Genomic DNA, 120,442 nt, shown 5'->3' on the forward strand with positions numbered 1-120,442 from the left:
GAGATGAACAGTAATGGATTCAGAATTATTTTGGATAGAATGAGGGAGGTAAGAAAAAGGTATTATCATCTCCATTTCAAGGATGAGGAAATTGAGCATGCCCACTCACACCCTAGTACCTAGAATAGTTAGGATTCCTTCTGACATCAGGCTCCAAAGCCCACATTTTTCTTTTATACTGGACATCCTGGGAGCCCTGACATTGGCCAGGCAGAAAACTATTTCACATTAGAGAATGTCGCCTCTAGGATTTTGATAGGTACCTCCTACCCCTCCCTCAGTGGAGAGAACCACTTGATGACAGCTTACTGGTTTTATAAAAGTATTTCCAAAACTAATTAAAAAAAAAAAAGTTAAATTGCCCAGCCGGTGTGGCTCAGTTGTTGAGTGTCGACCCATGCACCAAGAGGTCACTGGTTCGATTCCTGGTCAGGGCACATGCCCAGGTTGTGGGCCCAATCCCCAGTGGGAGGCATGCAGAAGGTGGCCAATCGATGTTCTCTCTCATCGATGTTTCTGTCTCTCTCCCTCTCCCTTCCTCTCTCTATCCAATCAATAAAGAAAAAAAATTTTTTTTGAAGTTAAATTCACAGCCAAAGATGGAGATTGTTATTTTGAGATTTCTTAAACTCTATTCTATAGTTAACTGAATTTTGATGCTTTAAACACTGAATAAACACTAAGTAATTTACTCAGTAAAATAGTTATTAGTACCAACCACATATCAGGAATTTTGTTAGGCAAGGGACACTGTGTTGGAGCCTTTTTGTTTTTTTAATTTTTTTTTCTTTATTAATTTTAGAGAGAGAGGAAGGGAAAGGGAGAGAGAGATAGAAACATCAATTGGAGAGAACATTGAAGGGCTGCCTCCTGCATGCCCCCCATTGGGGATTGGACCCACAACCTGGGCATGTGCCCTGACTGGGAATCGAACCAGCAACCTCTTGGTCCATGGGCCAATACTCAACCACTGAGCTACACCAGCCGGGCTCCTTTTTGATTTCTGAGTTTATAGGAAGTGCAAAATGATTTAGCACAAATAATACCCAATCATGAAGTTTCAAGTTCCTGCCCTGATTCATTGCCTTCTACTTTGTGGGTCTCTGTGTGCCTTCCCAGAGCATTTATTTTGGCTTTGGGTTTTGCTTAGAATTGAAGAGAGGAAAGACATATGAAATTCAGGTGCCAAAAGTTTGTATAACAGTTGGTCAAAGAAAGGTGAGAAGTTCCAGAATGGCAGAGGCATGATGAGAAATGGCCCATATAAGGCCCATGAAATCAATACCCCCTAACATCCCACACCTCACCAAATTAGCCTGACCAAATATAGCAGGCTAATTTTTATTTTTAAAAATTTTTCTTTATTGATTTTAGAGAGAAAAGGAGAGGGAAAGAGATAGAGACATTGATGAGAGAGAACATTGACCAGCTGCCTCATGCATGCCCCCCACCAGGCCCACAACCTGGTCATGTGACCCGGAATCAGACAAGTGACCTCTTGGTGCACGGGGACAATGCTCAATCTACTGAGCTACTTGGGCCGGGTTAGCAGGCTTATTTTTAAGTTGACAATTTTGAATGGTCTGAGAATGATGTTATAAATAGCCAAATGACCCTTGGCAGAAAAAAGGTTCCCCATCCCTGATAGGGAAAGGAAGAGAAAAGTACTATCCCTTAGTCTTGTTGAATAAAGGTTTGATATATGAAGAAGGTGAGGTAGGGGAAGACGGTTATGGATAGATAAGAGAGCAAATAGATATGATTGTGGGGGAGGGTCAGAGGAGGAGTAAACATGGGTTGTATGAGTATCCAAGGCATTTGCTCTTCCCTCAGAATAGTCTCTGGGTTGGCCCTTGAAAATTAGGAAAATGAGGGGGTAGTCTCTTGCCCATTATCTCTAATTCCTACAAACCTCCTATCTTTTTTTCTTTTTTTAATTTGGGGTGAAATTCACATAACATCAATTAACCATTTCGAAGTACAAGTTAGTGGCATTTAGTGCCTTCACAGTGTTGGCGACCACCACCTCTCTCTCGTTTCACCTTCCCTTTCTTTCAGTTACTAGTATTTGATTCTTGTTCTTTCATCCAAAATCCTAGTCCGCCAAAGCCATCATTTCTGCTGAGACCCAGTCCCCAAAATGTTATATTCTGATGCAAAAAGTTAGCAAGACTTAGACTTGAGAGCAGGCAAGTCAGATTCCTACCTGCAATCATACCATTCAGCCCAGCAACCCACCCAGCCTTAGTGGGTTGATGCTGGGGAAGGAGGAAAGCATGGAGGTGGTAAGGAGACAAAGCCTTCTCCCAATATAGAGGAGGGACCTTTGTGAGGAAGTGGAGAGTTCTCACTCACCTAATTATCTCCGGCGGGTTCCTAACACAGGTGGGTGCTTCCCTTCCAGCTTGGTATGCACCACACTCCTCTCTGCCCTGGTTTTAGTTTCTAACTCCTCGGCTCCTCGGAAGCCTAGAGCAGTAGACTGATAACTGCTTCTCCAGAGAGTAATGGTAACACCTAAGACCGCATATCCCTTGTATATGGTACTATAACGGCATATTTATTCTTCTGTTCACAATTTGTATTAAAATGTATTTAAGATGCTAAAAACAAAGAATGTCTTGCTGATGGCCCAGCAGAAGTAGTGCCATCTTCTTTAAGTCCCTGCTCAGTCAATAGCAATACTTCTAGAAGCTTCTGTAGTGACCTCCAGATATAGTTAACTGTTATATTCCTCAGCATTTTTAATACCACTTTGAGGACCAATATCACAGACTTGTGATAACTGTTCCTAATTGGTCACCTTAACTATATTGTGAGATCCTTGAGGGCAAGGAATATGCTTCATTCATCTTTTTATTCTAACTCAATGTCTGATACTTATACAGTCAATTAAATCCTGGGGGGAGGGTGTCTCTTCTAACCTCCATCAGGCACGCTGGATTTACTCTCCATGAAACAGTTAAGAGGCCAGAACAACTTTTCCTGGCTTATTTTTGAGAAGTGAAACAGAGCAGTCAGAATGATTCAGTTCTGATCTCCAGGATGTAGTCAAAATGGAAAGCACAGACCCAAGCAGCTTCCTTGGATACTGAGAGTTGAATACAGAAATTGACCAGAATAGAGTCTACCACCCAGTTGGACCAAACCATCCTTTCCGGTTTGTGAGTCACCACTCATACTATGAAAAATCCCACAAGAGAGCCACATCACTTCTGTCCTCACTGTTTCTAAAATTGCTCTTACTAAGATCAACAGTGACCTTCTAATTGCTAAATCGACTGGCTACTCTTCAGTCCTTATTTTCCTTTACTTCTCAGAACATTTGGACACCACAGACTATCTCCTTCTAGAAAATCTCTGCTATATCAGTTAAGACTGGTTTGAGTTGTAAATAATAGAAAACTTGTCTAACAGTGTTCTTAAAATACAACAATATTTAGTTAAAAAGAAGTCCAGAAGTGGGCAATTCCAGGTTCACTCAGAAGCTCCACTGTGTCACCAAGGACACATTCTTTCCGTCCATCTCCTTTGCTGTCCTCAGCATGTTGTTTATGTGACAACACAACAAAGATGTAACATCTTTGTTTGCTGTCACATTTATGGTAACAAGATGGCTATGGTAGCTCCAGACCTCATGTCTGCATTCCTCTGTTGGCTTAAAGGATTTTCCCATGTTCTGCCTCCTACCCTTTCTTTTCTTTTTTAAAGATATACCTTTATGGTTACTATTTTCTCATAGAAACATTGATGAGAGAGAAACATGGATCAGCCACCTTCTGCATGCCCCCCACTGGAGACTGACTGAGCCCACAACCTAGGCATGTGTCCTGGTCAGGAATCGAACTGGTGACTTCCCAATGCATGGGATGATGATCAACCAACTGAGCCCCACCGCCGGGCTGCCTTCTCCTATCCTTTACTTCAGACCATCACTCTTGTCTGGTTTTCCCAGTTGTACAGCTATTGGCTTCTACTTGAATTCTTTTTCTTCCTGGCCCCAGGATTCATGATTTGTTTGGATAGTATTCCTAGCTTTCTGAATCGGTTTCTCTCAAGACACAGCCTTTGGCCAGCTTCTCCTACTTGGCCTTAAGCACTGCAGCTCCTGAGCAAGTGACTTCTTGCCTGCAACACTGAATATAGACCCTAGACCCCAGAGGGATGTCATACCCTAGAAGAGACTTCAGTGCTTCAGCTGGCAATAGCTCCATCTCCCTCTCCAGCTGCCATGACTTTGTCTGGGAGGAAACAGTTCACATATCTGCTCCCTTCTCTCCATGTTCCCTGTTTGACCAAATCCTCATCATAGTTTTCTTTTTAAATTTATCTTTATTGTCTCTTCTTTTTTTCCCCCTTGACCCCCACCTCCCCACTCCTACCCAACTCCTGCCTTTCCCACACTATTGTCTGTGTCTATTGGTTACGTATAAGTTCTTCAGTTTCTCTCTTCCCACCCCACCTGCCCCCTTCTCTTTGAGTTTTGTCAGTCTAACAACCATGTTGTACTTCTTAATCCCTTCACCCTTTTCACCCACCCCCCCAACCCCCCATCCATCTGGCAACCAACAAAAAGTTCTCTGTATCTATGAGTCTGTTTCTGTTCTGCTTGCTCATTTTGTTTGTAGATTCAATTGCTGATAGATATGTATTTATTGTCATTTTACTATTCATATTTATCTTCTTCCTCAAGAAGACTCATCAACATTTCATATAATACTGATTTGGTGGTGATGAACTCCTTTAGCCCTTTCTTGTCTGGGAAACTCTTTATATGGCTATTGATTCTAAATGGCCATATAAGTTTGCAGGATAGAGTAATCTTGGTTGTACGTTCTTTCTTTTCATCACTTTAAATATTTCTTGCCACTTTCTTCTGCCCTGCAAAGTTTCTTTTTGGGAAATCGGTTGACAATCTTATTGGAACTCCCTTGTAAGTAATGAACTGCTTTTCTCTTGCTGCTTTTAAGATTCTCTCTTTAACTTTTTGCATTTTGATGATGATGTGTCTTGGTGTGGTCCTCTTTGGGTTCATCTCGTTTGGGACTCTCTGTGCTACCTGGATTTGTCTGTTTCTTTCACCAATTTAGGGAAGTTTTCTGTCATTATTTTTTCAAATAGGTTTTCAATTTGTTGCTCTCTCTCTTCTCCTTCTGGCACTCCCATGATGTGAATATTGGTATGCTTGATGTTGTCTCAGAGGCTCCTTATGCTGTCCTCATTTTTTTGGATTCTTTTTTCTTTTTGCTGTTCTGATTGGGTGTTTTTTGCTTCTTATATTCCAAACCAATGGTTTGCTTTTTGGCTTCACCTACTCTACTATTGATTCTCTATAAATTATTCTTAATTTCATTAGTGCATCCTTTATTTCTGACTGATCCTTTATTATGCTCTTGAGGTCCTCATGAAGTTCCTTGAAATTCTCACTAAGTTCATTGGGCATCCTTATAAGCACTGTTTTTAACTCTGCATCTTTTAGATTGTTTATCCCCATTTGGTTTAGTTCTTTTCCTGGAGTTTTGCTCTATTCTTTAATGTGGAACATGTTTCTTGGTCTCCTTATTTTGGCTGCCTCCCTATAGTTGTTTCTATGCATTAGGTAGTTGCTATGTCTCCTAGGATTCCTAGAGTGGCCTGTTGTAGTAGGTGTCCTGTAGGGTCCAGTGGCACAGCCTTCCTGATCACCCAGCTGGGCCCTTGAGGTGCACCCCTCATGTGGACTTTATATCCTTTTGTTGTAATTGAATCTTGATTGCTATTGGCACTTCAATGGGGAAAGGGGTTTCCTCTGGCTGATAAGCTGTTAGGACTGGCTGTGCCCACTGACCACTGACCTCTGACTACCTTGAATGATCAGCTGTGCAGGGGCCCACCACAAAGAGAAAGACTTCAGCAGAGCTCTGTTACCCACTGAGTCCACTTCTTGAGTGTGTCACTTATAGAGGTGGTTGGATGGTGGTGCTTCAGCATGGTCTGAAGCTGTCCACAGGGTGTGTTGGCTCTGGGGCAAGGTGAGCCACCATCTTTGTTCTACCCAGGGTCACCAGGCATAACCTACAAAGCAATCAGCTGTTGGCTGCTACTTGTGCTGGGCTTGGAGGTGCCCAGGCAAAGCCAAACTGTGAACCAAGACTGGCTGCTTCTAGTGCCAGGCCTGGGGCCACTTAGTGAGAGGTATGGAGCTCATTGTAGCCAGATGCTGCTAGTTTAAGAGAATTTAGGAAAACCTGAAGCAGGAGCTGAAACAGGTCAATCCTATGGTAAAGCCACTGGAAATAGCTTGGATGGGCCCAAGAGTTGGGTGGGGCAGGGCTTCAGGGAATCACCAGAGTGGGGCAAAGTGTGAGCCAGGTTGCTGGAGTCCTGCCCCATGGGGGAAGGGCACACCAAAGGAACAACAGCCTCCGCCAACACATCTATCCCGGAGAGAGTTGCCTCTCCATCTCTCACCCTGATACCAATCAACTCAGTTCTTCCCTGTTTCTGGTGCCTTTCAAGCTGCCTCCCCTCTGCACTGGAGTGCAGAGGAAGTGAGTTCGAGTAAGTTCATGCTTGGGCCCTTTAAGAGGAACTGCCTGGGGCTCCAGTAGCCTCAGCCTCCCTCAGCCTCAGTTCCTGCTGATTTTATGGCCAGAAGTTATGGGGACTTCTTTTCCTGGCACTGGAACCCTGAACTGGGAGCCTGGTGTGGGACAGGGACCCCTCACTCCTCAGGAGTGACCTTCAGGAGGTCCTTCCCAGCTGAGTTATCCCTCCTGATTTTTATCCACCACACGTGCACATGAGACCAGCCCATGTGCCTCTGCCCCTCCTACTAGTCTCAATGTGGTTTCTTCTTTAATTTTGTAGTTGTAGGAATTCCATTCAGCTCAATTTCAGGTGGTTCTGAATGATGGTTGTTCTGTAGTTCAGTTGTAATTTTGATGTGGTTGTGGGAGGAGGCGATACCGCATTTACCTACCTGCCATCTTGGCTGGAAGTCCCCCCTCATCATAGTTTTCTAACCGGGCTCTCTTTCTTTAGTCTTCACCCACTCCAGCCAGCCATCCTCCCTCCTCACTGCCATCAGTTTTCTCTTTAAAGCACCAGTTCTTTCATATTACCTGTTTGATTAAACCTCTAATAGCTCTTCATTATCTTTCAAAATCGGACTCAACTTACCTTATTAATTTCATTTAAAAAAAATTTTATTAATCCTTACCTGAGGATATTTTTCCATTGATTTTTAGATCAAGTGGGAGTGAGGGAGAGAGAGAGAAACATCAATGGGAGATAGACACATCCATTGGTTGCCTCCTGCATGACCAGCATCGGGGATCAAACTTGCAACCCAGATACATGCCCTTGACTGGGAACCAAACCCATGATGCTTTGATCTGCGGACTGATGCTCTAACCACTGAGCCCAACTGGCCAGGGCAACCTTACTCATTTCATATTCTGCCACTTCTCTGCTGAACTGTAAGATCCTTCTGGATGTGGACCATGCCTTTACTTCTTTGTATCTTTAATATGTAATATAATGCACACAGAAGATACTCAACAGATATTCGCTGAATGGACAAATGAGCTCCAGCTACATTAACCTTTGAAACTTCTTTGACTATACCATGCTCAAATATCACCTTCTCTGAAGGTGTTCCCTGACTCTGTCATTCAACTTATATGTCTCCATGCATTTTCCCCTCATTAGACTGTAAGCTCTTTAAGGAAAAGAGCATGTCTTATCTTGCATCTGATCCAGTGTAAAGAAGAGTGCCTGGTGTAGAGCAGGCATACAAGCAGTTTGTTGGATAGATGAATGAATGATATCAGAGAGGGGAAAATACTATTAAGAAAGTCTCCATCTACTAAGACTGAGGAAGGGAACTACGAACTGTGAAAATAGAGATCAACAAGGATAAATAAATAATTAAGTAGTCAAATGGTAATGCAGAACTGAACAAATTCACTCCCTAGGGGTGAATTTTGAGATGTGTTTGAAAAGAGGAAAGGAACATAACTTGGGCTAGTAGGAGCTTAGACTTACATCATGGAGTTGGGTTGAACCAAGGCATGGGAAGCAACAAGTGTGTTTGCAGCCTGCTTTGGGAGCAGGATCTGCTGTACCCCAGAACTCAAGTTCTGCCTTTTTCCTAGCTTGCCATGTGAGCATGCTCACTCACTCTCTTTCTTGATGTTTCCCAGGTCAGCCCAATGTAGGACTTTATGTTCTCTATTTCTGTGAAAATAAGCAAACAGAACTGTCCTGTTTTGCTAACCCTGGTTCTCTTGGGAAATAACTTCCCTGTTCCCAATAAAATAGAACTGCTCCCAGTGGTGTTAAACCAGGAGAGAAACCCAAAGGTGGTATTAACCACTTAAGCATATCATCACAAAATTATCTTTTTTGTGTGGGCAGATGGGGATCCCAAGAGGTCAAGGACGTCTGAGTGAGACCTGAGGAAGATAGTTTTATAGTAGATCCTGCCTAAGCCACTTCTGCCCCCTTTCTCAAAGAGCATATGCAGGTACCCAGGGTGCTGGACAGTCATTTCTAGGGCTCAGTTCATTGCAGCCCCTAGCATTTGGGGAATGGGGAAAAATTATACTACTGTCTCCCTAAAAATGTCCTCCACTTTAGGAATCAGAACATTTTATACAGCTGGAGGTGTATGTGAAACCCTACAGAAGCTCTTGACCCTGGGAGTTGGCGTCTGTCTCTTTCTACTAGGGTAACCTAGTTTTCACGCAGTGCCAACCTTTTCAGCACGCTGGGTGCCCAACGCATTGTTTCTGAGTACCCAGACTTACTATCTCCTGGTAGAGGCAAAAAAGTATGGTGGCTTCCACTCACTGCATGTTTTAAGGGGTTGGTTCAGAGCACAGCTATTTTTTCTCACCTCCTAATGCAAATACAGGTTCCCCAGGTAGCCATGGGAGAGCCCCTCTTGGTGTACCCACACGCGGATGCCACTCCGTTAGATCGTCTGTAGATGGCAACGAAACATTTCAGCCTACACTGAGGTACTCCCTCCCCAGCAGGGGGGCTTCCCGCGTAGGCACTGCCTCCCCACGCGCTGCCCAATTTCTGGGGGTGTCACACTAAACCGTGGTGATGTCACACTGGCTGGGCTGACATTTTACAGGTGGACCCCTTCCCGCCACCAAGCACCTTTAGATCACCGCGGGTCGGTGGGGAAGGGTCGGGGAACCGGCCCCCGCCCTGGGCCCATGCTGGCTCCCCGCGGAGGCCCCCGCGGAGGCCCCCGGCCCCCCGTCGCGCTAGTACGATAGGCCGCCCTGGTCCGCCGGCGCCCGGGCACTTCCGCCTCAGTAGGTGTCATGGCGCGGGGCGGGTGAACAGTTCCCGCGGGGCGGGGCCGGCCGGATGGGGCGGCCGCTCGGCGCTCAGCTCGTCGGGTCTGGCGACAACGGCGGCTGCGGAGTGAGGGGCCCGGCGGTGGCCCCGGACGGCAGCGGGAGGCCGAGGCGGGAGCGCGCGGGGCTGAGGCTGCGGCGACGGCGGCCAGGGCCCGGGCGGCGGGGCGAGCGGGGGGCTGAGGGGGCTCCCCCCGCGGGACGGGCGCGGGGACGGCTCCGGGGGGCGGGGGCCGGGGCCCGGGCCGGCTCGCGCGGGGGGTATGATGACCCGGCGGCGGGGCCCCGGATCTCGTCTCCTCCGCCACCTCCTCCTCACGGCAGCCCCAGCTCGCGGCTGAGAACCAGACACACCGGCGGTGAGTCGGCGCGGGCGGGAAGGGTCCTGGGCCGGGAGCGACTCCGCTCCGCTCCCTGAGGGGGACCGGCCCGGCCGCGGGCTCTCCGGGGCGCCTGGCCTGCGGGGGACGCCTCTCTGGGGGCCCCCACCCGGGACCGGGCGCCGGCTCCTGCGGCCCGGCCGCTCTCGGCCGCGGAGGGGATTGCGTCCCCTGGAAAGAGGGGAGGCTCCGGGCTTGTTTTCGGGGCAACTCCCCCTGCCTCCTGCCACTTCTTTCCTGGGCGTGTTGTTGTCCTCAAATGACAGGGGGCCGCCTTGCGTCTCCTCACCCGGCCGGTTTTTTCCCGGCTGTCGTGGCAGGTTCCCGGTTGTGTGGCTGGTGCGTGTGCATTTCGCGGCGCGGCCGATCGCCGCCGTGGTGGTCATCTGTGCCGGCTGGGACCTGGAAGCGGTGTCTGGAAAGGTCGGCGGCGGCGGGGTGGGTGTGGAGCTTGCCTGTCCTCCCCGCGGATGGTGTTGAGTCGTTGCGTTTGTCGTTTGTAATGACGGGGGGACGCCGTGGGACCAGCCCACCGAATGTATGTATCTGTGCGAGGCAGATCTAGAGGTCTGGCTCAGAGGGAAACTTTTGCTGTCTGTTGTCACTGTCCCAAAGCTTTCGTTTAAGAAAAAAATAAAAAGGGTGAGGAAACAACCAAAACTCTTGGGTAAGGCCCACACTGTTCTCCGGTCTCTGGGAAAGAGGCCCTTTTTGTTCCTAGCAACCAAGACCTGGAGTTCGGTCTCCAGGAGCGCTGATCTGACCTCCAGTTTGTTGTGACAATCCGGGAGCACAGGCTGTGTTTATGCTGGGCGCGCTTTCTTTCCTGTTTAGGTGGGGGAAGGGAGGAGGGACTGGAGAAGGGGAAAAACAACCCCAAGCTCTAGTATGTCTTTCCCCCACTTAAACTACTGGCCCAGTTGTAGATGGACCCATTTTGAGGCAGCCCTAGATGCTTGCTTTGGGAATTTTCAGTAATTGCATCAAAATATTCATTTCAACTATATCCCTTTCTGCCCAATATGTCTTTTATCTTGTTAGTTTCCTAGTAACTCTGATGAAAACAGCAGTGTGGCTTCCTGCTCCTGATGAAGTGAGGTTAAATTAAGTGGCTGATGCCCTCAGCAAAACCTACAATTTTGCTCTTGTTTGTGTAAAGCTATTTTTGATTCTTGGTTTGCAGTTTTTTGTTTTGTTTTGTTTTTTTTGGTGTATTTTTTTTTTTCTAAGATTACAGAGGATGCAAATTATTACCAGCTTTTTTCACATATAGGTCTAGAAACCCGAGTGCGGGAAGGACAAGCTTGAGTCTGGCGCCTTAGACCACTCGGCCATCTTGACAAACCACATATAGGTCTAAAGCTTTCTGTAAAACATTTAAAAAAAATCTAGCAAGTCATTTTACCTAATGGTTGTTATTCAGCTGGTGATTTGGGATCTTTACATGTAATTACCTCAGGGTTCTGTGTTATAATACTGGTATGATGGTATGATGAAGGATATCATTGACCGTAAGATACTGTTCCTGGCTTGAAGGATATTTTGGTAAAGTACTTGTGGTTGGAACTAGAGGCAGCCAAGCCACTAAAGCATCAGATGATTAAAATGGTGAATGAGATCTCATAAATATACTGGCTCTGGTTAGTAAGTAGGACTTTTGCTGATGACGTTTTCATGAACAGTTTACCCTAATTTTGGACCTTGTAGTTTTATGCATTGTAGAGCAAGTTGATTGTTAACTTGAAATTTAAAACGAAACCAGAATTCCTTTCTGAAAGAAAAAAAGATAATCTCAAAATTCACAATTCTCAGGAAAATAGAATTCTTTCATTCTGTGGTTTTGTTTTCTCAGTGGTTGTGTTGGTAGAAATCAGCAAGCCAAACCTGCCTTGTAAACTTCTGACAATTGGAACTTGTGCAAATTTGTTGTTAGTTATAATTGTAACTGGTCCTTTTGTAATTTGAAGTAATTTGTAAACATGAACTTCCTGTTCTGCCCTTTTATTTTCATCTATCCATTATTATTTTTAGTTTTAAAAAAGTTATGGTTATTAATTCCTCTCCAGTTTCTTCCCTTACATTTCATACCATTCTGAACACAAGTCATCAAAATCATTTTCTCTTCAAGTATCACTCAACAATCACTGATTTGCTTTTGATTCTTTTTCTGTTTTTTCCGAATCTCCCAGCTCCCTAACTGCCTTATGTATTTTTATAGAGCATTATTTGGCACTTAAAGAAATTTACATCCTGTTTTATATTTTTCTCTTTCTTTTTTGCGTGTCATATCACCGAAGCAACATTCTAAGCTCTTGGAAGATAGGGAAACTTATGTGTGTTTCTTTCGGATTCAAGGACACCTGGTACAGTGGCTTTCCCAGAGAGCCTAACGAAAAAGAATCAGAAGGCCTGAGTTCTTTGCCAGCATCGCTACTCATTAACTCTGTAAAACTTGTTTGGCTTTCTTGGGTCTCCTTTTTCTCATCTTGGTATTAAGGAGTTTTAGAAAGAGTATTGTGAGGTCTGTTTTGGCTGTAAGAATCCCTGTACTTTTTTGCCGTTGTCTTCTCCAATCAAATACATTTTTTATTCTGATTTTCTCCTAACTCTAAACAGTTTTTCATTTTTCCACATCCCCTGGCATACTGGCAAAAATTATCTCATTCATCTGAAAGAGCCCTTTCCACCTTCCATCTGCCAAATGGTAGTTACCTTGCTTAGGTTCTGTTTTTCTCAGGTCTTTGCTGGCTGATCTAAACAGGGTCCTCTTTTAGTGTCTCTTTCAGATTGAATTGTTTTAATTTGACATTCTCATTATGCTGGGAAGATATAGTTTTCTTTATTTTAAACTTAAGATATAGTTTTCTTTATTTTAAACTTTATAGACTGTCCTGTGCATGTGCTGAGAGTACTTTTTTTTTTTTTTTTAATCAAACACCAAAAGCATCTACTTTGTTTTTTTTTTCTGTTACTCTAGATTTGTCATTCTGAATCTAAGAGAGCTATTGAATTTAGGAAACAATGTCCTACCTAGAAGGAGAGCACCACTCAGCCAGTTTTACCAAAATATTACAAAATTGGTTTAAATGGCTAGAAATTACATAGAATCGTAGAGTTATTTCTTTGTCAGATAACACCACCTGTTTCACACCCTATTTTTGTAAACTAGTTGGGGAACTGGCTTGTTTCACAAGGTTCCATATGAAGGAAGTGCTACAGGAAAGGGGGTGGGGAGCTTTGATTCAAATGATGTCCTTAGGGTTTCAAGCTTATTTTTTCCTCCTGTATCACTATACTTAGAAATAACGTATGTATTGCCTGGCTGGTGTGGCTCACTGGTTGAGCGTCGACCTATGCACCAAGAGGTTGCTGGTTCGATTCTTAGACAGGGCACATGCCCAGGTTGTGGGCCAAATCCCCAGTGAGGGGCATGCAGGAGGTGGCTAATCAATGTTCTCTCTCATCCATGTTTCTCTCTCTCTCCCTCTCCCTCCCTTTCTCTCTCAAATCAATAAAAAAAATAAAAAAAAACTTAAAAAAAAGAAATAATATATGTATTTTTTCTCTCATGTAACAGCCTGAATGTTCCAGGTTGAAGTGAGCATTCCTGACGAGCAGGCGGCTCCACTCTACATGACCATTCAGGGACCCATGTTCTTTCCATTTTGTTGCTCTGCAGTCCCTTGGGTGTGGTTTCATGGTGGAAGCTGGGTGTCCATGAGTTCCTGCTGGTGGAAAGGGAAAGGAACATGAAAGCACCCCCCCCCCCACACACACACATATCACTTCCTATTGGAGAGGGACTGGGTACCATAGTCTAGCCTGGGATAAAGGAGAGAGGAGATTTTTATCCCAACCAACAACCTGTGCCACACTGAAAAAGTGAGCTGTAAGAGGAGACAAAAAGGATAAATATAAGTTAGAAAAAAGGAGGCCAAGGGAAAAACGAAGTTTAGAGAGTGAATATGATGTGTGAAGGAACTAGGTCAGGAGAAGGCAAGGCCTACTGTAAGAACACAGAGAAATTTAGTACTTCTGTAAGAGAGAGTACCGAGGGAAAGGGTAAATGAAATGAGGCTACAAAACTAATCAGGGTCCAGATCTTACAAGGCCTGGAGATCCCAGCTACAGGTTTTGGGTTTTTATCTGAAGGTTTTAAGTGGGAGACAGATAACGCATTTTTGTGAGGTGAAGAATGAATTGGGAGAAAGAAGCATAAAAAGGAGTCTTGAGAGTTCAGTTTGGGACAGACAGGTTAGTCTATTGAAGTAAGTCCAGAATTGTGCAGTAGGGGTAGAGAAAAATGGGTGGAGTAGAGAGATGGTGTCTGGTGAAATAATTTTCTTGCCAAACTTGTCTTGCTTTATTTTTACAAAACATACATTCTTGTTTACCTACTTTAATGATATGAATGCTTTTTATCTGTCATGTGCTAGAGAATATGTACATCTGGGTACACGTCAGCTGAGGACAAGTGCTAGAAGAAGAAATCAATACACAGTACTGATTTTAGGTTATTTAGGTGACCAATTGTTAAATTATATCAAAGAGGCAACGATGACACTAAGCAAAAGCAGTAGGAATATATTATTGGTGTGTCAGGGAAAAGATGGAAGTTACTGAAGACTAAGGTCAGAACACTGAAAAATAATTACCTTGGTTTTATACCAAGTTGTTCCATTCCTAGTTATAATATTTGAATGATTTATAATAAGATTATCCATCTGCAGTGAGTGTGGGGCATCCAATAAATGCTGTTGACCATTGCAGGGAGTGGGGATGGGGGGGCTATTAATTTTCCTGTTTTTGAAAGCCTTGGATTCTAGCAAGACTCAGTTCTCTTTTTAGTAGTACAAGTATGAGTAGCCTTTTGCCTTTTAGTTCTAGGTCAGGATTAATGCAGTGGGCGAATTTGTCATATTTAGATAATTAAATCCTTGGAAAGTCAGGTTTGAAATGAAAAGAATAGTTGCCTGGCCATTGTGGTTCAGTGGTTGAGCATTGATCCATGCACCAACAGATTGCCAGTTCGATTCCCGGTCAGGGCACATGCCGAGGTTGTGGGCCTGGTCCCCGATGGGGGGCATGCAGGAGGCGGCCAGTCGATGTTCTCTCTCATTGATGTTTCTATCTCTTTCCCTCTGCCTTCCTTTCTCTCTAAAAATCAATAAAAGAAAAAAAAAGTAGTTTATTCCTGGAGTTGAGGTGCAACATTTTCAGGAAGTCAGAAATAACTTCTAGTTTATTGGGAGCTATTCTCATGTAAGTTGAAAATATCTGTACTGTAGTTAAAGTTTTGGGGAATTTTTGACTGCACAGGGGATCTGGTACCCCTAACCTCCACATTGTTCAAGGATCACTTGTCATTTCCTTAACAGCGTCGTCTGATACCTCTGGTGTTAATTCTGTTCCATATTTTTTCTTTGGGAGATTCTCAACCTGGGAAGAAAATTGCCTCCCCATTTGCAAAGGCAAATTTAGTGGAACATAGTATCTTTATACTGTGTCTAGAAATGGCTCTTTTTAGTTGGATTTCGGAGTGTTACATAAGTAAGAGTGTTGATTTTTGTAGGCAACTTTGTTTCTGTATTCTCTCCTTGCACTGGTTGAGGTCAGCATGAGTCTCAGCCACACTGTGAGAGTCCTGGTGGCATGATATTGACTTAAGTGTACTGTACACCCTGGCTGTGGGGGAGGGCCAGTGAAATTCTGGGTTGTTCTTTTCCTGTGGGTGGACTGAAGTTTGTTTTACTGAATAAGAATTATATTCATTTATATATTTAAACTTTCAGAAAAGTTTTCTAGAACTTGTGGCTTTTGCAGTGCTGAATGTGAAGATTTGAGACCATCACTATCTGTTATTTTGTTTATTGGTGAAAAGTTGTCAGTAACATTATTCTGGTAAATGCAGTATTTTTAAAAAGTGTCTAGTTATGAACATCCTGTAAAAAAATTGCTATTACATTTTATGAATTCTTTTCAGTATTATTTTAAGCCCCCAAATTTAGACATAGCTACAAATTGCAAATTTTATATCCCAATTCTTTTACTAAATACTTTTAGGCACACAAGGGTTGTACTCATGTTTTTTTGATAGATTGTTAAAATTAGTAGCTCAACAGATATACAATGGAAAACAAATTTACTTCCTTTCTTCTTCAAAATGGGCTCAATTTTATGATGACAAATATTTTTGCATGTATTTTAATAGGTAAATTTTGTAAAGGCACTACTACATGGTTTCAGATTTTTCTTTTATTATAATTTGGTATTATGTCAATGATATTGGTAGAACAAATCGACTTGTAAATTCATAACCTTGGAGTTAAACTGCACTGACCAGCCTTTAATTTACACTTTTTTCCTTTCAAGATTCATATAAATTATGGAAACTCTTGTTTGAAGTAAATCCAGACCAAATTTTTAGAAACTGAAGGCTGAGGATTTGTTTGTTCCAGCTGTCTAGTCCAGTGCAGATGGGTTTTATTCGTGTTCAGGCACGAAGAAATGTACACATTGCTTTTTTATTTTCTGTAACATCCTTTGTCATGCTTCCTTCCTTTCTAGTTATGTGTTTATTCTCTTATGACTAGTAAAATTATACTATGTGTATTGGAGTGGAGACTTCCCCCATTTTTCTAGGACTGCACAAATAAAAGGGAGGGACACTGAAAACCAAAACAAGCAATTTGAAAATCCTGCAGTTTAATGTGAATGGTAGGGAGTAGTTATGCCTTTGGTAGGCAGGAGTCACATCACCCAACATATACTGACTGTCTGTAAATTGCCAGAGTTGGTAGGTTCTGCTAATATGAGTAAAGAACAAGGAATAAGACAGATGTGGTACCTGCTCTTATGGAACTTAAACTGCCCTTAGGGAATGTAGTCAATAATTTCAAGTTATAAGGAGGAACAGGGTACTGTGTGTGTGTGTGTGTGTGTGTGTGTGTGTGTGTGTGTGAACAGTTTTCCCAGCAGAAAATCTATGTTGAATTAGAAGGGCAGTATAGCTAGAATGGAAGAATCAAGAATCAAGGTGGGGAGACAGTGGAAGACAGCAGCCATATTTTTGGAGAGCTTTTTAAAGCTGGTTGAGGATTTTGGACTTTATCCCCAAAGCACTATAGCAACCTGGGAGGAAGGAGGAAGGAGAAGATTTTGCAGTCATTTGATTTGCATAAGACTCCCCCACCCTACCCACATTCAAAATTCAAGATTAGTTTGGAGACTACTGGACATTTGAATGAACTAGAGTGGTTTCAATAGGGGTAGAGAAAAATGGCTGATTTGAGATACACTTGGGAGGTAGAATTGAAGATTTGGTTATAGATTAGATATGGGGGATAAGGGAGATGAATGAGTCAGGACAATAATAGTAAATGAGTTCCAGGCACTATTACAAGTTTTAGATCTTTAAATTCATACAATAACCCCACGAAGTAGGTATTGCTATCAGTATTTTATAGGTGAGGAAACAGACTCATTGACTCCCTGATTTTTGCCTTGAGGTGTTGGGTGTATGGTGGTATCTCATAATTGAGATAGAAAACCGGTGGAGGCATGTAAGTTTAATTTTGGACATACTGAATTTGAAGTGTCTGTAGATATCCAGGTTGCTGTGTTTGAGTGGTTATTTAGAAGTAAGAATTTGGGGACCCTGGCCCAGTAAGTAGCTTAGTTGGTTAGAGTGTCCTCCCAATATGCCAAAGTTGGGTGTGATCCCTGGTCAGGGCACATATAGGAGTCAACCAATGAATGCATAAGATGGATGGAACAACAGAACTCTCCTTCTCTCTCTCTAAAATCAATAAAATAAAATAAAAAAATAAGAATTTGGGGCTCAAGATAGAGAAGTCTGGGTTAGAGAGAGAGATTTGAGAATCTTTTGCAAATGACTAATCTTGGGAAGTAGTTATTGAAAGGAGGAAAAGTTTGGAGCAACAGAAGAGGAATTAGTATAGAGCCCCAAGGCATCTGAAGGCTATATTGTTGCGAAGGGAGAAGAGAAATATGAAATGGCTTGTATGCCATGTCAAATATTTGGACTTTATTCTGAAAGTACTAACTTTGGGATTAGTTTTTGGGTTTACTGAAAACCTGAGGTATCAATGGGACATTCAGGGACAGAAAGGTGGGCTATCCTTATGCCCTTTCCCCTTATTTTTTTTTTTAGAATAACATCCTGCCCTGGCCAGTTTGGCTCAGCAGTTAGAGCGTCAGCCCATGGACCGAAGGGTTGTGTGTTCGATTTCTGGGCAAGGGCATGTACCTGGGTTGCAGGTTCCATCCCTGGCCCTGGTTGGGTTCAGGCAACCAATTGATGTGTCTCTCTCACATCCATGTTTCTCTCTCCCTCTCTCCCTCTCCTCTACTCTATCTGAGAAGCAATGGAAAAATATCCTCAGGTGAGGGGAAAAAGAATACAGTCGTCCCTTGCCACTTCGCACTTGGACTTTCGCGGCTTCACTCTATCGTGGTTTTTTCAAATATAGCATAGTATGTATATAAATAAAGAATCCTACTTCACAGAAATTCATTTATCACAGTAGAGTATGGAACTGATTAACCATTGATAAACAGGGCCGACTGTAACTCCCATTGTTCTTCAGAAGATCCTCTCCAGGCTTTGTATCATTCTAATTACTTTCTTCTGGTCAGTTTATCAATGGTCCACTTACTATGTAGTGGATAGATCTAGACACTATTTTATGCATGATCTGAGCAGAATGGATAGCCTTTACATTATCTGCCACGTTCTGGCCACTATTTCGGTGAATATAGTTCAAGATTGAATTAGCCTTTTACATGAGGGGAACATTATAACATAATCTTTCTCTTACCAATTGAAGGTGTTTTTCATATATTTTAATGCTAAACTTTGTATCTCTTTTTCTTGTGCTTTGTACTAGTCATATATTGGACCTAAGTAGTCTATATTTGTGTTAAATTTAATCTGCTGGGTTTGCCTTATGCTTTCTACCCTACGGTCATCTTTCTGGACCTGTTATTTACTAATATTACGTATCCTGCCCAAATTTGGCTCATCTGTGAATTTTATAGGTATGCCATCTATGTCTAAATTTAAATAATTGATTAAAAAGTTAAACAGGGCAGGAATGAAGTCAGAGTTGTGAAATGAGCTCTGTAGCCACAGGGCCTGGGTTTGAATGATAACGCTGTCTTTCACTTAATAGCTATGTTATTTTGGACAAATTACTTGAACCACTCTATGCCTTAGTTTCTTCATCTGTAAAATGGAAATGATAGTATCTGTTTCAAAGGTTGTGATAAGAATTAAATGAGGAATGCATGTGAAGTGCTTAGACTACTACTTGGAACATAGTAAGTGATAATCGTCTAAACTATTACTATGTTATTATTTTATAAACCATTGTAGATGTTTATACTCCTTTAACATTATGTCCTATTATTGCTGAGTTTTGAAGAGTGTTTAAGGATGTGTAAGTAGATCGAAAAGTTTATTCTTCTATAACAGGAAACATATTTTGGAAAATGAATAAAATAAAACCCAACCAGATATGTTTACTGGTGGTTTTCTAAACAAAAAGTTTTCTGATATACTAATTGAGGGGTTGTATAAAATTGAGGGTCTGATTCTTCCTCTCTCTTGATAATAGGTATGGCATCACAGCTGCAGGTGTTTTCCCCCCCATCAGTGTCGTCGAGTGCCTTCTGCAGTGCGAAGAAACTGAAAATAGAGCCCTCTGGCTGGGATGTTTCTGGACAGAGCAGCAACGACAAATATTATACCCACAGCAAAACCCTCCCAGCCACACAAGGGCAAGCCAACTCCTCTCACCAGGTAGCAAATTTCAACATCCCTGCTTATGACCAGGGCCTTCTCCTCCCAGCCCCTGCCGTGGAGCATATTGTTGTAACAGCCGCCGACAGCTCAGCCAGTGCTGCTACATCAACCTTCCAAAGCAGCCAGACCCTGACTCACAGGAGCAACGTTTCCTTGCTTGAGCCATATCAAAAATGCGGATTGAAAAGAAAAAGTGAGGAAGTTGACAGCAACGGTAGTGTGCAAATCATAGAAGAACATCCCCCTCTCATGCTGCAAAACAGGACTGTGGTGGGTGCTGCTGCCACGACCACCACTGTGACCACAAAGAGTAGCAGTTCCAGCGGAGAAGGGGATTACCAGCTGGTACAGCATGAGATTCTTTGCTCTATGACCAATAGCTATGAAGTCTTGGAGTTCCTAGGCCGGGGAACATTTGGACAGGTGGCTAAGTGCTGGAAGCGGAGCACCAAGGAAATTGTGGCTATTAAAATCTTGAAGAACCACCCCTCTTATGCCAGACAAGGACAGATTGAAGTGAGCATCCTTTCCCGCCTAAGCAGTGAAAATGCTGATGAGTATAATTTTGTCCGTTCTTATGAGTGCTTTCAGCATAAGAATCATACCTGCCTTGTGTTTGAGATGCTGGAGCAGAATTTATATGATTTTCTAAAGCAGAACAAGTTTAGTCCACTGCCACTCAAATACATCAGACCAATATTGCAGCAGGTGGCCACAGCCCTGATGAAGCTCAAGAGCCTTGGTCTGATTCACGCCGACCTTAAGCCAGAAAATATAATGCTGGTCGATCCAGTGCGCCAACCCTACCGAGTGAAGGTCATTGACTTTGGTTCTGCTAGTCACGTTTCCAAGGCTGTGTGCTCAACCTACTTACAGTCACGTTACTACAGGCAAGTGGTCAATGCTAAAAAGTTTATCTTAGACTCGAGATCTGTCTTTATATTTAATATATGTTATATAAGGTTACGTATAACAATGCATTTATTTATAGATTCCAAGATAGAAACAGGATAATGTTTTAGTTAGAGTGTGTGGCATTCCTATAAGTAACATTATTTTATATCTGAAATCTTATTTAACACTAGAAAAGTTAGTTTTCTGATTCTGAAGGTTGTTCCTAGTTGAATTATGTAGTTGATCTTTGAACAACATGGTGGTTAGGGGGAACCTGCGTGTAACTTTTTATTCCCCCAAAACTTAAATTGTTCTTCAGTATCTGTGGGAGATTAATTCTAGGACCCTGCAGATACCAAAATTCACAGGTGCTCAAGTTCCCTATATAAAATTGTATAGATCAGTGCATACAGTTGACCCTCTACACCTGCAGCTCCCAGTCTCAGAAAATAGTACAGATATTTACTGAAAAAAAGTCTTGCATAAAAGTAGACCCTTGCAGTTTAAACCCTTGTTTAAGGGTCAACTGTATTAGCATCTGGTTTTTCTTTAGTATCATTACACTTAATTTTTCCATTTTAAAGTTTCTCTACATATATAAAAATACTCATTTATTTGTAATGAATTTGGACATATGCTGCTATTTTTTCTAAGTTTATATCCTAGCAGATGAGATGCCTTGGGAATAATTCCAGGTTTAACTCTAACAACATTTTATTCTTTTACATTTTCTGTCTTACATAACAGAGGGGATTGGATTAGATGATTGCTAAAGTCTCTTCCTGTTTTAACATCCTCTGTAATACTTTGCTAACTTACTTGGTTATCCTACAATGTTCTTCACTCAAATGAAGTGCTGGTATATACAGGGGTGGGCACAAGTAGGATTATCGTTGTGAGTATGAAAAACACAGAATTTATGCTTGTGCATTATTTATTGTATTATTTTCCAAATGGGCAACTGTAAACCTACTTTTGCCCACCCCTGTACAATTCTGTCTGTACTATAATCAAGGAGCATTACTGAAAGAAGAGAGGAAAGTCTTTTAAACTGAGTTTTTATTTTTCAATACCTCATTTATTCATGTAGTTACTGTGATAAAATTTACCTAACAAGTAGTTTACCATTTTAATAATTTTAAGTGTACATTTCAGTGTTATTAAATAAATTTGTAGTGTTGTGTAACCATCACTACTATCTATTCCCAAAATTTTTTCAGTACCCAAAACAGTAACTGTTAAGCAGTAAGTCCACCTTTCCCTCCCACCCTTGTTAACTTCTGTTTGACTCTCTGTCTGTGGATTTGCCTATTCTAAATAATGCATATAAGTGGAATCATACAGTGTTTGTCTTTGTATCTAGCTTATTTCACTTAGCATAATGTTTTTAAGGTTAATCCATACTATAACATGTATCAGAATTTCATTCCTTTTCATGACTGAATAATATTCCATTGCATGTATGTACTACATTTTGTTTATCCATTCGTTGATGGACACTTGGTTGTTTTCACATTTTTGGCTGTTATGAATAATGCTGTGATAAATGTTGATATTCAGTTGCTTAAGTCTCTGTTTTCAATTCTTTTCTTTAAGATTTTTTTTTATCCTCACCCGAGGACATTTTTGCATTCATGTTTAGATAGAGTGGGAGGGTGAGAGGGAGGAAGAAAGAGAGAGAAACATCTATGTGAGAGACACATTGACTGGTTGCCACCCACATGACCCCAACCGGGGTGGGGACAAACTGCAACCGAGGTACGTGCCCTTAGCAGAAACTGAACCTGGGTCTCTCTGGACCACAGGCTGATGCTCTAACCGCTGAGCCAAACTGGCCAGGGCTCTTTTTTAAGATTTTTAAGATTGAATTTTAGAGAGACAGAAAAGGAGAGGGAGGGAGAGAGAAACATTGATATGAGAGCAACACATCAATTGGCTGCCTCCTGCACGCCCCTACAGGGCATCAAGCTCAAAACCCAGGCATGTGCCCTGACCAGGAATCAAACCAGCAACCTTCTTGGACAACACCCAGCCAATTGAGCCACACTGGCCAGGACTGTTTTTAGTTCTTTTGGGTATATAGCTGGAAGTAGAATGGGTGGATCATATGGTAATTCTGTGTTCAACTTTTTGAGGAACCGCCAAACTGTTTTCCACAGCTGCTACATATTTTACATTCCCACCAGAAGTGTATAATAAGGATTTTAATTTCTCCACATCCTCACTAACACTTGTTATTTTCTGTTTAATTTTTTTTATAATAGTCATCCTTATGTGTATGAAACAATACTTCATTATGGTTTTGATTTGCATTTCCCAAATGATTAATAATGTTGAACATTTTTTTTCATGTACTTGTTGGCCATCTGTATATCTTTTTTGGAGAAATGTCTTTTAAGTCTTTTATCCATTATTGAATTGCTTTTTTGTTGTTGTTGAATTGTAAGAGTTCTTTGTATATCCTTTATCAGATATATGATTTGCAATTTTTTTTCTTCTATCCATGGGGTTGACTTTTCACTGTTTTTTGTTACTCCTTACCCAAGGATATTTTTTCCATTGATTTTTTATTTATTTATTTGAGATAGATGGAAGGAGGGGGGAAGAGAGAGAGAGAGAGAAAGAAACATTGATGTGAGAGAGACACATCAGTTGGTTGCCTCCTGCACTACCCTGACCAGGGCCAGGGATCAAACCTGCAACCCAGGCACATGCCCTTGACCAGAAATTGAACTCATGACCCTTTGGTCTGAGGGACGATGCTCTAACCACTGAACCACTCTGGCCAGGGTAACTTTCCACTCTCTTTTTGCACAAAAATTTTAAAGTGTAGTGGAGTCTAATTTGTCTGTTTTTTCTCTTGTCCTTGTGTTTTTGGTATAACATCCAAGAAATCACTGCCAAACCAATGTTTTGAAGCTTTTCCCCTGTGTTTTTTTTCCTAACAATTTTATAATTTTAGCTCTTATATTTAGGTCTTTGATCCATTTTGGGTTAATTTTTTGTATGGTATAAGGTAAGGGTCCAGTTTTGTTCTTTTGCATATGGATATTCAGTTTTCCCAGCACCATTTGATGAAAAGGCTATCCTTTCTCCATTGAGTTGTCTTGACACTCTTGTCAAAATCCTTTGAGGATTTATTTCTGGGCTCTCTATTCCATTCCATTGGTCTATATGTCTATCTTTATATCAGTACCACACTGTTTGGATTACTTGTAGCTTTGTAGTAGGTTTTGAAATCAGAAAGTAGGTGACCTCCAGCTTAATTCTCTTTCAAGATTGTTCCAACTATCTCAAGGAGTCCCTCAAGATCCATATTAATTTTTGGATGGGTTTTTCTATTTTCTGCAAAAACCTATTGATTTATTTAAAAAATTTTTCCATTCACTGATTTTTTTCAATAAGGATTGCACTGAATCTGTAAATCACTTTGGTTAGTATTGACATCTTAACAATATTGTCTTCCAGTCATCTATTTTTCATTTTTCTTTTATAGTTTTATAAAACTATGAGATTTCTTACCTGAGTGAGATTGAGTAAAGAAATTCCTAGAGCCTTTGGTTTCTGGTTTCATGCTGTAGGCAACTTGGCTCATTTTGAGAATCTCACCTTCATTTATTTATTCATGACTTGGGAGAGTTAGGTTCCAATTACTTTTGCTTCTAATAGTCTCCTTTGAGCAATCCCACCACACACACACACACACACACACACACACACACTTACAGGTGCACTGAAGAGTTCAGTTCTGCATCACATTTTGAGCACTTGGGGAAGTAAGGAGAGAACAGCTGAGGGATGAGGGCTGATCAGCTCTTTCTCTCTTGCTCTTTAATCTAGTCAGTGTCTGCAGGTGTTTAACTGTTTGCCTTCCCTGTCAAAGACAAAGTGCATTCTCTTGTGGTGACTGCAGCCATTTTGAGATTGCAAAAGATAGGGCAGTCAAGATAAGAGTTAATTATGAAATAATTTTTTTTTTTTTTCCTCACCCGAGGACATTTTTCCATTTTTTGTTCAGGTAGAGTGGGAGGGAGAGAGAGGAACAGAGAGAGAGAGAGAGAAACATCGATGTGAAAGGAACACATTGAGTGGCTGCCACCCGCACAACCGACCAGGGCCGGGGACAAACTGCAACTGAGGTACGTGCCCTTAGCGGGAACCGAACCCGGGTCTCTCAGGACCGCAGGCCGACGCTCTAACCGCTGAGCCAAACCGGCCAGGGCTGAAATAATTTTTGATGGGGTTAAACAGTTCTGGCTACTTAACTTTCTCTAGCATGAAATTTGAATAATTTTTAGTGTTAGGTTGCTGGTTTTTGCCCCTTTCCTAATCCTTTTAATTTAATTTAAGCTGTCATTTGAGTAATTTGGTTATGTTTTATTTTTATAGAGTATATGATTTTCAAAATTTTAAATCCACTGGTAATTGCTCTTCAACAACATCCTGTAAATCTATTGCATTTAGTTGTTGACTGTATGAGTAATTTTAAATGGAGCTAAGTTTACCCCTAAAAAACAGGAGTTCATTCTGTGTATTACTGAGTAATGATTGTGAATTCTGAGGTTCCATATCCAGGGCTGGACTGTGTTTAGGATGTAACATGAATGTTCTACTGTGTCACAGGAATACTTGATATTGAGCCTAAGGCAAATGGAATAGCAGCTCAGGCATTCCTTCTTCATCATGAGTTTGATCCCATAGTGTCTTCATGTTGCTTTGTTGCCTTACTAGAATCCTTTAAGTCATCACTCTCTTTTCAGAAAACCTCTGTGAAATTCTTTTGGCCAGAGAAGCATTCTGGCTCCAAGGCTGCCTTCCTCTTACCCTCGTTTTTAGTTTACATTGCTTCATCTTGCTGATAACATGCCAAACTATTATCAGTTGACATAAATTTTTGCCACCATGTTGTCTCTGTTGGCCAGGGGCATGGCTAAGTAACTCAGGCAATGGAAATAATACACTTTATTTCCTGGCCCACTGTAAATGTTGACTAATTTCAAGAGAAGTTGCTGTCTTTGGGGTTTGAGTTTTAGGCACAAAGGTTTCCATGCTTATAAGCTCAGTGCTTTAACATTCTGAACAAACTAGCTGGCCTTCGTTTAAAGCTGAGCTCACTTTATTTATGGAAGGACAAGGTCTAGAGAAGGAAAGCACATTTTCACTTTATCCTAGACAAACAAACTATCCGGTTTTATCTGACAGTGAAACTACAGTTTCATCTAAGCCACAATGCAGGAAGTTTGACTTTATGTAATATCTCTGATCTAGTAAGTTTGATGCCTCTGCAACAGGCAAGAAGAAACAAGTGTGTTCATAAAAATGAGCGGAGAATAATTGCTGTTAAATGACCCACCTCAGCTTGCTCTGGGTTCCAGTAAAATAAAGCTTTACAACCTTGGAGGAATTCTTCAATTTGAAGGTGGGAAATCAAAAGGCAGGGATTCCTATTTCTACCACCTGGTTATAGTAATTAGAGCCTGTTTAGTATTTGTTCTTTAAGGATGGTATGTATCTTCAAAGAGGAGACCTCCATGTCCAACTTAACGCCATTTTTCTGCTAAAGTGAATATTGCCAGTTTTGTTTTTTTGCCCCCTTCTTTCCTGTGCTTTAGTAGGTAATCTTTTTTACTGCCCAGCTGTTAGAATGTCAGAGCTGGAAAGGGACCTAGGAGAGTAATTATCTAATTCAGCCTCCTTATTTTACAGATGAAGTAGAACCATAATTTCAGTGTCTAGAGTTTATATTAAGAAATTGAGAAATGATGGGGGCCAAGTGGACAGATGATAACAGTAATGAAAATCAAAATATTACCAAGAATTATAATCTGAATTCAGAGTTTAAGACATTTAGCCTTTAGAGATGAACATGCTCCAAATGATTCCTTTCTGTTTGCTTCTTAGAGTTTAGGTAAGTCTAACATATCTAGGAGTAATGATAGTGAAAATCCCTCAATATACTGAACAGCCTTATTTTTATTTTATTTTTACTGCTTTCATTTTCTTTTTCTTTTGATACCTTTTTGTATGGTAGATGGTAGAGTTACTATTTTGAGTGAGCTTTTGCTGGAAATCCTTAGCTACTTTTATTACTCCAGAAGCATGGTGAAACCAAATGGAAAAACTGACTCCAGCCAATCTTCAGGGTTTTTTTGTTTGTTTGTTTAATAGGGCTTGGGGGCTGGAATTGTGTTTTTCTTAATTTTTCTGAAAGTTTAAGTTTTACCACATATTATTGTTACCTTTTTAAAGAAGTAAGTTATTGAGTGCCTGGCCTTCTCCATGACCTCTTTGGGCTTTCAGATGTCTTCCTGGTATAGTGGGAATAGCAGAATCAATCTGCTCTCTTCAATTGATGCTCAGGAATGTTTTAAGCCCAGTTTTTGCTTTGGCACAATGCCATTTGCATTCTCCCTGCCAGCTATTTTTGGCACTGTCATGAATTTAGGAATTAATGATTCTACTCACTGAAAGTAAAATTTTGTTCCTTTTCAATTTTAGAAAAGCTTTTATGTTTCTGGGTCCTTTTATCCTCTAGTTTATTAATGCTATCAAACTTGTGCTGTCTTAAAAACACGCCATATTGGTTGGGATTTAATTGAACTCTGAAATTCCATTAGTAATGTGGCTCTAGCCACCTGCAACAGGAATATCACTTCTGTTGTTTCTTTGGCTAACAAAACCACAGTTCACATCAAATGGTACAAAAACAGTCTGTTAGTGGTTCCACCCATAGCTGTCACAGTGTGAGTCTCAACAGGTCTGGATCTTTTGCTGTTTCTCTACAAGATCAGGAAAGCTTCTAGACCCTCAAGGAGTCCTCTAATTTACCCTGTTTTCAAGAAAATTACTTGGGGAGGATATTCTTATTTAGGGAAATACCTTTATATCCTCCCTCACTCAAACGTTGCCCCTTGCCTCCCTTCACATACACATAAAAAGCACGCATTACTTGAAAGTAAAGTTTGGGAAACCTAGGCACTCTGTGAGGAGACATGGTCTGTTAGATGGTTCCTAAACGAGAGCTCTTCTTTTCCATTTATCTCCCATTAAATGAGGGGTCTGAATCTGGTGTTTACAGATTCAAATGATGGCTTGTAAGAAGGAAAGGAAGTTATTTGGAGAAGGTACTAAAGTGTTTAAGAGCTCAGAACTTGGTTCAAGACTGCCTGGACTTCATCATATAGTAATTTTGTGGCCTTAGGCAACTTAAACTCTCAGTGCCTAGTTTCTTCATATGTAAAATGCAAATGATACCTTATTACATAGAATCTAAGATACTATTGATTATAAGGTGAAACATTATTTATGTACCAATGAGAAAGTAAAAACACTGCCATTAAATTAAAATATACTATCAAGCCCTGGCTGGTATGGCTCAGTGGGTTGGGCGTTGTTCCATGCACCAAAAGGTTGCCAGTTTGATTTCTGGTCAGGGCACATGCCCAGGTTTTGGGCTCAATCCCCAGTAGGGGGTGTGCTGGAGGCAGCTGATCTATGTGTTGCTCTCACATCTACGTTTCTCTCTCCCCCTCTCCCTCCCTCTCTCTCTAAAAAATTCAATAACAAATCTTTTAAAAAACTAAAATAAAATATGCCATTGTTTGCAAGAATCACTCAAGTTTCAGAGATGTTAAAATGTAAAAATATTTGCATCTTAGAATTGATGACTTAACAGTAATAGTACCCACTCTCATAGGATTGTTATTTTTTTTGTTTTGTGTTTTGTTTTTTATCCTCACTTGAGGACATTTTTGCATTTTCAGACAGAGCGGGAGGGAGAGAGGGAGGAAGAAACAGAGAGAAACATCGATGTGAGAGAGACACATTGACTGGTTGCCACCCACACGACCCCAACCGGGGCTGGGGACAAACTGCAACTGAGGTACATGCCCTTAGCAGGAACCAAACTCGGAACTCTCTGGTCCGCGGGCCGATGCTCTAACCACCGAACCAAACCGGCCAGGGCCTTCATAGGATTGTTATAAGGATTAAATGACTCCACATTGATAAAGAACTTGGAATAGTGCATGGCACATAGTAAGTACTATGTTAAGTGTCATCTATTCGTAGTGTTACCTATTATTATCATTCCCTTTCTGAACCCATTTATTTATCTCTTAAGTTTAGTCACACTTTGAAGAATGCCACATGCCTTGGCTGGTTTGGCTCAGCGTTAGAGTGTCAGCCCGCGGACCAAAGAGTCGTGGGTTTGATTCCAGTCAAGGGCACGTACCTCGGTTGTGGTTCATCTCTGGCCCTGGTCGGGGTTGTACAGGAGGCAGCTAGTCGATGTGTCCCTTTCATGTCAATGTGTCTCTCTCTCTCCCTTTCTCTCCCCCTTCCTCCCTCCCATTCTATCTGAGGATGAGTGGAAAAATACCCTAAGGTGAGGATTAAAAAAAGAAAAATGCCATGGTGCCCAGCCAATGTGGCTCAGTGGTTGAGCATTGACTCATGCACCAAGAGGTCACCGGATTGATTCCCAGACAGGGCACTTGCCTGGTTTGATCCAATTAATGTTTATCTCTCATTGATGTTTCTCTCCATCTTTCATTCTCTCTCTCTCAGATAAATAAAAATATATTTTTTAAATGCCATGGCATACCACCATGCCAAATAGTTTTTTATAGATGGGTATGTACTTACCTTTTACTTAATTAGTGACAATATAATATACTCGACTCCAGAGCTAGACTGCCAGGATTCAAATTCTAGCTCCTGCCACTTATTATGTGATTATGTGATTCTGGGCAAATTACTTAATATATTTGCTTCAGTTTCCTCCTCTATAAATGAGGATAACAGTTTTCCTTGGATATGTTCATATATGTAAAGCTCTAAGTTTATGGGACTGCCTTAGTCTTCTCTTTAAGGTTCCCTGGAGTTAGGTTTCTCACTTGGAGCATTAAGGGAAATGCGTATTTCTAAAAGTATACAAAGAACTCAAAGTTTTAAAATAATGATAATGAAATAATAACAGTTATTGTTATATCTAATACTTGTATAGTACTTTACATGTGCCAGGTACAAGAGTCTTACTGTACAAGACCTTTGATATTTATTATTATTAATTGCTTATTTAATTAAACCTTATAGCAGGTACTCTTGTCTTCATTTTATGAATGAGGAACCTGAATTGCTGCTAAATAATGGAACTGAGGATGTGAACCCAGATAGGCTGGCCCTAGAGTCCATGCTGTCAACCACTGTGTCTCTTCAGAAGGCGTTTCTGTCACAAAGAGGGCTTTATTGACCAAGCCATTGAATTGGTTTTTCCATAATTAAAAAGGTGCTAAGGATAAAAAGAATAACTCTACAATTCCTTATTCGTGATTTTAAAATTCAGAAAGCTCTACAAACAAAATGTTTTTCTGAGTTTGGTGTAAAGTCATTGATTGGCAAGACCTGACTTGAAGCAGTGTAAGGCTATTGAAAGTCTTTATTTAACTGACTTAGTATGACTGCTCATATGTTTTGTTGCAGAAATAGCTATGTGTTTGATTCTGAGTGCTTTCATAAACTCCTTTGGGGTTGTTATGCAATATGTAGTATGTTCACGATTGTCCCTTTCTGAAATTCAAAAAATTCTGAATTCCAAAACACATCTGGCCCCAAGAGTTTCGAATGACAGATTTTATACCAAAGATTGTTTTTAATTTCATTAAATCAATGTATCTGTAGTTGATACTAAAACAGAACTTAGTCAACACTGTTCATTTTCCCAAATAGCATGTATCTTTTTAATCTATATTTTTGTTTTTGCTAGAGCCCCCGAAATTATTCTTGGATTACCATTTTGTGAAGCTATTGATATGTGGTCATTGGGCTGTGTGATAGCTGAATTGTTCCTGGGATGGCCTCTTTATCCTGGTGCTTCAGAATATGATCAGGTAAGAGTGTTTCTTAAATGGAAACAGAAAGCAAGTAGCTGCTAGTGAAATAGAGTCTAGAGGAAGAGAAGTACTAGTGAAGTATTTGGATAGTAGGGTAAGAGTAGTCCATTTAGAAAGAATTTTTTTGAAGAAGAGAATTTTCTCTACCTGCTTTTTAGTCTGAAGTTATGTTAGCAATTCTACAATTAAAAAGGGGTTTTATTTTATATTAAGTTAGATTGATGCTTTTCCAGATCTGTAATGATTTATTAGAGTATTAAATCTAGTTTAACTAAGACATCTTGTGAGTTAAGATATGAAAATAAAGTAAGGATGAGGAATTGGGATTTTAAGAGTGAACTTTGGCTCACTCACACCTGTTACTTCCTTCTATCCAAGACACACATCGAAGTAGTGCTCTCTATGTACTGAAACACTTTGGGCCCCAGAGGCTGGGATGTATAGTGGGTTTCTTTAAAATTGGATTTAGGAGGGAAATCATAGGACTTGAAAGGTGTTGCAATAAATGGCCTATGTCTCAAACATACAAGCTTTAGAAGATACACTACATTTCCTAAGAAGCTCGTCCTCAGGGGAACAGTTTTGCCATGGAATTAAATTGCGAATTTTTATTTTTATTTTTTTAAAAGAAGTGGTCTTACCATTTATGCTTTAAGCTATTTGAGGCAGTGACTGTTTCCTTCTACCAGTGTAGGCAAATGAGGTTTAGGGGGAGGGCGTTGTTTTGTTTTCTTTCTTTCTTTTTTTTTTTTTGAAATAAATGGTTATTTGGAATTACTGAAAGGAAAAAAAGCAAAACAATTATTTTCTCTGTTTAACCTAGAATTTTGACACCTCTATTTTCTTTTAACCCTCACTGAGGATATTTTTCCATTTATCTTCAGACAGAGTAGGAAGGGGAGAGAGAGAGAAAAACATGTACACAAGAGAGGCATATTGATTGGTTGCCTCCCATATGACCCTGACCAGGACCGGGGACAAACTGCAACCAAGGCACGTGCCCTTGACCGAGATTGAACCCGTGACTCTTTGGTCCTTGGGCCGACGCTCCAGCCACTGAGCCAAACCGACCAGAGCACCTTGATGTATTTTAGAGTAGATGTAGTATTTGCCAACTTCTAAAAATTTGACTCTTTGGACATGTCTTGAGTGAAACTTAAAAAATGGGTTGCTCATGTCAGACGTAACCAGTTACATTGTGCTATGTAGTTTTTCATCTTCTGCCTTGTGAGAAGAAAGTCAACTTCCTTATTTTGTAACAACAAAGAAGTATGAGGGAGATGAAATGATGCAAAGCCACAGTTGGTTGAACCAAGCTATTGATTCTCCTTTTTGGGTCTTAGACTCTTTTGAGATTCTGATGAAACTGTGGATCTTCTCAGAAAAATATACTCATAATGTTTTGTGTACACATTTAGGGGTTTCATAGACCCCCTGGTTAAGAAACCTTGCTCTGAGCAATTACCGCTGCTAAAGTGCCATTCCTAGCCCGACTGTTTAGTGGCATCTCTTCAGCATTAGTAATCAGATTGGTATTGTAAAATGTCCTAGGAAGTGGAACCAAATAAAATTACTTTTAGAAGCTAAGGTACAGCTGGGGCTTTACTTGTAAATAAATGATGTGGTAGTTTAGAGAATTTTTGTGTGGTACATAAATGTGAAATGGGATGGTAGGAGGAAGTCATTTTCCCGTGCTGAATAAGTAGGATGCTGCTGTTATAGAGCAGGACTGGGGATAGTTTTTATCTTGCATATCTGGTTATAAGAAAGATTCCTATGGGGATAGTTTATCTTGCATATCTGGTTGTTTGAAAGATTCCTATGGCAGCATCCTTATTCTTACAGCTGAGTTTTTTTAAAAAACAACTTTATTGATATATATATAATTCATATACCATATAGTTCAGCCATTTAAAGTATACAATTCAATGGTTTTAGTATGTTCACAGGGTTGTGAACCATCATAACAGTCTTAGAACATTTTCATCACTATTAGCAGTCAATCCTCATTCTCCTCCAATCCCTGCCCCAGGCAACTGTTGGGGAAAAATCCCCAGAAATTAAGCTTGTCAGTTTTAGATTTGGCAGTTAATCCAAAGAAATGACACGTAGCCTTGTCCAGATTCATGAGAACTTTATTAGCAGGGAGAAACTTACATACTCAGGCAAAGCAGCTGCTCCCAGTGGTGGCAGGCCAGGAAGAATCCATAACACCTCCAGGACAGGGCCCCTTGTCAAAGGGGGTTAACAGCAAAACCATATGGTGGGTAGTCACATAGATCTCCAGAGAGAATAGTGCATTCCTAAGTTAAAAGATAACATCAGGCAGTTATTACACTCTATACATTCATTAACCTCCCTCCTGGGCATGACATTTGTCTCTGGGTAGCATGCCCGCTTTCTGGGTAGTCAGCCAAGCATGAGTTGCAGAGAGTTCAGTAGTCACAGAGTATTCAACATTTCCCAGGTGCCTTTGCTGCTGGAGCAGTATTGCATTTCTAAAGCGAATTCCCTTACAGCAACCACTAATCTACTTTCTGTTTCTAGATTTGATTATTCTAGTATATCATATTCATCACAAAATGTGATCTTTTGTGATGGGCTTCTTTTACTTAGCATAATATTTTTCATCCATGCTGTAGCATGTATCAGAACTCATTTCTTTATATGGCTGAAATGATATTCCATTATGTGTGTGTGTGTGTGTGTATTTTGACTATTGTGAATAATGGTGCTGTGAGCATTGGTATACAAATGTTTAAATCTGTTTTTAATTTTTTGAGTACATATATAGCTAGACGTAGAATTGCTGGGTCATATGATAATTCTATGTTCAACTTTCTAAGGAACCACCAAACTATTTTCCACATTTTACATTCCTATCAGCAATGCACAAGGGTTCTAATCTCCCCCTCTTATTAAATTAGAAGAGCAACAATTTATTCTTCTTAGTTTTTTTTTTCTTTATTGATTTTTAGAGAGAGAAGAAAGGAGAGGGAGGGAGAGAGAGAGATAGAAACATCGATGAGAGAGAACATCGACTGGCCGCCTCCTGCATGCCCCCCACTGGGAATTGGGCTTACAACTTGGGCATATGCCCTGACTGGGAATTGAACTGGTGACCTCTTGGAGCATGGGTCGATGCTCAACCACTGAGCCACACCAACTGGGCAATTCTTTTTAGTTTTTAACTTAATACATGAAAATATGGAATGCTTCACGAATTTGCATATCATCCTTATGCAGGAGCCATGCTAATTTTCTCTGTATTGTTCCAATTTTAGTATATGTGCTGCTGAAGTAAGCACAAGAGTTGTAATTTCTGCACCTGCTTGCCAACATTGGTTAGTTTGTGTGTGTGTTTTAAATTATTTTTTACTACCCACCATATGTTTTTGTTTTAATAATAGTCATCCTTATGGATGTGAAGTGATACCTCATTGTGGTTTTGATTTGCATTTCCTTAATGATTAGTGATGTTGAACATCTTTTCATGTGCTGTATATCTTCTTTGAAGAAGTCTCTTCGAATCCATTGTCCACTTTTGAATTGTTTTTTTTTTTGTCGTTGTTGAGTTGTAGAAATTATTTATGTATTCTAGGTATTAACCCCTTATCAATATATATGACTTGCAAATATTTTATCCCATTTTATGGGGTTGCCTTTTCACTCTGTTGAGCATATCCTTTGATGCACAAAAGTTTTTTGTTTTTTGTTTTTTTTTTGTTCAGGTAGAGTGGGAGGGAGAGAGAGGAACAGAGAGAGAGAGAGAGAAACATCGACGTGAAAGGGACACATCGAGTGGCTGCCACCCGCACAACCGACCAGGGCCGGGGACAAACTGCAACCGAGGTACGGGCCCCCAGTGGGAACCGAACCCGGGTCTCTCAGGACCGCAGACCGATGCTCTAACCGCTGAGCCAAACCGGCCAGGGCTGCACAAAAGTTTTTAATTTTGATGATGTCCAGTTGGTGTGTTTTTTCTTTTGTTGCTTGTACTTTTGGTGTCATATCCAAGAAATTGTCACCAAATCCAATGTCATGAAGCTTTTCTCCTGTGTTTTCTTCTAAGAGGTTTAGAGTTTTACAGGTTTAGCTCTTACATTTAGGTCTCTGAGCCATTTTGAGTGAATTTTTAACTATGGTGTAAAGTAAAGGTCCAGTTTCATTCTTTTGCATGTGGATATTGCTTTCTCAGCACCATTTGCTAAAAGGCTATTATTTTCCAATTGAATTTTCTTGGCGTCCTTGTCAAAAATCCATAAATGATCATGCATGTAATGGTTTATTTCTGGACTGTCAATGTTTTTCTCTTGGTCCATGTCCTATATCTCTATATACTGGTACCACACTGTTTTGATTACTGTAGCCTTGTAGTCGGTTTTAAAATTAGGAAGTGTGAGTCCTCTCATTTTGTTTTTTTTTAAAGATTGTTTTGGCTATTCAGTGTTCCTTGAGATTTCATAAGAATTTTAGAGTGGATTTTCTCTTTTTGCCAAAAAAGTAATTGGTTTTTAAAATAGTGATTGAATTGAATCTGTAGATTGCTTTGGGAAGTATTTCCATCTTAAAAATGTTGTTTTCTGATCAGTAAACATTTATTTAGGTTTTCTTTTGCAGTTCTTTGTAATTTTCATGGTATCAGTTTTACACTTTTGTTAAATTTATTTCTGAGTATTCTTTTCTTTTTGATGATATAATGAATGTAATTATTTACTTAATTTCTTTTCAGGTTGTTCATTGCTAGTGTATAGAAATACAGTGAGTTTTATAATTGATCTTGTATTCTGTGACCTTGTCGAACTCTTTTTTTTCTAATAGTTTTCTAATAGAACTCTAGTTCTAACAGTTGTGTGTGTGTGTGTGTGTGTGTGTGTGCGCGCGTGTGTGTGTGCGTGTATTCCTTATGATTTTCTAACTACAAGATCATGTCATCTACAAATAGAGATAGTTTTACATCTTCCTTTCTTTTTTTCCCCCTTGCTTAATTGCTTTTTATTGAACCACTACTATAGTGTTGAATATCAATAGCAAGAGTGGACATCCTTGTTTTGTTCTTGATTTTAGGGAAAAGGCTTTCATTCAGTCTTTCACTATTAAGTATGCTGTCAACTGCGGATTTATAGCAGATGTTTGAGAGTCTTGAAGTCAAATGTATATACCCTCTCTGGATATTAGTGGCTTCAGATATGCTAGAAACATTAGAATTATTTAAAATAACAAATGACAAATAATATTTTCTGTTTGTGTAGATGTAGAGCTTTTGTTGTTACTTTATTTTAAGCTATATGAAAAGTACTATCTGGATAATAGCTTCCCATTCTGCCTTCAAAATTAAGCTTTTTCATTCTATAATATTAAAAGTTTTAAATGCTTTTAATTTCATAAGTGCATCATTGTAGAAAAATGAAAAAGATGCAGTAAACCAAGAGACAAAAATTTGAACCTCAAATAGTTCTACCCCTCAGAGGTAACCTGTTATGTTTTGGTTATATTTTGCATTTACTTATATGTGTATATAATTTGTTAATTTTCATCATGTGTTTATTAAGTACCAACTTTGTCAGTTACTCTGGGCACTGGGTTTGCAGTGCTGAACGAAACATTGTCCTTGCCACCTTTACTATAAAGTCTAATAATTGTGAGAAAGATATTATATTATCTTGTTGGTCTGTATTTCTTTGCTAGTTAATGAAGGTATCCATGAGTGATGTTTTTATGTGGATTAAAAGGAGCTGAAATTATCTATACATTCTCCTTTTTAAAATATTTAAAAAAATTTAATTATCTGGAAAACAATTTATGTGACTTTTGTAATTAGTTCATTAAATAAACAGACTGCCCCTTAAAACAAACAAACGAACAAACAAAATGTCCTTGCCTGGAGGCTATAGTTGGTATGGGAAACAGATATTAAGTAAATAATCATACAAAGAATTATATACTACAATTAAGATAAATTCTATAAGGAAAAAATGTAGTTTGCTCTGTGTGTGTGTGTGTGTGTGTGTGTGCATGTGCATGCACATACACGTGTGTATCTTCTGACCATTTATGCCCCAGTTCCTCTTGAATATACTTATTTTTTTTCCATTGCCACTCTTCAGTCCAGGCTGTCTTCCTCCTTTACCTGGGCTACTAGACACTTTCCCTTTATCTACTCCAGCCTCCCTCCAGTCTTTCCCAGAGAGATTTCTTTCAAAACACAAATTTGATCATTTCATTCCCCTGCTTTTCAGTGGTCTCCCACCACTTTTAGAATAAAGGGTTAAATCCTTAATAAGACCTCTGAGCCCCTACCTGGGTTGTCCCATTTCTTTCTGTCTTTTTCTCTAGATTGAATTTATACTGTTTCATCTGGTTTTTCATACTTTATTCCTCTTGGCATCTTTTCAGCACTCCTTTCTTCCAGCACAAGCCCTTGCACATACTGTTCTCATAGTCTGGAGCTTCTCCACCAGCCACTCATTTTTTCTGGTCAGTGTCAACTCGTTTATCAGCTCGAGTGTCACTTTTCCTCACCAATCCCCAGTCTAGGTCAGGTTCCTTTTTTATGTATTTTTATGGAAGCCTATTTATTCTTATTTGAATTATGCATTCAGTGTCTGTCTTCCTCACTAGACAGCAAGGTCTATGAGAGCAGGAACCATGTCTATTTTTAAAATGTCCACTGCCTGGCACAATAAATACTTACGGAGAATGAATGAATGTATGCTATATATAGTTATGTTCCAAATATAAATGTGTGGATATAGAAAAATATATATACTGTATTTCATCAAATCTGCAACACCACTGATTGAAATATGCACCATTTTTCTGTACCTCTAAGAAAAAATACTGCCAATTAAACCATGACAGCTATCAGTTGTAAGACATACCCTGATATCAGAGATGTGAATATGAAAAATATGTGTCTCTTAGAACCAGCGTAATGTAATTAAAAAAAGAGATTATATTTAACTTGTAATATGCTTTTTCTATTTAGTATATTGCAAAATATATCTTTACATGTTACTAAATATATTTCTACCCTATCATTAAAATTTTTTTTATTGATTGACTTTAGAGAGAGAGGGAGAGAGAGATAGAAACATCAATGAGAGAGAACATCGATTAGCCGCCTCCTGGATGCCCACTGGGGATTGGGCCCACAACCTGGGCATATGCCTTGACTGGGAATCAAACCAGCGACCTCTTGGTGCATGGGTTGATGCTCAACCACTGGACCACCCTAACATTTTAAAAGTCTGCATTGTATTTGATTTTACAGATTTTATTCTGGATTTAAAAAAAATACTTTACCTCTTTTTTATATGCAAAACAAGTTCATATTTAACTTTTTAAATCCACATTAAAAAGAAAAGTTTTCTCTTTTGCTGATGCTGTGTTTTGGTTTTCAGTTATGTCGTTCTCACAGCTTTGGAGTAATTTCCTGCTGTTGTCTAAATTGTCTCATGATAGATAGCATACCAGATTTGGCCTGTAGGCTATAGTTGGCTGACCTGTGGTTTATACTCTTAAAAAATTGTTGAGGACCCTAAAGAGCTCTATTTTATAGTATAGTATATATGTATACACACACACACACACACACACTGAATTAGTATTTAAAACTGAAGATCTTTTGGGGGTAACAGGGAAGAAGTAAGATTTATTTCCGTGGTTACAAGTTTTTCTCTTATATTACCTTAAGTATAACCATTCATATATGGAGATGGGGTGTTAAAAAAAATTGCCCCTTGTATTACTCCCAGTAGTAGGGAGAGAAGCAAATTGCTTCTTCTATTAATTTCCTGGGTTGAGAGAAGCAACCAGAAGTATGAACAGTTAAATTGGGAAATTCATAAAACAAACATATACAAGTACACATTTCTTTAGCCATCAGAGCAACGATATCAACACACATCACCTCTGGACATGTCCACTATACACCCATGAGAAGAGAATGAAAAGGCAAATAACTTCTTAGTATCATTATGAAAATAATTTTTACTTCACAACCCCCCTGAAAGATTCTTGGGGTCAAACTCCACAGGGTCCCCAGACCACATTTGAGAACTGCTGGCCTAATTCGTAATAAATGTTGAATGGATGAACACAGTACTTGTCCTCTATAGACAGAGAAGCTAAGTTAAGTGCTTGATTTTGCAGTATGAGAGATAAGCTCTGTGACAATTTAGAGTAGGGTCAATTGACCAAGACCTAGAGTAGTCAAGGAAGAAAGAGGGTTTAGAAATTTTTTCTAATCATTTTAATTTGATAGTGTATCAAAAAACCAAAACCAAAAAATCATTGGTAATCCACGAAATAGTTTCTTAAAAACCATTCTGTTCTGTCGTAGAAATGTCCTACAGTTTTCTGAACTTTGTATCAGAAGTTTACAAAAAAGCAAAAGAGATTACACATAGAATTTTCAAAACTGAGGTTTCCTTGTAAATCACAGATATAGTAACAAGGAAGTTTCTGAATAAATATTTGGGAATTATCTGTGAGTGGATTAGCTTATATACATGTCTTTATAGATAAATTTCATTTGTATTTATCAATGAGTTAATTTCTTTGCGATGGCTTTCTTTTGCCTAAAGCTAATAATGTTTTAGTGTAAAAGTTTTTAATAATTTTTCTTTTCATTCCAAATCAATGTTTTGATGGTTTTAATGTTTCAGATTCGTTACATTTCACAAACACAAGGTCTGCCAGCTGAATATCTTCTCAGTGCTGGGACAAAAACAACCAGGTTTTTCAACAGAGATCCTAACTTGGGATACCCACTGTGGAGGCTTAAGGTCAGTCTCCCCTGCTATGTTACCCATACCTGTACTCCTCACTCCCAAATTTAAATTTGAAGTTTATTTATATTTTTATTTTTAAGAGTGTATTACTTTTTTTTCCCTGGTTGGTTATCAAAGTTTATTCTTGAGGTCAAGGAGGGAAAAGTGCTGGTGGGGGGAAATATATGTTTGAAGAAGGGAATACTTTGAAAAATTATTTCATTGTACTCATTTGGCCTTATCCTTAATTAAAGAACAGAATTTTAAGTGCCAGTTTCATTGGCTGAGGTTATTTTGAGTATATGAATCAACAGCTGAGAAAGGGGTATGGAGAGTAGTGCTCACCATTAAGTCATGTAAAAAACTAGAGTAATTTAGTACTGACTGTTTTTTTTAGAGAATTCTCAATAAATATGACAAAACAACATAATTTTCTAACTGCCTACATTAAGGCCTTATATAGCTTATTTAAACAAATATCTGCTTTTTACTTCTGAGTCTACTCCTTTAATCTGAGAGATCCCTGAGTAATTTGATTAATCCTGTGATTCTCTCCCTGAATCTTTGAATATTTAGCATTTGAAATACCATCTCATTTGAAAGTAGCTTTAAGAGAAAAATGGTAATGTCCCATCTTATCTGACATTCTTCAGGAACTGGGCTACATCATTGCTTGCACATTTCTTATATCATTCTTGGAAAAGGGTGGCTACATATCAGGGTCACAATCTCTGCACTGGAAGATGTTTTAGTTGAAAATTACTTCCATGTTTGTCATCTCTGGTTGGCAAGGTGAAAACACTTGTTTCTTGTATTCTGGCTTTTAATAGAATAAAATGTGAAAATAATATACAGATGGAATTTTTAAAAATCTATATTTTACAGACACCCGAAGAACATGAATTAGAGACTGGAATCAAATCAAAAGAAGCTCGAAAGTACATTTTTAATTGTTTAGATGACATGGCTCAGGTGAGTATAGCAACTTTCAGAAAGCCAGACATTTATATATCTCTTTTTTTCAGAGATACACTTCTGTTGGTTATAGTAACAGCAGAGTCGATCTGTTATCTTCTAGTATCTGTTTTCATTTTTTAAAAAAAATGTTTTTATTGAATATTTTAGAGAGAGAGGAAGTGAGAGAGAGACAGAAACATCGATGTGAGGGAGAAACATTGATAGGCTGCCTCCTGCATGCCCCCTACTGGGGATCGAGCCCACAACCTGGGCATGTGCCCTGACCGGGAATCGAACTGGGACCTCTCAGTCCATGGGACGATGCTCAGACCACTGAGCCACACTGGGCGAGCTATGTTTTCATTTTTTTACAGATAAAAATGCATTGATATTCTACCATGTAATAAAAGAACATTTGAATCCTAACAATGGATACATTTATATATTTCTTCCTTGCTTTTGTTAAACTGGTCTTGTTACATGTCAGTATTCTTTTTTTAAGATTTTTAGAGTGAGGAAGGGAGAGGGAGAGAGAAATATCAATGTGAGAGTAAAACATCAGTGTACTGCCTCCTGCACACCCCTAGTCTGCAACTCAGGCATGTGCCCTGACCAGGAATGGAACCAGCAATCTTTTTGTGCGTGGGACAACGCCCAACCCAACTGACCATACCAGCCAGGGTGTTGGTCAGTATTTTGATATATTGTTTGTGAAGGCTTCTTTCTTATCTAATTTCTCTACTAAATAAATACTTATATAAGAGCTAACATTTATTGAGTGCTTATTATGTTCTAAACTCTGTTTAATGTTTTATATTTATGTCATTTAAATTTTTAACAATAGAAACTTATATTTAAGGAAAAATAGTCATTTTTGCTTAACTTGTTTGATTCAGATTTTGAATGAACAGAAATTTGGTTAGCTTTATCCTACCAACATACTCTACCAAATTGAAGATTTTATTTAGAATAAGAAGAACTTCTACCTGTGAAAATGACTAGACTGTAATAAAAATAATTTCCTTAGGTTTTTCTTTTGAGTACTATATATAGTTTGGAGAGAAAGCAGATATTTAGTAGCAGCATTAAAGGTTAAGTAACAAAATACAATATATCTAAATTTTCCTTGGAAGGTGAATATGTCCACTGACTTAGAAGGAACAGACATGTTGGCAGAGAAGGCGGATCGAAGAGAATACATTGATCTTTTAAAAAAAATGCTAACAATTGATGCAGATAAGAGAATTACTCCTCTGAAAACTCTTAACCATCAGTTTGTAACAATGACTCACCTTCTGGATTTTCCACATAGCAATCAGTGAGTATGGTATGGTCTGGGGCGTTTTGCCATGATATGGTCATCTGTTGCATTACCATCTTATAGGTAAAAGGAAATAATCACGTGAGCAGCAGCTTTGGGGCTTACATATTTGGCTCGCTGATGCTTTTCTTTCTCATTAAAAAATAATGAAATTAAAAATCAGATATGTATTTTTCTCTATGGTTATAAAAACTCTTACTCATTTGATCTGAAAATACTTGGTGGGGGGAATGTTGTTCTGTATTCATCTTGAGTTATTTTCATCTGTTTAAATCTTAGCATTTATTTCAATGAATCTTTCATCTCTTTTTCCAGTGTTAAGTCTTGTTTTCAGAACATGGAGATCTGCAAGCGGAGGGTTCACATGTATGATACAGTGAGTCAGATCAAGAGTCCTTTCACGACTCATGTTGCCCCAAATACAAGCACAAATCTAACCATGAGCTTCAGCAACCAGCTTAATACAGTACACAATCAGGTATTCCCTAAATGATTTGGGAAACTCAAACTTAAGTGGGATAGATACTAATAAGAATACAGGGTGAAGTAAAGAAACCAGTCTTGGCTTTGGTGGTCTTACTACTTCTTAAGAATTTTCTGCTTGGCAAAAGTGATGCTAGACAGGGTAGACTGATAATACCTATCAGTCATGTGCTGACAAGAATTAAATATAAAGGCATTATCCATACCCTCAGCCTTAGCATTGTCAAATAAATGGAGCCTGGCTATTGTACTGTTTACTGCTATTAGTTGTACTGACTTTAGCCAGATGACTCTTTCTCTGTTTGAAGGATTTTATATGGCTCATTACATGTATTAAAATTATTTCCAATACTTTTTTTATGCTGTACTAGATTCTCAGAATTTATTAATCTAATAAGTGGAAGTTTGTACCTTTAACCACCTTCACTTTACCCTTCCTGTCCTGCTCTACCCCTAGCAACCACCAATCTACTCTCTGTTTTTATGAGTTTGGTTGAGTGTTTCCAATAATTTACTTTAAGAGTGGTTTTGCATTTGTTTACATTTAAATTTGTTTCTGAAAATGTAAGTTTCCTGAATTCTTAGCTAGGTTTACTTTTTATCCTCACCCGAGGATATTTTTCCATTTTTTGTACAGATAGAGGGGGAGGGAGAGAGAGAGAGAGTGAGAAACATCGACGTGAAGGGACACATCGAGTGGCTGCCACCCGCATGACCAACCAGGGCCGGGGACAAACTGCAACCGAAGTACGTGCCCTTAGCGGGAACCAAACCCGGGTCTCTCCGGACCGCAGGCCGACGCTCTAACCGCTGAGCCAAACTGGCCAGGGCTAGGTTTACTTTTTAAATGGGATTTTGTGGGATCCCATATCTAGAAACTTTTTGCATAGGAAGAAGAGGTAGGGGTTTATATATCCTCAACCGGAACAGGACCATTTTTATTCTTCTTTTTTTTTTAAATCCTCACCTGAGGATATGTTTATTGATTTGAGAGAGAGACAGAGGGAGAGGGAAACATTAATGTGAGAGAGAAATAACAATTGGTTGCCTTCCATACATGCCCCAACCAGGGATCAAACCCATAACCTAGGTATGTGTCCTGATGGGGAATCTAACTCTCAATCTTCTGATGGCACGGGACGATGCTCCAGTCAGTTGAGCCACCTGGACAGGGCCCTTTTTTTATTCTTTGTTTTCGTATTCAACCTTATAATATGCCTTAAATTTAGAGACTGGGAAAATTTCTTAAGCAGAGATTTATTTTAAAGACAGCTAGCATTACATTTTAAAACTTTGTTTTAAGTTTTTCTAAATAGATTCTGTGTGTATAAAACTATTGTTATTTCTGTACCAGTATACAGCTATAATCCTTTTGTTTTTAGGCCAGTGTTTTAGCTTCCAGTTCTACTGCAGCAGCTGCTACTCTTTCTCTGGCTAATTCAGATGTCTCACTGCTGAACTACCAGTCGGCTTTGTACCCATCATCTGCAGCACCAGTTCCTGGAGTTGCCCAGCAGGGTGTTTCCTTGCAGCCTGGAACAACCCAGATTTGCACTCAGACAGATCCATTCCAACAAACCTTTATAGTATGTCCACCTGCTTTTCAAAGTAAGTGGGGAAAATCCTGTATCATATGGTATTATGTCAGACCTACCTGCTTTAGGCAGATCCTTATTAGTTTTGATCTATGACAAATTTAAACTGGCTCAGATTATGAAGATAACTGAAATTAACCAAGTAGATTTACCCCTTTTTATTTTTTATCTAATTATAATATCATCTGGCACATTATAGGAGTTCAATTAATGTTTCCATATTTGAACTGCCTGATTTTATTTTCTTGCCCATTGAAACCTTGTTTTTAATGTCATGTATCTTGTATAAGTCTGTATCTCAATATACAGAATATATAATCTTGAAAAACTTTGTTATATACACAGTTGATATATATTGACCCTTATTTCCTATATCATTCCACTATAAAATAAAATAATAGTGTTCTAAATAAAAGGCAATTTTATTATAAAGTATAAAAATCATGTTTAAGAATGTGGGAACCTCTTAAGTTACATTTAGAAGTAAAGATTGTTATATTGCACTGAAAAATTCTACAAGCTGAGGTACTTGTGTGGGGAAGGCATTAAGATTACCTGCTTCAGTTTATGATCCTATTGTTCCTATAAACTCCTTCAACAAAGGAACAGAGTATCTGAAGAAGACGCCTCTAACCCCATGTGTTGCAGTAAGATTGTAATTTTCACATTCCCATCTTTTCTCATTTTCCCATTGTCCTGTAATTTAGTCTGTTCAGTACCTTTTTTTCCTGAACTATGGGAAGTGTGTGCTTATTGATCTGGTGAGCCATTTAAAAGGTTAAATTTTTTAAAGGATGTTTTCTGACGACACACACTTGTGACTTTCCCATTAGAAAGCCAATGTCAGTGCCCTGTAGGAATAAACCAGGATTCAGGCTTCTCATAGCACTTTCTATAGAAGCAGGTAGCATTTTTATCTTTTAACTTCAGTTACTTATTGACTATGACTCTTTTGTTTGTTTGGTTTCTGACAGAGTCGGAGCAAGCAGAAGGAAAAGAGGGGCTAGGGGAGACTGAGAGATTACCGGGAGGAGAGGAGAGCGATAGTGATGTAAACTGGGGAGAAACCCCAGGGAGAACGGAGGAGCAGATTCAAAACCCGTAAATGCAAATTTAGCCTAACTTTACCAAATTGTTTTCTGCATATGCTTTATGATAGTAAATTCTGTCCCTTGGGTTGTTCCGTGTTGAGTGATTCTTCTACTGAATGTAGCAAATAGCCACCCACCTGCCCCCTCATCTTTTTCAAAGTGAGTTTCATTGAAACAATAGGACTCCCAAGTTTTTTGCTTCTAGTCAGATGATATTTAAGAGATGAGGTACAAGATCTTTTTGGTTCCTTTAACAAAACAAAATGTCAACAGGGCTAAAGCAGTATAACCCTTTTTAATATAATTAAGTAAGTATAAGCTTTGGAAACTTTTTTTTCTTATTTAGGAAGTCTAAATCACCTGAGGAGCTAGGTAGAGCAAATTTTAAAATTTCCGAATGAAAGGGAGTTTTTTAAATTAAGGAAATGGTGATGATGAAAGCTGATATGTATTACTACGTGCCAGTTAATGTTCTGAATACTTTCACATGTACTAATTCATTCTCACAAACAACCCTAGGAAGTAGGTAATGTCATTATGCCCAATTTATAGATGAGAAAGTTGATCATGATTCCCTCATCTGCCTGTTTGTTTATAACTAGTTAGTGGCAGAACCACAATTTGATCTCAGGCAGTTGGGTTCCTAGCTTCTGTATTTTGAAGTATTATTCCATACGACCTCTCAGTATTTACACTCAGATAGCTGTAAAGAATTGTCAGTTGATTTGCCAGCCACAGCCACATGCTGATTTCTGCCCAACAGTTCTAGTTATTCCAGGTTGTCTACTTTTCTTTTACCATCTGCTCATTTACAAAATGCCTATACTTAGAGGAGAAATAGACCCTTAGAAATTAGACAGTTTCACTCTTTTTTCCAAATGTCCATAGTTTTTTATGTAATAGGCTGTGTTCAGTAAATACAAAATAAAATTGTAATCCTTCTTAGTTCAGGGAAGAACCTTCTAAAAGTGTTGGAAGGCTTTTGTTGATGTCTTTGTTTCTACTTAGGGTTCCCTGAAACTAGCTTGACTGCGGTGGCTTAGCCTAAATTACTATAGCAATACTTAGAGTCACATTTGTAGGTCAGTACTATAAATACTACTTTCTATTCTATTCTAGTTAACCAAAATAGATACTCATGTTGCTCAGTGGAAACTATTATTCTGTAATTTTGTCCCCTTTTACTTCATCATCCTGGGACACATAGATGAGTTTCTATAGTGAACATTTCTTCCTCAATTTTGCTTCCTTGCTTTCTACTAAATTGTAGGAGGCTATTACAATAATATTGTTTTGCAGTTAGCCATATGTCCTGGGAATATAGACAAGAATTTTAATATTGCTTGGCTTTCTTATTAGATAGCATTGTCTTAGGAAGAAGGACTGGTAAATATTTTTATCTGGATATCTGGATTTGTTACTTTTTATTTTTATATAAGTAGCACTTTTAAAAAAGTTATTAGAGTGTTTTAATTATTTTACTAGTCTCTCTTACTTTGTACATTGTGTTTATGGTTTCCTCTATGACAGTTTGTTATTAAATTACTTGTAAATTACTGAAATGAAAAATTGACCAACAGCTTGCTGTAAGCAACAGTGTTAGAGTTTATGAGTTATGCTCATTTGCTACCTCTCCATACTGAGAAAAATTAGTTGGTGATAGCTTAAAAAGTATCACTGATGGAGTATCTAATTAAACTGTTTGTATTCTTATTTAACAAAACTGAAGGCATTAATGAATTGGAGGCCTAACAGAAACTTAACTTCTCTACACGGAAAATTTTGTTAGGGTAGATGTAAAAGAAAGCTGTGAAGGCTCTCTTCTTGATTCTTGGCAAAGAGAGAGCTATCTTGAGCCCTCCTTCCCCAGAATGAGATATTTCTATTTGTAGGAAACATTTAGCATTTGTGCCCAGAGTGTAATGAATAAATGAGACATGGTCACTGTTTTAAAGGCAGCACAAAGTTCTTGATTTTCCTAGCTGTCCAAGCTGTAGAAGAGCCTTATTAAAAATCTGTCAGTGACAACAGCAGATTTCTAAAATAAGTAGAAAAAAGTGTTTCTGTGCAAACCAACATGATTACCTTTTAAATATTTTTATCCTAGGCATAATTTAGTTCACCTATTGGCTAAAGAAAAAATACTTGACTAATTGGCAAACTAGGTGGTAGTTTTTTGAGGAGTGGGGTAAAAAAATCCCCATAAAACATTCTGAACAAAGGGTAATTGGTTTGATAAAGTATTGAGCTTTTCATAAAATGTTCTTACTTAATTTAACAAGAAATTGTATTTCAGTCTATGCTTTTTTTTTAAATCCTCACCCGAGGACATTTTTCCATTTTTTGTTCAGGTAGAGTGGGAGGGAGAGAGAGGAACAGAGAGAGAGAGAGAAACATCGATGTGAAAGGAACACATCGAGTGGCTGCCACCCGCACAACCGACCAGGGCCGGGGACAAACTGCAACCGAGGTACGCGCCCTTAGCGGGAACCGAACCGGGGTCTCTCAGGACCGCAGGCCGACGCTCTAACCGCTGAGCCAAACCGGCCAGGGCCAGTCTATGCTTTTTAATTGATTACGTTTAAGAAACAATTTTTCCCCCCTAGTGGATTAAAAGTTGGATATAATTTACCAAGTAAAGTTTTTTTTTGTTTTTATCTACACTGTTTGTTAATGGGAACGGGATGGGTGTTGTGTTTTGTTTTGTAGGATAAAAAAAAATTTCAGAATTTCCTTAAATCAGCCCTCCATGTATCAGATGTCTTTTCATTAATCCCACCTGCAAGGACCATGTATATATATATATATTTTAAATATGTTTTTATTGCCTAGCTGGTATGGCTCAGTGGTTGAGTGTCAACCCAGGCACCAAGAGGTCGCCAGTTCGATTCCCAGTCAGGGAACATGCCCAGGTTGTGGGCCTGATCCCCAGTGGGTAGCATGCAGGAGGTGGCCATTCGATGTTCTCTCTCTCATCGATGTTTCTGTCTCTCCCTCTCTCTCTCAAATCAATAAAGAAATCAACATTTTTTTAAATGTTTTTGTTGGTTTATTTTTAGAGAGAGAGGAAGGGAAAGAGAGATAGAAACATCTATGTGAGAGAGAGATCAAACAGCTGCCTCCTGCATGCCCCACCCCCACTGGGGTTTGAGCATGCAACCTGGGCATGTGCCCAGACCAAGAATCGAACTGGGACCTCTTAGTCTGTGGGACGATGCTCAGTCCACTAAGCCACATTGGCCAGGTTGTCTTCCTAAACTCCCCAACCTTCCATGAATCGATTCTGTCTTAAGTATCTAGAACTAAAACTTACTAAGCAGCAGATTATTTAAACAGAGAAGCTAACAACAGATACCCGCTCCTCCCAACAAACAAACAAACAATATCCCCAGACCTCACAAAGCAATTGAACTGTGGTGGTGTTTCCACAGCTGGACTGCAGGCAACAACAAAGCACTCTGGATTCCCTGTGAGGATGGATAATGCTGTGCCCATTGTACCCCAGGCGCCAGCTGCTCAGCCACTACAGATACAGTCGGGAGTTCTTACGCAGGTAAGAGCCAGAGTGACTTGGATACTCAGTGCTGCTAAAGCACTGTTGAGAATCAGATATTGTGTCCTAGGAAATGATATTTGCTTTGAGTGTAAGATCTTTCTTGGTCATGATTCAGTGGACTTAACTGAAACATCTATAGTGAACAATTTACTCATCCTACCTCTGCCAGTGCCTTCTTTAGACTTGTAGGAATAAAGAGCCAGCCTTTGAGAAATTGTCTTTTGAGTAAATTTACTCTAATTTTATGAGATGAAGTTAATTTTTTACGTTGGCACTTTTAGAGGTATTGTATACATGTAGCAACATTTTTATTCTAAAAATAAAAGGTTCCCCTTTTGCTCCCTTGATGTTTTTCTGTGGTCCCTCTTCCAGAATTTCATTACAGTTCAGAGGCTGGATCATATTAGGGTGCCTCTTCAAGCATTACATTCCTTTATTCCTTGTGTCTCACTGGCCTGTAGAAAGCTTTGAATCTTTATACCTGCCATGGAACATATGACTAAGAAGGTCAAGAAAATCATAAAGTATTCATACAAGCAACATATATTTTCCATTCGATATGTAAATGTTTATGGCCCATGACACACGGGAAATTCTGAAATCCCAAACACCTACTTTGTGAGTAGGACTCCTTAGTACCTGCCTTTGCGAAATGAGTTTTGTAGAACTGACTCTCTGAATCTGGCCCAAGAAGGATTCCTATACTTGCTTGCTTTAGGCCTTGACATTTGACCTAGTGGGCCCATGCTGTGCAGAGGTGAAGGAGAAAGTTGTGTTTGGTACGTGCATCTGAAGTGATAGGAAATTACTGCTTATTGGTGATGGTAACTTGGGGGGGATGAGAACCCTTCTAAATCCAGATAACCTGCCTCCGTGTTTGTTTTACTCACCTGCCTAATCTACGTTTCAGGGAAGCTGTACACCACTAATGGTAGCAACTCTCCACCCTCAAGTAGCCACCATCACACCGCAGTATGCGGTGCCCTTTACCCTGAGCTGCGCAGCCGGCCGGCCGGCGCTGGTTGAACAGACTGCTGCTGTACTGGTAATTCCCCTCACTTGATTGTTACTAACAGAATTTCTTTGGTTTCTTTCTTTTTTTATATTTTTCCTGTTCGTTTTTGTTCTGTTTTCTCATTTTTCAAAACAAAATTTTTAACTTAGTTTTACAGAGGGCATGGAAGCATGTGCCATCTTGTGGCTGTGTTCTTGCTACATCTTTAATGTCTCATTGTTTTCCTCCCCTGCATCTGCTGAAGCACTGTTTGACTCGGGTGTTCAGTGTGGCCCTGTAAGGAGCCCTGGCCCTTGACTCTTCTTTGCCAGCCTAGTGTGGTAAAAGCTTGGTGTAGTCTCAGAAGAGCCTCGACACTGTTTCCTGCCCCATCTTTTACCCTCTGATCCTTGAAAAGGAAAAAAATGGCCACTAGTTTGGCTTTGCTGCAGGCACCTGGATGGCCATAATTTGAACTTGGCAAGTTAGCTTCTTTCTTTGTGTGCTGTTTTAAGCTTCTAAAATTTTGTGATGTAGAAATGTTTAAGACACTCTTAACTTATTTGCTTCATCAGTTGATATTAATTTTCCTTCTGTGAACACATGAAGATAACTCTTTGCCACTTGTGATCAGTGGCAGCTTGTATCTTCCATTTAAAGATGTTCCCTTTACAATTCCTTTAGATCATAGCTGTTGATTGAAATTAAAGGTGAACTAATTTTTAGGGGTTTGTGGAGAAATTATTTTACAAATAGGTCTTTATACAAAGGTGAAAATATGGATGAAAAACTTTATGCAAATACAGTATTTGTTACTAAAAGTTCTGGGGAAACGTTATTAAATACAGGCATGGGGCTTAGAGATAGGAAGAACAAACAAGCAGGACATGAGGAGTATTTCCAGATTTATAACTTTAAGAATGATTTTTGGATGTGTTTTGGTTTATTTGGGGGAGTTAGAATTGTTTATTATTATTATTATTTGAAATTTAAAAGTAGGCAAGCATTTTAAAACCTAACTGGCACTATGAGTTCTGATATTTCTACATCCTTCAAAGAGGCTTCCAGTTTCTTCTGTTTTTTTTCGAGGACTCATGTGAATGAAAACACTTCCAGAAACATACTTTGCTTGTTGGAATTTGTTTGGTTTTCAGTTTAAAAGTCTTTATCACCTCCAAATTAATTGTATCACAAGCATAACACCTGAGTTCAAGGAAGTCATATAGTCTAACTCGAGCCACTGGTCTTAATTGATCACCTAGAGTTTCGAGCTTGGGAATGTTAGTTGACACTTCTCCTTTGCTGCTTCTCTTAAGTTTGCACTGGCCATTTGCTAAGCTTTGCATATTTTTGTTCTCCTCTGTTAAAACAGTTTCGTCGCTTGGAACGCCAGATTTCTGCCTCACGTTGGAATGTTATTTCTTGCTCTGTATTAAACTCCATGCTTTGTCTTGTGCAGGTGTTGGCTTATGGAAAGGCGCGTGGTGTGACTTAACATACTTCTCTAATTTTTTGTTTTGTTTTGTTTTGTTTTAAATTTTGCTATGGTAGCAGACATGTTTGCAGTTTCTCTGCTTTGAAGGCTTCTTGTTTGGAACCAGTATTTGTAACAAGTGGATCTGTTACTTGCAGAAATATTTTAAAATCAGTGTCTGATGGCCTTGCAGTTTGAAATTCAAGAAACAGAATCATATGTACCTAAACACTGTAGGTAATTAATTGTATTGTAGACTTCAAGTATAAAAAGGAAACTTTCAAATCTGTTTGTAATTTTTTAGAAAATGCCAGAATTTTTGTAAGAAGCACAGAAAACATATTCATGCTGTCTGTTGCAAGTGACAGGGCTTGTGAAAAATGAGAAATGATATATTTTCTTGTAGCAATTAGTTTTATGTTGAAATATGTTTGAATGATACATAAAACATGTTTTAGGTAACTATAAAATGAAATATGGTGCTCTCTGCATCTATTTCGTAAATATTTTACTTATTGCCTTATTTTAAGATTCTATTAAGTGCCTAAAAATGATGCAGTTAGCTTTCTCTTGCTGGCACGAGCTTGTTTACCAAAGGATTTTGGCCTTTGGTCATGCACATCTGGCTCCATTTTCCAAGTACTACCCTTTTAAAAAGGAACCATTCTCCCCTTTATTTTATGGGTTTAACTGACCTGATGTCTTATCTGGTGCACAAAATTTAAATTCCTATTTTTAACCTCAGGGGAGCTGTCTTAATTCTTTCTAGGGATATTCTTTAAATCTTTGCAAAAACAATACTTCAGCATTTAACCAGAGATTACCTCTGAACTCTCAGATTCCTTTACTTGATAGTATAATAGGGTCTCTTAACCACAGGGACTTGGTCAGGTTATGGAGGTGGCCAAGAGGAAGCAGCATGTTCTCTTTCCCTATTCATAAGATTTGTAACCTTGAGCCCCTTTCTTTTTTAATCTCTGCAAGTTAACAATCTACAAGCAACTTCTTTTAAGATGTGAATTTTTCTTTCATCTAAAAAACAAAAGAAAAAGTCAAGAATGAGTCCATCTAGATCTTTCTGTGTGTGTTTCCTTACAGCAGGCTTGGCCTGGAGGAACTCAACAAATTCTCCTGCCTTCAACTTGGCAACAGTTGCCTGGGGTAGCTCTACACAACTCGGTCCAGCCCACGGCAGTGATTCCAGAGGCCATGGGCGGTGGCCAGCAGCTCACTGACTGGAGGCAAGTGCCCTGTGTTCCTCTCGGGGAGATTTGCAAGGGCAGGTCCCACAGGGCAGGGATGCTTGGTGACTTGATGAGACTGGGAAGAAAATAAAGGAAAGGAGAGATTTATCTTTGTTTGAAATCCTTTAAGAAGAGAACCCATATCAGGCTAAGGGAGAGAGTTATAAGCAAACTTTGAATACAGGAAAATAATGAGCTCTAAGCTCAGGAATCATATACTTCAGATTTAAAGAAAGTCTTATGCAATTAGAAACCATACAATGAAAACCTAAAGCCTTGTCCACGTGTTACGTAACAAATAAAATGCAGCTCTGTTGGGTTGTTTGAATTGCTGTTAATAGCTATTTGGCCCTTATTTGCCAGTGTTTTGAGCATTCACTCTTCTCCGTTTCTTCCTGTTGATGCAGGAATGCCCACTCTCATGGCAGCCAGTATAGCACTGTCATGCAGCCGCCATCCTTGCTTACCAGCCATGTGACACTGGCCACCGCTCAGCCCCTGAATGTTGGTGTTGCCCATGTTGTCAGACAACAACAGTCCAGTTCCCTGCCTTCAAAGAAGAATAAGCAGTCTGCTCCAGTCTCTTCTAAGTAAGTCTCGTTAGAGCTGAGAGTTAAAGAGGACCAGTTTGGGAGAAATGTTGCCTGGCATTTAGCATGTTGTGGTATAGACACTTTTGGTAGGAGGCAGCAAGTGGCTGCCAAGCTGAAGATGAGCTAACCTTCCACCTGGGCATGCGCACCAGGTGTGTCCTGGCTCTGCTGACCCTTTCTCTCTGCTGCCACTTTGAACCCTGGCCTTCTTTATGCTGCAATTTTTATTGTTCTGCCCACTTTACAGAATGAAAGTTAACTGTGGGGTAAAGGGCATATAAAAATGAGATTTGTGTTGTATTTTGGTATTCTTGTCCCTGGAAACCCTGGCTAGAGTGGTTAGTTATTTTTTATTGGAATTTTTATAGTTAAATGTATTGGCTTAATGATTAGATAAAAAGGAATCAAAGAGCTAATTGGAGAGTGTTTGGGGGAAAAGATGTATTGTTTTGGGGGCCAAGAACTGAGTGGTCTTATCTTTTCCTACAGGTCTTCTCTGGATGTTCTGCCTTCTCAAGTCTATTCCCTGGTTGGGAGCAGTCCCCTCCGTACCACATCTTCCTATAATTCCCTAGTCCCTGTGCAAGATCAGCATCAGCCAATCATCATTCCAGATACCCCCAGTCCTCCTGTGAGTGTCATCACTATCCGCAGTGACACCGATGAGGAAGAGGACAACAAATACAAGCCTAATAGGTAAGATGGGTGAATGGTTCACTCACTTGGTGGCTGCTATCCTTGACTTCAGGAAAGTGGCCCAGCTTGGGCTATGAAAGGAAGGACTGAGAAGAGGTATTTTGGAAGCTTGGCTTTGGATGAGTGAGCCAAAACACTCATGTTTCCTAACAGTATTGTCAGACTTTCTGAAATATTTTGCACATTCATTAGTTGAATCAGTCTTTCAGACACGCTGGATAGAATGTATGTATTAAGCTGTCAGACTGCACTGGCTTGGAATGCACATGGTACTCTGAATATGATCCCCTGTCCTTAAGGGACTGTAGAGTCTGAAAGCAGATTTGTAACAGAAGCATATAAACGAGTAGATAGGAGATTATTTGAAACTCATGTAATTTCTTACTTTGAAAAGATCTCCTTGTAAGAGGTAGAAATTTAAATAGGGCTACTTTCTTTTTCCTCCTCTGTTATATGGTCTGAAAGGTTAAGAGTTTAAGTATCAGATGTTTCCCTCTTATCCTAGCACCTTAATCCAAGTCCTTAACTGGGCAGTTAACTAAGACTGAGAGTGGATACATCTAAGAACGGTGACACACAGTATGAATATTCTGTAGACATTTTCCCCTATTGTCCTGGGTTGTATTCTTCATTGGGCTTCTGGTGTTAGATATATAAGGTAATAAACCTACTTTTATTTGAGGATTAAAAAGTAACTTAGGAAACCTTACAGAGTTTTATATATATATATATGAAGTTTAAATGAACCCAAAAGAATAATTTTAGAATGAACTACTTCAAAAGGGCTGTTTACAAGATGGTATTTTTAAGTACAAAATGGTATTTACAAATGGTAAGTAGACATGGAACTAAATTTTTTTAAAAAATTTTCTTTGTTGATATTAGAGAGAGAAAGAGAAAGGGAGAGGGAAAGAGAGATATATAAACATTGATGAGAATATTGATTGACTGCCTCCTGCATGCCCCCCACTGGGGATTGGGCCCACAACCTGAGCATGTGCCCTGACTGGGACTTGAACTGGCAACCTCTTGGTGCATGGGTCAACACTCAACCAATGAACCACACTGGCGGGGCTGAAACTAAATTTTGAAAATGGTCATTGAACTGATTTGGGGAAGAGAAAAAGTAAACTTCCCCATGAACAGAAGTATCCCGGCAGTGGTGAAGTTATGTAACCAGTAGTATTGCTCTGATGGAAGCTAAGTCTCTTAAAAAATAAGGAAAAACTAAAGTTTGTAAGGTGGGATTGGTTTGTGAAGGAACTTTTCAAAAAAGAAGCATGGTGAGATGTTTGATTAGATATAATAAGGATCCCTTTATTAGTCTATCCAGGGTAATGTGAGAAAAAGTAGCGTTTGAGGAATACTATTGAAATACGGAATGGGAATGACTCAGAGGCAACATGGAATAGTTGTTAGACGCATGTACTCTGGAGTGTTCTGTCCTGCGTCTGAATCCTGTCTTATCACTTGTAGGCCCTTGGTCAAGTTTCTTAGTCTTCCTATTCCTCAGTTTCCTTGCCTGCAAAATAAGGATAATAGTACCTACGTCATAAAAGTGTTCTGATAATTCAGTGAGATGTTTGTAGAGTGTGAGAATAGTGCCTTTTGTGTAATAAGCACTCAGAACTGCTGCTATTATTATTCTCACTGTCATCATCATCATTATGAGAGGACCAGAGACCATCAAAGAAACATTGCTGTAAGGGGGTTGAATTTTCATGTATTTTCTTCTCAGCTCTGGCCCGAAGGCAAGGTCTAATGTCATCAGCTACGTCACTGTCAATGACTCTCCAGACTCTGACTCTTCTCTGAGCAGCCCATATTCCACTGAGACCCTGAGTGCCCTCCGGGGCAATAGTGGGCCCCTTCTGGAGGGGCCTGGCAGAGTCATGGGGGACGGCCCTGGCACCCGAACCATCATTGTGCCTCCATTGAAAACTCAACTTGGTGACTGCACTGTAGCAACCCAGGCCTCGGGTGAGTGTCTTCCCAGCTAGAACTGTATTTCTCCCTTGATGTATGTATGTATCCTTAATATTTTGCTGTAATTTATTTATGCTGATGGTGGAGACCAATAGCATAGATTTTCTTAAAGATTTCTTAATTCAGAAATTAGTTCCTTGTGTTGTGAAATTAATATTTACCATCGGTTTATCTTCCTGTGTTTATTGTGCTTGGATTAATATTAAAACAGATTTGTAGTCTCACAGATATATACTGTTGATGGGAGAAGGTTGACAAGACATATGTTATATGGCAGGGAGAATTAGCAGATAGTGATTTTTTTTTCTTCCCAAAGGTGATTTGATTTTGACAATCCATAAGTGGATAGGAAGTGATAATATTAAAAATGATGGCAAAAGTGTTTTTGGAAAATAATATGAACTTTTGATCTTTTCTCTTACCAGTGTCATAGCATGATGCTTTTGTGAGCTGTATTATCAACCTGATTACCTCCATCTTTATTGCTCTATTAGATGCTAGGCTTTGGTTCCATGGTTCGGTTACTGGGTCATGCTCACTGCAGTACCAAGCCCCAGATTTCCTTGGCCTGACACAACAGTTTACTTCTTACTCACATGACTTCCCAGTGCAGGTGTTTCTGGTTGTAGGCCTGCAGTGAATTAAGGATCAGAGCCTTGGCGTCCTCAGCATCCAGTCAGGAGGAAAAAGAAAGTTTGGGGGAGGCACACACATTTCTTAACCTCTTTAGCCCTGGAAATACAGTCAGCCCTCGTTTATCGTGGTTAATTAGTTCCAGACTCTACCGCGATAAATGAATTCCCGCGGAAATAGGATTCTTTATTTATATACTTACTATGCTGTATTTGAAAAAAACACGTTAGAGTGAAGCCGCGAAAGTCGAAGCACGAAGTAGCAAGGGACGACTGTAGTGAAAACGAATCATGTGGCCCCACCCAGAGTCAAGGGGGCTCAGGATATGTAGTCCTTGACTAGGCAGCTGCTTTCCAGTGGAAACTTAAACACTGGAAGAGGGGAGTACGTATTATTGGTATCAGTATAGCTGTCTCTGCCGTACTTGTGTGAATTAGTGTTTTACTATGAATTGTGTTACTGCCAGACACATATTCTAATTTGAGGGTCTTGTGTTAAGTGTCGACAACTGTCCATTGCAGACAAAGTAGAACTTCCCGGTGCCAGGCACTGAACAAGAATATTAGGAGCTCTGTTCAGGCTGGGTCCAAAGAATATAGGCTGCTCTGCAAATCACTGAATAAATGCTTCAGCTTCCTAGTGGGAGCGCAGAAGGATGCAGATTTTTGAAAACTGATCTTGCTTATTCAACTGCCTTGCAGTTTCTTAGAATTTGAAGATAGTGAGTGCCCAGCAAGATAGATAATCTTGCCTTCCTTAAACCCTTTTGATACTTAAATGTCCTAAGTATTTCCAATATCTTACTCAGCTTCATGTTGTCATTTCTGTACTTGTTTAATCCCTTCCTACATAAAACTAGGCTCCTTGGGGTAGAAACTGTGCCTTATTTGTGTTTGTACTTCAATAGTACCTTGCACATACAGAAGATTAGAGAATACCTACTGAAGTGTTGGAGATTCCTTTTTGAGCTTTGTAGCAAGACAGAAAGGAAATGGATAATACAGTTTGTGTCCTAGTGTAAATGTAATTCAGAAACTAAGATACACATGAAACCAGAACTCCTGCAAACCTCATACAAATGTGGACCGAGTATATTGTACGATGCCATCTGAGGTTTAGTCCAATGATTCTGAACAGATACCTGCTCATACCTAACAAAGGGCTTGACCTCTCTTAGGTCTCCTGAGCACTAAGACCAAGCCGGTGGCCTCGGTGAGTGGGCAGTCCTCTGGATGCTGTATCACCCCCACAGGGTATCGAGCGCAGCGTGGGGGCACCAGCGCAGCACAGCCACTCAACCTCAGCCAGGTAAGCGCTAGGGGCTGCTGGCTTCTGTTTGGGGCTCCTCCTGCTGTTACTCTCTGGAAAACCCTGCTTCTGGCTGGTCTGCTGAATAAAGCCAAATGAAGCTCTTTTTGTGTCAAACCGTTTGGTGTTCTGTGGCCTGTGTCAGATCTGCATGTGCTTCTCTTCATCCCTGTGTGAGTGTTCAGGACGTACAGCCCAGGTTTTCCATCAGACCTTCTGGTCTGCCCTGGAAGATTAGAGAAATGTCTGGAATGTGGAAAGAGCCTAAGATGCTTTAGTCCGGATCTGGTTCTGCACCACCACATGCTTTGAGACCAGATTTTCTTTCTTCATCTCCAAGATCATAAATAACCTGAGCTTCACACTCTTACTTGAGGCAAGAGACAGGGAAAAGCTTTCTGGTCGCTTAATCAACCGGTTCTAGTCCTACATGTTGTGTGAGTCTGGGATTTGGGGCTTTTTTCTCCCATATGATCCTCTGTTGGGATGGAGAGGGTCACTATTCTATTTGTGTTTACTTTTCCTCAGCTCAAATGCTGGTGCTAGTATGATGTCTACTAGTAGTGAGAAATTGTACACATGAGGGTGTAACTGTGTGTGTGTGTGTGTGAGAGAGAGAGAGAGAGAGAGAGAGCGTGCATGCACATGTAAGTGTAAACATAAGTTCCAGTTAGTGCATGTGTTTTAGGCTCCACAATTCAAGAGGGATGTGAAGAACTTAGAGGAGAACAAAAGAAAACATTGAAAAGAAAGAAAGGTTAGGAAAAATTCAGATTCACTGATGCCAGAATAGGGTGAGTTGAGTCAACAGTTACTAACTTGCAGGAGTGGGTGACCCTCTGAACTCCTGATTCCCCCCTTTCCTGTCATGCTTACGAGCAAATTGCTGCTGTCTGGGCTGGGTTAAGATCTATGCTGCCAAGAGGCAGAGGGATGGGCGGCAGACTTCTGACAGCATTGCCCATCTGGGAGAGTCTGTGCTCTGGCAGCCCAGAAACAGTTTAAGTTAGAACCTCAATTCTGAGCTTGGCCTTTGGTGCCCTGAACCAGAGTGACTGCAAGATTCCTTACTCCCGTCTTCCTCTTTCCAGAACCAGCAGTCGTCAGCTCCAACCTCGCAGGAGAGAAGCAGCAACCCTGCTCCCCGCAGGCAGCAGGCGTTTGTGGCCCCACTCTCCCAAGCCCCCTACGCCTTCCAGCATGGTAGCCCAATACACTCGACGGGGCACCCACACCTGGCCCCAGCCCCGGCTCACTTGCCAAGCCAGCCTCACCTGTATACGTACGCTGCCCCCACCTCTGCTGCTGCACTGGGCTCCACCAGCTCCATTGCTCATCTCTTCTCCCCGCAGGGCTCCTCAAGGCATGCTGCAGCCTATACCACCCACCCTAGCACTCTGGTGCACCAGGTCCCTGTCAGCGTTGGGCCCAGCCTCCTCACCTCTGCCAGTGTGGCCCCTGCTCAGTACCAACACCAGTTTGCCACTCAGTCCTACATTGGGTCGACCCGAGGCTCAACAATTTACACTGGATACCCACTGAGTCCTACCAAGATCAGCCAGTATTCCTACTTGTAGTTGGTGAGCACAAGGGAGGAAGGGTCATGGTTGCCCTTTCCTGGCCCTGAGCTCTTCACAATGGGTTCTGATGAGCTCCTCTCTTACTCTGTCTTGAAACTCCTTAGCCAGCAGCTTGCTCTGCAGGGGCCCACTGAAGCAGAAGGCTTTTCTCTGGGAAACCTGTCTCAGTGTTGACTGCATTGTTGTAGTCTCCCGAGTCTGCCCTATTTTCAGTTCTTTATTTTTGTGACAGCAGTTTTGGTATTTGGAAGAGTTCAGATGCCCATCTTCTGCAGTTACCAAGGAAGAAAGATCATTCTGAAAAATATTTTCTCTCTCTGACTTTATTTCTATAAATGCTTTTAAAAACAAGTAAAGCCCCTTTTTATTTAACTTTGTTTTATTGTAGTTGCTGGTCAGAGGAAAAATGCTGATAGAAGGACTTGAAATCTGGCAGTAAGTGAGAAAAGAAAAATCATTACTTTTTGCTTGTTTAAAAACCAAGACTTAATTGCCTATTTTAAGAGTAGCTCTCACAAGTCCTTATTTTACTATCAGGCATTTTGCCTCAGAATTTTACTTTTGTGATTGAGATATTTAAACTTACAGTGTTTTCTTTTTGTTTTCACGTCACATTATACTTAATGAGCAATTGTTATTTTTGCAAAACTGGTTGTATCCTACTCTGTATTACTATTGGGATTCTGTCAGTTGCTCTGTGTTCATTACAAAATAGTATTCAAAAGGCAGCTCACCACTTGCTGGTAATTTAGTGCGAGAATCCACACCTGCCATGAAAACACAAAGCACCATGCATTTCTTTTTAAATTATTTTTTGAAAAGACCTTCCCTGATTGAGCTTAAATTTTATTATGGAAAAGCCATTAAAGTGGTTGTTATTGTGTGGTGGTGGTGGTTTTATTATATGCAGAATCTCTTTGTATTATGCGCTACTGGCATTGATGAGCTTTGCCTAAAGATTAGTATGAATTTCCAGTAATACACCTCTCTTTCTCCTCTCCTCACCTCTTCCTTCAGTTCTCTGTGATTTATTTGGGGAGAAAGCTAAAGAATCTGAAACCAGATAAAAACATTGTGTATAGCTTTTATACTTTAGAGTAGCTTCCTTTGTATGCCAGCAGCAAATTGAATGCTCTCTTATTAAGACTTATACAATAAGTGCATGTAGGAATTGCAAAACATATTTTAAAAATTTATAACTGAATTTAAAAATATTTTAGAAGTTTTGTAATGGTGGTGTTTTAATATTTTGCATAATTAAATATGTACATATTGATTAGAAAAATATAACAAGCAATTTTTCCTGCTAACCCAAGATGTTATTTGTAATCAGATGTTTAGTGATTACACTTGAATTGTGTATTTAGTGTGTATCTGATCCTCCAGTGTTACCCCGGAGATGGATTTGGTGTCTCCATTGTATTTAAACCAAAATGAACTGATACTTGTTGGAATGTATGTGAACTAATTGCAATTATATTAGAGCATATTACTGTAGTGCTGAAAGCGCAGGGGCATTGCCTGCAAGGAGAGGAGACCCTGGACTTGTTTTGCACAGGTGTGTCTGGTGAGGAATTGTTCAGTTGTGTGTCTCTTCCTTCCCTCTCCTCCTTCCCTTATTGTAGTGCCTTATATGATAATGTAGTGGTTATAGAGTTTACAGTGAGCTTGCCTTAGGATGGACCAGCAAGCCCCCGTGGACCCTAAGCTGTTCGCTGGGATTTACCAGAACAGGATTAGTAGCTGTGTTGTGTAAATGCATTGTTCTCAGTTTCCCTGCTGACACTGACAAATAAAAATAGCAGCTCTCCTCCTTTACTGCCACCTCTGCCCTCTTTCCATTTCGGCATCTCAGCTGAGCTCACAGAGCGTTTTCCCCACGTGGCTCTCTCACCGTGCATTGCCGCCCCGCTTCCGTGAGCATTCAGGAAGCAGTGAGAGGAGTCAAGCCAGTATTTAAAAGGCATTTTTTCCCTTAAAAAGTATGTGCAATCACTTTGAGAATGAGATTTTATTTTTCCTTTTCCATGTGGCAGTCCTTCCTGCAGATAGTTGACATTCCTAGTAAAATATTTGCTTGTTGAAAAAACATATAACAGATGTGTTTATACCAAAGAGCCTGTTGTATTGCTTACCATGTCCCTATACTATGAGGAGTTTTGTGACGCCGCTGGTGGCAGGGAACTTAGCTGGTGAAGAATATTGAGAAGGAACCGAAGCCTGTTGAGTCATTGGGCTTTTGAGATTTCCTTTTAACAACTTGTGTATTCTTAGGGCCCTTCAAACTGTGAAATTGTCCTTGTACTCTCAGCTCCTGCATGGATCTGGGTCAAGTAGAAGGTGCTGGGGATGGGGATGTTCCTGCTCATAAAAGATTTTGGGGAAGAAGGTTAACCCTAAGGTGTAGAAGTGTTCCATCCGAACTGAAAATGACGTAGTTGAGGGACACGTCTGGGAGTGGCTCTTTGTGGAGATGGTGCCAAGGAGGTGCAGGGTGGAGAGGGGAGATTTCATGGAGCCTGCGCAGCAAGCTCTGCACCGGGCTGAACGCCGAGGAGCTGTCAAGGTTTTTGGAGTTTCTTCTTTGTGAGGAGTAAAGGCTTCCAGGATGGGGCAGATAGTCGATGAGCCTACCGGGAACATGTTGGCGTTTTCTGTATATTTTAAATTATATTGAGTTGTGTTTTCTGCACTAAACTGGTCAGGATACCCAGGCAGTTAGTATAGTTTCTGTCACTAATGTATTACAGTGCTCTGATCAGCGTGTGTGATCTTTTGTGTCTCTTTTTTGCCAAGCAGATTCGGGTTTTCTTGCTCAAAGACAGATCTAGTTTCTAATGGAAACTTTTTTTGTTCCTTTTCTTTCCTCTATAAGGGATAGGAATTATTTTTGTAAGAAACAAGATGCAGGAAAAAAACTACAAAACACTCCACTCCTGCCCGCAGTGTAGTAGGTAGATACCATTTAAGGTTCGGGGAAATACAATACAAGATCTTGTGTTGTTACCTTAATTACCTTACTGTAAGCATTGTGTGGCTTTAAGGATTTTAGAGATTTTCAGTCTTAAGTCTATAAATTGGCATTTCAGATTTACCAAGGTAAAAATCCACCTGTGTCTGCCGAAAGTGTATGTACTTAACATGGCTTTCGATTCTGTCCCTGGGGCTTGCTGTCTCATCCGGACAGGATGGGGGATGCCCCTTGAATTTACAGAGCAGCTGGCCTGAGTCACAGTGGCCTGGCCTTCAGACCAGGTTAAGCTTTAAGCCCTCTCAGGAGTTGCATTTCCGGCTTCTCCCCTTTAGGGTGAGACAGAAAGGAAAGGGTTAAGTACAGCCACTCTTAGGCTCATCAGGACACCTGATCACTCCAGAGTTTTTAATAGCTCCCAAGAGGTGATCCTACAGTCAGTGCTCAGCTAAAATACCAGCCCCAGGAATAAGAACTCCATTTCAGACAGTCTGGCCATCCATCATCCTCCAGGAGAGGGGCTAAGCTTGACTGCCCTCAGCCAGGCAAGCACAGGAATGTGTGTGTTATTCAGCATTATTATGCAAAAGCCCACTGTTAGCAGTGGGACACACTCCCAAGGAATGGCCCAAGCCTGCTTCCTATTTTGATTTTGTTTTTATCTGATGGATGGTGCAGCATGTCTACATGGTTGTTTGTTGCTAAACTTTATATAATGTGTGGTTTTGATTCAGCTTGAAAAATAATCTCACTACATGTAGCAGTACATTATATGTACATTTATGTAATGTTAGTATTTCTGCTTTGAATCCTTGATATTGCAATGGAATTCCAAGTTTATTAAATGTATTTGATATGCTAGTTATTGTGTGCGATTTAAACTTTTGCTTTCTCCCTTTTCTGGTTGTGCACTTCCTTTTACAACAAGCCTCTAGAAACAGTTTCTGAGAATTACTGAGCTATGTTTGTAATGCAGATGTACTTAGGGAGTATGTAAAATAATCATTTTAACAAAATAAATAGATATTTAAAATTTAATACTAACTGCGGGAAAAGGGTCCATTGTGTAAAACATAGTTTATCTTTGGATTCAATGTTTGTCTTTGGTTTTACAAAGTAGCTTGTATTTTCAGTATTTTCTACATAATATGGTAAAATGTAGAGCAATTGAGATGCATCAATAAAATGGGTAAATTTTCTGATTCCTGTGGCTGTTTTTGACGTTTGTTCCGGGGTACAAAGGGGATCCACAAATAGCATCTTTGGAGTGCCTAAAATACACCTAAAAATTAGTAGACAAATTATGTATTAGAGACAAATTCATTTTTCATACAGACCACCACAGAGATGAATAGGTATTGGGAAGGGAACGTTCTGCAGGAATGGAGTTCCAGGGCCCTAGCTTAGTCGTCTGGAGCTGGCCCTTTCAAAGAGGCAGAAACTTCTAACACAGGCTGATTAAACTTTGTTTCCTAGTGTGTTCTACCTGACATCTAAAGTAGCAGAATGAAAATAAGAATCACCACAAGAAGATGCTATTTTCCTCCTCGTTCAAGCTGCATAATCCTTTTTAGAGAAGGAGCATTTTTGATTAGATTTTTCTTCCTTCCAAAGTGAGTAAGATTTCTCCAGATAAAGAATTAGAGATCTGTCTGGATTACTCGCTACAGGTCTCTGAATAAATGCTACATTCATTTGATTCCTTTTGACACATGTGGTTCAGGCCCAGTTAACCTGACAGTGGCCATTCATTTGTTTGGGGCTCCTGCAGTCATAGTTGGGATATAGAAATGAGGAACCTTTAGAAACGCCTTTTTGGACCATAACCAAAGAAATTATCACCAGTCCTCTCCCATAAGTAGGGAAGTCAGAATACATTTATATTGATTTAGACTACACATACATATTTTTCAGATTCTTTCCTGACTAAGTGAATGTAAAATCAGTGTGAACTTGCTGAACACTCCCCAGTTAAGGTATATCTAGAGGCTTTCAGACAAAGGAATCATGCTTCTAGTTAAGAAGTTACTGACTCCTCTGACCTGTTTTTGTTGGTTTTGTTTTCAAATTGTTTTTATCTGTTATATTCTCTTTAGGCTAATAAGAGAGAGACTGGGATAGCCCTGTAAGTAAATAGGTAGTCTGTGGGGGGAATCTGCATTTTAATGATGAAAACCCCTATAAATTCAGTCTGCTTGGCTTGCTTTGTGGAAAATTCCACATGAAGTTGAACCTAAGCCTTGATTTCCCTACTAATCCTGAGATACCTGGCACTTAGCTCTAGATGGCGCCAATGAGCTATGGAAGTATGTAACCCAGACTTGACCACCGGCGCCTTTTCCCCACCTCTTCCCCTGGAACCTCATCTCTCCCGCTTCCAGCTTTCACTGAACACGGCAGAAAGCAATCCATGCTGTTATTGCTGGGAAAGGGAAGGATTAATGAAGGATATTTCCTATGTCAGTGCTAGAAGCCTAAAGCATGGGAATAGTTTGCTGAGTTTTCTCTGGGGCCTCCACCAGCTAGCTCCTTTTCCTGGGTGACTGCCCAAAGGCTCTGCCCTTGGGTTTCCATCTCCTTCTCTCCTGGGAAGCCTACAGCCTAGGCGGGAGGTGGTTAAGGCTTCTGGCTGCTCTGCAGTGGGGCCATCTGTGTTTGATCAATCCAGGCAGAAAGGAGGGAGTGGGGGCCATAAAGGGCCTGAAAGCATTCCAGAGTAGTGAGAGAGACCCAGAGATCCAGAAAGAGAAGGCCCCGCCCCCATCCCGCCTCTGAAGCTAACCCGTGGGCTCCAGTGGCTGAGGCCGCCTGCACAGGACTGCACACTCCTCTGGCCCCACTCTCCTGCTGCCATGGGACCCTGGACTCCTCTCCTCGTCCTGCTCCTTCTGTCCTGGTCCGGACCCCTTCGAGGACAGCAGCACCACCTTGTGGAGTACATGGAACGCCGACTAGTTGCCTTAGAGGTGAGTGGCTCCTTTTTCTTCTAGCCCAGCCTGGCAGGGTGCCACATTTTTTGTCGGTTCTCCCAGTTTGTCAGCCATCGAGGGTTGACAAGATAGGGCTCTGTAAGAACCTACAGAAAACTCCATTTTTAAATAAGAAGAGCCTCAAAATTGTAAGCCCTCTTCCCACATGCACAGTAATTCAGACCTTTGTGTTTTAGTCCTGGGCTTAGGTAGAATAGAGGGACAGTAGAAGTTATGGGATGCATCTCAGGCGAGCTGATGATTCTGTTCAAGGTGGAAGTTCCCAGAGACCTTTCTGCCTTTTTAACACTTCGAAATCTGTAGCATCTGAATCCCAGGAGAATTGTACAATGGAGCAGAGACCCCTCCCCACCCATGCACTTAGACCGCCCTAGAGGCTCACTGACTCAGTGGCCCTGCTCACAGGGAAGGCTGGAGGACATGTCGTGGGGGCAGGGGCCTTGGTGAATCTGAGCCAGGCTCTCTGCACATTTAGCATCTCTGAACATCTGGTTTCCTTTCTATGGAAGTTGAAGGGGATGTTGCTGCCTGGCTCAGTGTGTTCTTTTCCCCATTTCTGACTCCCTGACTGGGCCTCTCCCTGCCTGGGAGTTGTAACCCTGTAGCTCTCTCCTCCCCCATCCCTTTAGGAACGGCTGGCCCAGTGCCAGGACCAGAGCAGTCGGCATGCTGCTGAGTTGCGGGACTTCAAGAACAAGATGCTGCCGCTGCTGGAGGTGGCCGAGAAGGAGCGGGAGGCACTCAGAACGGAGGCAGACACCATCGCGGGGAGAGTGGACCGTCTGGAGCGGGAGGTTGACTATCTGGAGACCCAGAACCCAGCTCTACCCTGTGAAGAAGTTGATGAGAAGGTGACCGGAGGCTCTGGGACCAAAGGCAAGGGCAGAAGAAATGAGAAGTATGATATGTTGACAGGTAAGTGATCTGGAGGCAGGCCCCTAACTCGGAACCTGTGTTCTTCCTTGTCCTCACCCATACAGAGGAATCAAAGCCTCTGTTGAGAATACTGAACTGTCCACCACTGTTCCCTTTTTTGTCCTTGTCCCCGTCCACTTTGGTTGTATCTTCTGAAATCTATTTTAGGGCAATTCTGTAATGACAGGTCCATCATGGAGGATTTCTGGGGACCCAGGCCCCTGTGGTGCTTTTTTCCCCAATTCTCCAGTGGCCCACCCTGGGGGTGGGGAGCTCCTGTGTTGGGCATTTAACTCTTGCCTATATTTCCTCATCCTGTGCTTTTCTTCTTCCTCGCAGACTGTGGCTACACAATCTCTCAAGTGAGATCAATGAAGATCCTGAAGCGGTTTGGGGGCCCAGCTGGTCTATGGACCAAGGACCCATTGGGACCCACAGAGAAGATCTACGTGTTGGATGGGACACAGAATGACACAGCCTTTGTCTTCCCAAGGCTGCGTGATTTCACTCTTGCCATGGCTGCCCGGAAAGCTTCCCGAATCCGGGTCCCCTTCCCCTGGGTAGGCACAGGGCAGCTGGTATATGGTGGCTTTCTCTATTATGCCCGGAGGCCTCCTGGAGGACCTGGAGGGGGTGGGGAGTTGGACAACACTTTGCAGCTCATCAAATTCCACCTGGCCAACCGAACAGTGGTGGACAGCTCGGTATTCCCAGCAGAGGGTCTGATCCCCGCCTATGGGCTGACATCAGACACATACATTGACCTGGCAGCGGACGAGGAGGGCCTCTGGGCTGTCTATGCCACCCGGGAGGACAGCAGGCACTTGTGTCTGGCCAAGTTAGACCCACAAACACTGGACACGGAACAACAGTGGGACACACCGTGTCCCAGAGAGAATGCTGAGGCTGCGTTTGTCATCTGTGGGACCCTGTATGTCGTCTATAACACCCGCCCTGCCAGTCGGGCCCGCATCCAGTGCTCCTTTGATGCCAGCGGCACCCTGACCCCTGAAAGGGCAGCACTCCCTTATTTCCCCCGTCGATATGGTGCCCACGCCAGCCTCCGCTATAACCCCCGAGAGCGCCAGCTCTATGCCTGGGATGATGGCTACCAGATTGTCTATAAGCTGGAGATGAGGAAAAAAGAGGAAGAAGTTTGAGGAGCTGGCCTGTGTTAGGAATCTCTCTAATCTCCATACATTTATATTCCCACTAAATTCCCTGTTCCTCATTCTCCAAGTGTGGACAAGTTGTAGTTCAGATCTCATAGTTTTAGCCAATGAAAGCCAAGTTCTCATGGCCCCTTCATTTCATATGGGACTCTGGATCTTCAGTAACCCTTTTAGAGTGAAAAGGGAGAACACCCTAAGGGTTCACTCTTCTCTCCTGCCCCATGTCAACAGATTTCAGGCCACAGGTGACCCAGGCCCAGAGCTCTGACCCTCGAATGGGGGCAGCCCCAGTGAGAGGCAACGGAGTATTTCCTGCCTTGGTGTGAGATGGAGAGAGGACTAGGAGACTTCTAACTCTGCCCTCTCTCCCTTCAGTGCCCTAAAGAATGGGACTTTCTTCACCTCATTTTGTACTGAAACCTTTTGCATTAAAAGGAAAACCCACTGCTCCTCGCCTGTGTTTGTTTGGGGCAGCCCTCAGATCATATTTCACCCCATGAGCCTCTCCTTTCCCCTACACCCATTCCCACTCCTTAGACCGCATTAGGGATTTGGCTGGGTTCCCTGGCTGAGGAAGAAGGAACTTCTCCAGTTACAGATTTTCCTGTGAGGGGCCTGGGGAAGCAGCAGAACCCGCCACTTCAGGAGGTTGGGCAGACAGCCTTCTCCACCCCCGGCCCCCTTCAGCAGCTCCCCCAGAACTGCTAGTGGCGCTGTGCCTCTGGCCACGAGACTGCCCAGGGGCAGAGTTTCCAATTCCAGATCTGAGGTTTTGAACCAGAAAATGGGTTTTAGTTGCATTGAAGTGTAGTGTGGAAGCCAGAGCCCTGAGCACATGTGTTCTCAGTACGAACTTGAAGTCTTACCTCCAGCGTGGACTCTGCCCCACTCCCATCTCCAGCATCGGGCTGGCCCCCAGGGTTGCACAACCGGACTTGGTCTGAGCCGCTCTGATTTTCCTGCTGCCACAGCGTCTGCGGTTTGGGTGGAGGGGCAGTGACCATGTCTTGGATGTTAGTCCTCCAGTTTCCCAACACATTCCCTTTCTTCACCCTCACCACCCCCATCTACCCACCCTGGACCTGGAACCTCGCAGAAGTCTGTCCAGGAGTCCTGGAAACTTAACCCTTTCTTGATGGTACTCTGGTCTGGGTTGCAATGGCCAAAGACCGTGGGGTGGGGCGGTGGAGGAGGAGAAAAACCCTGGGCTTTGGACTCCAGTCTCAGGAATCTGCTGAGCTACGTACCAGGCCCACCCCCCCAGCTTCATCCCCCTGCTTGTCCAGCACCAGGGAGCAAGGCTGTCTCATGGTCCAGACCCCTGCTTTTCTGAGGAAGTTTACCTCAGGCTGCCTGGGAGTCCTCGTGGTGATTGACTCCCAGTGGGGAGGGAAAGGAACATGCTCTTTCCCCCTAGTGCATCCTCCCCTAGGATGGGGTGGATCAGCCAGGGCCCCCAGAGCCTCCTGTCTCAGGCAGAGCTGCTCCCCACGTAGGTTGGTGAGGAAGGGGAAGGAAAGGCAGTAGGAGCCGGAGCGGTGGGGGCTCTTGCCCATCCTGTTCTCTCCTAATGTGGGGCTGGCAATGGTAATCACCCCCTGTCAGCCCACGGAGGGGTCTGCCCACAGAACATCTGGCTCCAGCGCAGGCCAGGAGGGGGTGTGGAGGAGGGGGAGGGGGAGGAGGAGGGAGCGAGGGAGGGAAGGGGTTCTCAGTGGAGCCTGGAGAGAGCGGTCCAGGCCATCCATACTGGGCTGTGCGCGTGCGTGCGTGTGCGCATGCGTGTGTGTGCGCGCGCATGCGTGTGTGCGCACCTGGCGGGAGTGCGCACCTGGTGTGACTCGCACCTGGTGTGACTCGTGTGGCAGTGTCTGCTTGGAAGCTACTAGAGGGTGGAGTTATCCAGACAGCACCCAGCATCTGGAGTGGCTTTTTGATGACCCTGAGGAGAAGCACCGGACTGCGTGTGTCAGCGACGTGGTGGGTGAAACCGTCTCCACCACGCGCTGTGCTTGGCTTTGGGGCATCGTTCTTTGCCTGATTCCTCAACGAGAGGCGGAAAAGCAGCTTTACTTTCATTTTTTTTCTGGTCTTAAATTTCCTTTGGAAAAGTTCACTTCGGCTTTTCTGAAAAGGCAGACATCTCTGGGGCCTTGTCATTTATTTCTTTTTTCTTTTTGGCTCCTGTTCAAAAAGCTGGAGCTATTTTGGAAGCTTTTTTTTTTTTGGGTATGTGCCTTAGCGGAACCGAACCGGGGACTCTCTGGTCCGTAGGCCGACGCTCCAACCCCTGAGCCAACCCGGCTAGGACTTGGAAGGTGTTTGGAAGGTGAGTGGAACTGTGTGGGCAGGTCCAGTGAACTGCCCAGATTCATTAAGTTATCTGCTGCGCAAGGGGAGCCTCGGCAGCTGAATCCAGTCAGCCTCCATGCCCCTTCACAGACCCTGTACAACCCATCACTTGGCAGAAACAGGTCATGACCTTTGGTTTGGGTTCATCGAAAGGCAGTGGAAAGCAGAGGCCCTGGTGGGGGAGAAGGGGCTGAAAGCCCGAAGAGAAGTCCCACATCTGTCAACACCTTGCCCTATGACAGTAACAGCCAGGAATGGGGATGCGGGAACCGCGGCAGGAGGCAGGAGGGGCTGCTGCTGTGGGGACAGCCTTGCTCCAGATCACTGGTCCGGATGTCGCCTCTCCTTCACAGGCACAGTTCAGAGGGCTCCTTTACCCCTACTCTGGCCCCAGTTTCCTGCCCCATCTTCCAAGCTCTCCTCTTGATTCTTAAGATCCCCTCCTCCCTGCCGGAGAAACCAAGTGTCCATCTTGTCCTTGTCATCACGGACCCGAGCCAATGTTGTCTGACCCCTGGATGGTGGGGAGCGAGGGGCAGAGATGTAGGAAACGAAGTTGTTGATTCAGCTGTCCGTGCTTCCTCTGGGTCAGGCTCTGAGCTAAACAGGAACCAGAGCCCTTTCCCCTTCCTCTTCTTCATCTTGGGTTTTCTGGGTCCCTTCTTAATCCCCTTCCTATATAGGCACACTTGCCCGAGGCTCCTGGGAGCACCCCTTCCTCTGCTCCCCATTTCTCCACTGGTTTAGGTCAGAATGTGCTCGATGGGAGGGCTCTTGAGACTCTTCCTAGCATGTCCCCCAGCCTTCAGGATGGTTCTCTCTAGAATCTACCTGCTCTCTGTGGCAGTCTCGCAGGTGGTCTCTGGTCCTGGAGGGACGTTCCCGTCCCTCTGCCCTCAGCCCCCAGCAGCTGCAGCGTCTCCCAGCTCCTCTGCCCCAGCAGCCTGGAAGCTTCCTCCCCTGCGACCCCTGCTACCATGGCTGGAAGCTCTCCTTGGCCTTCTCTTTTAACTTCCGCTCTCACAATGCAGAGCTTAAAAGATTAAATCTTTATTTATGGATTTAATAACTCCACAGAAGAATTATAAATGTGAAAGCCAGTGTATGAAAGGGCAGAGTGAGAAAGTAAAAACGAAGGCCTCTCAGCACTGTCCCTCCAGAGCCTGGGTCTGACAGTATCTAGAGCTGAACACCCCCGCTTGGTCTTGGGGGTCTGTGCAGCCCAAACGCCGCCTTCTCTGAGAATGGCCGCCCTCACTCCCGGGCCCTAGCTGTGTGGCCCAAGGGAAACAGATTCTCTGTCCTGGGATTTCGAATTGCAGATCAGAACTGTCAGATCTGAGAGGTGCCGAGGCATCTGCCCCGCCCTGCAGAGGCAGTGGAAGGCGGTGGACAGAGCAGAGGCAGGAGTGAGAGGGCAGCGTCCTGGCCGGTGCCTGTCTGGTCTCTAGCCATTCCTCCGGTGCTCACTGCACAGTTCGAGCCTTTGTGTCCTACTAAACGCCAGAATCCCTAAAATAAATACATTTGACCCTTGAACGACATGGGGGTTAGGGGTGCCGAACCCCCCAGACCACCCCCCCGCATAGCTGAAGATCTTCGTATAACTTTGAACTCCCCCAAAACAAATTGTCCCTCAGTATCCATGGGGGGATTGGTTCCAGGACCCCAGTGGATATCAAAATCCACAGATGCTCAAGCCCCCTGTATTAAATGGTGTAAGTCAATGCATACAGTCGGCCCCTCCCAAGCTGATTCCCAACTGAGGATGGGAAACAGTATCAGTATTAACTAAAAAATCTGCGTATAAGAGGACCGGCACAGTTCACACCAGTGTTGTTTAAGGGCCAGCAGTACTTTTTGTTTGTTTGCTACTTACTTATTATTGTTTTTGGTTATGTTAGTACAGTATTGTTACGGAAAAGACTCAGACCAAACACCGGAGGAAGTGAAGAGGTTCCTTTATTCACACATGCGGACCCAGAGGAGGCAGTCTCCAAATTCTGGGCACCCCCCCCCCAAGTTGTAGGGTGAGCCTAGCCTAGTTTTATAGCGGGCTGGGCGGGGCATTCTTTAGATGCAAGAGCAGTAAGCAGCTTACAGAAGCAGGAAGAGAAAAGGTCTGGTTATCTCTAGGAAGCAAAAGGGTCTGGTTATCTCCTGGGTGCTTGCTTTTTCCAAAATAGCGACTTACTTCCTCTATCAGTATGAGTGGGTTTCTGTTTCTTGCAACCCCAAAGCAACCCCTCATCTTCACCAAAAACATCCTCCATCCCTTGGACTGCCGTGTAGATGGCCTTGACCCCGGAGAGTGCTCCTTCCTGCTCATCCCCAGAGGACTCACTAGAATAATGAGTCTGTCCCGGCCTGTCCTGGATCATTCTACCATGGCTCACTCAAGTCTCACCTCCTCCAGGACAGCCTCGCGATGGCCTGGTCCTTTACCCTTCCCTGTTCTGTTCCTTCATGGTGTGTTGTTTCTTCCTCCATCGTAGCTGGTGGCACGGCGTTCTCGGGGCCACCTGACATGTTGGAAGGAGTGCAGACTGTAGAGTCTGGTAAACTTGGAGTCGGAGTTTCTAGGACCAGAGAGTCTGCCTCTTACTGCTATGGTTCCTTATTACTTAATATCTTATCTATAAAATATAATATCTGCCCAGTAGGTGAGAATTAGAGATGATATATACAAACTCTTCAACAGTGCAGACAATAAATAGTATGTTGCTCTGAAACCCACTTCTTTTGGGAGACTTTTCTGACCTTTTCCACTCCCACCCAACAGGGTCAGGTGTCTTTCCTGTGGGCCCGATTTACCCTGTACACATCCCAGGCAAAGCCTGTGTCACTGTGTTGTATCTGGCTCATCTGTGTGTCCCCAGGGCCTAACATGGAGCCTGGCTTATACACGGGGCTCCATAAACACTTGCATTTGTGCCCCCAATTAGGTTGTAAACCTGGGACCTCTGGGCATGTTTGTCTCCTAACCTCATGCAGTACCTGTTCTTGCTGGCATTTTTCACTTTAGCTGGACAAAGACAAGCGACAGATAAAAGCAGATTTCTTTCAACAGCAGAACATGCTAGCATTCCCACAGTGACGATTACTAGCTCCAGCGTCCAAGGGGAATGTCTCAAACTAGGCCAGCACGTCTAAGCCCGGTGGGCACCGGGAGGAAGGCAGTAATACTACAGAGGAGTGGGAGACCTTGGTTGTTTAGCATAGCAAGGGTTCTGGAGTAGTTAAACCCAGTCCCACCCCCACCCTGCCACTTGCTAGCACGTTATTTCACCTCTGTGAGCCTCGGTTTCTTCATCGATTAAATGTGCAAATTAGTGAAATAATTTCTGCAAAGCAGTAAGGTCAGTGCCTGGCACATAGGAGGTGCTCCATAAATATTATTGTTATTGTTATGAATATCATCATGTTTGCAGAAGTCTTTCAGGTAGCAAAGTGCTTGTGTGTTTTCTCCGCTTTGATCTTTACAATTCCATGTGATAGGCAGGTCTCAGGCACTTGAAGGTTATGAAGATTAAAATGACTTGTCTAAGGCTGAACAACTCTAAGTACTGGGGCCAGTTGTGTGCAAGAGCGGAAAGAGCTGGAGCTCCCAGCTCAGCCTGCGTTCAAACTCTTGCTCCGCCACTCGCTAGCCATGCAGTCCTGGGCAGAGCAGTTCTCTGAGCTTCAATGAGTAGACCTTCCCTAGAGACCTGTGAGTGGTGAGCCAGTGTTTACAGACTGTCTGGGTGCTCGATAAATGCACATTCCCAGGCCTGTGGCTCTTGATGTCTTCTGTCAGACGGACACTGTGCTGGTGGCCATCTCTGGTGTTATAAACCATCTGTCTTGATCCAGTGCCTCTTCGGCGACCTTTCTCTCCATCTGTACATGGTCTGCAGGAAAGCAGGGACCTGTTTCCCCGCAGAGGTCTTTCTATTAGCAGTCACGGCCGGCAGGGAAGAAATCAGGGTGTATGGATATCTGCCCTTTCTCTGTGCCTGAAACAGCCCTACCGGCAATGTATGTTTGGTTTTTGGCTTTCTTTCTTTCTTTTCTTTAAACACAGTGTCCCAAGCTGCCTTTTTCCTCAAGCACGTTTTCTCAAAGGTATTTGGACTGTTCAGCATGTGTCCCTAGCAGCCCTTGCTGTTGACTTTTTGGACTTATCCCACGATTGATTTTGACAGATCCTTCAATGCTATTTTGGTTGCATTTGGTCTGAGAGATATTTATTACTGTCCAATTGCACATGATTTTTGTTTTGTGGCTGTAGAATGTTGTGTTCCAGACCTGTAAATTCTCAGAGTTGTCAAACGCCTGAACTGTTCCCCATCTATTCTGATTGCCCTTTTGAAGGAAGGAAGACCCGCTGGAAAGAGCCCAGGGGTGGGAAGAAGAAGACCTTTTCGTTTCAGTGGCTGAGCGTCCCGGCCCTGCTTCTCGGGACCTGTGTCACCTTGAGCCAGGTACTGACCCCTGAGCCTCAGTTTGCTCATTTGCAAAACAGGGTTATGTTACCTGGGTTACCACTCACAGGACTGTCGAGGTTCAAGCCTTAATGCATAGAACCTTTAGTGTCCTCCAGGAAGGAATCTCAGGAGTCATCGAGTTTGACTCCTCATTTTGTAATGGAAGAAACTGGAATCCAGAGAAGCTTTGAGGGCAAGGACCATGCCTCCTGTCTTCCTAGTCCCAGACCCATCCAGGTCGAGAGCATACTGGGTGTCTGATAGGTGCTTTGTAAGGGAGTCGAGTGACCAGCTCGTAGGGACACATCTATGATTTAACCTCTCTTGATGACTCAGAATTGTCAACACCAGTTACTCTGCTGTGCTGCAATGTGGCCATTACGCTCTTCTGCTCAGTGTTTCTTCTCTCCCTTCACTTCACCTGCCTGTTTCCCGGGGGCCATGGGCTCCACTCTGAGACATCTTCATCACTGTTTCTAATCGACTGTCCCCTCTAGGCTGGGCCGGAACAAGAGTGAAAGGGCTTTGAAAGGTTAAATTGGACACATATGCTGAGCATCTTTATTGAGTGTGGCAGAATATTCCACAGACCAGAAGCACAGCCTATTTTAAGCAAAGAGAGGCCTTAACATCACCTGGCTGGCCCCTCAAGTCATACACGTATTTTCTACGCCACTGTACTCTGTCCAGTGACTTGTGAAGCAGGTGTGTCTTTGATGCTGGTAGTGGCTGAGGACATCATCGTTTCTACCTCCTGGACTCTCTCCATCCAGTGACCTGGATTCGTTAGCATTTTCCCCTCCCAGCCCAGGGGAAGTCAACACACATAGATGTGATTTCCTCCTCTTATTCCTGATACTGACCTAGCAAATTCCCTTCTCTTCCTCCCTCTGCCTTTCCAGCCTCCTCAGTCCTGATGGAGGTGAAATATATTGTTTAGGTATCTAAAGGAAGCTATGAAGCTGTAAACTAGAAACACGAGTTTATTAATTAAGTAGGTAAAGGGAGACAAGGGAAATGCTAGCTGTGTCACTGGATTTTAAATTGAGATAGGAGTAATCTCATTTAAACCAAACTTCAGCATTCATTTGAAAGCCTGTAAATTGCACACAAATGATCAGCTATAAACTGTGATCTATGTTCTGTGGGTTTTTAATGAGGGCCAGTGAGGCAGCTCAACACACTTACAGGGGTAGGCAAAAGTAGGTTTACAGTTGTGAGTGTGCAAAACACAATTTCTTGTGTCAGTAGTATTACTACTGTAAACCTACTTTTGCCCACCCCTGTATAAAGCCAGAGATAGTGTTCGGGCTCCAAAGTCAAAACACCATGCCAGTGCAGAGCCAGGCCCACCACTAGCTCAGGGGGCAGGAGGAGAATGGGGGTGAGACGCGGGGCTGAGCCGGGGAAGGCCCCTGAGAGACGCTGAGGCCTGAACGGCGCTCATGTGGGAGGCAGCATCTGTGGGAACACTTTAATATCCAAGTCAGCTGGGGCAGACAGTTGATTAATTAAACATCTAATGAATATTGATGAAGTATTTACTATGTGCTATGTGCTTATTCACAGCAGTGACAGACATTGACACGTCTGCACAGCTCGTGGGCCCGGGGCAAGGAGACGAATAATCAGGCAGTTCCTGCCTGCGGTCGGGGTCTCGTGGTAGGAGGACCTTCCCTCAGCCTGGCCAGGGCGAGGGGGGGGTCGACGCTGGAGGCTCCTCTGCCCCAGCAGAGCGACACCGTGAGGGCTCCTCTCCACACCGTGGCCACCGCTTTCATGATCACTCATCTGGAACTGCGGGAGGCTCCCAAGTGACCTCCTTGCCCAACAGTCTCTCCTGACTGCAGCATGTCCCCATGTCTCTCTGAATGTCATTCTTCGTGAATGGACCCATCTCCCCATGCCAGACCTTTCCCCATCAACGAGGAGCGAGGGAGAAAGGAGGGTCTTTACTGCGCAGGGGTAGGCCTCAGGTGAAGTCTGCAGAAGTTAGAGGATGCAGTTCAGTGTGTACATTTCTCCCTAAGCAACTCTGCCTCCATCTTTCGCAAGCTTGGGCTCAGGCAGGTGTCTGGCTGTGGTTGAACCTGATTTGTTTGCATTTCTGTGGCAGGCAGCTGCTGTGACTGGTTGCAAAGGGAGAGATTTGCTTTGCACGTAATTTAATCCAAGGGTTAGTTAATGAGTTGCTTCCCTTCAGACACGGGGAAGCAACAAGCTTCCTCCAGCCATACCTTCGCTGGGTCGTTAGCAGCGCCGGGCTCTGTGTGCCTCGTTAGAGTCATGTGATGGCGACTCAGCGCTGATTTACTGCGACTCCTGATATTAAAAGCCTCTGAGTGACACATGTGGAGTGAATAATGCTCTGTAGTGAATGTCCTCTCTGCTCCCCAAAAGATGTGACTGGCAAAAAAGGGGCGGGGGGCTTGGACCAGGGAAAGGCCATGATACTTTGTAAGTCAGGGTTCTTCATGATTTTGGAGAGAAAAATAATCAGAAATTGCTTTAAAAATAACTCACGTTCTGTTCCCAGTAGGACTGCCATTAATTTCAGGGTAGAAGATGGCTTGGAATCTTTCTGATATGCTTAGAATAGAGCAAATAAGCATTCATCTTTTTTTTTTTTAAAGGAGGTTATGACCCAGAGTTTAAGTAATCTTGGCTGGCTTCTGATTTGCATATATATGATAAAGTATGCTGCTGTTCGGACGGTGACTGCTGGGAAGCTGGACTCATAAGGAATAAAAATTTGTTCAGCAACAGGTAAGGAGGCAGTGGGAACTCCTTCACCCTGGGCATGGTGCCTACCTGCAAACCCTCACCTGGTGGGCCAGATGTCCTGCTCCAAGCTGGTGACTGGGGCGGCTTCCTGGGCATTCGCGCGGGCCCCACGCTTGGTTTGACACTCCGTTGCTGTCTTAAAATTCTTAACTTTTGGAAAAGCCCCCTGCCCCCATTTTTCTTTGGCATAAGGCCCTGCTGATGATGCAGCCTGCCTGCCAATGGTTCCTTCATCGATCAGTGGCCTGTGTTCATCTGCCCTTTTCACTGGCTCTTCTCAGGGAGCAAAGTGGCAGGAAGTTTGCTCTAAAAGTATGTGTACTGGGGTAGAATTATGTATCTGTCTTTTAGAAAGATGGACCTTGTATTTCTTTTTATGCCATGTTTAAAAACTAATGCATATTAATTGTGGAAAATTTGAAAAGTACAAAGGAGAAAAAAAATCATCCATATACCCACCACACAACAACATATCTTTCCAGTCCTTTTTTTGTACATATTTTTGTGTTGCTGTCTTTACATCATTGGAAATATGCTGAAATAATGTTTTGAAAAATTCCCAATACAGCATGAGCTTTTCCCCATATATTTTTTCAAGAGTTTATGCTATTCTGGACAAAAAGTACTTAATTTCTTATTGCTGGGTCATGTATGTTTATGACAAATAACACTCTAAAGAGAACACTTATAGATATAAAACAGAACAAAGCATTGTTTTCTGTGGTTAGAGTCCTAGAAGTCAGACGTAGTGAGACCTTTGTCATACCTCACCAAATCCCTCTCAGGAAAACTGGTCCACTTTACAGGGGGACGTAGGGAAGGAAGTGGGTTGAGGGAGGGGTAGAAGAAAGGGGAGCCCTGCTTGGGCCCTTGGGTTCTGTGGGTCGTCAGGGAGTTGTAAGGTCCAGCAGTGGCACCGTGATTCCGAGCAGAGCTAGTCCTCCCACTAATGCAGAACTCTTCCTGGGGGGCTGGTCCCAGGTTCTCTGCACTGTCACAGGTGATCTGACAGCCTGGGGAAGGGGGAGCCCCGAAGAGCTGTTTTTTTTCTATTTATCTTCAGGTAGAGTGGCGGGGGGCAGAGGCTAGGGACAAACCACAACCGAGGTACGTGCCCTTGACTGGATTCAAACCCAAGACTCTTCGGTCTGTGGGCCAATGAGTCTCGCTTGTATTTAGGTTTCTGGAGGGGGTGAATGGTGAGCCCTTAGTGTGTTTACTACTGAGGCCTCAGCTGTCTGACCATGTGGGAGGGGCTGTCGTAGGCTGATGGGGAGGGAGCTCTCTGAAATGCAGGTTGCGAAATCTCTAGATGGTTCCACTCTGGGTCTGTGGCCGATGTGACTCCCAGAAACTGGCTTCTGCTAGGGGAGAGGAGAGGTGAGGAGTGTGTTCCTGGCAGCGTGGGGTTGAGACGCGGCACTCAGAGTCCAGCTGTGCAGCCGACCCCAAGGGACCATTAGCCCCTGCAGGGTCTGGGGCCCGGAAGGAGGGGGACTGGGACCTTCTTTACATTTAGTTGCTGAGGTTTCTCTTTGCTTGCCTTGGTGATGTTCCCATCTGCTGGAGGTACAATTTCTTCAGTTACATTGTTTGCTCTGAACTTCTTTGTGCCTCTGGCCACGTCCCTCTCCCCTTGGTCTTGTCCAGGGTCCTGGTGGGAGGTTGCTCACACCCACAGGCTGGACCAGCTCCAGGCCAGAGTCTCCAGGGACACAGCACAGGCCTGCTGGCTCCTCCTCCCTAACCCTACCCCCATGGGAAGAACAAAAGGCCAGGCCACCATGAAGAATGTCCTCTGGAAGGAAACCTCACTGCCAGGCAGAACGTGGCCTCCCGCCTTCCTCTGCGTTGGTCCTGCCCCAAGTCAACTCAGTAAACAAAGGTTTCTCAGACTGGGGGGTCTGTGGACAGTCTCAGTCTTCACAGGCTCTCGGGCTTGGATTTGGATGTTTCCATTTTATGATAAGCTTTACAAAAACGTTTGCACCACTTACAAAGACAACGTGCAGTTTAAGTCAGTGTTTTTGCTTGGTGTCCTCAGTGGCCTTCTGAACATTTTTCTCCTTTTAAAAGGATGCAACTTGACACCTTTGAGAAACACCCTTCGGTGCCTCTAATGGCAGCTGCCTTCGTTGAGCCCTCGCCAGCAGGCAAACCCTGCCCAGAGCTCAGTTACCTTCTCCAACAGGGCGATGAAACAGGCATCACCATTGCTACCTCTAGTAAAAAAAAAAAAAAAAAAAAAAGGCAAAAAGCTTAAAGGTAAAGTGGCTGGCTAAGGCCACACAGGTGAGGAAGCCAAGATGCAAATCCAGTGCCACCCTAAAGCCCGGACTCTTAATTTTAATGGAAGTGCCCTGTGAGAGGCACCATGCTTGGTGCTGTGGGGATGAGGGTGGAGTGTGGTTATAAAAATTAATTCCAATATTCCTAGTCAGTTTATTACCCAGGAGGGGATAGAACACATGTACACACATAACCAATAAAGGTCACACTGTGATCACTGCTAAAAATCAAATGCAAGGCAGTGCTTAAGAGCAGAGGAAAGATTAATTCTAGTTTAGTGGGCTGGGTTTGAAGAGAAGAGGAAAGAGCATTCATTTTAAACCTGAAATGGAGCTGCTCCTGCAGGAATTAACTGCGGCACTGGAGGCGCTGCGGTGGAAAAGGCGCCTTCCGGCCTTCAGAGGGCTCTCGGGCAGGGGGGACGGATGAATGGACAACGGAAACCGAAGGCTGTAGCAGATGCGAACAGGGGTGTTCCCGCAGGGGTGTTCCGCCCACCTCCAGGCCGGGGAGGAAGTGCCAGCAGTCGGGAGAGAGGGAGGAGAGGGATAACACCGCGAAGACGGGCTCCGGACCGGAAAGGGAATTCGAATCTGTTCCAGATTATGAGGGCCAGGTGCGCCTAGGAGAGTGGCTCTGAAAGACGAGAGAGGTGTTAAGAATGGGGGAGTTGCCCTGGCCGGTTCCGGTTTGGCTCAGCAATTAGAGCGTCGGCTGTGGACCAGTGAGTCGAGGGTTTGGTTTCTGTCAAGGGCACCTACCTCGGTTGTGATTCCACTCAGCCCTGGTCGGGTCGTGCAGGAGGCAGCCAGTCCATGTGTCCCTTTCACATAATCTTCTCTCTCTCTCTCTCTTCCTCCCACTCTATCTGAACAAAAATAAAAACCTGTCCTCAGGTGAGGATTAAAAAAAAAAGAATGGGGTGTTATGTCCTAGAAAGCTGACTGGCAGCACTGACAGGTGGGGCAGGCAGGGTGCAGACTGGAGTCAGGGAGGCCAGATAAGAGGCCATTGCAGAAATGGGGGTGAATAAGGCTTCCCATTGCACTCAGAGTAAAGACCAACACCATTATAATGACCTACTGGGCCCCACCGGCCCAACTGACCGGTTTTCTGTGGCCTCACCTCCCACTCGTCTTTCCTGGACCGGCCACATTGACCTGCTAGCTGATCCTTGAATACGCTATCATACTGACCTCAGGACCTTTGCAGCTTCTCTTTGCTCTCTCTGGTCTTCCTCCAGATGTTCACGTGGTTCACTCTCTCATCTCCTTCAAGCCTTTGCTTAAAGTCTCCTTTTTTTTTTGGTGCGTGCCCCCAGCAGGAACCGAACCAGGACTCTGGTCTGCAGGCCGACGCTCCAACCACTGAGCCAAACCGACCAGGGCTTAACGAAGACTTCTTAGTCATTTTATTTAAAGTAGTTTCCCCTCACCCTCAACTCCCTGTCCCACTTCCATGTTTTATTGTTTCCACCCACCACACTCTGTCTTTTACTTATCTGTTTTCTGTCTTCTTCCAGTAGAAGGGGTGTGTCTGTTTTGCTCACTGCTTTGTTTGTAGTATCACCCCAGTGCCTGCAGCATAGTAGCATCAATGAATATTGGCTACACGAGTGAATTATTGGATGAAAGAAAAAAATTCATGGTTTGGCTCATCGGTTGGAGCGTTGGCCTGAGGACGAGAGTCTGGTTCCCGCTAGGGGCAGGTACCAAAAAAAAAAAAAAAAAATCATGAAGGCAAGGGTAGTAGCAGTGAGGTTGAGACAAGAAGAAAGATGGGGAAAAATTTTGGAGGGGTTGCTGACAGGATCTGCCATTGCTGGATGTGGCGGGGAGAGGAATCAAGAGTGTCTCGGGTCTGGCTCCCACCAGGCTGGTGGAGGCGGGAGCAGTGAGGAGGAGCCCTGGGGGTTCCCAGAGCCCCGGCAGAGGCCCTTAAGGAGGTAGGGCCAGCTGAGAGACCGGACCCAACCAGAGAAAATCTGCATTTCTCTAGTTTGTTTATGGTTTCCTTGTTTTTTTCTCTCACCTGTGAATTCGATATTTCACTCATTTAGCCAGTATTTATCGACACCTACTGTGTCTGGTTTAATTTATAAATCACTGAGATCAGAAATTATACTAAATTATGGCTATTGAGTTCTTTCTGTGTTCCGGATATTAGACTAAGCAAGCACTTAAAACAGCATTATCTCATTTTTTCTTTAGGACAACTCGACGAGGGTGACACTGGTCATAGCACCCTCTTTCTACAGACCAGGAAACTGAGGCAGAAGAGAGAGTAAGTGATTTGCCTAAGGCCACACCGCTAGTATGGAAGAGCAGTGTGATTCCCGAATCCGTGGTCTAGAGAGAAAATAGACAACGTGTAGACTGATGGGGAACCAGGTGTCACCTTCATTACAGATTAGAGCTCCTACAGCTAGAACATAACGGGGTTGTGAACATCCTGACCGTGGGACCTGGCCCCCCTGGGCCGAGAAAGCCGGGCGAACCCAAGCTTGCTCAGGCAGTTGGGAGGGGCATGCAGGCAGCCCTGCCTGGTTTCCACCCACCCGCCCGCCAATCAGGGGTGGGGGGCGGAGTCAGGCGCGCCTGGGCTCAGCGGGTCTGTCCCGGAAAGGAGCCTCCAGCACTGGGAAGCGGAGCCGTCCAGGGCCGGAGTGCCTGAGGATGCCCTCTGCGAGAGAGAACAGAGCCACTCAGTGCGCCGTGGCCTGAGACCAGTAAAAACCAACTGCTGGGAGCGAAACATTACCCGCTTTTGAAGATTTTAAACAAAGGACTTCAACTGGGGTCAAGAAGGCAAAACCATCAAAAAGAAATCGGTCTGGTGGGGACTGTGGGGAGCCCGTGCCCCATCGCAAGGGCAGTGCTGCCGCCATCTAGCCGGTTCTCGCCACCAGAAAGTGTGGGCATGTGGTTGCCTCATTTTCCTTTTTTTCAAAGCTAGAAATCTGTGTTTTTGTGTAAAATCCTCTGGCTTTTAAATGTTGCCAAAACCCCTCAATACACTGTGCAGTCCAAACCAAAAGCCGCGGAGGGCCACAGCAGGCCTGCAGGCCCTGATCTGTGTTCTCTAAGGATTCTTAACCTCTTTGGGTCTTGAGAGTCTGGTGAAAAGTATGGTCTTTTCCTCAGGAAAAGAAAATGCTTGAACAAACACAAAAATTGTGGATATCCTTTGTGGGCACCTCTGTACCCTTAGGATCATCCTGTTTGTAGAGACATCAGTGACAAGGGCTTCTTGTGCACAGACCTGAGGTCTGAGAAGGCACAGCTGACCTGTTGGTACTCGGATGGGACGTGTCTTATATCTGAAAGAGAAGGTGGAGTTTGTTGGGGTCAATACGTCCACCTCTGTGCACCCTGTTAACTACACTTTGTACCCACCCTTTCCCCTCAGTCTTGGTGAATTCCATGTGGGTCAGGAAGGTTGGCCAGGGAGCAGGGCAGGGTCTGGGAGGCCTGGGCACTTGTCTGAAGGCGGGGGAGGAGCAGGTGAGGAGGAGGGAAGTCTTCATGGACAGGAAACTTTTGAGCTAAACTTTGAGGAGGAGGGAAGGAGTCTTCATGGACAGGAAGCTTTGCGCTGAACTTTGAGGGTCCATAGAACTTTTTTTTTTTTTTTTTCATCTTCATCCAAGGATATTTTTCTATTTATCTTCAGGTAGAGAAACATCGATGTGAGAGGGACACATCGACTGGTTGCCTCCCACACGACGCTGACCAGGCCCGGGGACGAACTGCAACCAAGGTATGTGTCCTTGACTGAAATCAAACCTGAGACTCTTTGTTCCGTGGCTGATGCTCTAACCGCTGAGCCAAACCAGCCAGGGAGGGTCCATAGAACTTTCAAAGAGGGAATGAATTGTTTTTCTGCTCTTGGGCAAGGAGGAGTGTGGATTTAAAGTGGAACGGCTTAAATGCCAAGGCTGTCTGCATTTAGAACAGGTATTGCATGCAACAGGCTCTTCTTCCAGCCAAGATGTGTCCTAGCTAGGCTTCAAGCCTTGCACGGGTGACAGTCCATCCTGAGCTCAGCCTGTTAAATGTGGATCTGCCTTCAACTAGTAGCAGGGAGGAGCTGAGCTCTGTGTACTTGTCAGACCGCATAACTTGAACACCCTGCAATTCAACATTGACCAAATGCTCTGTTGCAAAGGAAAATAGCATTAATGGAGAAAAAAAACAAACATTCCTACCATTCTTCTAGATTCCCTAAGTCTTGTCCATGGGTAAGGCAGGCCTTCAGAGATCAATGGAGAGCAGAGTTTCTGAAGACAGGAATGTGGCTTGGAGTTGGCTAGCGTTCCTGAACAGGGCTCTCCTACTGTGCCACTGGCCTAGCATTGTACTTATAAGAATGTTAAGGATGAGGATTGTGTTCATTAGGCAAGTTTCTACTTTTTGAATATTTGTATGACAGCCTCCAAGATGGCCCCCAACGATCCTTGTCTCCTGGTAATTCATGTCTTTGTGTGGTCATCTCCCACACTGAGTAGGGCTGACCTGAGTAACCAATAGGATATGCCTGAAATGATGGCGTGTGACTTCCCATTCTGGGGACAGTTGGCACCATGTTGTGAGGACACTCAAGCAGCCCTGTGGAGAGAAGTCCTTGTGGTGAGGCCCTGAGGTGTATAGCCACCTCCTGAGCCTGGAACTCTATCTATCCATGACCAAATTCATTGTCTTACCCAAGCCTGTCCCTCCTCCTGGATTTTCTGTTCTGTAGAATGGCATAGACAGTTACCTTGGTTTCCGACAAAACCCTAGAACGTCATTCCTGCCCACCTCTCACCCCTTCTGTGCCCCACCAATCAATGTAATCCTGGCTTCTTCCTCTCACTGTCTCATGCCCTCGGCCTCTTCTCTGCATTCTGTGACAGCTGCCTGAGTTCAGATCCCAGTGCTCTGACAACCTCCCAACTGGTCTCCTACCCTCATGCGTTCCTCCTATAGCCCAGGCTTTACATTGTGTCTAGGGTGGTTATTAAAAATGCAGATCTGGGCATGAAGTTCTCCTGTGCAGTCGCCTTGGCTCCCATCCTGGTCTCAAAGGCCCTTCAGAGCAGGGTCCTGCCTGCATCTCCAATCTGAGCTCTCCAGGGCCCTGCCTTTGCACTGTCTGCACCAGCGTGCCCTGAGCCCTCCCTCCTTTAAGTCTCTGTGCCCCCGAACTCGCTGTTTCCTACACCCAAAGGCTCTGTCCCCGCCTTCCTCACCGGACCAATGCTGACGGGTCCTTCCGGCACAGCTCGAGCACCTCTCTTCCAGCCTTCCAGGCCAGCCTCCCCCCTCGCCCAGGCTGGCTGGGGTCCTCCCCCTGCGCCCCCTGCCTTCACCTCTGTCAGACAGTGCCACGCCATACTCTTGTCTGCAAACAGGGTGTGAGGACAGGACCTATAATCCTAGTACCTGGCACAGTTTGGCCTGTTGTAGGTGTTTAACAAATGTTAATTCAATGAAGGAATAAATGAAAGACCACATACATCACAGAAGAAAGAACGCAGTGTCCATACTCCTCTCTTACTTCACAAAGCTGATGCTTGATAACAACAAACATTTTTCTTGAATTTCAGGTGCACAGGGTTAAGTTAATCTGCTCCTCAGCTCATGTCAGTCATACTATCGCCATTGGTCCATACAAAACCCCTGACATTCATTCATTCACACATTCATTTTATCCCCATTGTTTAGTCCTCTTCTGATTTGTTTAATGTTGAATCATCGAAAACCACATGTGGTTGTTTTTTGAGCATACGTTTTTAATTTGCGTGGAGAACGTGGTGTCGTACAGCCTATTCTATTCAGGGCCATGGTTTTAAGACCCAGTCATGTTGCCATGTGTACATCTAGCCTGTTGCTTTTAATTACTTCCTTTTTATCCTGAAAAAAATAAGCATTTAAACATTTTTTTTTCCCCATGATTTTTTGTTTGTTTGTTTAATGTGATCCTCTTATCAGCAATGTGAGGAATCAGGACAAATATTGCTATTTTACTGAGAGAGATTGAGGGAGCTACCTGTGTCGCACAGCATTTCTGTGCTAGAACCTGAGTGGACTCCTCTGTCTCCTGACACCAGTCAGGCACACTCCAGGACCGTGCTCACTTGTCAGTGTGGCGGTGGCCACTGCTGTGTCTGAGGGTGTGGGAGATCCGGTGTGCCCTGTGGGTCGGGGCGGGTGGGTCCCAGGGCAAACCTCACCAGCCATCGCAGCATTACTGCCTGCTCAGTCATGGTAAAACGAGCGTCTGGGCAGCCGGGAGTGGAGGGAGAGGACACCATATGAAGCATAGCGTTGAGGGGCTGGGATTCATGTGGGCCCGGGATGCAGGCTGATTGCTAACCGCGTACAGTGGACACTTGCTCTCGTTCCTCAGATACTTCCCTGAGCATGGTCGAAGCGCCTGGAGGGGAATGGCCCCCCGCCCTACAAGGCCCTGCTGGAACTTACCCCATCTGCCCACCATCATCACTGCCTCTGTCTCAAGTGCAGATGTCTGCCCTGCAAGCTCTGATGAGGAACATCTGTGCTTGTTTTTCTAAATAATGAAAATTATAAAGGACTCTAAGTGAACCTCCCAGAAGAAGCCAGGCGAGCCCTCTGTGGATCTTACCCATGAGGGAGAATTTCCAGGGCCGCTGCCGTTCACCCTGTCTCTCCTCATTACTGGAAAAATACAGAACTCCAATCACAACTAATGCTTATGATTATTTGAAGCACTGTTTACACAGTATCTATTACCTCCGTTAATACTCACACCTCGCCCTGGCCGGTTTGGCTCAGTGGTTAGAGCGTTGGTCTGCGGTCCAGAGAGACCCGGGTTTGGTTCCCACTAAGGACACATACCTCGGTTGCAATTTGTCCCCGGCCCTGGTTGGGTCATGTGGGTGGCAGCCACTCAATGTGTCCCTTTCACATCGATGTTTCTCTCTCTCTCTCTTCCTCTCTCTTCCTCCCACTCTATCTGAACAAAAAATGGAAAAATTGTCCTCAGGTGAGGATAAAAAAAAAAAATACACCTCCAGCACCTGTGGTTACCACTATTCTATTTTTAGAGATGAGAAAACTGAGGCTCAGAGAGGGTAAATAATGTCCCTAGGTCACACAGCAAAAAAGCACAGCCGGAACTCAGATCTAGATCTTCTAGTCACAGATGCTATGCCTTATCCACTATACCCCATCAAGGGCAGATACCCAGTTTTTCTCTGGGAGAATTCCAGGTTCATGGCTGAGACTCAGCATGCAGATGATCCTATAAAAGGGAATTGCTCATGTCTATCCAGTGAGTCTCCTAACTGGAGCAACAGTGTCATCCATCCTTTAGCAACTGTGCCCAGAGCCCTTGCTGGGTGTGCAGCCAGCTCTGTGTAAGTGAGAAACTTGCAGGCCTCCTGTCTTCAGGGTAACAGCTATCTCCCCGTGAATCACAGGTGACTAACTGAAACGCACACTCTCCTGGGGTCCCTGGTCAGTTCTTCCCCAAACCAGGCAGGGGTGCACGTGAGGGCTGAGTTGTTGCAGGATGGAAAAAAAACAGAGGAAGAACAAAAGAGAGGGATATAAGGAATGGAAGAAGAGAAATGGAGGGAGGGAGGAAGGGAAGGAAGGGAGGGAGGGAGGGAGGAAGGAAGGAAGGAAGGAAGGAGGAAGGAGGAGGGAGGGAGGGAGGGAGGAAGGAAGGAAGGAAGGAAGGAAGGAAGGAAGGAAGGAGGGAGGGAGGGAGGAAGGAAGGAAGGAAGAAGGAAGGAGGGAGGGAGGAAGGAAGGAAAGAAGGAAGGAAGGAGGAAGGAGGGAGGGAGGGAGGAAGAAAGGAAGGAAGGAGGGAGGGAAGGAGGGAGGAAGGAAGGAAGGAAGGAAGGAAGGAAGGAAGGAAGGAAGGAAGGAAGGAAGGAAGAAGGAGGGAGGAAGGGAGGAAGGAAGGAAGAAGGAGGAGGGAGGAAGGAAGGGAGGAAGGAAGGAAGGAAGGAAGGAAGGAAGGAAGGAAGGAAGGAAGGAAGGAAGGAAGGAAAGCTTATCTATTTTTTTTCAAGGAAAATAGGTAGACTTTCTAAGTCTCTAACAAATTTACATTTACTAGCATTTTCCAAAGTGCTCTCAGGTGTCCTCATCAAATCTTGTGTTTTAGGTAAAATATTATTATAGAACTACAAATGAGGAAGCTGAGATTCTTGGAGATTAGAGACCATTAACCTTGGAGGCAGCCTAGAAGAACTGGAAAGACCTTGTGTTTTAATGCCCTAAGACCTGGATTCAAATCAGACTGCCTCTGAATGATCAGCATGGACTTTCTCAAGTTCCTGAGTATCTCTGAGCTTTGGTTTCCTCTTCTGGAAAACTGAGGATAGCAGCTGCAATCCCTTCGGGTTATTCTAAGGATTAAATATAACATTGCATGGCACACAGAGATCTCAACAGATGTTAGCTTTCTTGTTTCTGTATTACTGCCATTGCTATCACTACTGTTACTAAAGAATAAGGAAGCACTATTACTTGTAATAGTATGCATTCATCCCTGGCCAGTGTGGCTCAGTTGGTTGAGCATCATCTTGTGCACCTATGGTTTCCGGTTCAATTGCTGGTCAGGACACATGCCCAGATTTTGAGTTCAGTCCCTGGTCAGGGTGCATGTAGGAGGCAATCGAGTGATGTTTCTCTCTCTCTTTCCCCCCCCTTCCCCTCTCTCTAAAAATCAATAAAAACATATTTTAAAAACAATATTATCCATTCAGCAAATGTCAGTTTCCCCTACGTGACCCCCTGTCCCCACTTCCCTCAGGTGTCATAGCTAGTAATTGGTGGAGGCAAGTTGGCCTTGGCTTTTGGCGTGAGTACCAGCACTCTTCCACATCACCTTCACTACCTCCACAGCACTGATATTCTTTCCATTCCAGAGGGTGTCCAGACCCCTTAAGATCAGTTCTTAAGAATATCCAGTGATCCTCTGCTGCTCGGAGAAGGACCCAGGTGCCATCTGATTGGCGGCTTCCTATCCCAGGGTATGGTGTTTGCCTCTAATTACCTTGAAGTTTGAGGAGACAATTCTGTACAAGTAATAAAGTAGGAAGCTGAAAATAACGGGCAGAGTTTAATGTTGAAATTAATCTTAAAGCAAAGTTAATCAACACAAAATCATCTTTGTGCTACATGGTGATTAAGTATAAATGAAAGCGATTTGTATAAATGAAAATTGCAAGTAATATTTTGTGCAATCAAACCAAGCACTTACGGGGCAAGGAGAGGCGTGCAGCTGTCCCGAGTGTGGGTGGACAACAGTTTCGGCTCCGTGTCTCTCACTTGCTCAAGGAGAGGACTAGCCACTGAGAGCCTGAGATGCTCACTGCCTGGTGGTCTTTTTTTTGGTGGTACGTGCCCCTAGTGGGAACCGAACCCGGGACTCTCTAGTCCACAGGCCGACGCGCAACCGCTGAGCCAAACTGGCCAGGGCTGCTTGGTGGTCTTAAGTGTTCAATATATGTCTGTTCCTCCTCCTCCCCAACTGTTTCTTCTTCTTCATCTTATTGTTATTGTTATTTCTTACCCTTCATTAAAATGGCCCCAGGACCTTAGTTCCCAGGGTTTGAGGGTGTGTAATTAGGAGCTGGGGGTTTAGAGACAGACACCCGTTAAGACATTCAGAAAGAAGTAAAAAAAATAAAAAACTACTCTGGAAAAAATAATTCTAAGAGACATTAGGAAGTTTTAATAACACATGGTACTTTCTTAGATAAGAAAAGCAATAAATAAAGAGCCAGATTATTGTCATTTTTTACACTCCAAGGTTGCTGGAGTTACGGGGACAGAACAGCAATAGAGGTGAACGGAAACGTGGTTCTCTGTCCGTGAGGTGATGACAAGGCGGGGCATTTCGGGGGATTGCCACGGGGCCCTCAGTAACCCTCTGTCGGAGCGCCCTCCCTGCCGAGCCCTGGCCAGTCGGTGGATGGTCCCAATATGTCAGTACATGTTCGTGGCTGGGATTGGGATGGATCAGTCCTTGGCCGGAGCTGAGCCGGACTCTCTCCTGGGAACCTGAAACCTGTGACTCAGGGCCAGGGAGTCGCTGTGTGTGGCTTGGACTGAGGGTTGGATGATGGCTGCCAGGTGGAGAGAAGCAGGAAAAGCCAGTCTTCAGAGAGAGAGAGAGAGAGAGAGAGAGAGAGAGAGAGAGAGAGAGAGAGATGAAGTAGAGGAACAGAGGGAAGCAGAGTTGAGAGTCCATGTGATCCTAGAGGAAAAGAAAACAGAAACGGCTGAGTCAGTTCCTGTGGGTGTTTAGGTCTCTCCTGAGACCCATGCCTCTCCCTGCCGTGGCTTCTGTGAGATGCTCTTACATCCATAGGATCCATTTTCCTAGTTTGTTTAAGCTCAGATGGGTTTTTATTATTTGCAACCATAACAACCTTAACCCATACATGTTGCTTAGTCAGATTGCTCTCCCAACACCTTTTACCAAAGGAAGCGGATAGATTTGTTGGGAGATAATATTGCTCAAAATATACATTGATGCTTGGTTCTTGAGTCAAAGGCCAAGCCTACCTAAATTCTAAATCACTTCCCTCCTGTCCTCTGAGGCCTGGAGAAAGGGTGAGTGTGGAGACAGCGAGGCAGGACAGTGTGCACACAGCTGTCCTGGAGACTTGTCCTGTGCGCAGCCTCAGAAAAGCAGCAGCTGCCCGGTGCTCGGTGCTCGGCATCGGAAGCTCAGAGAGGTCCCTCACCTGACTGCTTCCTGCAGACTTTCCTCGGGTTTCACCGAACCTGCCGCCACAGTTCTTACTGCTGGGCCTGCAAAACTCACCCAGTGGATTTGGAGTGAGGGCTTAGAAGACAAGGGGTCAGCATAAGACAGAGTACTCAGGGGATGGACAAGTCAGTTTCCAAGAAGTACAAGTCCACTCCCATTCATTACAAATAGATGCAGTGCACCTGAGAACAGCACCGGATATGGACTTAATTTTAAAATAAGTCCCTAGTTTTCTTCTGTCTCCCCCGGGGCAGGAAAACTCACTTTCCTGGGCAGTTTGGAGCCGTGAGACGCAGAAGGGCACCAGGGCCCCAAATGTGTTTTCCGCGTTGGAAGTAATTAAAACCAGAAAACACGCCCGATGTGAGCTTAGTTAGGACAGCAAGGCCTCAACTTTGGGACAGGTCAAGCCCACATGTTTGTGGAGGATGAATCTGTCTCATTGAACAGAGCCTCCCCGTAGAGTAGAATTTGAGGACGATGTCCGAGTCTCATTTATGCACGCTGTGTGATAGATTTGTGAATGACATCCTCGCGCCACCCAGAAAATTCTATATCCAAGAAGATCAGAAATTCTAGAAGAAAAATTTTGCCGGTCATCCAACCAGCAAGCATTTGGTGAACACCTGCTTGGGTCACAGCACTGAGCTGGGAGCAGCACTAGAGAGAGCACGAAGAGCACGGATGCCACGCTGAGACCCTCACGTGCCCCCGTGTCCAGGCAGCGTCTGTGGCGCACCGGCTTGTGCCAGACTATTCCAGGCCTCGGAATGAAGCAGCGAACCAGCGTAGGTGAAGCCCCTGCTCCCATGGAGTTTAGATTCTAATGGAGAGAGACCCGAACAAACAACAACAACAAAACCAAGCAAGAAAGCAAGTTAATTAAAAAATATGCTAATTTTCAGAGAATAAAGGAAATAAAGCGGAGCAATGTGACTGAGTAGGGTTGGGGAAAGGGGCCGGTTTAAACACGTGGTCAGGGAAGGCATCTGAGGCCTGAATAATGAGGAGGAGGCAGCTGAGTGAAGCTCGGGGGGAGCAACTGCGGTCTGTAAAACAGAGGTTTGAGGACCAGGAAAATCAGCAACACAGCCAGAGTGAGAGTCATGAGGCCAAGGAGGTGCAGAGGCCAGATCACCCGAGCCTCGCAGACCGCCCAGACCACGCAAGGTTGAATTGTATTCTAAGTGAGGAGCCTTTGGAGAGTTTAAAGCAGGAAATCAATGTGATCTGAGTTGCTGTAAAACCAGCTGCTTTGCGGAGAATGGACTCCAGGAGGAGACGGTACTGGTAGGGAGACTAGGCTAGGGCAGTAAGCTCAGAAGAGGGATGCTGGTGGCCAGGACCAGGGGGATGGCAGTATGGACAGTGAAATGGGATCAAATTTAATATACAGCCTCGGGGGCAGGACTTGCTGGAGGTCCCTGTGTTGGGGATGGGTGGGGGAATTGAGGACGACTCCGGATTTTGGCCTGAGCAAATGCAGAGCCATCAACTAAGACTGGGGGGAAGGGAGACAGATGTTTTAGTGGGGAATGGCAGAAAAGAGCTAGAGGGGGAAACGATGAGCATGATTTTGCACATGTTAAAATTAGATGGTTTATCGTACAGCTTGTTCAGACAAACACATGAACAGGCAAAACAACTAAAAAATTATAGAAAACTCGGTATGCACAAGAGGCCTTGAATACAAAAAATACACTTCAGACCCTTACAGCAAGGGTTCTGCACCTCAAAGCTCCAATTCCACTATTTACCTGGATAATGTGGGCATGTACTTACCTGCCCAAATTGTATGTTCCCCACCTGCAAAATGTGGATAAACACAGTAACAACTTCATAACGTTATAGAGAAGATTAAAAGAGATTCTGCATCTAGAGTACTTATCACAGCTCTTGGTACATGACAGGCATTCAATAAATATCAATTATTGGCAATTGTATTGGTTCGCTAGGGCTGCCATAGCAAAGTACCACCAACTGTTTTACCACCTCTTAATACAACAGATAATTCTTGTCTCAGATCTGGAGGCCAGAAGTCTGAGATCAGGGTGTCGGCAGGGCCATGCTCCCTCTGAAATCTGCAGGGCGGAATCCTTCCTTTTTCTTTTGGCTCTGGTATCTGCTGGCAATGTTTGGCATTCCTGGGTTTGTAGATGCACCACGCCAGTCTCTGCCTCCGTTGGTACATGGCTGTCTTCTCCGGTTGTCTTGGTGTCTTCACACAGTGTGCTCTGTGTGCGTCTCTCTCCTGTTCTTATAAGGACACCAATCACTGGACTAAGGACACCCTTCTCCAATATGATCTCACATCAACTAATTATATCTGCAGAGAACTTTGTTCCAAATAAGGTCACATTCTGAGGTAGTGGGGTTGGGAAGAGAGACAGGATTCAACCTATATCAGTAGTAGTAATATCACTAAATTATTTCCATATGGTAGTAGAGGGCCCTGCCCAACAGAACTACTTACAATCAGTTCTTCCCCCTCATATAATGGTCTTTGTCTTTAATAAAAAACTTGGGCCCTGGCCGGTCTGGCTCAGCGTTAGAGCACCGGCCTGTGGTCTGGAGAGACCAAGGTTCAGTTCCCGCTAAGGGCACGTACCTTGGTTGCAGTTTGTCCCCGGCCCTAGTTGGTCGTGAGGGTGGCAGCCACTCGATGTGTCCCTTTCACATCGATGTTTCCCTCTCTCTCTCTCTTCCTCTCTGTCCCTCCCACTCTATCTGAACAAATACATGGAAAAATGTCCTCGGGTGAGGCTAAAAAAAAACAACACTTGGTTGTATGTGGTTGGCATTTTAACAGAAAGAGGGTTGAGATGATCTATTTATACTTGGAACCATGGAATTTTTAGAGTTTGAAGTGACCAAGACAACTTAATCCAACGCCTTCCTTTTGTGAATGGGAACACGGAAGCCCAGAAATATGATGTGATTTGGCAGAGGGCACCCATTTGGACAGCAGCCGAGCCAAGTCTAGGAAGCTCATCTTCTCGCTTCTTAGCTAATGTTTCCCCACTATACTTATTTCGTCCTGCAGTCAAATATTAGTTGAATTTTACTGTCTTCGCCTTTTCCTAAGCAGTCTCCCCTTCCCACCATCTCACCTCCCTGAAACGCATGTCCAGGCGGAAACACATCCGGGAGGATGCAGGACGCAGGAGAGGGAGAAGATACCGCCCTCTTTCTTTAACTGGATTCAGAACATTGATTTTTAACTTTCTATTTCACTGGAGAGGTTAGGCAGCAGCCGAGAGGTTGTAAAATATAAAACTCTAATTGAATGCATTGGGCTATGGTGAGTTTACCTGTAGTTCTTGCAACCAGGAAATGCCGTTATTTCATCAACTGATTCTTTGGAAAGTAATTCTTGTGCAGCAAAACAAGTTGGAGTTAGAATTTTTACCTTGGGAGTAAATCAAAGGCTTAAATGTCATATCAGTCAGGGTGCTTTCAGCTGCAAGTAACACAAGAGCTGAATGAAAGTTGCTGAGGCGGGAAGGGATGTATCTCGTAAAATGAGAACGTCAGAGTGAGGCGATTTAAGGTTGCTCAACAAGTCCAGGGGGCCTGGAATGACTTCTTGGGAATCCTGCTGGCCTTTCCCTGGGACTAAGAGATGGCTGCAGGGGCTCCAAGGGTAATTATATTCATCCTGCCTTTCTATTTTCTTTGTTTCTGATGCTTTGATTTCTTAGAACATTGCTGGCCCTGGAGAAACTGCCAGGACTAGCTAATTCCTAGAGAGTAAGCTGCTCGCATGCATTTCATGAGCAAACCAACCAATTCAGAGCCCATACCCTACACCCCATGCCCCAACCACCTCCGTCATCAGGCTCTTACAAGGCTCTCATACACTGGACCACCGTCCACCTGCCCTCGTCCTTCTGGGGCCAGCTACATGGCACCGAGGGACAGACTGTATGTCCCAGAGCCGGCTGAAATTACTCAAACTAGCCAATCCTGAACCTGCGTACCCTACCTCATCTGCACCATCCACAGAAACTGCAGTAAAGCCCTGGCCAGTTTGGCTCAGCGGTTAGAGCGTCGGCCTGCGGTCCTGAGAGACCCGGGTTCGGTTCCCGCTAAGGGCACGTACCTCGGTTGCGGTTTGTCCCCGGCCCTGATTGGTCGTGCGGGTGGCAGCCGCTCGATGTGTCCCTTCACGTCGATGTTTCTCTCTCTCTCTCCCTTCCTCTCTCTCCCTCCCACTCTATCTGTACAAAAAATGGAAGAATGTCCTCGGGTGAGGATAAAAAAAAAAAAAAAAAGACTTTTGTCCACACACTCACACCCTGCTGTTTCCCACATGGCCACCCACGCTGTGCTCCCTCCTCTTGGGACCTGTGAGTAGCAAACTAGCTTTTCAATGGTAATCATCTCCTAATCTGTTAGCCTCACCATACCTGAAAAATAATAAAACCCACACTTAAAAAAGTGTAATACCCTCACACGAGGAGTCCAAAATCATGAATGGGCTGGGAAGGAACACATCCCTTGAGTACAGGGGGAGGTGAATATCAGAACTAAATCTGAGTTCTGATGACCAAGGCGGTGGACGGAAGTTATTTGGCTGTTGGGTAGGCAATCCACCTTGTTGGTCACAAGCCCTACGGGAATACAGGAAAGAGGAAAGATCAAAATTGGGTTGCTCAGATCAACGAAGGCTTTCTGGAGTGCGTGAGCAGCCATGAGAGCTAGAGCCCTAGGTGGACTTGGTGTGGGTGGCATGTGAGAGCGAGAAGGCAGATGAGGCAAAGGAAAAATAGAAAACAAATGAGTTGTACCTCGCCGAGAGTGGGGACAAATGTACTCGATATGGATCTACAGGTAGCCTTGATCCTTCTTGACTTTAAATGTGTTTGAAGATCTTGGTCCTTCTTGTCTTTAACTCTCTTGCCTTTGGAACAGAAGAGGATAGACATCTCACCAAACTGACCAACCTGGTTATAAGCTGCATCCAAATTCCTCCCCACTCAGGAGTCCTGGTTAAAGATGCTACAAGACAGTCTGTGACAAGGAGCAGGGTCATAAGATCTATTTCTGCCTCCTGCCTAATGACTCATGGGATGACTCAAGGTGAATCTCTACCCATCTCTGAGTCCCCAGCCCCCATCCTTGAAGAACAGAAGACACATGAATGTTTCCCTCCCGGCAAGGTTGGCTGTCTCAGCAAGGGCCCTGCAAAGACTCCCAGACTGCCCTCTCCGCCCGCCCACTGACTGTCTCTTCAGCCTTTCCAGCTCTTTCTCCCCCTCCCACTTCCCCACCTTCGTTTTCTTTTTCTTCTTTTCCAAATAGCACTGCTCCAAAGCAACCCCCGCACACGTCCTGGGGATGGTTCTGCGGGCTGCCCTGAGCCATGGGAGTAAGCCTGCTATTGCTTCCTATTAGCAACTCCGTTTGCAAGATAAACAATGTGAACCTGAGCGCCAGCTCCTGTGGGCTGGTGCAGATTTCCGTCTGTAGCTGGTCAGCTTCCATCCCACTAGGGGCGTGTTGACTGTTAATAGGCATTTCTCCCCAGGTGCCCTTTTTCGTTCTTTCCAGAGCACTAGTCCTGGTGGGACCTTCCACTGGCATCTTACAGAGACTCTTACTCTTCTCTTTGTTTACCTTACAAATTAGTTCCTGGATTTAACAGCTCTGGTTGCTGAGCAGACTTATAAAATTGGGGCAAAGGGGGAGGGGAGTGAACTGGGGTGCCCATTATGGGCCTCTGGTGGCTGGGGCCTCCGGGAGCGTGGGGTTTGGGAGGAATTAACTCTCATTGGTTTCTTGGAGACTTGGGGGATAGGGGTGGGCCTTCTCTTCCCCTGGAAGGAATAATATCTGTTGTTATTGCATGTTTAAGAAGTTTATAGAGATTGTAGCACCGGGATACAATAGAGAATGAGGTTCTCAACGGGATGTGGGGGAGGCTTTTTCAGCTGCAGGAAGGCTTGGAGTCAGAGTCAGGTATGGGGCCCGAGCACGACTGCTGGACAGGCTTGGTAATGCCACAGGGAATAAACGAAAAACCCAGGGAGCCCTGGTGCTAGGACTGTGGGCCAAGAGCATACTGGGGGGTGGACAGGGACAAAGCTGAGACCCACAGTTCAAGGAGGACTGGGATGGGATGGGGTGAGCAAGGAGGTCACAGGGTCTGGGAAAACATTGGCTGGAGCTGGTAACCCGAGTGACTCATCTTTGGGTGTAGGATATGTTAGTCATCTCCGCAGTGAGCTGGGACCAAGAGGTGTCCTTCAGGCTAGAAACCGTGGCTGAGTGGGAGCCCCCACAGGGGCTGGAGCTGCACAAGGAGAAGATGGGAGTGGGCAGTGGGGTAAGCAGCAAGAAAAACAACTATTATTAAAAGAAATTGGGGATCAGAGAAATTATACCAAATGGTGCCATTAAGTCTTCTGATTCAGGCGGAAGCCTTTTCAGTTAGTGGGAGATGCTTTGTAATAAAAACCAGGCCAGGAAATGGACAAATGGGCCTTTAGCATAATAAGGCCAGGATAATTACTTCCCAAAGAGTAGGGTCAAAGCTGTGCTAATGGAAAGAATACGTGTTCCTTACATATCCTAGATTGTGGTCTTTGGAAGAAAATTAATTGTTGCTGTAGCAAAGGGTGTTTGTTTGTAGGTTGAAAAACAGAGAAACACATTTGCTGGTGGAGAGAAGTTGAAATGGGATGGAAACACCATTATCCGCTCACCCCTCCCCTGTTCACAGGGGTGGTTCTGAGACCTGGGTGAAGGCCCAGCTGGTGGACTTTTGCCGAGGGAGTGGCAAGCCCAGAGAGAAGGGGCCAGTCCGTTATCACCCTACTGTTGGAGAGGAACACTCCAGAAGAGGAGAGGCTTACAGGGAGAACAAGACGGGGACAAGAAAGAGAGAGGATGAGAAGACTTCCGCAGGGGCCTGGCCTCCCCGCACGTGCAGAGAACAGTAGCTGTCATGTACGTGAGGACCCCGTCTGCTCTAAGCTCTTTTACACCCATGGCCTCACGTACCCTCACAGCAATCCTAAGCGAAGGCACGATTCTTATCTATCTGTTTTATGGATGAGAAATCAAAGGACTGGAGAGCTCCTGTGACCTCCTGCAGGTCTGTCCAGTAGAGTGGTGGAGCCGGGACCCATCTACGGCAGCACGAGCCCAGAACTCAGCTCTCAAACCCACACGGTACTGGTAAAAGGAGAGAGGCAGAATGGTCACAACCCCAGGGTTTGGGGTCTTTCCGGCTTTGGATACATTTGGGGCAGAATTGCTTCAACTGCCATCAGAAATGTGCTGTTGCGTCTGACTCCCCTGGAGGGACCCTCTGGGGTGGGGCCGAGAGCCAGAGAACTGAGGCATGGTGGTTTCAGGGGGTCCTGGGGATAATTACCTCTTTGTCAATATTTCATTTTTTTATCCTCACCCGAGGACAGTTTTCCATTTTTTTGTTCAGATAGAGTGGGAGGGAGAGAGAGAAAAAAGAGAGAGAGAAACATCGACGTGAAAGGGACACATCGAGTGGCCGCCTCCCACACAACCCAACCAGGGCCGGGGACAAACTACAACTGTGGTACATGCCCTTAGCGGGAACTGAGCTCGGGTCTCTGTGGACCGCAGGCTGATGCTCTAACCGCTGAGCCAAACTGGCCAGGGCTGTCAATATTTTAATTAACTCTTTGTAACTTTATAATTTCCCTAGACTTGCCATTTTAAATTTCTGTTTGCTTTGCTTTTTTTTTTTTTTAAATTTTTTTTTGTAGGAACTAACGATAAAACCCTTCAAGTGCAAAGGGTTATTATTATTTGGAGAAAGCTGATTGGGGTGAGGTGGGGGAGACGGCACCTGCCGCGTAGGGGGGACTGGAGGAGTCTGACAGTGGATGGTGACAGGTGCACTACAGCAGATGTAGTACCTGTAGTGAGTGGATGGTGGCAGGAGACAGGCAGGGACGCCTGCTACCCTGGCCCCTGGAGCGGCAGGAACAGCCTCCCCAGGGCCGAGCGGGGGAGATCAGGTTCGCTGTAGGAGGCTCGGCTCCACTCCGCTCACCACCACTGGCTTATTCTCATCCTCACTCACCTTTTCTCTACTTTATCTTTTATTTTCTCATCAACTTGATCTGCTTATAATTTCATTTCCTTTTGTCTATGTGGTTAACACAAGGTCACCCTTTAAGACTCAGTTCAAGAATCATCTCTTTTTATGGTAATTTTTCCTGTTCAACCTGCCCTTGGTAAAACAGATCAATTCTTATAGCCCCATCTTTTAAAAATTTTTTTATTTTTATCCTCAGCCGAGGACTATTTTTGCATTTGCCTTCAGATAGAGCAGGAGGGAGAGAGGGAGGAAGAGAGAGAGAGAAACATCGATGTGAGAGAGACACATCAACTAGTTGCCACCCGCATGACCCCAATCGGGGCCAGGGACGAACCGCAGCTGAGGTACGTGCCCTTAGCGGGAATCAAACTCGGGACTCTGGTCCACAGGCCAACGCTCCAACCGCTGAGGCAAACCGGCCAGGGCTAGCTCCATCTTTACCTTTCATCCGGTTAGTTTCAGTCCTGCTGGGAATGGACGCATTCTCTCGGCTTTCCCCAGTTCAGATTCCCTGGAGAGAGAACCTGAGTGGTCAGTCATCTCTAGCAATGGGTTACTAGCCACCCTAAAGTTTGGCTGCCTTTGGGACCTGTTATGGACTGAATGTTTGTGTGCCATCAAAATTCTTATGTTGAAGGCCTAACCCCCAATGTGGTTGTATTTGAGGTGGGGTAATTGGGTCTCGGTGAGGGCAGCAGTGTGGGGCCCCCAGGATGGCTTTGGTGTCCTTGCGAGGTCACAGTGAAAAGGTGGCCGTCCACAAGCCGGGAAGAGAGTCCTCACCAGGAACCAAGTTGACTGGCACCTTGATCTTGGACTTCACAGCCTCCAGAGCTTGGAGAAATAAATTCCTGTGTTTAGACTGCCCAGTCTATAGTATTTTGTTATAGCAGTTCGAGTTATAAGACAGGACAGGTGTCTGTCCGTGATCAATCAGCGGCAGCACAGGGAGGTGGGCAGGGCTATGAAGTACAAAAAAACAACCCCAGGGGGTGATGTCTTTGGTAGAGTCAGAGGGCAGGGAAATTACCCCTCAGCCAGGCTGTGAGCGATGGAGGATAGACGGCAGGTGGAAGAAGGTTCTGGATCTTGTAGCAGATGGCTGTTGGTGCCGGCCATCACACCCCTCGGCCCACCTCAGCTTTCACCTGCCGCAGTGGGGCGGCTCTGTGAAGCTCAGGCTCTCCGGCCAGCAGCAGGTCCCCCTAAGCACCTCTGAGTGTCTGCAAGGCCACAGAGCTGCTCCACGCGGGGAAGCAGGGGTGGTGCACGTACTTGTGACCGCCTCGTGCAGTGGAAGGGCTGGAACTAGGGGACACGTGGTCTGGCCTCCTGTCTTTCGAGCGGACAGTTCTGGAAGGGACTCAGTGTGCATCGAAGGGGTCTTTGCGGAACTGAGCCCATTGCCTATTGTAACCACACGTTGGCTTGTTCTCTTTGTATTTCTCTTTCTGCCGCCTCACTCTTGCTTTCTGGGCAGTTTCACAACCCATCTGTGCCCAAGTCTTCATTGTAGACTCTGCTCTCAGGGAACCCAACCCAGATTTATTCTGAAGGCAAAAGGGAGCCCTTGAAGCATTGTTTTCCTTTCTGATAAAAATGCTATACTGAATGCTAGATGTTCTGCTGGGCAGAGAAGATGCAAGTATGATATAGCGTAGTCCTTGAACTTGAGGAGCTTGTAACCTCCTCCCCCTCCTGTAAACTTTTCAGTGTTTTTACTTTCATGATCTCATTTGACCTTCTCAGTAACCTTTCCAGGAAAGTGAGAACATCACTATTTCTACTTTATTGAAACGGCAGAAGGAGAGAAAGGGGAAAGCCGTCTACAAGGTCACATAGCTAGCAAGTGGCCGTTTAAGCAATTAAAATCTGTGGCTGGGTACATAAATTATCGTAGTTTCTCTGAGCAAAACGACACATTTACTATAATTTAATTATTCACTTGCCTTCACTCTATTTTCTTTGCACTCCCTGCTTTTCAACTTTCCAAATATTGTACTGGCTTTTAATCAGCTGCTATATAATTTCTTCTGTGAAAGTAGGTCAATGTACAATGTGTTAACATAACTTTCCTTTTACAGTTTAAACAACATTTCAGTACAATTGAAACTTAGAAGAAGAAAGAAAACCCTTTGATTGCCACTGCATAATTTTAAGCTGAATGGTAAGACTGGATTTGCATTTTAAAATCTTGAGCCCAAGGCCAAGGGCAGTGTGGAGGAGAGTCGGGGCAGGCAAGATTCTACTCTCCCTCCCCAGGCGCTTTCGTCTCACTCTGTGGCTTTAAATAACATCTTGATCCGATGATTCACACATCTGTATCTCCAGCCCCAGCTTCTCTTCTGAGCTCCGGATGGGCACATCCAGTCCCCTAACTGACATCTCTATGTTGATGTCTCACAGGAACTCAAACTTAACTTGTCCAGAATCAATAAACTCCTGATTTCCACTCTTCCCCCCAAACTGTCCCTCCGCCCGTGTTTCCCATCTTGGTTAGTGGCATCACCATCGCTCCAGTTGTTCATCCTGGAAAACCTGGAAATCATTCTGGATCCCTCCCCTCTCACCCTCAGAATCCAGTCCATTAGCAACTCTGGCAACTTGAACATTTTCCAAATAGGTCTCAGATTGGTTTACTTCTCCTCATCCTGGCCACCGTCGTCTCTTGCCTGGACTCTGGTCGTGGTCTCTGACCAGTTCCCTCTCCTCCCACTTTCCTCCCTGTGGACAAGGGGGGTTCACAGTCACGTTCCCTGGGGGTGCACCTGCGTTAGAGGAAGGTCCTGGCGTCTCAGTGGGCTGACTGGCGAGGTCAGGAATGACGCCCACGGCTCAGCTCCTCTCAGAACGGTGTGCCTGCTTCGGGAAGGCTGTGTTCCTTTTCTAATGCCGTGTAACAAGTTACCCCAAACTTAGCAGCTAAAATGACATACGTGTATGATCTCAGAGATTCTGTGGATCAAGATTCGGGACGTGGTCCTCGGTGTAGGTTCTCGCAAACCTGCAGTCAAGGTGTCCTCCAGGGCATTTTCGGCAGGAGGCTTAATTAGGGAAGCATTGGCTCCCAGTTCGTTTGGGTGGCTGGCAGAATTCATTTGCCTGAAGCTGTCTGACTGGGAGGTTGGCTTTTTGCTGACTGTCAGCCGGAGGCCCCCACCCCACCCCCGCCCCCGCCCCGAAGAGGCTACCTGTATTTCTGCCATGTGGGCTTCCTCTCTACACGGCTGCTCACTGCATCAAGCCCACAAGGAGACTGTCTTAGTCCAGCCTGCTGGGATGGAGTCTTGTGCGAGGGCACAGAACCGTGCAGTGGCCTGCTTTCTTTCACCTTTGCTGGTAAGGCAACTCAGTCAAGAGGGACATCCCTTCGCCTTTGCCACATTGGTCAGAAGTAAGTGATAGGTTCCGCCTGCACTCAAAGGGAAGGACTTACATAAAATCAGGGACAGGAGGCAGGAAATCACTGGGGTCCCTTTAGGGTTTAGAGAGGCGTGTGCTGTGCTCTGCTTCTCCACCCAGAGGGTTATAGGAACGGCCCTGCAAAGGGGGTGCACTGTCACAGACAGAGGTGCCTGTTTGTGGGGGGAAGGGGTTGGAAACTGAATAATTCTGGAATAAAATATTAGAAAGCTCACTGTTGCCACACCTAAGCCACGTGTTCCTTTTTTTTTTTTTTATCCTCACCCGAGGACATTTTCACAATTCTTGGACAGATAGAGTGGGAGGGAGAGAGAGGGAGAGAGAGAGAGAGAGAAACATCGACGTGAAAGGGACACACCGAGTGGCTGCCACCCGCACGACCAACCAGGGCCGGGGACAAACTGCAACCGAAGTATGTGCCCTTAGCAGGAACCGAACCCGGGTCTCTCCGGACCGCAGGTCGACACTCTAACCGCTGAGCCAAACCGGCCAGGTAAGCCACGTGTTCCAATCCAACTTTATCAGTAATACAGGAGCTATTTTGATATCCTACTGTGTGGATGACTGCAGTGTCTCTCATGTAATTCAGAACCCAGTTGGAGAATAGATGAATGTTATATCTCTACCTCCTCAAATCCCAACATCCCCACCATTCTATTATCCACGGAGAAGAGTGATCTCTAAAAACATACATTATCAATATTAGAAAGATAACAAGGGAATAGTATGAACAACTTCATGTCAATAAATTCAACAACTTGGATGAAATGAAAAATTTCTTGCAGACACAAACTATTAAAGCTCTTTCAAGGAGAAATAGATAGTCTTAAATCTATTAAATAAATTAAATTTGTAGTTAAAACCTTTTTATAAAGAACTCGAGGCCCAAACATCTAAGGAAGAAATAATCCTAATTTTAAACAAATTCTTCCATAAAATTGAAGAGGAAGAAATACTTCCCAACTCACTCTTTGAGACGGGCTGGTCCCTGGCGCCAAAACCAAAGACAAAGACATTACAAGAAAAAAACAAAAACAACTACAGGCCAATGTTTCTCATGAACATATATGCAAAATTTTAAGAAATTTTGGCAAATCAAATCCAACAATATATAAAAATGATAGTTAATCATGACCAAATGTGTTTTAGCCAAGGAATGTTTACCATTAAAAACAAAAATTGGCCCTGGCCAGTTTGGCTCAGCGGTAGAGCGTTGGCCTGCGGTCCAGAGAGACCCGGGTTTGGTTCCCTCTAAGGGCATGTACCTCGGTTGCAGTTTGTCCCCAGCCCCGGTTGGGTCGTGCAGTGGCAGCCACTCGATGTGTCCCTTTCACGTCGATGTTTCCCTCTCTCTCTCTTCCTCTCTCTTCCTCCCACTCTATCAGAACAAAAAATGGAAAAATGTCTTTGTGTGAGGATAAAAAACAAAACAAACAAACAAGAAAAAAAACAAAAATTGGTCAATATGATTCACTGCATTAACAAACTGAAAAGGAAAACTATGGTCATCTCAATAGATGCAGGGAAACTCTCAAAAAAAACCAAAAAAACCAGGAATAGAGAATATAATTTTCTCAACTTAGTAATCGGCTTCTATGAAAAACCCAGAGCTAGCACCATATCAAATGATGAAAAACCAAATGCTTCCCATCAAGATCTCGATATAGTGGACTAAACAACACTACTAACTGATCTAATTACATTTATAGAATATTACAGCCCCGTCCTCTATCACCTCTTCTCTTCAGCATTGTACTGGAAGTTCTGGCCTGTGCAATCTGATAAGAAAATAAATTAAGGGTGTGAAGATTGGAAAGGAAGCAGTACAGATGTCTTCATTCTTAGATGACATGGTTCCTGTGGAGAAAACCTGCTGGAAGGATGGAAGAGCTGCTGGAGCTAGTAAGTGAGTTTAGCAAAGTTGTAGGGGGCACATGCACGGAAATTGTACAGGGGTGGGCAAGAGTAGGTTCACAGTTGTTCATATAGAAAATAATACAATAATGAGCAAATAGTAATACAAGAAGAAACCCTATTTTGCCTACTCACAACTGGAAACCTACTTTTGCTCACCCCTGTGTTTATATATACTGGCTATGAACAATTGGAAAATGAAATTGATAAAAACAGTGTGACCAGTGATGCTATTCACCGGTCACAAGTTTGGGCATGTGAACTTAGTTTGTAAAAATGGAATGAATTTCATGATTTCTGAAGAGACTGCAAGGGCAAAGATGCTCTCATTTTTCTGCTGTATCTGATGGATTTGGTGGAGGCATGGCTGAGACACCCCTCTTGTGATGAGGAATGGAAAGTCAGCATAAGAAAGCATCCAACACACAGAGGAGGGAGAGGGAGAGAGAACTGAGTTCTGGTGAGATCATTGGAGCTTATGGATCAAGTTGTGCATGAGCCCAAAACTACCTAAGGTTGTTCCGATTAATTTTCTTTACATTTAAAACATTTCACATTTTCTTTCCCTTGTAACCAAGAGCATTCACTGATGTCAACAAGTTTGGGGACCACCTTGGTGGAAGCATTAGGTGGCAAGTGTTATATATGGGTCAGAAACTCTGACAATCTGAGCTGGAGGGGCTGACGCCAGTGAAGTGGTTGTTCACCTAGGAGGAAATACAGACGGACAGGAACAAGGGGCCACGGAGTGAGTTGAGCACCAGCATTTTTGAGCGGAGTGAAGAAACTGGAGACTAGGAAGGGTCAACCAAGTGCAGTAGGAAGCACATTGGGGGTAGGGGATTAGGAAACTTAAGTGAGGAGAAAGTGTCAGATGCTATAGACATTTCCTGGGGGAATGAAAATGTAAGAATCCATGTCCTTAGCACCTAGAAAGTTGCAAGTACCTTTGGCAAAGACGTCTTCCGTGGAATGTGGGGGCGGAGAGTGACGAGGAAAGAAGGTGGGGGGGGGGGGCAGTAAGTGTGGACTCACTTCGCAGAACTTTTGGTGGTGACATGGAAGAGAGGGCCAGTCACGGAGCCAGGCCGGTGTTGTTTCTAGCCACACACTTTTGAGTCCGACTTTCTGCTACTCCCAGAGATACTGTGACTTACCCAATTATACCTAATAATAACGTTTTTTCCTGAGTTAACTACTACAGTGGGTTCTGTTGCCTAAAATTGAGAATCCCTGATGAAATGGCGAGCTTGAAGAAAGTGATGGTCTGAAATAATTGTGGAGAAAGGAAGAGGGTTTTTAAAGACTATTTTAACAGTGGAAGATAAATGAACACGGCTTATTGTCTAAAGGAAAGAACCGACAGAGAAGGCAGAAGATACGGGGTTGAGAAGGACTGATGGAGCAACGTTCTTGAGGAGGAAGAGGTAGGAGCAGCGGAAGTGGCAGGGCTGGCCATGGAGAGAGGTCACGTTGAATGACATGGGACAAAGTACAGTGGAAAAGAAGGGTCGTACTTGCATGGGTGCTGTGCAGGGGCTGGAGGAAGTCCTTCTGATGCCGTCTGCTATTCTCCGATGAGGACAAGTTGAGGTTGTTTAGCTAAATCTGAGAGAAAAGGGACAACGTCGAAGGTGGAGCGCACACTTACAATGTTACAGTTTCCCGGTTCCTTTTTTAAAATTTCTTTTTTATTTTGAAACAATCTCACACTTACAGGAAAATTGCAAATCCAGTTCAGAGAACTTTTTTTCTGAATTATTAGGGTAAGCTGCCAGCATGGTACCCCATCATCCTCAAATACTTTATTGGGTATTTTCTACAAAAAGGATGTTTTCCCACATAACACGATGTAACTATCAAGACAGAGAAACTTAGGTAGAGGCATTGCCGCCATCTCCTGCTCCGAGCCGATTCGAGTCTCGCTGGCTGTCCAGTAGTGTTCATCAGAGCAAAAGGGTTCCATTGAGGACCACAACTCGAGTGTGTGTCGTGTCTCGTCAGTGCCTTTTCATCTGGAATGGCTTCATCAATCTTCCTTTGATTTTTGTGACCTTGACACTTGCTAAGATCGTGGGCCAGTTTTTGGGAGCATGTTCTTCAACTTGGGTTTTTCTGCTCTTTCTTCATGATTATTTTTAGTTTAACCTTTGGTGCAAATATCATAGGAGTGACACTATGTTTTTTTCATTGCATCTTATTAGGTGGGACACGATTTCCGTTTGTCCTGCTACTGATGAAGTTAACTTTGATCACTTAATCAGTGATGTATACCAGCTCATTCCACTATAAAATTACTCCTTTCCCCTTTTGTAATTTGGTGGAGTTTCTTGCACCCAATCTTCTGTGTCATTAGTGAAAGCCACTGAGTGGCTGGGACAGTGGTGTCATCATAGCGACACCCTGCAGGGTATTTGGGGCATTGTCCCAATCTGTGTGGTTCTCCTAGGGATTCTTTGATGATCTAATATTCTTTAATAATTTTCTTTTCTGTTGAAACCAGTTAGCATGGATTCTGTCATTTAAAACTAAGACCACTGATGTTTGCCTCTTTTACATCCCTTATGATGCAATTATAACATTTGTTGATAGTGATTCTGCACAAATTTCACTTTCACAAGGACCTCTACTTCTCTGGGTGATGAAGTAAACAAATATTCCCTAAGTCAAAGGAGTGTTTATCAACAAACAGGCTGTTTAGTCGAACAAACAAGAGTTTATTTAGCTGACACTTTAATGTGCCTATCATTCCAGGACTTACAGGCAGGATATATTGTTATTGGGGAAATTGAGGCAGCCCTTCCCCCACTGAGTGCTGGAGTGGAGTCCTTATGGTATCTCGAGAAAAAGAATTTTCAGAGACTCCCAGAGGATGCATGATTTTTATTTGCATGGAATTACATCCCTGGGTTTCCAGTCCTGGAAGAGTGTAGCTGGGGATTCAATAGAGCTAGAAACAAAGCCAGTGTCCAGAGTTTCCACTCTATGTTGCAGCCGGGTCCAGTTCAACTTCAGGCTAGCAGTACTCCATTAGTCCACTGTGTGTCGGGTCCACGTGGCCAAGGGCCATGTGGGCAAATGCAGGGGAGCTGAGAGAGCACCCCTGCAACAAGAGTCCCAAGAGAGTCCAGAGCACAAGGAGCGTGAACTCCTTTGTTTAGGGAATTAAGTATCTCAAATCCCGTGCTCTTGCAGTGGCCATGTCCATTCTGGCCAATGACCTGTTCCCAGGTGTGACTGACAGGCAAGTACCTTCCCTATGCCACCCCAACTTTACTGGGGCTATCTTTCCTTTGTTGGTCCCCTGGGGAGCGTAGAGTTGTATCTTCCTGGTGAAGCTGCCCAAATGACATGCATATATTTGGCCTTCCCTTTGCTCCTTTTGTGTTATTAATAACTAGGTTAATTACAGCGGGATCAGTATGACAGCACAGACACTGCGATGTTCTTAAAGCATACACCACACTTCAGTGTTTTCAAACCAGGAAGGCGTGCCTATTGGTATGAGCGAAGAGATTTATTTTTTTCTCCCAAATGACAGCCTCTCCCAGGAAATTCGTATCTGGTAGATTTGAGCTGAGACCTAGGAATATATGTTTTTTGAAAGCCCTCCAATTGATTTTGATTTGCCACCATGACAAGAACAACTAAATTTATAGGTCTTGCCTCCCGGTGCTGTCCGTTTGACGAGATGGATAACACCGACACTCAGGTGCTCGGCAGAGAGGGAGGGAGGCCGTGTGGAGGCCGGCGGCTGGGCTCACAGGCCGTGCAGTTGGTCTGATGTCAGGTGAAAGGGCTCGTGTCAGCTTAGCAGTGCACAACCCTCTAAGAATTTGGAATTAAGGTTGCCGCAGAGATAAACTAAAAGAACAAGTTTCAATGGATGTGACTGTAGCCTGTGGGAATAAACGAAGAGATGGCCTATGACATGGGATTGAAGAGTTTGGAAACAGCTCAGACTCCACTCCAGAGGAATCAGGGCAGTAAGGCTGAAATGCGATTGTAGTTAGTAAGTTAATCGAGTGATTAGGTTCTAATCATTGCACCTGTGGACGAAAACGGGGCCACATACTAAACCTGACAAGCTCAGGGGAGGCCAGCATTGTGGGCCCTGCGAACTCAGAGACCGAGCAACCACACAGGATGGCCTGAACGTAAGCATTTCCAACTAAAAGTGAGTCATGGCCCTGGCCGGTTCGGCTCAGCGGTTAGAGTGTCGGCCCGTGGACCAGAGTCTCAGGTTCAGTTCTGGTCAAGGGCATGTACCTTCATTGAGGTTCATCCCTGGTCTGGTCAGGGTCATGCGGGAGGCAACCAGTCAATTTGTCTCTCTCACATCCATGTTTCTCTCTCTCTCTCTCTCTCCCTCCCACTCTGTCTGAAGATAAATGGAAAAATATCCTTGGGTGAGGATTTTTAAAAAAAAAGTGAGTTACGGCAGGTAATTATTGCACTGCACCGAGGGCTGTGGCTTCCTTGACAAAGGTCAATCTTTATCTTCAGTGAACCTGTCATTTGTCTTTCTGCATCTAAGATCACATTCCTTCGAAATGTCAGAGTCATCTTTTCCAGACCCCTCTAGGCACCAGAGCAGGTGACCACAAACCCTCCACTGTTATCTTGTTCCCCTCATACCATCTCTCAGTGCTGAAATGTTAATTAACGATCCTGTATCCACCTTTATTTTGCCCTTTTAAAAATTTTATTTTATTTTAAAACTAAATTGATTGAGGTGACATTGGTCAATATGATCATATAGGTTTCAGGTGTAGATCTCTATGATACATGATGTGTATATTGCATTGTGTGCCCACCACCCAAAGTCAGATCATCTTCCCTCACCATATGCTTGGCCCCCTTTACCCTTTACTGCCCCTACCCTCTACCCCCTCCCCCTTCCCTCTGGTAACCACCATGCTGTTGGCTGTGTCTATGAGTTTCAGTTTTTTTTTGTTTTGTTTTTTAATTTTTTTATTATTATTATTTATTTTATCCTCACCCGAGGACATTTTTCCATTTTTGTTCAGGTAGAGTGGGAGGGAGAGAGAGGAAGAGAGAGAGAGAGAAACATCGACATGAAAGGGACACATCGAGTGGCTGCCACCCGCACGACCCAACCAGGGCCGGGGACAAACTGCAACCGAGGTACATGCCCTTAGCGGGAACCGAACCTGGGTCTCTCGGGACCTCAGTCCAATGCCCTAACCGCTGAGCCAAACTGACCGGGGCGAGTTTCAGTTTTATATCCCACATATGAGTGAAATAATATGGTTCTTAGCTTTTTCTGACTTTTTATTCAATCCCAGAGAGCTCCCCGCTTTGCTTTCTCCTGCCCCCTTCATCCGCCACCGATGAATTTCATGTAGCCCCCCTTACACCTCCTCCTTTGATTCGAATGTATGAAACGAGCTGCACAACTGCCATTCTCTGGAGCATGCCCTCAATCTGTTGAGATTGCTTCCCAGCAATTGTCATCAGTTTGGCTGAAACTCATAAAAATTCTCTACAGGTTTGGATGTTTCTTATGTCGATTCACCCATTTTAAGAAAAATCTATGTACACTGAAGAGGATCGGTCAGGCTTAAACCTGAATACAACTGGCCCCATTTGGGTATTCTCTGCACACAGTAAAACTTCCTAGACATCCTCACATCCCGCATTTCTCCCTGCTCGTGGCCGTTCTTCGTCAAGAGCTCTCCTCCCAGAGTCTCCCACCCATCTGGCTTCTTCCTCACTCCTATTTCACCCCCTCCTCTTGCCTTCTGAACCTCTTTTCCTTTTTCCTGGTGCCTCTTGTAACATAAGTCTTTTAGCTTTTAGCATCTTCATTTTACCCATACCCTTAAAAAAAAAAGTAGGGAGAGTTTCCTTAGAAGGCGGTGGGAGAGAGGAAGATTGTGAATACACAAATATTTTTGTCCTAATCCAAAGTATAAAATGTGACAATATTGGTTAAGATTCTTCTGATACAAGGAACCCAAACCAACACAAAATCAAGCTATTTAAGTCAAAACGAGCATTCATTGTGTACACCCAGGGAACCAAAAAAGGAATCGACTGGTGGGGTGCTCGAAAGGGTGACAATAAGGGCAGCCCTAGGGGCTTAAAATCAGACATTAGTGGGTCCTTCCTCCAGAGTAAGGATCTCAAATTTTTTCACCGTGATTTACTACAGAGAAGCGAAAACTCGGAAACCTTTCGATTATTCCTGATTTCCTGAGGATGAAAGTCAGAATTGCATGAATCGTCACTGTACTAATGGAATCACAAGAGGAGTATTATGCATATGCATAGATGGGGCATGAGGATGCTTTATGAATTACAACGCATAGTTTTTAAGTCTAATTATTGAGAAATGATGGGTGCACAAGATCACGACACACATAAACTAACCCAATAATCAGAAAGCTAAATCATTAAAAAGCCAAATTTACAATGAATGTAATTTTTAATGAATGGTTAACATAACTGAGCTATCAAAACCCACAGTCAATTCTAAACAACACCAGTGGAGCACTGACAATCAAGTGTCGTTATCCCAAACTGATGAGGCTGTCTGTCATCATTTTCTCTGTGTCATGGCTTCTCTGACACTCTAAGAGCCAGTTCTTAATACACGAAAGAGGAAGGTACAGGAATTTTGAAAATGCTCCGGACACACTCTAACTACTTCTCAGAGTGAGCGTGCTTGGTATCTAGAAGGAACCCAGTTTGTTAAATGCAAGCTTTATGTCTACTAGCTTGTTGAATCCTCTGAGGTTGGTACTAGTATTACGTCCATTTTACAGATGAGAACACTAAGTCGTAGAGAAATCCAGTAACATTCTCGAGGTCACACGATTGGTAATGACATAACCTGTGCATGAGCCCAGTGTGCCTCTGTGTCTGTCATTTCAGCTAACTGGCAATTCTGACTCTCCCAAGACAATAGCCTGGAACTAAAGATTAATGTCATGCTGAGAAATCACATTTTAAATGTCAGTAGAAGAATATTAATTTTTTATTTCTTTTTGCATTCTTCTGTGACAATTTACTCTCTCCCCAGGCAGGGGAGTGTGTGGGGCTATCCAAGGGGAAGGTCATAACCTCTGTAAAGCAAAAGAGAAAAGCACATTAATAACTTTTCAAGACACTGCCTTCTGTATAACAATAAAATAATAACAATAATAGTAATATAGAAGTATAAAATAGGAATGTGACGGGGGCATATGTGGATGGTGCCCAGCTAAGCGCTGTTTTGGGAAAGCGTTCTTGGCCAAGGTAAGTAGCTTGGGAAAGGCTCCTGGTCAAGAAGGTGCCTTGAGAGGTGCTCAAGCACGTAGCTGAGAGCCATGTCCCAAGATGAAGACATCTCCTAGGGCTGCTGGGACTTCCCCGCTCACCGACGAACATTCTGGCCACGTGGCTTCTCGGGTTTCTCCCCTGCAAGGAGGAGATGCCCTGGTTAGGCACACTCAAGCCTCTGGGTTGTCAGTAGCTAAGGAGTTGGACATCTTATCCTGAGAAGCTTGGGCAACCTTAGCTGCCCCTGGGAGAGATCCTTTGCTTCCGGAAAAAACAAATTCCTGAACCAACAAGGCAGATGACCAGACATGGGGAACGATGAATGAACCAAGACCAATGCCCTCTCGTGAGACCCACCTGGGAAGCCAGGCATCCCTCAGGGTCACCGTCTCCGTCCTTGAGTCTGGAGCCACCGAAAGAGCCCGAGACAAAGGCTTCCACGTGAGAAGTTGCTGGAGAGGGAGTAGCAGAGGGCATGAGTGAGTCAGAGCCAGGGAGGCAGGCAGGGAGAGAGCTAATTCAAAGATGCATTATCAACTGGGCTTCCTCCTGGTTACCTGGTTGTGTGGGACTGTCTGAGAAGCCATTTGACAGACATCTCAGAACCGTCTACCTGGTGGAAAGAAAGAGAAAGCATTTGCCCATCAATTCCCATGCCTCTCTGGTCAGACCCCCCCAGCTGGCTAAAGGCTGAGTCCTCGACTCTTCCAGGCTCCGCCACGGGGCAGAGAAGGCCTGGCCGTAGGCGGTACTCGAGCGCGGCTCATCCCAGCTGCTCTGAGGTCCGAGCTGAGTCCAGCCCTGCACCCTCGATCCTGCTTTCCCGGGGGACCGTCAGCCACACACCTGACCCCCTCGTCCCCTCCAGTCTCCTGAGAGAACAGTACGCTCTCTGAGTGGTCTTCTCAGCCCCTCTCCAGGCTGCGCCTTCCTCGCAGGTGGAAGGAGTTGGCTCTTTTGAGACAGCAACAACGCCTTCCAGAGAAGTCCTCTAAAAACCCCCTTCTTCGTTTTCTCTCCTCTCTTTTTATATAGTGGCTCTGGCCGAGGGGATCGGCCGTCACGGAAAGGTTCTCGACATTTCCTCTGTGGATGTCATATAGGGTGAACTAACTCCGGACTTCACATCTATTGTCCCTGGTGTTGGGGGGAAACTTCTATTTAATGTTCTGTTCCACAGGTAACCAATGAAAGAGAAGGCGACTTCAGATAGTAACAAGCTGCACGGAGAAATGACAAGGGGGTGATTGACAAAGGGTGGCCTGGGGGAAGAAGAGCTAATTTAAACATCTGGAGGGCACCTCTCTGAGGAGGTGGCATTTTGAGCTGTGACCTGCAGGACAAGGAGCCAGTTTGCTGAGATCTGGGCATGCGTGTGGTGAGGGAGGACAACGCGTTTCCGGCAGTGGGAACGGCTTGGTGAGGGGCTAGGATTTTATTCTAACTGCAAGGAGAAGCTGTCAGAGGGTTTTGAGCAGGAAATGACCTGATCTTATTTCTGTTAAGAGCCTTAAAGGACCTAACAAAACATAACCATGTCTAGAACTAGTGTGGATCCTTATTCAAAAAACTGTGAAAAGATATATTTGAGGCAACCTAGGAAATCTAAATGCAGACTGGGTATCAGATGATATTAAATAATCGTTAATTATGTTAAGTGGTATAATTGCATGATGCTTAGGTTAAAAGAAAGTCTGCATTAGTCTGAGATGCATAATACACAGGTGTTTGTGGGTAATATGCCACAATGTCTAAGCTTTGCTTTGACACATTGCACACACACACACTCCAGGGCTTCTTTATACTGTGCTCTCTACTGAGGTATGTGTTTTTTGTTTTTTTTTAATCCTCACCCGAGGACATTTTTCCATTTTTTGTACAGATAGAGTGGGAGGGAGAGAGAGGAAGGGAGAGAGAGAGAGAAACATCGACGTGAAGGGACACATCGAGTGGCTGCCACCCGCACGACCAACCAGGGCCGGGGACAAACTGCAACCGAAGTACGTGCCCTTAGCGGGAACCGAACCCGGGTCTCTCCAGACCGCAGGCCGACGCTCTAACCGCTGAGCCAAACCGGCTAGGGCTGAGGTATGTTTTTAAAAATGCATGTTTAAAGTTGTGTGGAGAAGGGATTGCCGGGGGTAGGAGCAGAGAGACCAGTTGGGAGGCTTTTGCTGAAATCCAGAGAGGAGATGGTGGCTTCGGGCTGGGTGGCAGGGGTGAGGAGTAGCTGGAAATTCGGTCATTCTACAAGGTGGGCAACTGGAAGCGATTTGTTCCCATTGGGAGTTGTAGTTTTCAGCCTTCAAATAAAACCCTTGGTGTACGCACTCCTGGAATAAATCGCTTTTTCCGCACTAGGCCATACTACAGTGTGTCTAGCGGAGGAGCCCGAAATACAGATCGCAGATTTGCTCTCGGCTCAATCGATTATGCAAATACCCGCTGAGCTGCTGGAACCTTTACTTCGGCCACAAGTACCCATCCAGGGGAGGCACCCTGACAGCCTGCGGTCTGCCCGGGGGTGGGCAAAGCTGTTTGTTGGTAGCTATTTGTTTTGGCGATACCATTTCCTTTTCCTTCTATACAGCTGGTAAGACAGTGGCATGTGTGTCCCTAGAGCGGTTCTCTTGCTGGCTTGGGTTTTCCAGACATGTTCTGTCTAACGGAGCCAGGTCTTTCCTTTTCCCGCCTGAGTTTTTTCCCTATACGTGAAACATTGCTTTTGGTTGTTGTTGTTGCTAAAATGCTCTGATGCCCTGTCACTAAAATACACCAAAAAAGTGCTCTTACTGAGAATTAAGAGGGCGGCTCCGAGCCTCTGAATGGTGCTTGAAATACGATTGGGACGGAACGGGTGAGGCGGGCCGACCTCGTCCCCCACAGGCAGCAGCTGCTTAGACTATTCTGTATTCCACATCCTTCCTGATCCTTGATTTCCCCGCTGCTGGGCCTACCTGGTCATGTTGTTCCCTAGAAAATCAGGTCACCTTGTACCTAACGCTCCCCTGGCCAACGATTTTTAGCTGCTTATTGAGCTGGTTGTGGTGCATCCAACCCTTGCTCGGCCCGGCCGTTAGAGAACACCATTAATCATCGTTTACGGACCATAATATCTAATTCTCATGGTTAGAACACAAAGTCGCCCTCTCCCTTGTGTCCAACTGGCAGTTGCAAGCTCCTGGACTAGGTCCCCTTTGCCTTCTTAGAAACTCCTGTGTCTCCTGAGTCAGGGTCTCACATCTCATGACTCACAGTATATTTATTTTTTAGAACATGCTCACTCGTGTGCTTTCTATGCTACCAGACACTGGCCCCTGCTTCCAGCGGTCTTACGGATTTCTCCAGTAGGAACCGACCCTAACCACTGCCATCAAGCAGGTCAGGTGACATATTTGAATCATATTTCCTTCTTAGGGAAATAATGTTCCCCTTCCTTCTTTCTTGTCGCTGTGCCAGGACTGGGGGTTCGCTGGGATGATCCAATGAGACACGACCTGTAAATACCTTTACAAAATATAAGACCCTGCACAAAAGCTGGCAATCATTGTAGGAACAAGGAACTGTTTATGGGAGGTGGGAGGTACATATACAGCGACAGGTAAGCGCGTCTGTTTTATTTAACAAATCTTATCGAGTACGTGCCCAGCACAATGATCAAGAAGACACAGTCCCTGACTTTTAGTCTTGTGTTGTATACAGATGGAAAAACATGTCGTTACAAGAGAGAGTTATAAGAACGATGGTAATGCTAAGTGCCTCGTGAGAGTGCACAGAAAACACACCTAATGCGATCAAGAGAGGCTAGAGAAGACCTCTGGGAAGAGGCGGTGGGCGTGTGCAGAGCTGAGCCGAGCGCGGCTGGAGAACAGTGGCGCCGTGGGTTGCTCAGCGTGGCTCAGAGTGGAGCTGAGTGGCGGGGCGGAGAGGAGGCGGAAGCTAGACGGTGGTGGGTTTGCAACGCTGGAGCACGACTGAAAGGCTTGAAGAGGGACAGGTCAGATTTGTCTGGAAGCCAGTGGGGACTATTTCGGAAGGAGGAAAGGCTGAAGGAGGAAGCTCAGTTAGAAAGTTGCTGGGGTAAGTTGGTTAGATTATAACAGCGTGGGCTAAGGTAACGCTGCAGGGTTGCAGAGGAGTGGTCGGATTCCAGAGATATTTAGGAGGTAAAAACCAATGAAATTTGATGTTTGATTAGATATGGGGGTTGGGGTAGAAGACACAATCAAGGGTAACACCCTCATTTCTAGTTTGGAGAACTGTATGGATGATGATGCCATTCATTCAGATCAGGGTGACAGAAGGAGAAAGACTGATGTATATAAAAATGACAATTTCAGTTTGGGCTGTGGCTCCTGTTCAGGACGTGTAGATTCCATGTGGAGACACACAGAGTGTTTAGAAGGGACAGAATTGCAACGACCTGGTTCTCACGTGACTGCCCACACTGACCAGGCATGGAACAGACATCAGGCGCAAAGGCACTGCACATGCTGGCTGACCGGTGACTTTCCGGTGTGATCTGGCTCAGGCTACTGAGTTATACCAACCAGCTTTGTCTCGGGAGAGTCCAGCCCCGCTGCTGAGTACTGCAGCCGTTCACGGACACCCAGGTCTTACAGAGCCAGGGGATGTGGTAGCAGCCCCTGGGCCTGAGGAAGTTGCTGAGAGCGTAGTGGACTGGCCCCCATTGTCTTCCTGAAAGGCCTGAAAATCGAAGAGGATGGAGACAAACTGATGGAGAACTGGAAGACCACATCACCACCCCTGAGAGAGAAAGAGAAAGAGACAGAGAAAAAAGATGCCTGGTTTATTTTCTGATTTTCAGTGTTCCAGTTTCCCTGAGCCTGGCTGCCCTGTTCATTCTCTCTCAATAGAGAGAGAGACAGAGAGAGAGAGAGAGAGAGAGATTTAAATGTTAAATAAACTTACATTTGCATCTTTTTTTACTTTAGTTCTTGAAGCGTGTAAACAGAAAAGTTGTCATTAGAACAGGATTGAAACCAGGAGTGTTTCCAGTGACGGAGCCTTAATACATGAGACTAGCTATGGTATCATCTGGATGAGATATAATTAAAATTTTTTCATTACAGGATAAAAAGTTTGCAGTCTGATTTTGGGTGAAAACATCAAGTAATTAAGTTGTCACCTGCTATGCCTTGAGACCCAGGCCATAAGTGCACTGAAGCTGAAGCTCTGGGAGACTTGCTGCCCGAATGGATAACGAGGTTGCTTCTTCATTGCTTGTAACGGGAGGTAAAGGGCAGCGGCGAGAGGCAGCTTCCGTCCAGACTGCCCATCTAAGAGCAGACGACAGAAGCAGGGTGACCGTGGACGTGGTGCAGGAGCCCGTGTTGCCTGCAGCTAGGGCCCTCTGATGACTTAGAGCCAAGGCCAGGAACCAGTGGGCTAGCGGTCTGGTCCTGATTGTCTCTCCCATTAAGTGCCTAGTGACACAGTGAAAGATGGACAACAGTGGATGTTCATGCCGTTGGGAAAGAATTGTCTGGGAAGAGGAGGAGCTGCTGGGAAACAAGCATTCCTCACTGCCTTCCTGCAGAATAAGGACCTCCCCACGGAGAGGCAAGTCTCACGACTGGGGTGGGGACACCGTAAGGAAGGACACCCTGGGCCCTTTTGGCTGCATCGCTCCTGTGCCCTGGATCAGCCATTACGAGGAAAGTCAGGGTGAAGCTACTCCTGGGCTCCTAAACAGCAGATTTGTGGGCCTGGTCTCGAGGGTTCACTTGGGCTGTTACAATAGGCAGCCTTCCAAAGACCGTGGCCTTCTGTGCCAGCCCGGGGGCCGCTGCTGCTCCAGGATTTGAGGTATGCTTCGACCAGGAGTCACTGTGTTGTTGTCCTAGAGGTCACCTTCTTTCCTCCTGTTTTCTCCTTCTTCCCTCTGTTTTTCTAAGTGAATGATTTTTCCCCTGTCGTCATCCTGGTTTTGCTCCGTTCCATTCTGGGGGAATGGCAGAGGTTAAAGTTATCTCTTAGTTCATAGGTTGTAAGAAAGGGAGCAGTCCCCTTGGACAGAACCTCCCAGCTGGAGGAGAGAGAAAGGGACAGAACGGAACGCTGTGAGGCAGCAGCAGCCCAGAGACGGCCACCTGGCACGGACTCCGAGCGAGGACTGGACTGTGCCTTCACGGCCCCGGCAGGGGGACGTACGGTCTGCGGCTGGGATCAAGTCCGACGGAGCAGCTCCGGAAATGTCTGAACAGGGGAAGGGATGTGTGCTAGGCGGGCGGTGGCAGAATGAGACTGACAGGCTTCGTTACTTGTCCTGTCCAGTGATGCTGGGAGGGACAGCTCTGTACTCCGCGGGGTCCCTTCCCTCCATAGTACCACAGCTCTCGGGCCTGCGACGGACGCCTGACCCAGGGCAGCCGGTCCTGTGACCTCTGCTGTCTGGTTGAATGGATACACTCACTCAGCTGACTCTTCCTTCCGACCCTTGAACCAGGAGACGTGGAGTCTACTGCCACTCGGGGTGGGCTGTGGAGTGGGGCCCGGCACGCTCGCAGGGTGATGAGTGGGCAGAGGAAGGTGGTGGGGTACAAGGGCAGAACACCGTGGACCTGCAAAGGGAGAGGCTGAGCTGCTGCTTCATTCTCGACAGGTTTCCCCTGACTTCAAGTCCAATCCTCTTAGATTAAGCCATGTTTTATTTTCTGCCCTTGAGTTCATTAGATTTCTGCATTTTTTTTGTTTTTAAATCCTCACCCGAGGATATTTTTTCCATTTATGCTTAGATAGAGTGGAAGGGAGGGAGAGGGGGGAGAGAGAGCAAGAGAGAGAGAGAAACATGGATGTGAGAGGAACACATCAATTGGCTGACTCCCACACAACCCCGACCAGGGCCAGGGATGAACCACAACCGAGGTACATGTTCTCGTCCGGAATCGAACCTGCGACTCTTTGGTCCACGGCTGACTCTCTAACCACTGAGCCAAACTGGTCAGGGCAGATTTCTGCTTTTTTTTTTTACAATAAGTCCCAACCTGTAGCAGAAATCTGGAGCTCGGGAGAGAGATCTGGGTGGAGGTCTGGTTTTAGGCCCATCTTTGTTTCCATGGAATCAAGATGTTGGGAGTGGATGAGAGCACCCAAGGAAGGGACAGAGGGAAACAAAGATCTTCATAAATACTTTCCATCACATGCTGTAAAAGACACGAAGTGCTTGTGTATTATTTTACTCACCCTTCTGAACAACTCTGCAAGGTAGCTATCATTACCATTTTCGTCATTATTTGACAAATAAGGAACGCTGATGTAAAGGGCCCAGTCGCTTTGCCCAGGTCACAGCCCGTGGTCAGAGCAGTGATGGGCCCGTGACTGACCATTTCTAAGCTCCTGTGAGGAACCGAGAGGGATTCATGGACGAAGCTACCTGACCCAGACTGGACTCGGGGAACAACACCACTCTGTGACTCTAAGAACCAGCACTGTCTGGTGTTTGCAGAGAAGTCGGCAGGAGAGTAAATGAAATGAGGGAGGGTCATCCTGGAGCCCCTCAACTCCCTTTGTGGGTTTCCTCCTCCCCGGCCCCCATGATCAGCCTGCAGCTCTACAGTGACTCTCGGGGGCACCATTTGCTCCAAAGTTACCCCACACGCCTCAAGGCCAATTCCCAGTTCCTCAGGGCCGTGCTGGTGCCAAGTTTCACCAGTTGGGGTGGGTAGGGACAGATGGTAAATGGCATTTTGCAAAAACAGGGCTACATGGTCAAATCGTTTGGGAACTGCTGAGTTAAATGCACATGGATCTCTTTACTGCAGTTCTCGGTGTGTTCCCCGTGCTAACGCACTTCTTCCTGAGGGGCCTCCTATGGGGAGAGCTCCCAAACCTACTTGACCACAGAATGGCTTCCGAATGGAGGTGGGTGTAAAGCAGAAATGGGTAACAGGAGAAAGACCTGGTGGAGGTGGGAGGCCGGTGCTTACAAGACCGTCTCAGACGCACCTCAGGGGTTAGCAACCGCCTCCTCTACGTGCAAGCAACGGGCCTGGACTGGAGATCTTGACTGTGTGTGTGTGTGTGTGTGTGCCCATGCATCCACGCACACAGGCACAATTCCTGGCTATCAGCTCAAAGGCAGGAACCAGACTGATTTTTATCACTTAGATCTGTGGTGTCACATCCCCTGTTTGCTCAGGTCTCTGTGGGGACTCCCTGTTAAATAAGGCAAAGACGGCCTCTCATGGGCTCTGGGGGGCTGGGGTGGGCGGGGTGGGCGGGGTGGGTGAGGAAGCTCGTGATCATTCTGAAACGCCTAGGAAGGAGACAAGATAAGTTAGGAAGACACGTGCCCTCCTCCAGGCCCTGCCCCTTGGGTCATTCGCTCTTTGGCCGGCCCTACTGAGGACCTGCTGGAGGAGCCCTTCCAGTGAGCATCTCTCAAATTGACACCCTCTGTTTATTTTTGCACCCTAATTACCCTTTCAACTTGCTTGGTTTATTTTTAGAGGTTTCCCATCCACCTCATTAACATCTCGTAAAAGCTTCTGTCTCATATTTTTACCATTTATACCCTTAATTAAACACCGTGGCCTTTGTTATCTCCAAGTACAGGGCCTTGTTAGAATTTCAATGGGGTGACAGTGCAGCTACTGCCTAACGGGTCCTAAGTGTCCCTGCCCCTTCCTGCAGCCCTTTTGTGCCACAGGGTTGTTTGGAGGGAGCCCTGTCTCCCCAGGACTCGCTCCCCTTTCGGATATTCGCTCCATAGCCAACGGCTGAGCATGCAAAAGAAGAAGGCTTGGGATCCCTCTGCTCTGTTTTGTTGACTTTTTTCTTTGGCACCCTGTCCTCCGTCCTCTACCCCCACCCCGAGCCACGAGGGGAGGTTGGCGGGGACTGTGTGAAGCTTTGCCATCCGACGTGTGAAGAGAACAGCGATACTTAATTAAATGCACACCAGGACTCAGGTCCCTGATCCTACACCCGCTGATCCGCACACGTCATCAGGAGAGCTCAGCCTAATTACCTTGTCCTGCTGGCTCAGTTTATTTCAAACCTTCTTGGTGGGCCTGGCCAAAATATGGAGAACATCCATCATCAGAGGCACGGGTCCCAGGTACCACCCTGCAGAGGGAGGGAAGCTGGCCTGGGTCAGGAGCAGACTTTCAGTCTGGAAACAGTGCGTGGGCTCAGGTTTTTAGGACAGAGAGGAAGGTGTTTCCTGGGCAGTGTTCGGGGGCCTGAGGAGGAACCCACACTTTGGACAGGAGAGAGCAGTGGTCTGTCCTGGGTCCAATCTGCTGTGTGGGGCTCACAGTCTCCCTGGCAACAGATAAACCTGTGGCTGAAGGCTCAGGAAGAGCCAGTGGGGTACAGGCTGAGGTGGCACCCAAGCCCTCCAGAGGCGGGATCGAGCAGTTAGCGTCAGTCCCACCTGGGTTCGAATCTTGGCTCTCCCCTTGGCCTTGGGCAAGAGCAAATCCTCTTGTTTCCTTATCTATATAATGAGAATACTAGTGGTGCCTGCCTCATAGGACTGCTGTCAGAACTGATCAGGTAACGCATGCAAAGAAGCTGGCGTGGTGACTGGCACATCATCACCTAACAGGTGGTAGCTGCTCTCATTCATACTAGTATTACTGGAAGAGAGGGGCCACCGTGGTCCTGCGTGGCCACTCTAGACCACGGCTGCAGTGGGAGCACATGAAGACCTTCCGAATACGAATTCGCTCCCTCTGTTCTGATGAGGAAGACCCTGACTATAACGTACATCAGGATGAAGTGTGTTCTAGAAGGTTGGGGGGCGGTAGGCGGAGGGGCTCCGGGGGCGCGCCCGGGCCAGGGCAGCACTTTGCTGCTGTCTCCCGCCCCCGTGGGTGCCCAGACTGTGGTCGGCCTGGTTAGAGCCGCTGCTCTCCATTGCGGGAGGGAGACATTTCCCTCGAGTCTTCTAGGTTCTTCCAGCTCGTCTAATAATTAAGTTGACACGAGGCAGACTAACGAGAGAAAATGGCCAAATTTAATTACACACGTACGTATGGGAGCCCCACGTACGGGAGAGGTTCTGAAACAGAAAGTGGAATGGAAGTATCCGTGACACCCTGAGCCAGGAGTGAGGGGCTAGGGAGGAGGAGGGAGGTTCACAGGGAGTAAGAAACGCAGATGTTCAGTAATTAGATGTTTGCCCTGCCCTAGAGATCGGCCAGGAAAGATGATCTCTAGTGATATCTTTTACTGTGGGCAAAGCTCCCACATTTAGGTTCTTCTAGGGAGAGGTAAGGTTTCTCTTGAGCCCGAGGGATCTCGACTGCCTTCAGCTCAAAATAACCCACATGCCAAAGTGCACGTCTTGGGGAGGCGATTCTGAACCCTCAGTCATGCTCAACCTGCCTCTGCGTTCACTCTGTGGTGACAGAGCGAGGGTGG

The 120,442-nt window shown here is 44.3% G+C and overlaps 2 protein-coding genes, 1 long non-coding RNA gene and 1 other non-coding gene across 13 annotated transcripts; 3 read left to right on the forward strand and 1 right to left on the reverse strand.

Annotated features, from left to right (window-relative positions):
- Window positions 1–9,597: 9,597 nt before the first annotated feature.
- HIPK1 (homeodomain interacting protein kinase 1) lies at window positions 9,598–62,810 on the forward strand. Of its 8 annotated transcripts, XM_036272301.1 has the most exons (17): window positions 9,598–9,718; window positions 19,378–20,455; window positions 30,226–30,349; window positions 39,022–39,141; window positions 40,012–40,098; window positions 41,217–41,401; window positions 41,720–41,882; window positions 43,270–43,495; window positions 48,005–48,126; window positions 49,040–49,174; window positions 51,696–51,838; window positions 52,249–52,431; window positions 52,924–53,130; window positions 54,869–55,110; window positions 56,927–57,057; window positions 58,149–58,260; window positions 58,410–58,561. In XM_036272301.1, the coding sequence occupies exons 2-17, from the start codon at window positions 19,380–19,382 to the stop codon at window positions 58,448–58,450; spliced, it is 3,297 nt and encodes a 1,098-aa protein (XP_036128194.1). In that variant the 5' UTR covers window positions 9,598–9,718; window positions 19,378–19,379; the 3' UTR covers window positions 58,451–58,561. The 8 variants fall into 8 exon arrangements, with proteins under 8 accessions (XP_036128194.1, XP_036128190.1, XP_036128193.1 ...); XM_036272297.1 differs by having other exon boundaries at window positions 58,149–62,810; XM_036272300.1 differs by lacking the exon at window positions 58,149–58,260 and having other exon boundaries at window positions 58,410–62,810.
- Window positions 33,554–33,660, reverse strand: LOC118638092. The gene has a single exon (XR_004961050.1). It is a non-coding gene; the product is annotated as a U6 spliceosomal RNA (small nuclear RNA).
- A 109-nt stretch (window positions 62,811–62,919) lies between the features above and the next one.
- On the forward strand, window positions 62,920–67,134 carry OLFML3 (olfactomedin like 3). Its single transcript, XM_036272305.1, has 3 exons — window positions 62,920–64,574; window positions 65,228–65,513; window positions 65,853–67,134. The coding sequence occupies exons 1-3, from the start codon at window positions 64,461–64,463 to the stop codon at window positions 66,671–66,673; spliced, it is 1,221 nt and encodes a 406-aa protein (XP_036128198.1). The 5' UTR covers window positions 62,920–64,460; the 3' UTR covers window positions 66,674–67,134.
- A 6,256-nt stretch (window positions 67,135–73,390) lies between these two features.
- Window positions 73,391–102,742, forward strand: LOC118637133. 3 transcript variants are annotated; one of them, XR_004960901.1, is made up of 5 exons: window positions 73,391–73,503; window positions 76,140–76,272; window positions 80,790–80,862; window positions 99,511–99,593; window positions 102,598–102,742. It is a non-coding gene; the product is annotated as an uncharacterized LOC118637133 (long non-coding RNA). The 3 variants fall into 3 exon arrangements; XR_004960902.1 differs by lacking the exon at window positions 102,598–102,742 and adding an exon at window positions 102,559–102,592; XR_004960903.1 differs by lacking the exon at window positions 73,391–73,503 and adding an exon at window positions 75,871–75,963.
- The last annotated feature ends 17,700 nt before the right edge of the window (window positions 102,743–120,442 follow it).

This window comes from Molossus molossus, unplaced genomic scaffold (assembly GCF_014108415.1).
Source record: "Molossus molossus isolate mMolMol1 unplaced genomic scaffold, mMolMol1.p scaffold_m16_p_20, whole genome shotgun sequence".
Classification (NCBI taxonomy): domain Eukaryota; kingdom Metazoa; phylum Chordata; class Mammalia; order Chiroptera; family Molossidae; genus Molossus; species Molossus molossus.

What these genes read in the sequence shown, in the direction of transcription:
- OLFML3 (XM_036272305.1), top strand. Translation starts at nt 64,461, where the DNA reads ATGGGACCCTGGACTCCTCTCCTCGTCCTGCTCCTTCTGTCCTGGTCC. An exon ending in GCCGACTAGTTGCCTTAGAG is followed by an intron (nt 64,575 to 65,227) that starts GTGAGTGGCTCC and finishes CCATCCCTTTAG; the next exon opens with GAACGGCTGGCCCAGTGCCA. An exon ending in GAAGTATGATATGTTGACAG is followed by an intron (nt 65,514 to 65,852) that starts GTAAGTGATCTG and finishes TCTTCCTCGCAG; the next exon opens with ACTGTGGCTACACAATCTCT.
- HIPK1 (XM_036272297.1), top strand. Translation starts at nt 19,380, where the DNA reads ATGGCATCACAGCTGCAGGTGTTTTCCCCCCCATCAGTGTCGTCGAGT. An exon ending in ACCCACTGTGGAGGCTTAAG is followed by an intron (nt 39,142 to 40,011) that starts GTCAGTCTCCCC and finishes TATATTTTACAG; the next exon opens with ACACCCGAAGAACATGAATT. An exon ending in CAGCAGCTCACTGACTGGAG is followed by an intron (nt 51,839 to 52,248) that starts GCAAGTGCCCTG and finishes CTGTTGATGCAG; the next exon opens with GAATGCCCACTCTCATGGCA.